At 41.8% G+C, this 121,896-nt stretch overlaps 3 protein-coding genes, 1 long non-coding RNA gene, 1 other non-coding gene and 1 pseudogene across 7 annotated transcripts in view; 1 reads left to right on the top strand and 5 right to left on the bottom strand.

Annotated features, from left to right (window-relative positions):
• The window catches only part of enoph1 (enolase-phosphatase 1), a 69,992-nt gene extending 63,263 nt beyond the window's left edge, over positions 1 to 6,729 (top strand). For 2 of the 3 annotated variants that reach the window (XM_080190317.1, XM_080190308.1), the window contains exon 6: positions 257 to 479. In XM_080190317.1, the coding sequence (XP_080046443.1) occupies positions 257 to 390 (134 nt within the window). In that variant the 3' untranslated portion in view covers positions 391 to 479. Of the gene's footprint in view, positions 1 to 256; positions 480 to 5,258 lie in introns of those variants that run through there. The other variant, XM_080190327.1, reaches the window with a different exon arrangement.
• A 473-nt stretch (positions 6,730 to 7,202) lies between these two features.
• Positions 7,203 to 24,351, bottom strand: tmem150c (transmembrane protein 150C). The gene is made up of 5 exons (XM_080215415.1): positions 24,321 to 24,351; positions 24,140 to 24,207; positions 13,280 to 13,407; positions 9,669 to 9,846; positions 7,203 to 7,399 (listed from the first exon to the last, which is right to left on the bottom strand). The coding sequence occupies exons 2-5, from the start codon at positions 24,159 to 24,161 to the stop codon at positions 7,203 to 7,205; spliced, it is 525 nt and encodes a 174-aa protein (XP_080071541.1). The 5' UTR covers positions 24,162 to 24,207; positions 24,321 to 24,351.
• A 6,136-nt stretch (positions 24,352 to 30,487) lies between these two features.
• Positions 30,488 to 43,646, bottom strand: LOC145343865 (uncharacterized). Its single transcript, XR_013886817.1, has 3 exons — positions 43,612 to 43,646; positions 37,312 to 37,409; positions 30,488 to 30,544 (listed from the first exon to the last, which is right to left on the bottom strand). It is a non-coding gene; the product is annotated as an uncharacterized LOC145343865 (long non-coding RNA).
• A 3,831-nt stretch (positions 43,647 to 47,477) lies between these two features.
• Positions 47,478 to 48,833, bottom strand: LOC145343878 (NADH dehydrogenase [ubiquinone] 1 alpha subcomplex subunit 5 pseudogene; annotated as a pseudogene).
• An 868-nt stretch (positions 48,834 to 49,701) lies between these two features.
• Positions 49,702 to 105,521, bottom strand: LOC145343870 (stearoyl-CoA desaturase 5-like). Its single transcript, XM_080190348.1, has 5 exons — positions 105,182 to 105,521; positions 100,291 to 100,421; positions 65,929 to 66,134; positions 57,021 to 57,253; positions 49,702 to 51,785 (listed from the first exon to the last, which is right to left on the bottom strand). Exons 1-5 carry the CDS (start codon positions 105,390 to 105,392, stop codon positions 51,595 to 51,597), a joined length of 972 nt encoding a protein of 323 aa, XP_080046474.1. The 5' UTR covers positions 105,393 to 105,521; the 3' UTR covers positions 49,702 to 51,594.
• On the bottom strand, positions 59,546 to 59,737 carry LOC145351102 (U2 spliceosomal RNA). Its single transcript, XR_013888323.1, has one exon. It is a non-coding gene; the product is annotated as a U2 spliceosomal RNA (small nuclear RNA).
• Positions 105,522 to 121,896: the final 16,375 nt, after the last annotated feature.

Genomic DNA, 121,896 nt, shown 5'->3' on the forward strand with positions numbered 1-121,896 from the left:
GGACTTGTCATAGCTTCATGGTAAATTATTTATTAGGGAATTAGCACACTTAGAGATTAAAGGATATTAATTTCATTGAAAACTGTTACTTCTCTTATAGTTGCAAAGAAAATGCTAATTGTGTAACTTTTACCTCATTCTCATCTCATTGCTTCACTTTGTACCCTGTGGCTCGTTGAAATTATGTGCAATCATTTACAAATGTATAACATTTTAAATTATTTTAATTTTATTTATTTTATTTTAATTTTGTCAGAGGCCAGGGCTGCAGAACAAGCAGGAGTACACGTGACTCTTGTGGTGAGGCCTGGAAATGCAAAGCTGACAGAAGAAGAAATGTTTCGTTCTATTATCACCACCTTTGCTGAATTGGCGTTATCTGGTCAATGAAAACTGCACTTCAAAACCCTTCTTCTGCAGTGGGATTTGCTAAAATAATTTCTCTGCAAAGATTTTCAATAAATATGTTCTGATCATGAGCAGGCATTCACAGCAAGTTGTATTACACATTTTACAAGGAGCAGTGAGATGTGGATTTGTAATGAATTTTTCCTTTGTGATGTTAAGTTCACAATCTCAGTACTGCTGCTGTGGAAAAGTATTGACCACACGGAGAAGTCATTATCTCATGAGGTGAACAAGAATATTCAGATGAGAAGTCACTCCAGGCTTCACTCACACAGCTTTATTGAGGCTGGGTTGTGGTTTGTGCGCTATGGAACTGGATCATCAACTCTTCCAGTCAAACATGGTGCAGTTCAAGGATTTCTGTTAAATAGCAATGTGGAAGTGTGAAATTTATATATCCACCCGAAATGTGAAAAATCTATAGTTGTACAGTTTGATATACTTTTGCACTGATGTTGCTGGAGAAAGCATTTTGAGCTGTATAATAATGAACCTGCAGCAGTTACTAGTCATGATTTTAATGGAATTAGTACTCCACTATTCATTATGATCATGGCTGATCATCAAATTCAATATCCCGATCTCCTTTCCCCCATATCCCTTGATCCCTTTAGCCCCAAGAGCTACATCTAATTTCTTCTTGAAATCAGACAACGGTTTGGCCTCAATTACTTTCTGTGTTAGTGAATTCCACACATTCACCGGTGAAGAAATTTCTCCTCACCTCATTTCAAAAAGGTTTATCCCTTATCCTCAAACTACGACCCCTAGTTCTGGACTCCTCCACCATTGGGAACATTCTTTGTGAATCTACTCTGTCTAACCCTGTTAGAATTTTATAAGTTGCCATGAGATCCCCTCTCACTCTTCCAAACTTCAGTGAATATAATCCTAAATGACTTAGGGTAGGATTTTACAACCTCGCTCAGGCGAGATCATAAAATCCCACCTGAGGCCAACAGAAATTTCTGTTCTGCACGTCGCTGCACCCCCCCCAGAATTGGGGTGGGTGAGGCAATAAAATTCCAGCCTTAGTCTCTCCTCATATGACAGACCTGCCATCTCAGGAATCAGCCAGGTAAAACTTCGCTGTACCCCCTTTATTAGCAAGGACATCCTTCCTTAGGTAAGGACACCAAAACTGCACACAATATTCCAGACGTGGCTTCACCAACACCTTATACAATTGCAGTAAAACAATCCCTATTCCTACATTCAAATCAGTACATACCAGTTCAAAATAGTCAATATACAGTATTAGAGTTCCATTTTCAGGTAAAGACCCAGTTCAGACAAATTTTACTAGTCTTTGCATCATGGTTTTAAATACTATGAGTGTGAGATGAAAATACATCAAGCAATCCCAACAACATCAGAAAAAGAAAAGTATGTTTCATTAAACTCTTTAACAAAGCTCATTTAACCAATTTTAATAATGTAGGGCTTATTTCAGCTTTTTTTTAACTAAAATCCTTTTCCCAACATTCTCTTCCCTGAATTCACCTTTTTGTTTTGAATAACATAGAACATCTTTGTAGTACAAGCCAGGATAATATTTATTAGTGTCAGCCTGTGGTAACACACTCATCTCAAAATCAGGAGGTTGTGGGTTTAAATACCACTCACATGATTTGAGCACATACTAGGCTGACACTTTAGTCAGGAATGAGTTTGTGCACTGTTTGCACTGTCTCTTTTTCTGATTCTATGTTCCTACATTAAAGTAGAGCATGAGAGTTCTATCCAGGAGAATATATATCCATCAACCATTATAACACTAAAAGCACACTACCTGGTTATTTGTTTCATGGATTAAGGATTGGCTAATAGGCTGAAAACAGTGAGTAGGTATAAACGGGTCATTCTCGCATTGGTAGGATGTGGCTAGTGGGGTACCACAAGGATCAGTACTTGTGAAGTAATCCACTTTGGTAGTAGGAACAGATGTGCAGAGTATTTTCTTAATGGTAGGAAATTAGAAAGTATAGATGTACGAAGGGACCTGGGTATCCTTGTCCATAAGTCACTGAAGGCTAACATTCAGGTGCAACAAATATTAGGAAGGCTAATGGAATGTTAACCTTTATAGAAACTAGAAGCAGGAGTAGGCCAGTCGGCACTTCAAACCTGCTCACCATTCATTTTGATCATGGCTAATCATCAATTTCCCTTGATCCCTTCAGCCCTTAGAGCTACATCTAATTTCTTCTGGAAATCAGACAACATTTTGGCCTCAACTACATTCAGTGGAAGTGAATTCCACACATTCACCACCCTCTAAGTGAAGAAATTTCTCCTCACCTCATTCCAAAAAGGTTTATCCCTTATCCTCAAACTACGAGCCTAAGTTCTGGACTCCTCCACCATTGGGAACACTCTGAATCTACCCTGTCTAACCATGTCAGAATTTTATAAATTTCTATGAGATTTTCCCCTTACTCTTCTAAACCCCAATGAATATGATCCTAACCGACTTATTCTCTCCTTATATGACAGACCTGCCACCTCAGGAATCAGTCTGGTAAACCTTCGCTGTACCCCCCTCTCCAGATGTGGCCTCACCAATGTCCTATATAATTGCAGCAAAACATCCCTAACCCAATACTCAATTCCTCTCGCTATGAAGGCTAACATATGATTTGCCTTCTTTGCTGCTTGCTGTACTTGCACGCTTATTTTCAGTGACTGATGCACAAGGACTCCAAGATCTCGTTGAGTATCCACTTCTCTCAATTTACAGCCATTCAAGTAATAATATCTTACTATTATTGCTACCAAAATGGATAACCTCCCATTTTCCACATTTTACAGCATCTGCTATGCACATGCCCACACACTCAGCCTGTCTAAATCACACTGAAGCATCTCTGCATCCTCCTCACAGCTCACCCTCTTATCCTCTTATTTGCAGAAATTTGTAACATTCTGCAAATTTGGAGATAATACATTCAATTCCCTCTTCCAAATCATTAATATATAATGTGAACAGTTGGAGTCCTAGCACAGATCCCTGCGGAACCCCACTAGTCACTGACTGCCAATCCGAAAAAGACCCATTTATGCCAACTCTTTACTTCCTATCTGCTAACCAGCTGTCTATCCATCTCAAGATCTATTTGCAATCCCATGTGCTTTAACTTTACACAGCAGTCTGTTATGTGAGATGTTGTTGAAAGCCTTCTGAAAGTCTAAGTAAACCACATCCACTGGTTTTCCTCGGTCAACTCTACTAGTTACATCCTCAAAGAATTCCAATAAATTTGTCAAGCATGATTTCCCTTTTATAAATCCATGCTGATCTTTGAGTATACCACTGCCTTCCAAATGACAAATTATGAAATCTTTGATAATAGACTCTAACAATTTCCCCTGTACTGACATTAGGCTCACTAGTCTATAGTTCCCTGTTTTCTCTCTACTTCTAAGCCCACTATTTGAATAGCGGGCTTACATTAGCTACCCTTCAATCTGCAGGAACTATTATAGAGTCCAAAGAATTTTGGAAAATAACCACCAATGGATCTACTATCTCTGGGGCCACTTCTTTAAGTACTCTGGGATGAAGATTATCGGGACCTGAAGATTTATCCACTTTCAATCCCATTAATTTCCTCAAAACCATTTCTCTACTAATGCTGATTTCCTTCAGCTCCTCACTAAAACATGTTTCTCTCAGCACTTATCACAAGAGGATTTGAGTACAGGGTCTTGCTTCAATTGTATTGAAGCTTAGCTAGACCAGACCTGGATTACTGTGTGCAGTTTTGGTCTCCTTGCCTCAGAAAGGATAGAAGTATGATAAGGGTAGTGCAACGAAGGTTCACCAGACTTATCACAGAGATGGTAGGACAGTGTTATGAAGAAACATTTGAAAAATGAGAGATGATCTCATTGAAACCTACAAAATACTTAAAGGAATAGACATGGTAGATACAGGTTAGATGTTTTTCTTGGTTGAGGAGTCTAGAACCAGGAGACACAATTTCAAAATAAGGGGAATGCCACTTGGGACTGAGAGGAGAAATTTCTTCACACAGGTGTTGTGAATCTTCAGAATTCTCTATCCCAGAGGGCTGTGGAAACTTAGTCATTGAGTATGTTTAAAGCAGAGACTGATAAATCACTGATTAATAATAATGTAAAGGGATATGGCATTGAAGTGTCTGATCAATCATAGTCATATTGAATGATGGAGCAATCTCGATGGGTTGAAATGCCTATTCCTGTTCCTATGTTCCTATTGCTGTTTGTGGAGCCTTGCTTTATGCCTATGATTTTCTGTACGAAGGCTTGAGGTTGTGGGCTGATAATTGTGTTCCTGTACAGTAATTGCAATGTAGAGACTTCGTATTGTATCTCCGGAGTATACCATCAGACCATATCACCAAGGCCTTCCCCATTTCTTAATTAGGTTACCCTGTGCATTGTTCATGTGTCTTGTCCCTCTGGATACAGTGGAAAATATTGGCACCCCAATTGCTGGTCCTGACTGACTCTTGAACATAAAACTCAAACAAACTGACTGACTCTCGAATACAATCAAAATCCTGCACCTAAAATGCTCCCAAAACATGGAATGCATTTGATTTGATTTATTATTGTCACATATATTGGGATATAGTGAAAAGTATTGTTTCTTGTATGCCAGACAGACAAAACATACCCTTCATTGAGTGCATAGGGGAGACGAAGAGGGGAGAATGCAGAATGTAATGTTGCAGTTACAGTTAGGGTATTGAGAAAGATTAACTTAGTATATGGTAGGTCCATTTAAATATCTGATAGCAGCAGGGTAAATGCTGTTCTGAGTTGGTATGTTTTCTTAGACTTTTGTATCTTTTTCCCAACAGAAGGTGGAAGGGAGTATGTCCAGGATGCATGGGATTCTTGATTATGCTGACTGCTTTTCCAAGGCAGTGGAAAGTGCAGATGGAGTCAATGGATGGGAGGTTAGTTTGCATGATGGATTGGGCTACGTTCTCCACCCTCTGTAGTTTCTTGCAGTCTTGGTCAGAGCAGGACCACGCTGCGATACTTCCGGAAAGGATGCTTTCTATGGTGCATCTGTAAAAATTGGTGAGTCATAGCGGACATGCCAAATTTCCTTAGGTTTCTGAGAAAGTAGAGGTGGTAGGCTTTCCTAGTTATAGCATTGGCATGGAGGACCAAGCTGTTTGTGATCTGGATACCTAAAAACTTGAAGCTCTCAACCATTTCCACTTCATCACCATTGATGTAGACAAAGGCATGTCCTCCACTACCTTCCTGAAGTTGATGACTATCTACTTAATTTTACTGACATTGAGGGAGAGAAGGAGCCCTGGAAAAACAGGTGTCAGTGGGAATCAGGGGATAAACCCCTCTGTTGGCACAAAAGGAAAATGGTTGTGGTGGTTAAAAGTCAATCATCTCAGCTCCAGGATATCACCGGAGGAGTTCCCCAGAGTTCCTCAAAATAGTATCCTAGGCCCAACCATCTTCAGCTGCTTCATTCAATGATCTTCTTTCCATTATAAGTGGGAATGTTTGCTGATAATTGTACAACATTCAGCACAATTCAGAACTCCTCACATACTGAAGCAGTCCATGTCCAAATGTAGTAGGATCTGGCCAAAATGCAGGCTTGGGTTGACAAGTGGCAAGTAACATTCACACCACACAAAGTGTCAGGCAACGACATTCTCCAACAAGAGAGGATCTAACCATTACCCTTTGACATACAATGTCATCACTATCATTGAATTCCCCCATCATCAACATTCTGAGGGGTTTCCATTGACAAGAAACTGAACGGGATGAGCTATATAAATAATTTCCCATAACTTCTGTCTGGTGGTGGAAAGCTATGGGCTGCCAGAAATAAAAGAATATTTTGCGCACTTCCATGCCTTGGAACTCTTGGTGGGAGCAATAGCCTTTGATCCATCTCTGCAGTCCCCAGAATGATGCAGGAGGACCCACCATGCGGCCCATTGGGGGAACACCCATTGAGATCCAGCTTGGAAATAGAAGTTTGGCATGTCCACTATGACTCTCATCAATTTTTACGGATGCACCATAGAAGAAAATCTGAGATTACATACCAACTGACTCAAGAACGGTTTCTTCCCTGCTACCATCAGACTACCTGATATTAAGCTTTTCATTCTCTACACCTGGCTATGATTGTAACACCATATTCTGCACCCTCTTCTTTCCTTCTTCTCTATGTACCCTATGAATTTTATGTTTTATCTGTACTGCGTGCAAGTAACAATATTTTTTACTGTAGCCCAGTACACGTGACAATAATAAATCAAATCAAATAAACTCAATACTTGGTTAAATGCAGCCTTAATGTCAAGGACAATCATTCTCATGTCACTTCTGCAGGCCCTAGTTCCCCGCAGCCCACATCGTGCCTCTGGCCGTGGGTTACTGGGCCCTAGTTCTTGCCCAACATTGCCAACCAGCTCATACACTACCTTCCCTGCTCCACCAGCTGCAACTTCTTTTTTCACCCTTTCACAGGATGATGGCACCTCAGACTAGGCCAGTATTTGTTGTCCATTTCCAATTATCTTTGAGAAGGTGGCAGCAAGTCACCTTCACCTACCTGCTGATGAAGTTTATCAGTGATTAAAAATATACCAAAGAAGAGTCTCACCCTAGAACGCAGTTTAAATGTCGAAAGAAATAATCTTGCAGAAATATTGCACAAGTTTTAAAGCATTCAATTTAATGTTCTAAGTAAAAGTTAAGAACATATCCATTAATATTCTGGCCTGTTGAAATGACAATGTCATTATTACTTTTCATTGGAAGTAATCAGATTGGTGCTCAGTGATGATGATCGAGGAAATTGGATTTCGGCCATCACAGCAGCGGATCGTAAATGCAGAAAGTCGAAATTCAATGGAAAACGTTGCTATGAAGAAGATTAAGATCATGGCCAACAACCATTGGCTTTTTGCTGCTTGAAAAACTTTATGATGAGCACTTTGAAAAATATCTATTTACAATATAGTTAAGGAATTCAGCAAATAATTTTAAAGCATTGCTTTTGGCATAAATTATTAATTTTAAAATGAGAAACAAAAACAGACCAATAGCATTCATTTGTGAACATGTAACATCACAAAAATAAGTGGATTTGAGTACAGGAGCAGGAATGTCTTACTGCAGTTGTACAGGGTCGTGGACAAGACCACAGTGGGTGAAAGCTTACTAAAAAATGGCAGAGTTGGTTCCGGTTTCGGCATGAAAAACAGAGTTTTTCCCACCAACAGCCCATTTGCAAGCCAAATCTTATATCTCATTAGTTAACATTTTTATGTCCACGACTATTATGTCACACTTGCGGCCTGTTCTATCTGATTTGCCCATCCCTCAAAAACTTACAACTTAACTGCTCCAACCTTTGGAGAGCTCAATATAAATGGCTCCCCAGCACTTGTTCCACAACAACTGCAGGGGATGGCAGCCAATAAGTCTGCACCTCACTTCTCAGGGGGAGCCCTCATGAGAATATTGGATGAGTGGAGTAGTGATGAGACACTATCCTGCTCCAGGAGATGGCCTTCCAGCAGGGTCGCCATCCCTGCCAGAGATGCACTGGCAGCCCTGGTCAGTGCAAGTGGGTGGCATGGTGGCACAGTGATTAATATTGCTGTCTCACAGCACCATGAACCCAGGTTCGATTCTGGCTTGGGTCACTATTTGTGCAGGGTCTGCACGTTCTCCCCATGTCTGTGTGGGTTTCCTCCAGGTGCTGTGCTTTCCTCCCATAGTCTGAAAGTTGTGCTGGTTAGGTGCAGTGGTCATGCTAAATTCTCCCTCAGTGTACACAAACAGGTGCCAGAGTGTGGCAACTAGGGGATTTTCACAGTAACTTCATTGCAGTGTTAATGCAAGCCTACTTGTGACACTAATAAATAAATGTTAAGTGCTGTGCAGAAGAGGACGTGGCATGTTTCACATTACTCAGCTGGCAAGGGGGCTGGAAGATCGGAACTCAGAAACTCACCAGCACAAATCGCGCTTTCCAAGTCTCCGGATTTTGACCAGCATGACCTCATACCCATTATGTGCAGTTTTGGTCTCCTTACCTAAGAAAGGATATATTTGCCATAGAGGCAGTGCAGTGAAGGTTCACCAGACTGATTCCTGGGATGGCAGGATTGTTGTATGAGGGAATTTGAGTCTAATAAGCCTGCATTCACTGGAATTTAAAAGAATGAGAGGGGATCTCATTGAAACATATTACATTCTGACAGGGCTGGACAGACTAGATGCAGGGATGTTACTTCCTCTGAAACAAAAACAGAAAATGCTGGAAAATCTCAGCAGGTCTCACAGCATCTGTGGAGAGAGAATAGAGCTCTATCCTCTCTCCACAGATGCTGTCAGACCTGCTGAGATTTTTCAGCATTTGTTTCAGATTCTAGCATCTGCAGTATTTTGCTTTTATCTTACTGTTTCCTCTGGCTGGGAGGACTAAAACAAGGTGTCACAGTTTCCGATACAGAGTAAGCCTCAGAGGACAGGAAATTTCAGTCAAGAGGGTGGTAAACCTATGGAATTGTCTACCCTGGGAGGCTGTTGAGATAAAGTCACTGATTATATTTAAGAAAGGATGTGGATAGATTTCTAGATAATATAGGCATCAAGAGGTATGGGATGAGGGCAGGGACATCATGTTGAGATCAGCTAATATCATGTTGAATGATGGAGGAGGCTAGAGAGGCTGAATTTCTATGTTTCTAAAATTATGGACGATCAGCCCTAATAATCAGGTTCAAGTCTAACCACATACAAATTAAAAGTCTGTATCCATTTACAAATTGTATGCAGACAAAGTTTGCAGTGCCTTGTACCAGGGTACAAAATACAACTGAACTGGAATGAGTGTGAAAGAAAAGTTGAAAGATCTTTACATTTAAAACAAATGCTGGAAATGAAATCTGATCAGGCAGCAAGTACAAAGAAAAGATACTGAAAACAGCTGTAAAACTCATATTCTTCTCTCAGGTATCACTAACTAACTCAGCATACTCATCAGACCAAAACTTGGATCACCCTGTTCTGTATGATTATAGATGGTCACAGCATGCAGAGTATTTACCTATTGAACTACCTGTCTGGCATCTAATCAAACTCACCCAGCAAAGTTCTATGATTCAGGGTGTCAGGCAGCCAGGGAACCCCCAACAATAGACAGTTTGATTGCTCTGATTCATTATTCCAATTTCTACTCAACATTCACATGGGCCAAAAGATACACAGGATGATGATTAGAGATACTGCAGTTGCGAGCAATCCACGGAATAGTCCAACTTTGAGTCCTTCATTGTTTATATTTGTCTGGAAAGTCAGAATAACCTGGACCCAGCAGACTAAAGCTCCAAAACCAAAGATCAAAACTGTGCCAGTAGAATGTATACCTGCGGCATTTGAGAGCTGTGAACATCAAAAATCAGGTTATTGTTTAAACACAAAACACACTTCAATTGCTGCAAGTACAATGTCATCAATGCAGAGACCAGTAAAGTCTATGTTAAGATTAAAGACATTGGGTGGAATTTTACCGGCACATCCGGCCAAGGTTCGTACAATCCCATCCAAGGCCAATGGAGAATGCCATTCTACAAGCCTGTTCGATTCCTGGCTTGGGTCACTGTCTGTATGGAGTTTGCATATTCTCCTTGTGTCTGCGTGGGTTTCCTCCGGATTCCTCCCACAGTCCAAAGATGTGCAGGTTTGGTTGATTGGCTGTGCTAAAATTGCCCCTTAGTGTCCTGTGATGTGTAGGTTAGAGGGATTAGTGGATAAAATATATAGGGATATGGGTGTAGGGCCTGGGTGGGATTGTGATTGGTGCAGACTTGATGGGCCAAATGGCCTCTCTCTGTACTGTAGGGTTTCTATAATTCTATGAAGTAAATTGGGACTAACTTGAGAGTTTTCAAATTTATTTTTGTTCAAGGTCCTCATGTTAGATGCTCAATTGTTACAGATGTTTAAGCTTAAGAGCTACTATGTCACAGCTACTTACTGGACAGAACTGTGCCTGAAAATAATGCTTCCTGATCAACTACAGTCTCAATTTGCTAACACTGTTCTTACTTTTTGCAAACAAACCTATTTGCTGCCAGTGTGGAAATCTTCAAAACATTTTATCGTCAGAATGAAGTCAACATTTAAGTACAGAAAATGCTGGAAAATCTCTGCAATTCTGACAGCATCTGTGGAGCGAGAATAGAGCCAACGTTATAAGTCAGTATTTCACAGATGCTGTCAGACCTCCTGAGATTTTCCAGCATTTTTGGTTTCTGTCTCAGATTCCAGCATCCATAGTAATTTGCTTTTATCAATATTTAAAAAGATGCCCAAATAAGGTAGAAGAAGCAAAAAGAAACCAAGGAGTCATTTATGGCTTATTTTGGTTATACTCATCTGAGGTTCACTCAGAGGTAGGCTTACAATGAAACACACAGCGTTGCAGCGGGGGGTCCCGTCCAGTGGGGGGAGGCCATACTAAGAGGTGGCTGTGGGGGCACCAATCAGAGCTTGGAAGGCACCGTTGGGGAGTAATGGGTAACTTGACTAGAGGCCATGGCTGAGAGTGAGAGGGTTGGGCTGGGCTGTATCTGGATTGCTGGGGGCAAGGCTGCTGCCCGGGCTTGAGGGCAGAGGCCAGGACAGGCAAGGTAAAACCAGCAATAGCAGCCAGGCAGCTATCCAGGAGCACACACGGTCGTCGAGGCTCGAGGCCTGACCACCTGAGCAAGAGGTGAACACTGGGCAGTCAGGAGATATGAGGGCTAGGCTGGCAGTCTTTTCAGGCAGCAGCAGGAGTGACTTGATCAGAGGTCAGGGCTGAGAGCAGAGGCCAGGCCAGATAGCCAACAGCCAGCAAGCCACCAACACGCTTCGGTCGTCAAAGGGAGCAGCTGCAGCAGGGGTGACTCGTTTGCAAGACAAGGGCTGAGGAGGGCTGGGCAGATGTGGGGCGAGACCCAGGACCTCACTGGTGGTGGGACATGGCATCATGCAGGGAGTGGGGAGGGGGGGGAGGCTCACAAGGAAGGAGAGCGCGGAGCCCCCAAAAGTGTAAGTCCGCCTCTAGATTCACTTCTTTTTAGATGGAGTAGCTATAATGAGAAGAATGGCCTTCTTCATCTCCATTGATTTATACGAGTCAAAGAAATAGAAATGAAAACAACTGTCTGTTTGAGGTGCCAAAAACAAAGAACCTGGATTTCACAGGACTCTTGAAAATTGCAGATATACATTTTCTGCCGATTAGTTTGGTAAGCTAATGACAGCAGGATGCTGGGCTTCCCAGATCAGTTGAGATTATTTTGGAGGAATATCAGTGGAAATCCCACAGAAATAGCCTTCCCACTCTTGCTCCAGGCTTCCTCCCAATCTCCCAGCAAAGGTACAACAGACCACTGAAGGAGTGAAATTTCAAGTATGACACTTTACCCCCTTTTCTAATGAATTTTCCTTCCCTTTTTTTGATTTTAATAACTCCCTTAGAAACAAGGAAGATAGGAGAAGGAGGAGGCCAATCAGCCCTTTGAGCATGCTCCACCATTCATCACAATCATGGCTGGTCGTCCAACTCAATCGTCTAATCCTCTTTCTCCCCATAACCTTTGATCCCATTTGCCCCAACACGGGAAGGGTCACTCTCCAACAATATGGGCAACACGTGTATCTGTCTAAGTGCATGGTCTCATATAGTGCATTTAAGTTGCTGAGCATAAATCCACAGAATTCCTACAGTGCAGAAGGAAGCCATTCGGCCCGTCAAGTCTGCACCGACTCTTCGAACGAAGCATCTTACCCGGGCCCACTCTCCCCCTGCCCTATCCCTGTGACCCCATGCTTATACCATGACTAATCCACCTAACCTGCACATCTCTGGACTGTGGGAAGAACACAGTAAAAAGTCTGACAACACCAGGTTTTAGTCCAACCTATTTATTTGATAATATACTCGCAAGCTTTCAGGGTTAGCCCCTTCGTCAGGTGAATGGAGAGTTCTGGCCTCAGACAGAGCATATAAAGCACAGACAGTTTAGAGATTACTGATTAGAATGCGAATCCTTACACCTAACCTGCTGTTCAAGTCCTGAAGTGGCTGATAATGTGAGTGGAAGGAGCACTGATCACAGTTTAAAGAGATGTGTATTGTCTCCAGACAGTACAGTAAGTGAGCAAAACCTCACTTACTGTACTGTCTGGAGACAATACACATCTCTTTAAACTGTGATCAGTGCTCCTTCCACTCACATTATCAGCCACTTCAGGACTTGAACAGCAGGTTAGGTGTAAGGATTCGCATTCTAATCAGTAATCTCTAAACTGTCTGTGCTTTATATGCTCTGTCTGAGGCCAGAACTCTCCATTCACCTGACGAAGGGGCTAACCCCGAAAGCTTGCGAGTATATTATCAAATAAATAGGTTGGACTAAAACCTGGTGTTGTCAGACTTTTTACTGTGTTTACGCCAGTCCAACGCCGGCATACCCACATCATGACTACTATCTGTGGGAAGAAACCAGAGCACCCAGAAGAGAACGTGCAAACTCCATAGACAGTCAAGGCTAGAATCAAAATTGGTCTGTGGCGCTGTGAGGCAGTAGTGCTAACCGCAGTGCCACTGTGCCACCCTGTTCAAACTACATTTCCTTGAATGACATAGTAAATTTCTAGAACTGTTCCATATGGGATAATTACCAAGTCCAAGATGTACCTTATACACGCGCACACACACACACATATACACACACAGCTGGTTTGAACTACGAAATGCTTTACTCCAACAGGTATTATTCAGTGAAAGACAGTATATTAATGATAATCAAATTTGACATTATACCTGAAAATTGGCCACTAGAGTCATTCCAAGAGATGTGAAGCTTTGTGTTACCACCCCCAGAATATTTAGCCATGGTTTTTTCAGTAGTGGCTTAAGCTGCACATAACGGAGGATAGCAATAAAAAGCACTGTTGGCGGGAGGAAAGAGTGACAAACAGAAGTGTGATAAAATGGTTTCAGTGATGAGAACTAACATCTGCTCATTTCTGTGCTACCTGTTAGCAAATAGACAGCAAGTTATTCTGAACTCAGTGAACTTTCTGAATAAAATATAACTGAATAATCATGCATATAAATTAGAAAACTGTTCATTAATACACTAGAAAAAGTGACCAGTAATTGTCACACAAAATTATTGCTGTATGCATTTTTAAACAGAGCTGCATATACTGTTATTGTATACAAAAGAGCAGTTTGAAAGCAATTGCTAAAATTCCTTGCTATGTATTTGTATTGATTCTACATTTGTTGTATTAATTTATTTATGTATCCATCAGAAGTGACATCACAGGTTGCTAGTGTGGGAAACTGTAGAGAAGAAGCAGCTGTTGTAAGTGAACACATCTCTGTGAATACAGCTCTGTTATTTTAACTCTTAGTGTCCAGAGTACAGCATATTTCCAATGTACAACATAAAAACTGGCAGCAAGGGCATCGAATGGCATTTAGAACAATCATAGTCATAAAACCCTACAGTCCAGAAAGAGGCCCTTCAGTCCATCGAGTCTGCACCAAACACAGTCCCACCCCCATATTCCTACATATTATACCCACTAATCCCTCTAACCTACACATCCCTGGACACTAAGGGGCAATTTCTTAGCATGGCCAATCAACCTAACCCGCACACCTTTGGACCATGGGAGGAAACCCATGCAGACACAAGGAGAATGTGCAAACTCCACACAGACATTGACCCAAGCCAGGAATTGAACCCAGGACCCTAGAGCTGTGAAGCAGCAGTGCTAACCACTGTGCTACCGTGCCAACCACCCAGGACAAAAGAATTTGCCAAGAAAGGTCCAGGAAGGAAACATAGTAATGAAGTTTTTGCACATGCTCCTGGAACCCAATGGGCTAGCTGGTCGTGAGTAAGAACTCTCCATAGAGCAGTTATAGAGCTCAGTGTGTTTAAAAAGTCTGAAGCTCAGGCAATTGTCTTATTTTAAAAAAAAGTCAGGTAGCTGGTGGAAACACGTTGCTAAGTGCACATATAGGGAACCTCCTTTAGTAAAGAAAATGGCAGGAGTTTTCAGTGTCGCGGGACCTTTGATGAAAATGTGGAACAATGGAGTTTCTATACTGAACGTTTTAACTATTTTGCACAGGCAAGTTAGCTGAAGAATTAGGGTGCTCACTTTCCAGAGTGACGGGGCAGGAAAATGTTTAATCTCCTTCAAAGTTTAGTGCAACCTAAGAAGCCAGACACCAAAACATGTGAAGCGTGATTTTCCCTCCAAAAAACTAAGTGCCCAATGGGCTGGAATATGGGGGTTACAGCACTCTGTGTCCCAAAGAGGCCATCAGGAGATTTTACACTGGTGGGGGAGGCGGGGGGGCGGGCGGGGGGGTGGTGGTGGTGGCGGTGGTGGTAGCCCAGCCCCACCTGAAAGGCTGGCATCAGAGTGTCAAGGAGGTCAGTGTGCATGCACTGATCTCCCAGTATACTGTATACTGATCTCCCAGTATACTATATCCTTGCCTTATCTTCTCTAAATGGTCCTAATAAATGTTTATGGTCAGTGATTACAGTAAAATGTCACTTATGAACATTTTCGTAGAATTTTTTATCCAGAAGATGATGGCCAACCCCATTTCTTGATCTATGAGTATGCCTTCTCTACATCAGTTAGAATCCTTGAAGCATAATCAATGGGCCTTTCTAACTCATCATTCATTTTATGTGACAGCACAGCTCCAATTCCATAAGGAGATACATCATGAGTATGATTTCTGCAGTAGGCCAGAAGTGGACTAAGACAAGTTGACTATAGGGATTGTTTCACTTATCCAAAGGCTTCTTTTTGCTGCTTCCAATACTTGAGTGATTTGATGTGGCTCCAATAACAAAGAATTTATTAAACTAATTTATACAAGATAAAGGTCTGACAGAACACATACACAAGTTTACTCTCTTTTCCTCCCTGGCTCCAACATCCCAGGACATGCGCCTTCGCTCCCAATAGGTGCAACTTCTGGAGCGGCTATTCCATAGGGTCTGGCCAGATCATGTGTCTGCATAGGATCACCCCTTAAATTGACTATGTTACCACGCTCCTTCTCTTCCCCACTTGCTCCCCCTCCCAGCCCCTCCCATCTCTTGCATCCATCTATGATCAAAAACAAAAGAGAAACATTATACATAGACACACAAACACAATATCACATTAGGGACACCAAAGCAAAGCCCATTCACAAAGTCAATTGGTCTGGAGACTTCCAGACTCTTCCTGGAGGCCACAGTTCAACACAAGGTCCCTCAGCAAGCAATAATTCAGTCCAGCAGCAGAAAAAATCAAACTCATCAGCTCAGAGTTGATGCTTTCAATGATGGCTTCTTCCTCTTCGGCCACAGAAGCCTGAGGCTGCCTTGGCTCCACAATGGACACAGGTATACCTGGTTCCACAGCAGGGCACACCAGTTGGTTCTCTAGATCAGGTCCAGTTCTCTTCCTCAAATGATCCACATGTTTTTGCATACAATGACCTTGTACTGCGACATGTATGAAACTGGTTCCTTTCTCTCTACAATTCTTCCTGACACCCAGGCTGGACCACTGACAAAGTTTCTCGCCATGACTAGGTCATTGACCCGGTCATCGACTTCGGATATTCTGTCCCTTTTATTTTGAATTGTGGTGTCCTTTCTGCAAGGCTTGTCTAGCCTCCACCCTCCCCAATAATTACAGAAACACCAAATCCAAGTGAGAAAACAGGCATCACCCCTTTAATAATTCAGCTGGCATAACTCCAGTAGTAGTGTTTGGCCTGGTATTATACGATTACAAGAAAGCACTCAAACGTAAAGTCAGTGGCCTCTCAGCTTGCTTTTTCATGGAAGCTTTAAATGTTTGTACAGCTTGCTCTGCTAAGCCATTCAAGGCTGGTTAGTAAGGAGCTGAACGAAGGAGGTGTATCCCATTTGACTTGACAAATGGGCAGAACTCCTCAGTGTAAATACTGTGTCATTGTCAGACATTAAGACCTCATGGATGCCATGAATGGCAAAAATCTGCTGCAAGCTGTTGACAACGGCTGTTGAACTTTCCACACACCTGACGAAGGAACAGCGTTTCCGAAAGCTTGTGGGTTTACTATCAAATAAACTGGTTGGACTTTAACCTGGTGTTGTGAGACTTCTTATTGTGTTTACCCCAGTCTGAAGCTGGTATCTCCACATCATGATAATGGCTGTGGCCATTGTAGACTTCATTAGCTGAATATCTAGCCATTCTAAATGTGCAAGAATCAAGACAAGGAACATATGTCCTATGAATGATCCAACAAAGTTTATGTGCAAAATGTGACTGGCCAGCATGGCCACTCCCATGGATGCATATTTGCTGGTGGTGGCAATGACTGCTGGGTTTGACAACTTGGGCACCGGCTGTCCTTTCTTTCAATCTCTGTCGATACCAGGGCACCAGACATAGCTTTGGGCTAATGCCCTGATCCAACCTTGTGCATGATGAAGCTCCTGTAGTAAAATCCACCACCTCTATGGTGGCACTATAACACAAGTCCCCACAATGACATGCTATCCTCACGTGTTATCTCCATCCTATCCTATTGGTAGGGTCTGATCTGCTCTGACTTGTTCTAATATCAACTTAGCATCATCCTGTTTAGTATGGAGAATAATAGGTTCCTTTCAGCCCAGAACTTAATTTGGGCAGCTGAGACTGGCAACATCTCTAGCAAGTGCAAGGCCAACACTATTTCTTGTGGTACTGGAAGAAGTAGCTACACGCAGCCAACAACAAAGCTACCCTCGCAGAGCCAATCACTAACACTGGCTTTTTTTTGTTCATTCGTGAGACATGGGTGTCGCTGGCTGACCAGCATTTATTGCCCATCCTTAGTTGTCCTTGAGAAAGTGGTGGTGAGCTGCCTTCTTGAAAGACTGCAGTCCATGTTCTGTGGGTCCAGCAATTACATCCTTTAGGACCCAACCAGCTGGGTCAGTCGTGCTGCTGCTGACATGTGGTGGACTTTGAAATCCCCCATTCAGTACATTTTGAGCCCTTGCCTCCCAGAGTGTTGTTGAACACAGAGGGGTACTGATTCATCAGCTGGAGGACGATGGTGCATGGTGGCCTGTAAGAGATTTCCTTGCCCATGTTTAACCTGAAGCCTTGAGACTTCCTGGAGCCCACAGTCAATGTTAAGAAGTCCCATGGTAACTCCCTCCTGACTGTATACCACTGTGCAGCCATCTCTGCAGGATCTGACTTGCCAGTGAGAAATGATATGTTCAAGAATGGTAATATTGGTTTCTGGGAACAAAGAACAAAGAACAAAGAACAAAAACAGCCCGGGAAACAGGCCCTTCGGCCCAATGAGCCCGCGCCGCCATCTTAACACCACCAGTCCCCCCCTCCACCCATGACCCTTATCTAATGTTTTACCTAAGGTGTGATTCCATTAGAATGACTATGTCAGCCTGTTGCTTTACTAGTCTGTGAGACAACTCTCCATATTTTGGCACTAGTCTCCATATTTTATTAAGACTTTGCAGGGTTGCTGATGCCTTTTCCGATGGTTAGGTCGATGCCAGGTGGGCCGTCCAGTTTCATTTCTTTGTTGAGACTTTGTAGCAATTGATACAACCGACTTGCCAGGCCATTTCAGAGGGCAGTTAAGAGTCAGCCACATTGCTGTGGCTCTGGAGTCACATATAGGTCCAACCAGGTAAGGACAACAGATTTCTTCCCTAAAGGACGTTAGTGAACCAGATGGGTTTTTCCAACAATCACCAATGGTTTCACGGTCATCAGTAGATTCTTAATTCCAGATTTTTTTTATTGAATTCAAATTCCACCACCTGCCGTGGCAGGATTCAAATTCTGGTTCCTAGCACATAAGCTGAGTTTCTAGATTAATGATCTGGCAATAATACCACTAGGCCATTGCCTCCTCTCAGCATAATCCAAACAGAGGCTTATGATCTGATACAATGGTGAAGTGCCTTCCAGATATATAAATGAAGTTTCTTCACCTCAGAGATTATTGCAAAACCGTCTTTGCAATTTGAACGTATTTCTTCTCAGCATCAGATAAGGTTCTTGGTACGAATACAATTGGCCTCTCTAGTCCATCTGACACACAGTCATAGAATCTCTACAGTGCAGACGGAGACCATTTGGCCCACCAGGTTTGCATTGACAACAGTTCCACTATTTCTGTAACTCCTGTTAATTCCCCTGACACCAAGGGGCAATTTAGCATGGCCAATCCACCTAACCTGCACATCTTTGAAGTGTGGGAGGAAACTGGAGAACCCAGAGAAAGCCCACATGGACATGGGGAGAACATGCACACAGTCACCCAAGACCAGAATTGAACCTGGGCCCCTGGTGCTGTTAGGCAACCATGCTAATCATTGTGCCACTGTGACATGGGAAAGGACTGCTCCCACTCCACTTCATGATGCATCACAAGTAATTACCTATGATTTGGTTGAATCAAAGTGTACAAATAGTGTTGAAGACTGTAAGCCTTGCTTTACTTTAGCAAATGCCTCTTTTTGCACCTCTCCCCATTTCTATAGTTGATGCTTCTTCAGAAGCTGATGCAATAGAGCCAGAATCATGGACACATTCTGCAGGAATCTCCCATAATAATTTACAATCCTTATGAATGATTTTAACTCTGACACATTCTTAGGCTGTGGTACTTAGATGGTTTTCACCTCGTCCTCTAGAGGATGCAAACCCATAGCATCCACCTCGAAGCCAAGGTACGTAACCTCATCCTTTTGGAAGATGCATTTATCTTGTTTTAAGTGGATGCCAGCCAGCTTCCTTAAATCTTTTTAGGACCACTTCTAAGTTTGCTCCCTGCTCCTCAGGTGATGCTCTTGTAATTAGGACATCATAAAATATACCATCACTTTGGGTGTGCACTGCAATAAACTTTCTATAGAATGCTGGAAAATAGCACAGTTGATGAGACTCCATGCATTTATGGTGACCAACTTTTGGGAGTCTTCATCCAGCTCCAACTGCTGGTATGCATGATTAAGTTCTAACTCGGTGTACCTAAGGCCCCCTGCTACTTTAGCATAGAGGTCCTTATCCTCGCAATGGGGTATCAATCTACCTGAGCTCCTTGGTCCGCAGATTGAAGTATGGTGACTTCTTACAAGCTGTCCCCAGCATACCCTCTATCTTTTACTCTCGTTATATGCTTTTAAAACTGTACTTTAATTCTTTTAAACTGTCTAATAATGCTCTATTTCAATCTCATAGTAAGTTGATCTTTCTCTATACCTTAGCTATGACTGTAACACTACATTCTGCAGCCTTTCCTTTCCTTCTCCCCTAACTACTCTATAAATGGTATACTTTGTATAGCGTGCAAGAAACAATACTTTTCACTGTATCTCAATATATGTGACAATAATAAACCAAATCAAAAATTCCCACAGTAAGATCTGGCTTCAAATTAGGGACAATGGGCACAGCCCATTCAGTAAATTAGTTTTATGATATCCAAGTCTTCCAATCTTTTTAACTCCACTTCCACTTTATAATTAAGTGCATAAGGCATGGGGTGGGCTCTAAAGAATTCTGCTGTAACCTTGAGGTTCAGGTAAATTCTGGCTTTAGCCCCTTTTAATCAGCCAAATTCTGATGGAAACGTAAGTACCTATTCAGGAGCTCTTGAAAACCTCCATCGTGAACATTCAATGTCTTCAACCGGTCCAATTTTATCTGTTTCAACTAGTCTCAACTCATGAGGCAAAGCCTGTGACCCTCAATCATTGGAACTGGTAACTGTGCTGACTGGTTCTTATAGGATACTGTTATTGCAACTGACCATACTGTCTTCAGCGTCTCTTTCATATAGGTTGATAAAATGGCTTCTAAACAACTCAACCCAAGGGTTGAAGACTTTTCTTGGAGATATCTGAATGCTTGTTCACTGACTGTGGCTGTAGCTCCAGTGTCTACTTCTATCTTTAAGAAATCTGTCATTGACCATCAGGACTATCTCAAAAGGTTGCACCTTGTTTTCAACCTGGTTTAAAGTATAAGTTACTGATCCCTTGTTGGGTTCCTCAGCCAGTTTTTTTAACCTTAACCACTGATTTTTTTTGTGTTCTGTTCTGTCTGTTTTAGTCTGCACCAAGCCTTCAAATGACCCTTCATTTCACAGCGAAAACATGTATAATTTTTGCACTTTCCTGAGAGTGCTCCCTCCACATTGAAAGCACGTTTGCATCCCAGGTGCTATACTACCCCTCTGCTGCACCCTCTCTCTGATTGTTCCTCACAGCAGCTGTTCTGGCACAAATGGTTGACCTCATTGGGCATGCCTTGTAATTTACTTATGCTTCGCTTGGCACATTTTGTTGTCTAGGCCACATCTACAGCTTTTTGCAAAGATATTTTAGTCTCAGCCAGCAGCATTTTTGTATCGTGAGACTATTGATCCCACAGACTAAACAGTCTCTAAACATCTCCCCCAAAGCTGAGCCGAATTCGCAGTGCTCTGCTAAATGTCTCAACCTTTTGTTTTTCCTCCACAGTGATCTAGTTAGCCACAAAGAAATAATGCACCCTTTCGATATACTGCCCAACAGCTCTCAACTTCTGGATCAAATGGTTCTATCTTCACAATTAAAGGCATCTTAAAAGGTATTCCTTTGATTATCAATTTCCTCCCTCTTTAACTGTGCACTGTGATTTCCTGACGAGTGTAGTTTTTCCTCGTTGCCAGTGTAGTAATTTAGAGACAACTTAATGCAGCTCCGACAACAAAAATTCATCAGACTGATGCAATATATACAAGATAAAAGTCTGACATAATGTATGCACAGGTCTACTGTCTGCTCCCTGGCTTCCACTAAATCTTTGGTGTTTTTAATAATGCATGTAGAGGTGTCAAAATTGAAGATAAGTTTGGAAGGAATCTTCGATAATAATTTACCATTCCAAGGAATGATGTATTCTTTGGGGCTGGTGCTTCTTTAGTGGTCCTAATTTTATCTTCCACTGGAATCAATCCTTGTGCATCCATTCTAATGCCCACATAATTCATCTCATTCACTTCTCTCCCTTTAACCTTACTCCAGCTTTTTAGAACCTTTTCGAAACCTCTTTCAGGTTGGTTATGTACTCCTCACCCATGGAAAACAACTGGCCCAGATGGGGCACCTGGATGAGCAGTCAGACCAGCTAGCAGGGGTATTTGCAGACATTTTCAAACTCTCATTACCATAATTTGAGGTCCCTATCTGCTTCAAGAAAACAACCATCATCCCAGTACCAAAGGAAAGCCAGGCAATGTGCCTTAATAACTATCTTCTGGTGGCCCTGACATCCATCATTATGAAGTGCTTTGAAAGGTTAGTCATGGCATGCATCAATTCCAGTCTTCCAGATTGCCTGAATGTGCTACAGCTTGCCTGCCACCGCAAGAGGTCCACAGCAGACGCCATATCCCTAACTCTGCACTCAACCCTGGAACACCTAGATAACAAACACACCTGTGTCAGACTCCTATTTATCAACTACAGTTCAGCCTTCAATACTATTATTCCAATGAAACTCATCTCCAAACTCCGTGGCCTGGGATTTGGTCCCTCCCTCTGCGACTCAATCTTGAACTTCCTAACCCACAGACTGCAGTCAGTAAGGATAGGCAACAAGGCTTCCTCCACGATCATCCTCAACACGTATCCCACAAGGCTTCAGCCCCCTACTATACTCCTTATACAGCTATGAGGCCAAATTCACCTCTAACTCGATTTTCAAGTTTGCCGACGACACCACCGGAGTGGGTTGGATCTCAAACAATGATGAGACAGAGTACAGGAAAGAGACAGAGAGTCTGGTGAACTGATGCGACAGTAATTTCTCCCTCAATCTCGACAAAACAAAGGATAGTCATTGACTTCATGAAGTGTAGTGGAAGACATTTCCCTATCTACATCAATGGGGATGGCGTAGAAATGGTTGAGAGCTTCACGTTTTTAAGTGTCCAGATCACCAACAACATGTCCTGGTCCCTTCTATGCCAACACTATAGTTAAGAAAGCCCACCAACGTCTCTACTTTCTCAGGTGACTAAAGAAATTTGGCATGTCCGCTACAATTCTCATCGACTTTATAGATGCACCATAGAAAGCATCCTTTCTGGTTGTATCACAGCTTGGTATGGCACCTGCTCTGTCCAAGAATGCAAGATACTACAAAGGATCATGGACGAAGCCCAGTTCATCACTCAAAACAGCCTCCCACCTATTGACTCCATCGACACTTCCTGCTGCCTCTGAAAAGCAGCCAGCATAATTAAGGACCACATGCACCCTGGACATACCATCTTTCACCTTCTTCCACCGGGAAAAAGATACAAAAGTCTGAGGACACATAACAACTGACTCAAGAACAGCTTCTGCCATTAGACTCTTGAATGGTCCTATCTCACATTAAGTTGATCTTTCTCTACATCCTAGCTATGACTGTAACACTACGTTCTGCACTCTCTCCTTTCCTTCTCTATGTATGATATGCTTTCTCTGTATAGTGCACAAGAAACAATACTTTTCACTTTAAGCTAATAATTGATAATAAATCAAAGCAAATCAAAATGGTTCCTGTGATTAGCATATCATCCAAGTAAACAATCACTTTAGACAAATATTGCAATTGGCCCTCCATTGTGCATTAAAAAATTGCACAAGCAGACAAGACTCTAAGTGGCAATCTGGTGTACTGGTACAGGTCCTATGTGTGTTAATAATGATGAATTCCCTGGAAGAATCATCCATTTCCAACTGCTGCTATTCATGACTCATTTTAAGCTTGTTGTATGTTAGACCCCCAGCCAAACTTGCATACAAGCCTCTATTTCAGGTATTGGGTACCTATGTAATTTCGCTGCCCTGTTTACTGTGACTTCGCTTTGCATATTCATCTGACTTTATCTGGCTTGACTACTGGCACAATGGGAGCTGCCCACTCCACAATTATACAGGCTTTATGATGCTCAAATCTTCTAATTGTCTTAGTTCAGTCTTCACCTTCTCATGCAATAAGGCATAGGTCTGACTTTATGGAATTTTGGTGTAGCTTCCAGATCAACATAAATTTTAGAATTTTCAATTTGGAATTTGCCCAATTCAATCTGTAACTATCTTGCAATTGTGTCTTTGCCTAGATACCTATCTCTCCATTCTGAACCTATGTCTCCACCGACCTAATGAAGAAGCAGCACTCTGAAAGCTCATGATTCCAAATAAACCTGTTAGACTTTAATGTGATGTTGTGAGACTTCTTATTGTGTCCACCCCAGTCCAACGTTGGCATCTCCACGTTATGCACAGGAAATGCTCCAAATAACTCTCCGCCAACATACGGTAGTCACAGTCTATTTTGTAATTATTGCCTCTGAAAATACTTAAAAGATGCCTATTTATAATACAGCTTTTGACATGACTGATATAGCATAGAACAGACCTCATACATTGTTTAGCCACTTTACAATAAACTTAACTAAAACCAACTTTCTTTCCTCCTGAAGAAAAATGTTAGAAATTTTAAAGAGGATACAATTATTAAAATGAAAGGAAATTGATGCAAATGGGAGTTGCACAGCAGAAAGAATGTCAAACATATAAGGTTTCATTCCTACCTAGAGATGCTGTCACATTCATGACTAGGCCAAAAACACAGCTTTCTGGTGGCTTGTCAGCTGCATTACTTAAAAGAAAAATGTCAGTGAATTTTCATCCCAGCAGCAAATAGTGTACATAAATGTGTATAGGCTAATGGGAGAAGCAGAGGTGCATTGAATAGAGGAAAATCTACTGTACCTTATGAAAGGAGGGTGTAACTTACAGGTCTTTTGCCTAGATTCAACACAAACCAGTCAGAAAGAAGATTTTAAAGTATTTGTTTACAATTTTTGTATTATAAATTTACATTTAACATCATTTTCTCCTATTGGTGTCAGCGCAGCTTAATTAATGGCCATCAATACAAAATAGTCAACAAGAAATCAGATAGGGAATTCAGAAAACACTTCCTTATTCAAAGAACTATAGAGCCTTAGAAAGGTTACTGCACACAAAGAGGCCTGAATAATTCAGTCCATCATGTCTGCACTGGCCAAAACTAAAGAATAAAAAGACTACCTAATCCACACCTATGTTGTGGAGATGCCAGCATTGGACTGGGGTGGGCACAATAAGAAGTCTCACAACCACCAGGTTAAAGTCCAACAGGTTTATTGGTAGCACAAGCTTTCAGAGCACTGCCCCTTCATCAGGTGAGTGAAGGATTAGGTTCACAAACAGGTCATAAAGAAACACAGACTCAATTTACAAGATAATGGTTGGAATGCGAGTCTTTTAAGACTTGATTATCTGTAAGGTACAGACAACGTGCGAGAGAGGATTAAGTACAGGTTAAAGAGGTGTAAATTGTCTCCAGACAGGACAGTTAGTGAGATTATGCAAGCCCAGGCAAATCGTGAGGATTACAGATAGTGTGACATGAACCCAAGATCCCAGTTGAGGCTATCCTCGTGTGCAGAATTTGGCTTTCAGTTTCTGCTCAACGATCCTGCATTGTTGTGTGTCTTGAAGGCCACCTTGGAGAACGCTTATCCAAAGGTCAGAGGCTGAATGCCCTTGACTGCTGAAGTGCTCCCCGACAGGAAGGGAACACTCCTGCCTGGTGATTGTCGAGTGGTGTGCATTCATCTGTTGTCATACAGCCTGCATGGTCTCGCCAATGTACCATGCCTTGAGACATCCTTTCCTGCAGCATATCAGGTAGACAACACTGGTCAAGCGCAAGAGTGTGTACCATGTAACTAGTCTGGTGAATGGTGCTCTCACATGAGATGATGACATCCATGTCGATAATACGGCACATCTCACAGAGTTTGCTGTGGGAGGGTTGTGTGGTCTCACGGTCACTGTTCTCCTGAAGGCTGGGTATTTTACTGCAGACAATGGTCTGTTTGAGGTTGCGCGATTATTTGAAGACAAGTAGTAGGGGTATGGGGATAGCCCTGGTGCGATGTTCGTCTTCACTGATGATATGTCGAAGGCTCCAGAGTAGACGTTGTGCTTCTCTGCTCTGGGGAAGTACTGGATGACTAAGGGTACTTTGTCCACTGTGTCCTATGTTTGTCTTCTGAGAACGTCGGTGCAGTTTTTCGCTGTGGTGCGTCAGAACTGTCGATCGATGAGTCAAGCGCCATATCCTGTTCTTGTAAGGGCATTTTTCAGCATCTGTAGGTATCTGTTGCGATCCTCCTCATCTGAGCAGATCCTGTGTATCCAGAGGCCTTGTCCATAGAGATTGACTTCTTTAACAAGTTTAGGGTGGAAGCTGGAGAATTGGAGCATTGTGAGGCTATCCATGGGCTTGCAGTACATTGAAGTCCTTGATGGAGATGCATGTGTCCAAGAATGCAACCGATTCTGGACAGTAGTCCATGATGAGTCTGATAGTGGGATGGAACTTGTTGCTATCATCATATAGTTGTTTCAGTGATTGTTCACCATGAGTCCAAAGGAAGAAAATGTCATCGATATATCTAGTGTATAGTGTCAGTTGAAGGCCCTGTGCAGTGAAGACATCTTGTTTGAACCTGTGCATGAAGGTGTTGGCAAATTGAGGTGCAAATTTGGTCCTCATGGCTGCTCCATGTGTCTGGATGAAGAACTAACTGGTTGTTGAAGGTGAAGAAGCTGTGGTTCAGGATGAAGCAGACGACTTGTAAAATTGCTTCTGGAGATTAGTAGTTGTCGGCTTTGAGTACTGAGGCAGGTACAGCAATTCTGTCGTCATGGGGGATACTGGTGTCGAGTGCTGAGATACCCATTATGACGAGGAGTGTTCCTGATTCAACTGCTCCATGGGTTCTGAGTTTCTGTAAGAAGTCCATTGTATCACGACAGAAGCTGGGGGGGTTCCTTGTACGATGGATTTTAGGATGCCCTCGACGTAGCCAGAGAGGTTCTCACACAGGTCCCATTGCCTGATATGGAATGGCGGGGTATGTTGGCTTTGTGTATCTTTGGGAGGCAGCAGAGATCTCCAGTGCGGGGAGTACGTGGGATGAGGGCATGGAGGGTATTCTGAAGGTTCAGGTCAAAGACCTTGATTAGTCTGTTCTTTGGTCGAATCTGCAGGTAACTGTTTGTAGTGTTGCTCGTTGTTCAGTTGTCGGTACACTTCTTTGCAGTAATCCATTCTGTACAGTACGACAGCGCTCCCTCTTTTGTCTGCTGGTTTGATGACAATGTTGCAGTTGGTCTTGGAGGGCGGATGGCATTGCATTGTGTTTGGGTGAAGTTTGGGGCTGTCATGTGAGTGCAGCTGATGAATCTGGCATTGACGCACCCTCCACATGTATGTTTGGGCATACATGTTGAGTCAAGAGCAGCAGCCTTCTGGAGGAGTCCAATTTGACTCCTTCCTCTTCGGTTGTTGCACCATGGATCTTTTTGTCGGCTAATCAGGTTCATTGGTTGTTTCATTGGATTTGCTGTTGGCCTCTTGGGGTTTGTGGAAAAACTCCCGAAGCTTCATTCACCTGATGAATTCCTCAGTGTCCACTGCAAAAGTGACGGGGTCCATTTTGGTGATGGGGCAGAAATTGAGCCCTCAGCTGAGAACTTCGATTTCGTCTGATTGAAGTGTGTAGTCTGACAAGTTGACAATGGACTTCCCTGCAGTGGTACTGTTTTCTACTGTGTACTGGAGGAGGCTTGGTTGCTGCTGGCGGTGTTACCAAGTTTCTCAACTTTCCTGTTCTTGGTGTAGTTCCATTGTCTTGTCTGCTTGGCAGTGTTTCGGAGCTGGTCTGCGTCCTGAGCGCAAGCTGAGAATATGGGCTCTATCTTGGTTTCCAGGTTGTGGCATCTGCTTTAGAGCTGGTGTATGAGGTGGTTGAGGAATGTGAGAGAAGTGCAATGGCAAAGTCTTTCAGTTTAGTCTGTTATAGGCTGAACTGAGTGAGTTTGTGGTCTGTAGTCTTTTTGGTATTTTGTATATATATAGTATATATATAGGTATCTTATCAACCTTTGGTGGGACATACAGGCTACATACCTGGCATTGTACTGACACTGAAATGCCAACAAATAGAATATAAAGAACAACAAAGAACAAAGAACAACCCAGCACGGGAAACAGGCCCTTCGGCCCAACAAGCCCGCACCGCCGCATCACCCTACACCTATTCTACCCTGCGTGTCTACAATATGAAGAACAATATGTTCAAGCCTTGTGCCTTTTTTGAAATATTCAGCGCATGGGGAGTCTCTGGTTCCCTGTTGCTTTCTGGTTGGCAATGCCTTGGACAATGAGAATTGACTTGCCAACCAATCAGCATCCATTTCATCTCTGATATAAATTATTGAGATTATTTGAAATTTGGTATTCTTGAATTTGTCCAAAGGAGTACAAGATGAAAAGCTTCAGCAACATGTCTCTATTTCCAGCAATATTCAAGTTCTGCACAATCAAATGACTGAAAACAGTTATAACAGGGGGTTTTAATGATCCTAATATAGACTGGGATAGGAATAATGCAAAAAGCAGAGAGGGAGAAAGAGTTTCTGAAATGTGTTCAGGATAGTTTTTTTGGGGGGAACTCTCCACTGGCTGGAGTCATTTTAGCACAAAGAAAGATGGAGGACAATCATTTCAGTTTCAGGACATCTCTGCAGGAGTTCCTCAGAGTAATGTCTGAGGCCCAAGCATCTTCAGCTGCTTCAATCTTCAGCACCATTTACAACTTTTCAGATACTGAAGTGGTCCATGCCCATATGCAACAAGATCTGGGCAACATTCAGGCTTGGGCTGATAAGTGATAAGTAACATTTGCACCACACAAGTGCCAGACAATGACCATTTCTAACAAGAGAGAAACTAACCATCTCCCCCTGACATTCAGTGACATTGTCAAATCTCCCACAATAAACATCTTGGGGGCTACCATTGACCAGAAACTGATCTAAACTAGCCATATAAATACTGTGACTTCTAGAGCAAATCAGAGCTTGGAATTCTGCAGTGAGTAACTTGCCTCCTGACTCACCAAAGCTTTTCTTGCAAGATTTTAAACGAGCAACATGAAGGACCAAAAGATTATACATTTCCATGTTAGGATGGTGTCTGGCTTGGAGGGGAACTTGCAGGCGGTGTGGTTTTCATGCATTTACTGCCTTTGTCCTTTAAGGTTGTAGAGTGGTACAGATCGCAGGTTTAGATGGTGCAATTGAAGGAGCCTTGGTGAGTTATCACAGAGTATCTTGTAGATGGTTCACATTGCTGTCACTGTGTATCAGTGGTGGAGGGAGTTAATGCTAGAGGTAATAAGTCACATCCTGACTCCCAAAAACCTGTCCACCATCTACCACCAGCAAAGACCATTGGGGGTGGGGGGGGGTGCAGTGCAGGTGCTGGTGGCAGTGAATACAGACTGGAGAGTAAGCTCATGAGGCAAGTGTGGCAGAGGAAGGGGGACGGAAGGTGACAGCAGAAGTGCTACAGGAAAGGTTTTGTGCATAGACAGCCACAGAAAATGACATTTGTGGCAAATGACCTTAAAATGAAACTGGCAACTTTAACACTGATATTGAAGTAGTAGTTATACATCCGTTTAAAATAAAACAACATTAAGTGAGTCAATATTAAGTGACAACTTTTGAAAATAATTGCACATTTCATTAGCGGCTGCAAATCACTAATGGAATGTTTAGTAAATTTGCTGACGACACCAAAGTTGGAGGAGTTGTAGACAGTGAGGATGGATGTTACAGTTTGCAGAGGGACATAGATAAGCTGCAGAGCTGGGCCGAGAGGTGGCAAATGGAGTTTAATACGGAAAAGTGTGAGGTAATTCACTTTGGTAAGAGTAACAGGAATACAGAATATAGGGCTAATGGAAGGACTCTTAGTAGTGTTGACGAGCACAGAGATCTCAGTGTACATGTGCATAGCTCCCTGAAAGTTGGCACCCAAGTTGATAAGGTTGTTAAGAAGGCTTTTATTGGTAGAGGGATTGAATTTCGGAGCCGTGAGGTCATGTTGCAACTGTACAAAACTCTGGTGTGGCTGCACTTGGAGTATTGCGTACAGTTCTGGTCGCCGCATTATAAGAAAGATGTGGAGGCTTTGGAAAGGGTGCAAAGGAGGTTTACCAGGATGTTGCCTGGTATGGTGGGAAGGTCCTATGAGGAAAGGCTGAAGGACTTCAGGTTATTTTCATTAGAGAGAAGAAGGTTACGCGGTGACCTAATTGAGGCATACAAGACGATCAGAGGGTTAGACAGGGTGGACAGTGAGAGCCTTTTTCCTCGGATGGTGATGGCTAACACGAGGGGACATAGCTTTAAATTAAGGGGTGGTAATTATAGGACAGATGTCAGAGGTAGGTTCTTTACTCAGAGGGTAGTAAGTGCGTGAAATGCCCTGCCTGCAGCAGTTGTGGACTCGCCAACTTTAAGGGCATTCAAATGGTCAGTGGATAGGCATATGGATAACATTGGAATAGTTTAGGTTAGAGGGTCATTAGATTGCTTCCACTGGTCGGCGCAACATCGAAGGCCGAAGGACCTGTACTGCGCTGTAATGTACTATGTTCTACGTATATGTTGAGAATGGAGCTGTCTTTCTAAACTGTCGTTACCTTCACAGCCTCAAACAAGTTCAGAAGTTCATCTCTTTTAAATTAATTCTCTACGATAAGATGCAGTGAAGCATCTTATTGTAGAGAATTAATGTCATCCATTTCAAAACTATGCAAAAGTCAGGTCAGAATACAATAGATAAACAGGGGTTGCATAACTTCAAAATAACATGGGAATGCTGGCAGCCTTCTCAAATGTTTATACCTGTTCTATGCTTGTGCGCCAACAGTGCAATTTGCCTTACTTAAGGGGCCAAGTACTCAAGTATCATTTCAAATCCATGTTCAGGCATAAATATTAAATTATAAAATCAAAATAAAGTTTCTGACCCTTCTGGAAGATTAAGCCAACAAATCCTTTTGTGCTTTACTGCAAGAATGTACCTGTTTAAAATAAAACAATTATTTAGCAGGCATCCAAAAAAAAAACAAATATAACGTTTCAAAACACAAAGATAATAGCTCCAAGATAAATAGGTTACAGTTTTAGGAACTGGGTGATGCAATGAGTTAAAAATTAGTCATTGAATTTGTGATGTGGGTTTGAAGACAGCTCAGATTGATGGGATGGAAGTCTTCCTGACAATTAGAAGGTTCTTCATGAACTAAGTTTGAACAGTCTCAGTTCAACTCAACTGAGGCCATCAACACAAAATTTCCCCTAATTAAATGCCATTACGATCAATAATTTCAATAATATCCAAAACAACCACAAAGGAAGAAACTGATGGACAAGATTATAATAATGAAACCAGAAACAAGATTAATTAAACATGCAATGTGTAATCAATAGAAACAGTAAACGATTTCTTAGGCAGCACTCAGAGCACAAATGTGGCACCATGGTGAGTCTCAATGTCTCTTACATATCTATCTTTCTCTAGTAGTGTTCAACCATTCTTCATTACCCAGGGTCTGATCCACAAGTAGCCACTGACAACCACTTTATTCCACTGGAGTTCCATGGGTATGATTATCACCAACAAAGTACACAAATGCACCACAGAAAGCATTTTTCCGGTTTTATCACAGCTTGGTATGGTTCCTGCACTGTCCAAGACTGCAAGAAACTACAAAGGGTTGCGAACGAAGCCCAATCCATCACGCAAACCAGTCTCCTACCCATTGACTCTGTCTACACTTCCCGCTGCCACGGAAAAGCAGCCAGCATAATTAAGGACCCCACACATTCCAGACATACTCTCTTCCACCTTCTTCTTTTGGGAAAAAGATACAAAAGTCTAAGGACACATGCCAACCGATAGAAGATCAGCTTCTTCCTTGCTGCCATCAGACTTTTGAATGGACCTACCTTGCATTAAGTTGATCTTTCTCTACACCTTAGCTATGACTGTAACACAACTTTCTGCACTGCTTTCCTGCTGTATGTATGGTATGCTTTGTATATCATGCAAGAAACAACACTTTTCACTTATACGAATACATGTGACAATGACAAATCAAGACAAATCAAACCTGTGGAACCTCTACCTCTTGGTCACAACAGACTTGATTGTGCAGCTTTCCTAGAGACACCTTCATTCCACTATTCAATAACCCTGTACATGGTTGATTCTGGTAAAAATAACCCAGTTCCTCAGCATGCCTGGACAGGTCATAGTTTCTTTTAGGTTTCAGTCCTCGCTGGCTCTCACACACTGCCCCCCCACCAGCAACACTCCTGTTACCTTTCTATTGTAAAAGAACTGAACTTTTAGAGCCTGCCTATTCTGATCACAGATGTAAACCTGAACTTCCAGCTTTTCCAATTTTCCCAATTAGCTTAATAGCCAAAGGAAGAGGTTCATTTCTCAGAAGTCTGATGTCATAGCCAGGAAATTCAACAAACAGTTCCCATTCCCATAAACCTGGATATGTGGTTTTCTGTTTCAATTCGGACAGGGACAGTCTCAAAAGACAAAGTACAGGTTTTAAAATAATTTCATCACAGCAGTAATAAGCAATTTTAATTAAAGGTCAAAGGATTGCTGTCTTTAAAAAGAAAATGTAATTCAATGCAATTGAAGTGCTCTTTTGATGTTTGTGCAGAGTTTAGATTATTGTATTCTAGTGGAGTTATTCTGTGATCAGCATTCCTGGTAGTGAGCATCACTGTTAGGAAGCAGATGGTATGAATGCACTACTTTAAAGCTGTTATGTTTTAAATATGATGTGGGTATGCCGGCGTTGGACTGGCGTAAACACAGTAAAAAGTCTGACAACACCAGGTTTTAATCCAACCGATTTATTTGATAGTAAACGCACAAGCTTTCGGGGTTAGTCCCTTCGTCAGGTGAATGAAGGTCACCTGACGAAGGGACTAACCCCGAAAGCTTGTGCATTTACTATCAAATAAATCGGTTGGATTAAAACCTGGTGTTGTCAGACTTTTTACTATGTTTTAAATAGTCACTTGTGTGCTAAAACAGAATGTCCTGGAAAGGGGAATGGTGATCATATTGAACTCTGCCTGGAGATAGGCCCATGTGATTTGGCTGTCATGAGGATAGAAACTCAAAACTCAAGTACCAGTTTTCACATGTTAAAACAAAAAAGGGGCAGCTGGTCTTATTGGATATAGAATCTCGGACTCAGAAAGACCCGCCAGAAAGACCAAAAAAAAGGCTGCTGCTGTTGAGATTTAAAGACCAAAGAGCTGCCAGAGAATGCCTTGCCACTGGAAGACTAACTGATGGCACTCAGGAAATTGAGTGAAGGGACTTTTGATGGGGCACTGGGAGAGTTGCCCTGGTGTGACACCAAGGAGGAATCCTGTTGGAAAGCTAGGAGGAGTTTTTGACATTATCTACAAAGCTATATACCTTCTGAAAATGTGGCATAAAATTTAATGTTTATTTGTTGGTATCACACGTAGGCTTGCATTAACACTGCAAGGAGGTTACTGTGAAAATCCCCTAGCCGCCTCACTCCACTGCCTGCGCGGGTATACTTAGAGAGAATTTAGCATGGCTGATGCACCTAACCAGCACATCTTTAAACCAGAGCACCTGGAGGAAACCCACACAGACATGAGGGGAACGTGCAAACTCCACACAGACAGTGACCCAAGCCAGGAATCAAATCCGGATCCCTGCTACTAAGAAGCGGCAGTGCTATCCACTGTGCTGCCCTATGCGGCAAGAATAAATGCGGCTTAGGGTTTTCAGTTGTGTTAATTAGTTAATGAGGGAAGTTACTTTTCTGTATTTTAGTGCATTAAGTAATGTTTAATCAATGTTAATTTTAGTTTGTTTGTTTCAGTAAAAGTCTTAAAGTCTGAAATCTTGTCATATGATTACTTCCATTGATTGCTGGGAAATTCATATCCTCCTTAACAGGGGTTAGAAGCTGTCTGACATGTTAGCCAGTGCAACTAGAAGCTCGGTGTGCATGCCCATCAGCATTCATCTACATGCTGCCCCATTAAGGCCTTCTTTTGTGAATTCTGTAGCAAACTTTACCCGCAATTTTGCAATCCTGAGAGCTGGCAAATGACCTATTCTTAATCCCTGGTCTGACTGCAGCCCATTCATGTCCAGAGATTCACCATTTGCTGATCCCATCCCCAGAGAAACCAGTGTCAGTATTGAAGCTGGTAAATGCCAGACCAAGCAATAAGATTTCTTCAGTGCTGTGCTATTGTTCTCTCTCTTTGCTCCAGGGCTGCTGTGACAGAGTAAGCACAGATCTTGGGTGCCTGGAAGCAGAACAATCAGAAGAAGGTTTGTGTGAGGGAGGGAGGGATGCCGTGGGGAAACAAAACACTCATGGTCACACCATGAGATGGAGCACAAGGCAGGAACATACAGTCCATCGACCTCAATGTTGTCAGCAATGCTGAATGATACAGGCTCTGTCACAGTCGAAGAACAAAGAACAACCCAGCACGGGAAACGGGCCCTTCGGCCCAACGAGCCCGCACCATCATTAACAGTCAGTCCCATAGTGAAGAAAACCAACTCCCAGAGAATAAGGAACCATACTGCTCCACCATTTCTGTTTCACTCCCAATGTATTGTGCATCACTTTGTTCATGGAATCATTGAGTTCCAACAGTACAGAAGAGGGCCATTCGGCCCATCAAGTCTGTAGCAACTACAATCCCATCAAGGCTCTAATTCCATAACCCCATACATTTACCCTGCTAATCTTTCTGATACTAAGATCAATTTACCATGGCCAATCAACCTAACCCACACATCTTTGGACTGTGGGAGGAAACCGGAGCACCCAGAGGAAACCCACACAGACACAAAGAGAATGTGCTAACTCCACACATACAGTGACCCAAGCCGGAACTGAACCTGGGTCTCTGGCTCTGTGAAGCAGCAGTAGTGACCACTGTGTCACCCTGTTCTGCAAGAGAGCGAGAGGGTAAAATGCACTAATTGTGTTTGACTGATATGACTGATTAGCTGGAGGAATGTGGAGGCAGTGGGAGGTAAGCTACGGGTATCAATAAATGTGGGAAAGGTGGTGTGTCTGAATGTTAGGTGCAAGTCTAGAATGTAATTTAACGCTGTGAGATAAGTGATGCAGGTATGGTGAATTGGGCAATGACAGATGTTGGTGGTGAAGATGCATTCCTCCTCCTGCCTACCTCCACTAGTAATACTGCCAGTGCTGCATCCATCAGCATGAAACCCTCCCTCTGTCCAGGAGTTCAATTTTACATGTTTTAAATTGCAGAAATATTGTTCTTTATAGCTTCCCTTTCAAAGGAACAGGATGGCTAGACCATGCACTATTAACACGATGTTTCCCAGCCCCTGTAGGGTACAATGGACGCCAGCAGGGGGACAGAGTCTCAGGTCCACACCACAATATTGGTAACGAAAAGTAGCAATACTAAGTTTATATGCTGCCCATCAATGGAACCAACCTGGGCAGATCACAAATCCTGACCCCTACTGTGCCGAAAAATCGGAATAAATCCATTTATAGCCAAAGTTACAAATGGTATTCTTTATGTTCATATTCCATGGTGAAATAAAAGTAGTCAGCTGTTAGAAATTGGCTATATGCCTTTTTAAAAATTTCTTTCATAGTATGTGGGCATTGCTAGCTAAGCCAGCAACTCCTGCCCATCTGTATTCCCCAGTGCAGTGGCAAGCCACCTTCTTGAACCACTGCAGTCCACATAGTGCAAGTTCACCCAGTGCTGTTAGGGAGTTTCAGAATTTTGACCTAGTTCCAAATCAGCACAATGTGTGTGTCTTGGGAAGGAGCTGATAGGTGCTGGTGTTACAATGCATTTGCTGTCTATGTCCTTTCAGAGAGTGGAGGCTGCAGGTTTGGAAGCTGCTGTCAAAGGAGCCTTGGGGAGTCACTGCAGTGCATGTAATAGATGGTTCACACTGCTGCCACTGTGCATCAGTGGTGAAGGGATTGAATGGTTAGGACGGTTAATGGGGTGTCAATCAAGTAAGCTGCTCTCTCCTAGATGGTGTCAAGCTTCTTCAGGGCTGGACCTGCACTCATCCAGGCAAGAGTACTCTATTGTACTCCTGAGTTGTGCCTTGTAGACAGTGGACAGGCCTTGGGAAGCCAGGATGTGAATTACTCACAGCAAAATTCCTAACCTTTGATCTGCTCTTATAGCCACAGTACTTATACGATGAGTCCAGTTCAGTTTCCCAATCAGCCTCACAATCTTCCCATGTTTATCTATTCTGGCCCCTTCAGCATCCCCAATTTTAACTACTTCAAGATTAGTAGCCATGCTTTCATCTACCCATACCAAATTCTGAACTTCCGTTACTAACCTCTCCCATCTCTCTTTCATCCTTTAAGACAATCCTTAAAATTTATCTTTATGACTAACTGTCCCAATATTTCCTTTTGTGGCTATGTCACATTTGTTTTATAAGGCTCATAAGAAGTGCCTTAAGACATTTTACTACAGTAAAGCAGTGATTCCCAAACCTTTCATTCAATGCAGGCAACTTAAGTGGGCAAAGACCACCTTTCCTGGCCCACCCACTTTTATTTGCCAAATAACTCATCAGAACTAATGGGAAAAATTATGCAGCTTTTGATGGGACACCATTAGGTGATGTCTGGGTTACAAGCTGGAAAAGTTCAGTCTCGTGTCAGGTTCATGTCAAAATGAGATAACTGAAATAATAATTCAATATTAAAATTGATATTAAGATGAGCTTTAATATCTTTGAAGTAGATAAATGTAGTTATGAGCGTTAACAACTTTTAAAAGTGGACAAGAGAAGTTATGAGACCCCTTTCTCAGCATGATGGGAAATTTAGCCAATACTACAGGCATGATGGGATCCATGACCAAGGATACTTCCGGGGCAGCTAGTCTAGCAGTTATAATAACAACAGCTCTCACAGACATTGACTGTTGAACAGGATAAGGAGGAGAAAAGGAGAAGTGATGGCCATACCTAAGGCTGAGCACTGAGATAATGGGGACATCTGCTTATAGAATAGTGTGATAAGTTAAGAAATTAATGAGAAACATCATAATGAAAAGGAGGCAGATAAGTGCTATAAACATGTGCTACAAACTCTGTACCTTGGAGAGAGGCATCAAGGCAATCTGGTTGGGGGTAGGGTGAAGCTGCAGCTGTGGGAAGGTAGGAAGAGAGTCATGAGGCAATGGGGAGAGTGGATGGAAAGGATACTAAAAGCAAGATGGGGATGGCCAGCAGCAACCCACATGCTTTATAGGTGGGGTCAGGTGCACTCTAGGTTTCACATTATTGAGCATGCAGCAGTCCCCTCAAGAATCAATTAGATCTCATCCAGATTTGATTGCCCTGAGGGCAGCTAGTGTCAATATTGACTGCCTCAGGGAAGTTAATCTTGTAGGTGAGCTCAGACACGTGTTAGACCCCTTATTTGAAAGGGACAAATCCAGGTTGAGGTGAGCCTTTGGTGTCAATTTTGTTCCCTACACCAGAGTACTTGTATCTTGTATTGAACGCATGTTTCCTGATTGTTATGTTGAAGGTTTAAGTGGCTATTCAGTGCCAACAAAATACTTGTTCATCAGTCAAATATTGAGGCAAAATTAAGACAGTAGAAAGAAGATGAAAGGTCAGAAAAGTCAAATCAATTTCAATTGGAATCAGTACCTATTTTTCCAAAAAATGTTGACATATAAAAAAAACTTAGCACAGTGATCTTACACAATACAGAGTCCAATTGATGTAAAAATACTGCTTAGAACGGGTAGAAACATCCAGTGATGAAACTTCGACATTCTTAGCTTATGTTTTTCTTCCTTCTGAAACAAAGATGATAATATTATTAAGAAGATAATTTTTAAAAAATCTATTCATCTCACCATATTTAACTGCAAACAAGTCACATTGTCCACAATTGATAAAACTTTCAATATTGGATGGTGCAAAAGTTTTAGGGCATTCTTTTAGCTCACAGAACATTGGTTTAAATCCATCTCAGAATGGATGAGAAAGTTGTAAGGATGCCAAATAAAATTATTAAAGTAACAATGGAAGGAAAATCATTGAGAAGTTTACTAAACCAGTGACATTGAAAGTACCAGCAAGAAAAAACTACAAAGGTTCATGAACAATACCCAGTCCACTCATGCAAGCTAACCTCTAATCCATTGACTCTGTCCACACTTTCTGCCGCTTCGGAAAAGCAGCCAGCAGATTTAAGGACTCCATGCACCACAGACATGCTCTTTTCCATCTTCTTCCATCGGGAAAATGATACAAAAGTCTGAGGTCATGTACCAACCGACTCAAGAACAGCTTCTTCCCTGATGTCATCAGACTTGTGAGTAGACCTACCTTATATTTAGTTGACCTTTCTCTACACCCTGGCTATGACTGTGACATACATTCTGCACCATCTCCTTTCCTTCTCTATGAATGGTAAGTTTTGTCTTTATAGTGTGCAAGAAACAATACTTTATACTGTATGCTAAAACATGTGACAATAATAAATCAAATCAAAAAGATTTTTTTTCGAAATCTTCATGTTCACCCTAATCATAGACTCCTATTCTCTAAAACTCAGCTACCAGTATGCCATCCTGCATTTCATTCTCCTTATCCTCATTATGTTAGTGGCTCCCATTCTCTCAATATTTTAAAACTAAAATCTTCATCTCAGATTCCACAACCAATCTTTGCAACCATGTAAAGCCCATGTCCTTCCAATTCTTGATCTATTGTGCAACATTTAATTCTCTATTCAAGTGATTAATCATAAAGTGAGAGGAAATCATATTAAAAATTAGTTAACTAGCCTGTACAATAATGCACCCACTGCCTGTAATAAAACAGAGGAACTGGAGGTCATATGTTGGGAAGGAATAGACAGAGAAGGGATTACTGAGATATGACTACAGCAAAATCAGGACTGGGAGCTGGAGTAGCTGTAGCTTCGTTTCTGGAGAGACAGAATTGGAAAGTAGGGAAGTTAAGTCAAATGCATATCAAACCTTAATTAGAAGACTGTCAAGATCCCGGCTGATGTTACTACTAGGCAAATCAAATCCCAGGATATAACCTTGCTTGATAAATCCTAACACTTTTTTTTATTTAGATATATGGATGAACAGAGTCATCAACGGGTCGGAGGACTGAAAATGAACTTGTACTGAAGTACAATAACGTATACTTAAGCAAGATTAATACACCACTCATTCACCCCAGCTCTTCCTTTACAGATATATGCACAAACTTGTACAAAATGATTAAAACAGTTGTTAAACAAGAAAAGACTTTCACCTCAACTATATCTTTACTGATACGTAAGGATAATACAAATTACAAATTCTAGCTTACACTCTAATGTTCTCAGTAGCACACATGGACTGAGTAAACCAATAGGCGAAATGTGGTCAGACTGAAACCAAGTGACAGATACTGCCCAATACAACATTTGCTGACATCCCCTCAATTGCCCCCTAGATGCTTGTCACACCGTGAGCCAACTGGTCTCATTGGAGCTCTGTCTTCCAAAGGAGGGCTTCCAACCTCTCCTCTTGAAGAGCACACTATGGAATCTTGGCCCAAACAATATTTTCTTTTGGATTCCATCATCAAGGATCCACCTCCAGGCAGGCCCTGTCATCACCAGGCAACAGAGGACTCCAATGGAGGTCCTCTATGGAGGGATCTTTCCCTACTATCTTGGGGACCTGGGGTGGAGGGTGGTGCATACAGCAGTTCTGTACAACAAAAGATTAAATTGGTTCACAGCCTCCCAAGCGACCTGCCCTTTTTGCAACCTTGTGGAGTGAACCATGCCTAAGTTGAATGTTATGGAGTGCACTCCCTTTTCAGTTTCCTCAAAAACCTTTTGTTGATGCTTTGTTTGCACTTCAATCCCACGCTCCTGATCTATGGACAGCTAGTCTGGACAGGGATGGGGTAGGCAGGGGGATCTTCTCATGAATCTGATCATAGGCCTGGCAAAGTGTGCCATCTACAGGTCTAGGCAACTGGTGGCCGAGAGGATCATCTGATCCAACTGTCTGCCTCACAGCTATATTTGCAGCCGGGTATCCCTGGAAAAGGAGCATGCAGTGACCGAGGGTACCGTTAACGCCTTCCGTGCCCGCTGGGCACCGCAGGGACTGGGATGCATTATCTGACTCAACTGCCTTTGCTGTCTCAGTGTGGCCTCTGGTTGTTAAGCAACTGCTGACTTTTACTTTAAACCCTATTTGTTTTATTATCAAATCATCATCACAGTACAGGCATCTTTTAAAGTGATTAAATTGAAGTTCTTAACCCTTTCTTAACACACAGTTACAGAAACACAAAATTAAACTTACGTAAAGCTAACAAATGTAAATTATTTAAAGCTACCTCTATTTCCTCCCAAGACACATGGTACTGCATGGAGTACTGGTTGCTACATTATAAAAAAGATACAGAGGCACGAGAAAGGATGCAGAGATGTTTGTGGTATCATCTATGTAAACATACATATCAGGAAATTTACAGATTAGTTGCAGAGTGGTTCCTTTTGTGGGAAAGAGCACAACTAGATGCCACCTACATAAGATGGTCAGCAATGAATCTAATAGTGAATTTAGAAGAAACTTCTTTATCCAAAAGTAGTAAGAATGTGGAACTTACTAGCACAGAGAGTGGCTGAAATGAATTGTATAGGTGGGAGGGGTTTTCTGGCCATGCTCACTCCAAGGCCAGAAAATCCCGCCCAAGATCAACACACCTTTGCATGGTCTATGTCCCACCCACTACAATTCCCGTGGCAGGTGGGATGGGAAAATTCCACCCAATGTTTTTAAGGGGAAGCTAAACAAGAAAATGAGGGAGAAGGGACTAGATGGTGCATTTAAAGGAGGAAAGATGGATGGAGGCTGGTAGAGCCTAAACACTGGTTGAGCCGAATGACCCATTTTTGGGCATATATCTTGTGTAATTCTTTGCAAAAATTACTGCTGACAGCTTTTAGTTATGTTGGCCCTAATCTCTGGAATTCATACACTGAATACCTCCACCTGTTTTTCTAACTTTAAAAATCTTCTTAAAACCCTAGTTTCAAAAACCTCTCAATTATCTCTTCTATAAACTTTCTTTCACTGAAGGGCACCTACTACATTGTCAATCCCTTTATATCTTACCCCTTAGCTGAGTACACCATCTTTTTTTTTCATTAAAGATAGTATATGAACACAAGTTGGCATTGTTGGAACAGAATAGAGGTGTAGGCAGCTATACATGAAACAGGAACATATAATGCATGGACCAGGTAGGCAAAGTGAAAAAGTATAATGTTAATAATAGCATAACAGTCAGGTTTTAGAACTACAGAAAAATGCAACATTAAATGACACACTGATTGAGGCACATAATCCTTTTATCTCGAACAGCCAGCTTCAAATCCAGAACAAGAGATGAAAGTTTCTTCACTACAGACTGCATACGTCCCAAGAGAGATTAATGGTGTGAAACCATTTCTCACTGGATGCAAGTCAGAGGACAACACTCTCCACAATTTAATGTACACTATCAACCTCAGCTAATGCTAATTAGAGTATTAGCATAAAGACAAGTACAAATAATTGACTTATAATTTTCCTATATGTAGCAAACTCTATTGTTGCATGTAAAGATATTTTGATAATATTACTTTAAAATGTGGTTTTACAAAATCATGAATTCATGCCAGTAAAAATAGGGCTTTTAAAATCCAGAGTAAAGAATCTGGTTATATGTTCAGCTTGGTATAGCTCCTGCTCTGACCAAGATTTTAAAAAAAAACACAAAGGGTCGTGAACAAAGCCCAGGCCATCATGCAAACTAGCCCCTAATCCATTGACTCTGTTAACACTTCCTGCTGCCTCAGGAAAGCAGCCAGCATAATTACAACCCCACGCACCCCGGACATACACTCCTCCACCTTCTTCCATCGAGAAAAAGATACAAAAGTCTGAGGTCAAGTACCAACCAACTCAAGAACAGCTTCTTCCCTGCTGCCATCAGACCTTTGAATGGACCTACCTTATATGAAGTTGATCTTTCTCTACACTCTAGCTATGGCTGTAACACTACATTCTGCACTCTCTTCTTTCCTTCTCTCTGAATAGTATGATTTGTCTGTATAGCGCACAAGAAACAATACTTTTCACTGTACGCCGATACGTGACAATAATAAATCAAATCAACTCAAACAGAGTCAACCAGATCAATTCATCACCGAACTCCTCGGCTTCATAACATCCTCACTCATAATGATTTAGTCATAAACCAGATTAACTCATCAACCTTAAACAAAAACAGAAAATGCTGGAAAAGTTCAGTAAGGCTGACAGCATCTTTACTGGAGTTCTATGAGGATGTGTCTAGGGCGGTGGATAGAGGAGAGCCGGTGGATGTGGTCTTTCTGGATTTTCAGAAGGCGTTTGACAAAGTACCTCACAAGAGGTTATTGTAGAAGGTCGAGGGACATGGAGTTGGGGGTAGGGTGTTAGCGTGGATAGAGGATTGGTTGTCAAATAGGAGGCAGAGAGTGGGGGTCAACGGGTGCTATTCGGATTGGCGGATGGTGACTAGTGGAGTGCCCCAGGGGTCGGTGCTGGGGCCTCAGCTTTTTACCATTTATATAGATGATCTGGAGGAGGGAACCGAGTATAGGGTGTCGAAATTTGCTGATGACACCAAGATTGGGGGAACGGCAAATTGTGCGGAGGGTGTGGAGAGTCTGCAGAAGGATCTAGATAGGCTGGGTGAATGGGCCAGGAAATGGCAAATGGAATTTAATGTTGGCAAGTGTGAGGTGGTCCACTTTGGTAGGAATAATGGTAGGAAGGACTATTACTTACGTGGCGAAAAACTGCAGCAGGCGACGGTGCAGAGGGACCTCGGGGTCCTTGTGCATGAGTCGCAAAAACCCAGCTTGCAGGTGCAGCAGGTGGTCAGGAAGGCGAATGGGATGCTGGCCTTCATAGCGAGGGGGATTGAATATAAAAGTAGGGAGGTCTTGCTGCAGCTGTATAGGGCATTGGTGAGGCCACAGCTGGAGTACTGTGTGCAGTTTTGGGCGCCGCACCTGCGCAAAGATATTTTGGCCTTGGAGGGAGTGCAGAGGAGGTTTACTAGGCTGATACCAGAGTTGAGGGCGTTGAGCTATGAGGAGAGGCTGAATAAACTAGGCTTGTACTCGTTAGAGTTTAGAAGAATGAGGGGAGATCTCATTGAGACGTATAAGATGATGAATGGGATGGATAGGATAGAGGTGGGGAGACTCTTCCCGCTCAAAAAAAGACAGTAGGACTAGGGGGCACAGCCTCAAGATAAAGGGGGGGTGGTTTAGAACGGAGTTGAGGAGGAACTTCTTCACTCAAAGGGTGGTGAATCTCTGGAATTCTCTGCCCGTTGAGGTGGTGGAGGCTGCCTCGCTAAATATTTTTAAGACGCGGGTTGATGGGTTTTTGATAAGAGAGGGGATTAAGGGTTATGGGGAGAGGGCGGGAATGTGGAACTGAGCCACGACAGATCAGCCATGATCTTATTGAATGGCGGGGCAGGCTCGAAGGGCTAGATGGCCTAGTCCTGCTCCTATTTCTTATGTTCTTATGAGAGAGAATAGGACCAACATTTCCAGTCAGGGTGATCCTTCACCGAGGCTCCTTTTATCGACAATAACACACAGCTTGAAACAATGGCTTTGTCATCAGAAGTTCTACTTTCAAACTTGCCTGACTCTTGATGAGGACCAGGGATCCAAACGGGACAAACCTCAGGGATAAACAATAATACTTAAATAAACCACAGCTCATAGTTCGTTTCTGTACTACTCCAATTAGTGAGGCACACCACTCAAGTTATTTACTGCAATCAGGCTTCCCTCCTTTAGTTTGTTATTTCTCACATATACCAAAAAAGTCTGTGACTCCTGCCCTCACATCACAATGTACACAAGCTCTCTTATTGTTGCGGACGAATTTCAAATGCGGAGGCGCACTATAAAGTCACCTGTGCGGAGAAAGCTCATCGGTGTTCTGACAAACTGAGAACAGCGACAGTGTTTGACTATGGGTCTGTCAGTGGTGGTCACTGTTCCGACACCAGGAGGATGCTGCCCTTCAGAGGCACTATCTGCAGGTACCGGCGGTGCCACCCAGCGCTCGCGCCGCCCTCTCACCTGGCAACCGGTGACTTACAGTCTCCGCCCCCGCCGAGCTGCAGGCCAATCGCAGCCAGCCCTGGAGGCAGCCCGGCCCTGACTGACAGATTACCGAACAATCGGAGGCGGGGCCCGGCGGCAAGGAATTGTCAGCCGATTGGAGCGTCTGCGCTGAGGGTGGGGCCTCATTGAAGCTCTCAGTCAGTTCCTGCTCGCTGCAACTTTCAGTCTGTACAGCAGGCGGTCAGTGTATTGGTCTAGTTAAAATAGGCTCTCTGTATAGCAGGCAATGTAATGGGAGAAAGAGCAGTGCATTGATCTAGTTAAATAGGCTCTTTGTATAGCAGGCAGTGTAATGGGAGAAAGAGCAGTATTGGTCTAGTTAAAATAGTCTTTCTGTATAGCAGGCAGTGTAGTCTAGTTAAAATAGGCTCACTGTATAGCAGGTAGTGTAATGGGAGGAAGAGCAGTGTGTTGATCTAGTTAAAATAAGCTTTCTGAATAGCTGTCCATGTATTGGGAGGAACAGTATTTTGCCTTTATCATATTTTTTGTAACTGGTGCACTCAAGCTGTTTCTTTGATATCTGGTAGAATCAAATTGGCTGAAGATTGGCACTAGTGATGGTGGGGATCTCAGGATGAAGCAGAGATGCATCATCCATTCAACACTTCTGGTTAAAAATGTTTAGAAGCAGTCCTTTTTTTTGCATTTATACACTGGGCTCATAGAAATTCTTACGGAGTCCTTCTGCTATTTTGTCCATCACCATTCATGATTCTACGTAGCAGAATTGGCTAGCCAAACCAGCCAGTATTGACACAAAGGGATCGTCTAGATTCGAAACGTCAGCTCTTTTCTCTCCTGTTGCCAGATCTGCTGAGATTTTCCAGCATTTTCTCTTTTGGTTATTGACATAAATGAATAAAAAATAAGGACAAATTGAAACTGAAGAAAAAAATCATTCACCACAAAGGACAGGATAATGAGGATAAAAGATAAGGTAAAAAAAAACAAAGAGAAACTACAAATTAAATTATCAAGGAATACAAAAACAAGTAGTAAAGTATGCTGTACACACAAACATCGCAATTAATTAAAAATGACAGGAATGGGTTTAGGGCCACGCAGTGCAGGGATACAAATGATAATCTAACAGGTAATGACAGAATTTACTAACAGGAAGTCATGGTTGACGTGGCATTTGAAGAGATCCAAAAAGATCTAATGACGTTTAACATAGATACAGAAGAGATAATGGATATATTAATATAACTTAGAGAGGATCAAATCCTTGGTGCAGATTAATTGCATTAATTCAAATTAAAATAAGTTGGAAAGAGATAATATACATTTATTTTTTCTATGTACAAGCTCATTATACAAGAGAATAGTATCTGATGACTAACAGGCAATTAATGGGTTTCCTCTGCATGCTCTAATTTCTTCCTACAGTGCAAAAAATGTGCTGGTTAAGTGCATTGGCCATGCTGAATTCTTCCTCAGTCAAGCGCCGGAGTGTGGTAACTAGGGAATTTTCACAGTAACTTCATTGCAGTGTTAATGTAAACTTACTTGTGACATTAATAAATGAAGTATATCTAACTGTAGACATTTTGTTTTGGGTTTTGCAAGCATAGGCTGGTTGAGTATAGTTTGCACCTATTACAAACTACTGAAAGAACATGCTGTCTGATTCAGCCAATTGTTCAGACATGCTGCCAATGCATCTGGCACCACACCAGACATAGGTACATCAGGTACCTGGGTGGCTTAGTGGCACCCTCCAGATGAAGGAGCAGTGCTCCAAAAGCTCATGATACTAAATAAACCAGACTTTAAGCTGGTGTTGTGAGACTTCTTACTTTTTTTAAAATAAAGATTTTAAAATTACTGTCTTTCATTTCCCTTGAGTTATTCCTGCAGAAGAAAGTAGAGCAGCTGCTGCTTTAGGTGTTAATTAGGCAAATAATGTACATTTTTAAAATTCATTTGAGAAACATGGGCATTGCTGGTTGGCCAGCAGTAATTGCCCATTCCTAGTTGCCTAAGAGTCAACCACATTGCTATGACTCTACAGTCACATGTAGGCCAGATCAGATTTCCTTCCCTAAAAGGCATCAGTGAACCACATGAGTTTTTCTGATAATTAACAATGGTTTCATGGTCATCAGTAAATTCTTAATTCCGTATTTTTTTATTAAATTTAATTTCCACCACCAGCCGAGATGGGATTCAAACCCAGGTCCCCAGAACATTAACTGAAGTTCTGAATCAATACTACTAGGCCATCATCCAGAAGTGTAGAGACTGGGAAGAGCCCAAGCTTATTTCCCAGCCCTCAGAGTTGGCTATTTCAGCTGGAGCAGCAAAAGGGTTGCTACATTTGGCTGCTATCCTGAGCTTGGCAGGGGGCAGGGGAAATCAGCCAAGATTGACACCAATATCCTGAGGTCTTCACTGAACAGAGCAAGCATGTGGATATCAACTTGGCTTTGATGTCCTTTATCACCAAATGACCTCTTGTCAATATATATTGCTCAGGTCCATGTACTGGACAGCTGCTTAAACGAGGAAGTGAGGGCTGCTGTAGTCTGTAATGCTAAATTCCAGCAACAGACTGCACTTCCCACGCTCAAGGAGAGAATTTTTGAGTGAAGCAAACCTCTTTGTTACAATGGTCAGAAGGTTGACCATTACAAGTAACACAAACACCAGAGACAAGGCAAACTCAGCAGTATTTATTTTAAACCTTTTTCAAACTCTACATTTTAAGTAAATGAGAGTGCATTAAACTTTGTAGTATGCAAACAATATTTGCTGCAACAAATTGGTCAACCGGGTAGACAGGTTATTTTATGGCCTTTGTTCCCATTTAATTTTTATTTTCACAGACCAAATTCCAAATCTCTTTTTTTAAAAATTGCTTAAAAAGTGCAGGTGTGCCTTCCATGAGCTTTGTGAGCATAATGCAGTGATGGTAATGATGAATAAATACAAAAATGCAGGATCTGATATTCTATGCAATCATATGACGAGACTACTTCTGTTTTTACTAGGAGCTTGGACAGGTAATTTCACCAGAATCTAACACCACAGGATTCAGTTCAGGACAGCCAGGTATATTGGCATTCCCAACAGTACAAGTACTGGGGTTTACGTGAGGGGAAGGCAGGTGGTGAAGGTGGTGGCAATTAAGCAAAATGCTGTAATGAATAAATGGAAATAGTTTTCAAGATGTTTCCTTATTTTGCAAGAACTCTGTTTTGTTTCACAGAACATTCTATTATTTGGCAGGTTAATGGCTTTTTGCTACCACAAGGACCTCAGAAAAGATGATATTTATTTGCTGATAAAGTAATAGTAACTCATCCAAACTAAGTGAGTCGAACCTGATATTTACTTGGGGTTGCAAAATTGCTTGTGCATTTATGTTCCTTGAGGTTGAGTACAGTGGCGCATTTGGAGTTGTTCCACACTTTGCTTGGGTATTTCCATTCATCTTTGCCTTCTCTTAGTTATTTTGGCAAATGGTGTTTAGTGGGAAATGCATCAAAATATTTATACCCCAAGCCTTTCCAAGTATGGATTTATAGCCAAGATCTGACATTAGGAGCACTGGTCAAGGTTAGTATAGATAGGTCTCTTATTGAATTAATTATGCAAAGCACAATTATATACAGATTTATGTTTAATTATCTATTGGCTCCTGTAAACTAAAGTTGGATACAAGTCCATAGAATGAATTTGTACAAGACTTCTTTTCCACATACATGTGGCATATTTTTCATGAGTACAGTACCCTCATTTATAAGCAAAATGAAACCAACACAAAATTCAATTATGTTTACAGTTCATTTAGTAAATACTGCAAATGAAGAATGTGCTGTAGAATTGACATTTCTCAGAGTGTACAGTATAAATCAGCCGAAGTTAGATTTGCAGAAATACATATGAAAGAAAGTTTGCACTTAAAAACATCTTCCTTTCCACAATTCATTGTCACATCATCACACCTACCATCTCCAGGTTTGGGGTGTAGAGTGCTTTGTAATTGTGTCATTTCTCAACTTCTTATGTTACCTCCAGCTAGAATAAATGTACTTCTAACTATCAATAGCAGGTAATAATACATACTACTCCATGACTACAATCACTGGTCACCATGCATAGGACTACCCAGCACGACAGCAAGTTGGTGTTAGGATTGATATACTAACAGAAAGGTGGCGGCTGGATTCAAGTCAAGTTTTGGCATTCTTAACAAACTCACTTGAAGTGCGTTTAATAGCATTCAACTCCAAGAACTTGGTTGGGGAGTTAAGGAAACCAACCATACTTAATGGCAAAACTAGCGAAGAAAAACATGTGATGCTTCAATGACTAAATATTTTCTAATATATTTTGTTGGCATCCTATGTCAACTTAAACTGTTCAATATGCTGATAGCAGCCAGACATGGAGAACATTCAAAAGAAGTTCATATCAATGTTCAATTCGACAAAGCATGTCAGACTTTAAATAAAAAAATTTTGGTCTCTTTCAGGTGAATTGAATTGGCTGACTGACAAACCATTTGAATAATTTACAGAGAATTTCCTGCTTAAAATATATACTCATGCACTAGCCTCATCATTGTGAGGTGTTTTTGTTTAAGAGATTCATTTTAATAATACCTATACAGGTTAGAATTGATAGAATAGATAACATGATTTCTTAAATAAAATTATGTAATTTGCATAAAGTTTAAAAGTGGCCATTTCTGTTGATTGTGAGAGGCTTCCTCTATTAACACTTCCCAAGGTTTCCACTTGGTCATTTTACATGCTGGAGAAAATTCATTCCCAGCCTGTGAAATGACTTCTTCTATCTGCCCTCGTGATTTTGTCTTCTAGTTTTTGAACATCATGCTCCAATTTTACCAAGGTAAACTATTCATTGATAGTCTGCTCAGTGTATTTACTATGGGCTGCATCCTGAGGAATGAATTCAGGACAGTAAGAATTATGGAGTGCAAAATTCTCAGCATCTCATGAGGAGTCTGGGCCAAAACGAGATCCATCAACCCCATTATTTTCTTCCGGATTCTGACCAGTGCTGTCGCAGTGCATTGGCCAGGGAAACATCACAGTGGAGCCAAAACCCGATTTCTTTGCTCTTTGCTCTGACAAAGGGTCATTCGGACTCAAAACGTTGGCTGTATTCTTTCCACAGATGCTGTCAGGCCTGCTGAGATTTTCCAGCATTTTCTGTTTTTGTTTCAGATTCCAGCATCCGCAGTATTGTGCTTTTACCTGATTTGCACTTTTTGCAGTTTCAATACAGGTGGGGGAAGTTGGGGGGTGGTCATAGGAGGGCAACTGGGAGCAGAAATAAGATCAAATTTTCTCCTTCTTATTGCAGGTACAATTGCTCGAATTTTAACGGCTCGCAGAACAACATTCTCTGTTAGCCTCAGATTGGGTTCTTACACGCCTCAGGTGGTAAAATTCCAGCAACTGAATTAATTGGAATCCTCCCACTACATGCACTTTGGCTGAGATCAGCTAATTTAACACAGGCTACAACCTTGGGACCCATCTGGTCCAAATGGTTCACCTATTCACTGAAAAAAACCTATTCAAATTATTTTCTGCTCCCTTTCCCCCTTACTAGATTCCCAGATCAGGCACCAATTGTGGATGAAAGGGAAAGCAGGATTGTTGATGCCTTAGTCAATGTACTTTTCTTTTATAGGCAACTAGGTGATGCACAAGAATGGTCCAGTAAACACTCTTCCCAATATTCTCCTGGGAAAGACATTTGGTCTCTACTTGGTAGTCAGGCAATTTAGTCATGTGATGGTTACAGGTATAGACTCAAACAAATCATGTGATTAATTTCATTAAAAAATTATTTATATCTGAGTTGATCTTTCTCTCTACTCATCAGTACTGTATTTTTTAAAATTTATTGAACTGTGGTCAAATCCATAAGTAATTGCAAGGTCAAACTTTGGTTTATTCATATTAACAGAAAATATTTCAGGTAATCTCCTGTTTTATCATTGATAAAGAATACAATAGAAAACAATAGATACACCGTTTAACCCACAAATTAGGCATTTAACTGATTACTGAGAAATACTGTCACAAAATATAGGACAAATGGATTATATAAGGTTTAACAGAATTAACACAGTCTTGGTATTTTGAAATGGCACACTGATTCTATCAACAGGAAAGGACGTAGACTCATCTTACATTTATTATTTTACACTTAATTAAATAGTTCAATGTTTGTGAGATCACCAGAGAGATGGGAACAGACAGACATTGAGTTGCTATAATATCATAAAGTGTTGCTGTGATATCCTAAAGTGTTGCTGCATGACTTATTTATTGCACATTATCACATGCTTGTGCTCTTTGCATTTCCCCTCCTCCCTCTCCCCAATTTCCCTTCTCGCACACAAACACAAGCACACACACACACAGTATGTATAGCAGCCATCTCATTGGTAACAAAACAGGAGCAACTTCCTTTACAGAGTTTGAACAGTAGAGGCACAAGCTGAGTTATGATAGTCATTTGCACCAATGAAACACTGCCTGGAGCTCACTGTCAACTGTGGCATAAATGTACTATGGGGCAGAGAACATTTTCAATGTGTTACTGAAATTAATATCCAGCATATCTAAACTGCTAATGCCCCTTAAAAGTTAGTTAACAATTTTGATTTTAAATTTTTAGATGTCTAATACATAATTGCTCCTAACCATAACCAAATAAAAAAATTGTTTCAACAAGCAGCAAGGGATAGAGCAACCAGAAGGTTAACTAAATCAGGAAACAGTCTAAGAACTGAATATTAAAGATTTTCTGAGTGTTTCCCAAATTTCCTGTAGTTTGTACCCTGTGTTTACTCCTTCCCAGTAAGGAAAGTAGTTTTCAGCTGGCCTTGATTCATATGTTCATACGTACATGAGGTCTACTTCTGTAAATTAGATTTAAATGATTTGGTCTCAAAAAGAAAGTAAAGAGTCACCAATATATTTCCTAAACACAATATGTGCCACAGCTGATAAACCTTATAAAAAGATTCCTTTTTTCCTCTCCAACAATTCTTCATACCAGAGGCACCTAAGGAGAACAGCAATGTTCCACTCCAACACCACATCAGAATAAATAAAACTGTTTTGTTTTAAATTATACAAAGATTCTTAATAATCATTTATACATATAGACATCAAAGTTTCAAGACCCTTCACTTCCCCTCAGTAACTACTTTCTTGTACAAAATTGACATGGATTCAAATAAACTGAAAAAGTAGGAAATTATCAACATCACTGGCATTAACATTAAAATAAATTAATGTAGCTTAACCCTTTCAAGCCCATGATTCTGAATTTATGTTGCAAGACTACTGCTTCAGCTTTCTAGAGTAGGAATCATTTCACAAACCTGTTTCATTAATCCATTATATTGATGTCTTAACTGAATCCAAAGTCTCCTGAAGGCAAAGGAAACTTGATTGATATACAGTTTCACCATTAGGTACTGTAGGACAGTATGGCACATCTGCTGTCACTTATTATAATCAGACCATGGCAGGCAGATTAAATATGCCTTTCTGCAGTCTGCAAAATATAGTGAATGCACTCAAGGATGCTTTTGACTTGCATGGACTAGAAAGTGTTAAGCAGGGAAAAAAATTAAACTGCAATAAAGCTAGATGCATTGTCATTGTCACAAGCTTGAAATGCAATGACTATATTTCCAAGTTAAAATAACAGCAAATTTAAATGATTGAAATCTTCATAAGGACTTTGAGATTTTCTTTGTGTTTCTTTTAAGTGCTCCCGTCCCCAGTCCTCAATTTGCGTGCTTGAATCATCTGCTTAGAGGCTCGCTTTCGGTCACTTGCCAGGCCAAGCCAACACATGAAATCAATAAAGCATGTTGTTGGGTTCAGCTGGAGACCAAACTCACTTGTCGAGTAGTCAAATGGAAATGTGTGGTGATAGTTGTGGAATCCTTCCCCTGAAAGAAACACAGCAATGTAAAATTAATCTAATATATTTCTTGTAACTGTATTTGGGGCTCTCACAAGGACCAGCATGTTGTTCGACTTGGATACCACTGTCTATCAGATGATTCCCTCAAACCTCTCCAGCAGCCATTCGGTTTCTGTAATTATTATCTCAGGTTATTATTTTCAGGGTCTTTTTTGCTAAATTTCTTTAAAATATCTTCTTTTCTTTTCAGACAAATCACAAAGTTAACATACTTGTGCAGCTAGTAATTAGGACAGCAAATGTTGAGTTTGCTTTTGTTATAAAAGGAAACAGAGTATACAAGTAAAGATATCTTACTACCATTATATAAGGCACGATCACACTTGCAGTACCATATACAGTTTTGGTCTCTTCAGCAAAGGAAAGATGCATTCATTTTCAAGAGAATACACAACAAAGGTTCACTAGATGATTCCTAGTCAGAAAGAATTACTTTGCAAGAATTGAGTAAATTAGGCCTTTACCCATTAAAATTTGGAATGAGATGGGTGAATAAATTGAAATATAAAATTCTTAAATGATTTGACAGGAGAGAGGCTGGGTAACAATTTCAGTGACTGGGGAGTCAGAAATGGGGAACCACAGTCTCTGAAAAAGGGGTCAGCTATTTGGACTGATATGAAAATAAATTTCTCCACTCAATGGATTCATGGTTAATCTTTGGAATCCTCTCCTATTGAGAGCTGTGAATTGTCAGTCATTGAGTATATTTAAGATGGAGATATCTTTGGGTACAAAGAGAATTAAGGGATATGGGATAGTGCAGAGAGTTAAGTCAAAAGATCAGCCATAATCTTACTGTAACGTGGAGACGCCGGTGTTGAACTGGGACGGACAAGATGAGGTCACACAACACCAAGTTATAGTCCAACAGTTTATTTGAAATCACAAGCTTTCGGAGCACTGCTCTTCAGTCAGGTGAAGTGCTGCTCCTTCACCTGACAAAGAAGCAGTGTTCTGAAAGCTTGTGATTTCAAATAAACCTGCGGACTATAACCTGGTATCTTTTAAAGCTTTTTTATTAGTAACACAAGTATGCTTATATTAACACTGCAATGAAATTATTGTGAAAATTTTCACAGACAGTGACCCAAGTCAGGAATCAAACCCAGGTCTCTGGCACTGTGAGCACTAACCACTGTGCCATCCTGTGTGACACCTCATGATCTTACTGAATGGCAGACTAGATTTGGATGATCAAATGGCTTACTCTGGGTCCTTTTTACTTACGTTCTCAAAATGTACAATTGGCAAGTTATTCATTGTGCCAATTCAATTATGCATCATAAAAGTCATAAGAACTAGGAGCAGGAATAGGCAATTCAGCCCCTTGAGCTGCTCTGTCATTTAACACAATCATGGCTGATCTCAGCTCCACTTAGCTCTCTGTTCACCATAGCCCTTTAAACACATACTAATTAAAAATCTGTCCACCTCTTAAGTTTACACAAAGTTCTGGCATCCACCACGCTTCGGAAGTAGTGAATTCCACAGACTCACGACCCTTTGAGAAAAATAATTTCTCCACATCTCCGTTTTAAAACTGCTACCCCTCATCCTAAAATAAGGACATCTTGTTCTAGACTGCCCGACAAGAGGAAACATCTTCTCCACATCTACTTTGTAAATCCCCTTATCATTTTGTACACCTCAATTTGATCCCTCATTCTCTTAACCTTCAGGGAGTATGGATCTAAACTGTTCAATCTTGTTCGTAAGTCAAATGCCTCATCTTTGGAATCAATCTAGTGAACTTCCTCTGAACTACCTCCAATGCAACTATATCCCTTTGCAAGGGACCAAAACTGTACACAATATTCTAAGTGCAGTCTCACTAATGCTTTATTACTCTTTAATACTTCTATATTCTATCCCTTTAGCAATAAATGCCAAGATTCCATTTACCTTCCTTATTTCCTCCATTCTAATTTTCTGAAATTCATGTATGATAACACCCAGATTTATTTGATTATATATCAATTAGTTAATTCTGATAAAGTTGAAATGTGAACATAAAGACATTTTTTATTTGTATATTTAATATCATAAAATAAACAATCTGTTGTTCATGCAACATGGCCATGCAAGATATGTCATCATTTGCAGGCGACATAGTGCCAGTTAGAAGTGTCCACTCAAGATTGAGCCCCACAACAGGTGGGCAGTGGGGTTTGGCCTCCCCCGATTTTCCAGGAATTTGGGATGAGGAGACTCCTGATTCATTCAGTGACATCCGCAATTCTGTTTGCAGCTCCAAGGCTTATTTCTTCCGGCACAGCACATTTAAGCAAGAATGGAGAAAGATCTTGGTGCAGTGTATCTGCAATTACTGAATCTTGACCTCAAATATGAATTTACTGTTACCATATCCATATGATGAAATGTGCACAACATATTAATGAGGGCTAATGCAGTCAACAAAATGAGTGTTATTGTCTGCACAATCTTATAAACTAATAGGGTATCTTTTCTGTGAAGTTAACAACATTGCATGATGCAGTTGAAGTAAAATCTGTACTTTCTGATTTTAATTGTCATGGTGGATCACCTATAGGGCACATATAAATTAATACTACATTATATCATTGATGCCCTTAAATTTATGACCCTTGCTGCAATTATATTGGATGATATTTGTAATCAGATGTCAACAATGGATGTTATCATTTTACTGGGACCTTTCTGTGTTTGGTAAATTGAATAGTCAATCTAAAAGAGAGAGGGAGGGTTGAAATGTGGTGGGGTTGGGGCAGAATAAGTGGCTCACAAACAGGAGAAGCACCAGGGCCCATACTTTCTCTCCCTCGCCGTGCAAACTATCCCACCCCCCCCTCCAAATACACTCACTCCACAACCCCTTTTTTGAGTTAATTAGCTTTATACATGTAAGTTTAAAATACAAAAGCAAAGATTAAAGGCAAACTCTTAGAAAACACGGAGTGATATAAAGATAAGTATGCTCTTCCATTTATTTGTGTGGTACGTCAATCATGACACAAATTGAAGTTGCGTAACACCTCAATTCTAGGTGGCACTGATATAATTACTGTATATAGCCTATGCCCTTTCAGTCTCTTATTATGCCTAAACTGAACTGAAGGTGGCAGCTGAAGAACAGTAAACAGATACTGATGAACCTATGCCAAGAAGGTTATGTTGTTGCTGCAAGTCTTCCAATGGTGTCAGCGTATATAGCTATTGAACCAGTGTTTCCACTTTTTCAAATGATGTGGATGGCATAAAGTGCCATACAACGAGATCATCAGGTCTATTTTTTGGATAACCATTACTGACATACACTCGTATTAAGATAGGCTTTAAGAAGATGAGGATAATTATAGCTGAAATAAAATTGACAAATGAGGACAGTTTGGCACTCTCTTTTAAAAAGGGGGGACAGAACTAATTGAAGAACTGTAGATTAGTTAGTTTAAAAACTGTGGAAGAGAGCATTAAGGATGAAATTACCATGCATCCAGGAATGGTTATATTTGATAAAGCACAAGCACTTTGAGGAGGTAACAGAGATGGTTCAAAGAAGAAACATAGTGGATCTAATATGCATGAATTGTAAGAATGCCTTCAACAAGATTTATGATTCTGTATTTCTTAATAGCCTCTTAAAAGTCTGCCATAACTGAGTTTTTTTTTTAGTTTTTCTTTCATGGGGTGTGGTCATTACTGGCAAGGCCAGCATTTGTTGCTCATCCCTAATTTCACTTAAACTGAGTGGCTTGCCACTCCATTTCAGAAGGCAGTTAAGAGTCAACCACATTGCTGTAGGTCTGGAGTCACACATAATCTTGACCAGATAAGGACAGCAGGCTTCCTTTCCTAAAGGAACCAGATGATTTTTTAAAATGACAATTGACAACAGTTTTGTACCATTATTGGGACCAGCTTTTCAATTCCAGATTATTAATAATTTAAATTCCATCAGTTTCCATGGTAGGATTTGAACCCTTGTTTCCTGAACATTAGCTTGGGCCTCTGCATTGCAAGACCAGTGGTATTACCATTATATCTACTCCTAATTTTTATTCGAAAGGATTAAAGGAACATGGTATTGGGTGGAGGATAGTGATGGGGTTAAACATTAAAGCCAGTGTTTGGAAGTGAGTCAGGGAATTTCACCAGGTGGTTTGGATACAGACCAGAACGAGTGTGGTTAAAGTTTATAAATGACGCCAAAGGGGAGGTATTGTTACATTCTTCAAAGACCAAAGGAATCTGCAAAGGGATATTGATAAATTATGAGCATTATGAACTAAACTGTAGTATATGGAATTCAATGTTAGTAATGAAAGTATGCTCAGTGCAGTGGAACAGCAAAAGGATTGGAGACAGAGCTTGATGAAGCATTAAAAGGTAGTATCTCAGGTTGAAAAGGCTATTTAAAACAATGCAAATAGAACTCCTGAAGATAAAGGAGCTATTCTCTTCAGAAGGCTTGATGGGAAGAGGATTTTAAAAAAGTCAATTTTTTCAACAAAATCCCAGATACAGTCCTCATATTTAAGACAAAATTGGTTCCAGAAAACCGTATTGTATGTCAAACATCGTAAGTCAGAACCAGTTTTCTCATAGGAATAATATTACAAATGGGAGAACCGAGGCACAATACCCTATTTTCACAGGGTAGTGAAACGTCTTTGAGATCTTCCTTCAGTATAATTGCCTTACAGTATTGTATTTCCCATGATATATTAGTAACTACATTTTCAAAAACATTTCTATACTACATCAGAGAGCTGCCCTTCCTGTGATTGTGAACAGTAAAACATAAAATTACATAAGAACTGGTAACAATTAACAGCTCACTGGTGTGGTGTCATAAAGTCAAGAGTCATAAAGTTGAAATGGGGGAGGGCAGGGAGAGTTTTCCCGACCTGTCCGCCATGGGAATCATGGCAGATGGGGGCAGACCAGACAAAGAACCGTTGACCTCTAGTGGGATTTTCCAGTTGCGGGGTGAACGCAGCCAGAAAATCCCACCCAGGGTGTCGATTTATAAACATTGTAAATGTAATTCATTGCAATCAAACGTTGTAAAGTTGAGGAAACCCTGTATCCAAGTCAACTAAAATTAGCTGCATCTCCGAGTTCGAGTCAGTACCTTCCTCCTGTCAAATAACACAAGTTTGAGAAAACATGCAAGTTCACAGAATAATTAAAAAGCTTGAGCCAACTTCCTACTCACCAATTGCTCCAAAAGTAACAAATCTATTTTCTCTAGGGCTGATGTTCTTGTCATAGGGTCTGTTTCCATACATGTGAGCAGCACTGTTCACCAACCATGTGACATTTAGAGATACTGTGTATCGAAGGATAGAAGCCAGGAAGTATGAATTCCACAGAGTCTCCCCCCAGAAGTACCAGGGGATAAAAGTTGGCATGAAGAAACACATGATGAAAACAGAGGTCTTGTAGTACCTATGAAAGACAGCAAAATTGTCTTAAAAGCATGATCATCAGTAGGAGTACAATGTCAAAGTTGCTAACACATAAATAAATCTTTTAATGATAGCTTAAAAGAAATGTACTCCCCCTGAACTAAAGGAGATCAGGTTTAAATAATACAAATGGTTATTCTTGAATCTTTGAGATTTTTTGCAATATACATGTCAGTTTTGGTTACCCCACATCAAAAAGGATATCATACAATTGAAGAAAGATCAGTGGAGGAGAGTAAGGTTGATACCTGATTGCCCTGTACGAAAGGGCTGCTGGTGTCCCCTGAAATTTTCTAATGACGATTTAAAATTATGAAGCTGTGTAGAAAGTTTATCTGCTGTATACTGGGATTCAGAACCATTGAGCATTGATTCAAACAAGTGTAATAAATGCCATTCAAACAAACACTATGAATTTCTTCCAGCTGTTCTCCTAATTAATCCTCATAACTTTACCAGAAATGCCATAAGGATGCAAAAATAAGGGCTGTGATTGAACAGCCACACTAGACACAAATGCAAATCCTTTAATAGCCACTACATCTTGCAAGAGGGCAAAAATGGGGTTTGTGCTGGCGAGATCTTGGTTTGCTGTCGTCCCTGTCCCTTATGATAACGCGATTGGGTTCATGCGCAGGAAGGGCTGTGAGCCTGATTAGCTTATTTTATAATAAATTAGAATACCATTAATACTTAACACCACTGCTTCCACCCTCATTGTAGCATCCCACCCAGCTAGTGTGATACAACACTGGCTTGAATTACTACTGGAGGAAGGAAGTTTATTTTTGGTGCAGATCAGGGTACCCTTCAAAGATGACGCCCCAATCTCTGTGGAACCGTTTTGCTGGCCTGCCAGAGTGGTGGTGCAAAATATGCCCCAGATTTTCTGCCTGAACCTAACGTACTACCAGATTTTGGAAAACTCTGCCCAAGGGTTCCATCTATCTCCCATTAAGGTTATAGTGACCAATTAGGAGAACCAACTCTGGAAATTTCTGTTGAATTACTTTAGTAAATGATGGTGAATTGCTTTAAAAAAAAAGCATGATCAACACCAGGAAAAACCTGCCGATTAAAAAGATCAAACAGGAAACTTAAAGAGAATCAATAAAGAACCAGTCATGGTCCTAGTCTCTGATTAGACTCATAGTTAGTAAATGTTTACAAATGATACAGAGCAATCTCACAGGAATGAAAGTGGTTTTAGGTATATAGAAACAGAAGTAGGCCATTTGGCTCCTCGAGCCTGCTCTACCATTCAATCGATTATAGCTAGTTGGACACTTTGATGCCTTTTATACACACAATTCCCATAATGCTTTCCTTTCGTGTTAATAAGCATACTCAATAACTGAGCTCCATAGGGATGGAGAATTCCAAAAGTTCACAATCCCCCGTGTAAAGAAATTTCTCTTCATCTCGGTCTTAAGTGGCATTCCCCTTATTTTGAAATTGCGTCCCTTGCTTCTACACTCCCCAATCAAAGTAAACATTTTACCTGCATCTATGGGCAACACGGTGGCACAGTGGTTAGCATTGCTGCTTGATGAGCCAAATGGTCTCCCCTTGCACTGCAGGGATTCTATGATTCATGTCTACTTATTCCTTTAAGTATTTCGTAATTTCAGTGAGTTCACTTCTCATTCTTTGAAACTCTGGAGAATACAGGTCCAGTTTGCTCAATAATCAATCCTGCCATCCCCAGAACAAGTTTGGCTAACCTTTGCTGTACTCCCTCAATGGCAATATCCCTTCTGCGGAAAGGGGACCAAAAATGCACAAACTACTCCAGGTGTGGTCTAACTAAGCTTCTATATATGAAGCAAGTCATCACTACTCCTGTACTCAAAGCCTGTTGTGATAAAAGTTAACATTCCATTAGCCTTTCTAACAGCTTGTTGCACCTGCATGCCAGCCTTCCATATCTTCTAGTTTTTACATCCGTACCTTCTAGTTTTTAATCATTTAGGAAATATTCTACATATTTGTTACTTCTACCAAAGTGGATCACTTCAAATTTTTCCACATTATATTCCATCTGCCATGTTCTTGCCCACTCATTCAGTCTGTCCAAATCCTCCTTAGCCGCTTTATATCTTCCTCACAACACACATTCCCACCTAGCTTTGTATCAGTCACAAACTTGGAAAATTTTAAAATCCAATTCAATCAAATCAAGTCCAATTCAGAGTCTCAACAAGTTGAGACATTCCCGATCCAAGCTGACAAGACAGGGCTCTCACCTCCTGTCATGGACTTGATCTACATGATATGATCCAAGCTGATTGGAGTAGACATAGCTCCTCCTCCAAGGCTTGATTTCATTTGCATCTTAGTCAAAAGGCCGAGATGCCGCTTTTAAAAATAGTTTCAAATGAAGCTAAAATGTAATCTAATGACTTCAACCAAGTATAGCATGTCCATACTACACTTGATCTTAGCCAAAAGGCTGAGAAGTCACAAACTTGGAAATATTAGATTTGGTCCCCACATCCAAATCATTGATATACAGTGGACAGACAGGACCCCAAATACTGATCATTGTGGTGCCCCACTAGCCACATCCAATCAATGCAGATTAGCACATTTATTCCGACTGTTTCTTGTTTGTTAGCCAATCCTTAATCAATGCCAGCATATTATCTTCTATCCCAGGTTAGACAATCAACAATCTTTGCTTGTCTGAAGTACATTAATTTACTATATTGTAAAACATATAACACATTTTCCAAAGGAATATTTCTCTGCAACCTACATCAAATTCTTATTTAACAATGAAAAAAAAATGCTTCTCAGGCATCAGGACATATGAATATTTCTATAGAATTTTCCTACTTATCCTTTCTTGTAATTGTCCCTCTGCCCCCAAATGCTTCCTCCAGTTTCTCCCTTATTCATCCTGTCCTTGCTGGATTTAGCTCCAAAATCCAAATTGCTGCTATCAGGGACAGTGAGTCATGGCTCAGCCCATTACTATCTAACACAGCCTGTACTTCAAGCAGGGAATCACAGGGCAGCAACGGGAACTCAGACTGATTCTCCCTATTCAATGTCAAGAGATAGTGTGGATCCCAGCTAGAATTAATTAAATTGATACAGTCAAGGGATCAAATCTGGGATTTTCTTGTTTTGAATATTTTAACATCACATTATGTAGCGCACCTGCCAACTCACTACTATCTTGTAGGTCATACAATCCACATGTCACTAATAGTTCTTAAAAATGTAAAACAAAACTTGGAAGGTGGAAAGAAGTAATAAGTTCTAAAGAACAAATGTCTGTCACTTATATTAAAGGCAGTTTTCGAATATTTTTGACCAGAACAGAAGGTGAAGCTGGTAACACATCACTGTAAATATGAATATTGTTGTGAGTGTTGGCATGCTATTCAACCACATGGGGCATCACACCCAAACCTGATTCTATCTTCATCAGACATCCTGATTTCCAGGAATCAGTCATTGGATAATGATCAACAGCAGGAACCCTGGCTGACTGCATTTGCTTTAACTAGATCAAGCAAATCTTAGAATGTCAAACTGACTGGCTTAATTGAAAATTATGTAGGTTTCCTGTGGGTGCTCCGGTTTCCTCCCACAGTCCAAAGATGTGCAGGTTAGGTGGATTGGCCATGCTAAAATTGTCCTTAGTATCCTAAGATGCTTAGGTTTAAGGGATTAGTGGGTAAATATGTAGGGATATGGGAGTGGGGCCTGGGTGAGATTGTGGTTGGTGCAGACTCGATGGGCCGAATGGCCTCTTTCTGTACTGTAGGGATTCTATAATTCTATGATTCTATGAAAACAGACCCAAGATTTGAAACTAGGGACTTTTGGATTGTATACTTATAACTAGACTATGTAGTGCCTTATCCATTCGGGAGTGTAAAGGGAAACAATTGATGCATTGACAACTTTCTTTTTGTGAATGTGGTTTCAATTCACGTATCATTAGTACTGCCTATTTAACATCACAATTCAGTGCAGCATAATCAAAGACAATTGTAGGATCTATTTATCAAGGTTAAGAACTGTGCACAGTCAACATGTACAAAGTTATCTGTGAAAGATGCAATGCAAATTAAGTAGGCGTACACAATTCGTGTAGAGACTTGAAGTCACCAACTCAGTTGGCTTTTCATTGAAAATGCATTAGAATCCAGGTGCAGTTTTACTGTATTCCTACATGAACATCTTGGTGTTATGAAACACAAGAACACTAGTATTACTTAGGTTATCAATCTTTTCCTTGTTTCTGAGGTAAGTAAGTCTTAAAAAGGTAGAAAAGATATAAATACAAGAGCTGGATAGGTTTCTTAATACTCTGGTAGGTGCAGCCCTCAGAATTTGATGGGTATGATAAAGTGGTTCAATGTGCATACTTTGAAAATCACTGACATTTCAAATCGTGGCCAACTATGCCTGAAACACAGGGACATAGGAACAGGAGCAAGCCATTCAGCCCATCGAGCCTGCTCTGCCATTCAATATGATCATGGCTGATTGGACACTTCAATGCCTTTATCATTCACTATTGCTAAACAATTTATAGCCAAACAATATAGTGCTTTCCTATTGTTTATATCTCACGCATACAACAGAAAGGATAGACCCTGGCTCAAAAATTCACACTTAACACAGATTTTACTCCTAGACGTCTGGTAAATATTGAAAAGTTGGTTTCACTATTTGGTGACTAAATAAAAACAGGAATCTGACCTTGGATATTAGAATTTATAGTTTTTAAATAAACTGACATGATAAAATGTAACAAAAACATGACTTTGTTGGTGGCACAGTGGTTAACACTGCTACCTCTCAGAGCCAGGGACCCAGGTTCAGTTCTCAGCTTGAGTGACTGTCTGTGCAGAGTCTGCATGGGTTTCCTCCAGGTGCTCTGGTTTCCTCTCGGAGTGAAAGACATGCTGGTTAGGCGCATTGGCCGAGCTAAATCCTCCCTTAGTGTACCCAAACAAGTGCTGGAGTGTGGCAACTAACTTCATTACAGTGTTAATGTTAGCCTACACCAATAAAAAATAAACAATTAGAAGTAAAACTTTGTGGAAAGAAAATACACGCAGAGGTAACATTTTTAACGCATCATAGATCGAGAAAGAGGAGTGAGACATGACTAGATAGGAGCGACTTTAACTGTGGGAGAAATTATGTAAAACAAATGATTTTCAATTAATGGTACCCCAAATCTGATTTTCCTTACCATTGAAATGAATGAACAGCTAATAGTTGGCAACCAATTTGATATCACCCATTTTACACTATCCCCAAAATTACTATTACTCCAAACATCTTCCGTTGAAGAGCTAGAATCGGTACTGATGTGATATCCCAATGACCTCCTTCTGTGCTATGATTTCGGATTCTTACTTGCTGACTATTTGAGTTCCAAGTAATTCTATTTAAAGGAATTTGAATGTCCTCCCTGCCAGTGCGAAGGATGATATTGCCTTACATTATAGATCAAGAAATATGTCAGGTCCATTATCGGAGGACACACCTCTTGCCAAGGTGCTGCTCTCAGATTCCACACCTTTCCATCTCCTGGCAACTGCAGCTCTTCTCTCCAGTTTCATTGTTTCTCTCCAGTATCATTGCTATCACGAATTAATTTTGTACCTTTCAAATGGTAAAGTCACTGACTCTAAGCCATACAACATCAGAATATTTCACATTCAGACTCCAGTTTGTACGGAGTTTTCTAATCCAAATCAGAACAGCTTAGCACCCTACCAGTCTGATACAGTGCTCCTGGGAAAGAGGAAGGGAAACAAGCTGAAGTTTTTGGTCTTGACCACCATCCAGTGACTCTACCTGATAGTGGAGGTGTGCGGATATTAGATGAGGATAGAATTGGGCTGGGTGTGATGTTCTCCACAGTCAGACAGCCCCCCCAACATTCCTGGTCAAGGCTCACATAAGAGCAACAGGCATGAAGATAAGCTACCAGTGGAGGGGCTACCAATGTCTGAGGGATTAAAATATAAAAATAACAGCAGGAGAGGATGACATGGCCATTGAGCTTGCTCCACAATTCAACATGATATTGGCTGATCTTAATCTTCAACCCCACTTTCTCATCCACTCCCCATATCCCTTGGGTCCCCAAGAGACCAAAAATCATCTCTCAATATCATATACTGGAGATTATAGACTCAGTTTATTGAGTCACTCATCTTAAAACAACTCCCTCATCCCAGGGACTAACCTAGTGAATCTTCACTGTACTGCCTCCAATGCAAATCGTCACTTGTTAATACAGGATTTGAGTATTGCTCAAAAAAGAGACACCCTGTTGAAGTTTATCGTCTTGCATTCATTGGTTAGCAAGACAGGTCAGATTGGTCAATCAGACACCTTTCCTTCTCCTGGCACTTGCAGCTCTTCTCTCCAGTTTTACTGTTTCTCTCCAGTATCATTGCTATCAAGTATTAATTTTGTACCTTTCAAATGGTAAAGTCACTGATTCTAAACCATACAACATCAGGATATTTCACAATCAGACTCAAGTTTGTACGGAGTTACTTGCAGTTTAAATTGTTGTTCCCGTTGAAATTTAGCTTTCTTGTGTCTGTCCTGATGAATGCAAGATGAAAAACTTCAAAAGCATGTCTCCTTTTTCAGTAATACTCCAATGCAAGTATATCCTTACTTAAATATGGAGATCAAAATGGCACACACTATTCCAGTCGTGGTCTTACCAAAGCCTTATACAATTGAGCAAGACTTCTTTACTCTTGAATTCCAAACCCCTTGCGATAAAGGACAACGTGCTTTTCCAATTGCTTGTTGTACTCTGAGCATTAATATTTACAAGATTCATGCCTCTTAAAAAATATTCTGCTTTCGATTCTTACGAGCAAAGAATCACACTTCCTCTTCCTCTTCACATCACACTTCCTCTCATAATACTTCCTCTCATAATACTTCATCTACCACCTTGTTGACAATCACATAACTTAATTGCTTTGAAGCCTCCTTTTGTCCTCAGCTATCTGCGTATTGGCAGCAAACTTCAATGCAGTACTTTCTGACACTTCTTAAAACAATAATGTAGATTATTAATAGCTGAGGCTGTCACAATGATCCTTGTGCTAATTCAAAGGTTCATGTTAATTGGAAAATGCATCATCTATCCCTTCTTTCTGATTTCTGTGTGTTAACCAATCTTTGGCCCATGCCGATATATCACCTCCAACTCCATGAGTCCTTTCTCTGCTTTTCGTGTGGCAGCTTACAAAATGCCTTTTGGAAATCCAAGTATACTACATGTACTGGCTCCCCTCTATCTACCCTACTAGTTACATCCTGTATAAAACAATACATTTGTCAAATAGCATTCTCTTTTCTTAAAGCTTATTCTGAAGGAACTATATGCATTGTTAAGACTTCCTTAATAATGGATTACAGCACTTTCTCAATGACAGATGGTCCGTGGTTCCCCGTTTTTCTTGAATATCAGTGTTTCATTTGTTTTCTCGAACGGTGGTTCTCCAGTATAGATTATTCTATCAGCCAACAGGTACAGACAGATCAAAAGAGAAAATGTAGTGCCAATACAAGAAAGGAAGAGGGGAAAGGTTGGAGGGGAAATGAAATCTGGTTTTGTTCCGCATGAAAACACAGGATAAAGATTTGCTTTGGATGTTATGTTTTAAAAGGTTACGATTTTGTTGCATATTGTTTCCAAATGAAAACTTGATCAACAGCAGTCTTGAGGGAGACAGAGGGTTTATTTCCAATAGTAGGCACCAAACAGAGATTGCGACTAGAAAGAGAAGTTTTCAAACCTCTGGGCTAAAGATTTTGGAAAGCATCGCTTTAAGATGCAAGATTATCAATAAAGCAAACATTGCAGTGTTTGCAGAAGTACAGGCAGATAAGAAATTTTCCCCTGTAATTAGAAGTTGTTTGATGAACTAGCTTTGTTGGAATGAAATAGGCTTAAATTCTTAATGTGAGGGAAAAAGAAGAAAATCAATTATCCTCATAAGAATTGCTCGTGTTTTCTTTTTGATACAATTTGTATCTCTCTAAAATGTTACATTATGTAAAAAAAAGACAGTCATTATTTGCTTTTTAAATGAGGCTCTAAGTTTCAACTCCATTATAGAGATTTCTATACATTAATTTTTAAAAATCTATAATGCAATAGAAACTAGCCCTGTCATATTATATCAGCTGTAGGAGGACATATTGTTTCATCTGACATTGTCCATGTGAAGTTTAGGAGATGGAGATCAGATAGTACGTGGGTTTATCAGCCTAGTTGTCATGTGCTCAGACTACTTACATTAAAGTCAAACCAGAAGTGTTAATCTGAAATAATTTCTTTATTTATCCTTTTAATACAACTAGTCAATAATCTATTGGCAATTTATTGATGGTGACATAACAATATGAGGATTTTACCATTAATGATGCTAAGTAAGGAACACTATTCCTAAGGTGAGGACAGAGAAATATTTTGTAAGCCCAGTTTTCTGACAATCACAATAGCCTTTAAAAAAAGGTTATCTTTTAATCTTATTGGAATGAAGCTTCCAAACAAGAAAATTATTTCAATATTTATAATAAGCAATGGTGAATGTGTGTTTCAAATATTCCTGAGCTTTTATTTCATACTGTAGTGCTTACTTTCTCTGGAACACAACAACAGGGTCAGCAAGGAGGTCACTAAAATCCAACTTCTTTCCTTTCTCTGCCACATGTGGATGTTTCTGAACAAGCAGCCAGCCGATATGAGAAAAGAAGAATCCACGAGTAGCATTGTGGGGATCGGCGTTGGTCTCTGAGAATTTGTGATGTACCCGGTGATCCCTGCACCATTCGTAGATGTCATTCTGTGAAGAGACAGGTGCAAAAATGTTGAGAGATCTGGGCATTAAATTACTTTATGAATGATCTTATGCCCTCTAATCTAGTTAATCTTTCAAACACAGTATAACTCTGACAAACCCACCAGCAGCTCAAGTGAAGAGGCAGGGTCTGACAGGATCAAGTGTTATCAAAAATTGAATAATTAAACCCCTTCTGAGCCAAAGATCAGGTTGACCAGAATGACTCCATGCACAATTAAGTACCTTGTACGTGACAAATTTGATTGGGCCGACTACTTGGCAAGTCAGAACCCTAGAATCTTTCCTTACGTTCCATGGAAGCACAGTCAAGCTAGTAGCTCCAGGATATGCAATCACTATTGTTCCCATGTGCTCAAACAACACCTAGATAGGCTGGAAAAGAGTCTAGAGGTTTACAGCATTGAAACAGCCCCTCAGCCCAACATGTCCATGATGCCCAGTTTTTGCCATGAAACTAGTTCTAATTGCCCATGTTTGGCCCATATCCCTCTATACCAATCTTACCTACGCAACTGTCTAAATGCTTTTTAGCATTAATTGTATTTGCCTCAACTAATGCCTCTGGCAACTCATTCCAGATACTCACTACTCTCTGTGTGAAAGAATTACTCTTTTGGACCCTTTTGTATCTCCCCCCTCTCACCTTAAATCTATGCCGTCTAGTTTTAGACTCCCCTCCTTTTGGGAAAAGATGTTGACAATCTACCTTTATCAATGCCCCTCATTATTTTATAGACCTCTATAAAATAGCCCCCTAGACTCCAGGTAAAAAAGTCCCAGTCTATCCAGTCTCTCCTTATAACTCAAACCATCAAGTCCTGGTAGCATCCTAGAGACCTTTTATTTGTGAGGTAAGGCTTACAGAATTCACCTGCAAATTAAATTAAAGGGCAAATTAAAATCATGTTTTGGCCATTCCACGGCCTAACAATACAAAAAGCTGGACTTTGAAATCCTGTACAAGACATTACAGAGGCTGTGGAGAGGGGGCTGTAATCATTTAGATTTTTTTTGACAGAAATTATGCAAAAGTACATAATTGAGCTAGACCCAGTGAATTGCCTGCTGTGCCTTTGATAATGGTCCCCTGGGTTTCATCCCAACTGCAATTTATTCCATGTTCCATTGAGGTGGCACCAACATTCACTCAGTCAATGTTGGTCAAGCCAGGGGGAGGCAATGGTGATAATGTCACTAGACTAGAAATACAGAGGTCCAGCCTAATGTTCTAGAGACATGAGTTTGAATCCCACCATGGCAGCTGGTGGAGCTTAAATTCAATTAATAAGTCTGAAATTAAAAGTCTAATGATGACTACAAAACCACTGTTGATTGCAGTAAAAACCCATTTGGTTCACTAATTTCCTTTAAGAAAGGAAATCTGCTGTCCTTACTTGATCTGGCCTACATGGGACACCAGATGCACAGCAATGTGACTGACCTCTTAACTGCCTTCCAAAATGGCTTAGCAAGCCCCTCAGTTGTATCAAACTGCTACAAAGTCTAAAAGGAATTAACCAGTCTGACCATTTGGCATCAATCTAAGCGCTGGAAATGACAAAAGCAAAACTCAGCCTTATTGACATTGCTAAAGTCCTCCTTGCTAACAGTTCAGTTTCCTCAATTATTCTCATCGCTGCACACCAACATCCTCCAACACTCTGATAATTGTTATTGTTTACTCTTTTTTAAATTCAGTAACTTATTGCTACAACATTGCTTTATATTTGTTCATCAATTGTTTCATTCCTTAAAACTCCAACTTTTTCTGAAATTCAGTTTATTGTTTTGCCAAACAGAACTCCAGATTCACATTGGTATTTTGGGGATCATAACCAAATTTCTGAGCTGTTATATATTTCACTAACTGGAATTTAATAGCGCAATCAAAACTGCAGAAAGAAATTTCAATCAAACATGTTAAGCATTAATTAAAATGCACATTGCAATTTCACCAAATGGATCTCATTGCCATGCTTTGCTGACAGCCATGGATTTTACTACATTTTGTCCTATTATTATTCCTGTCTGTACTGTGTACAGGTATAGATTACGATCTGCAATAGACTATCATTTTTCCAATTGCCATGATTTGAAATGAAATTGCTATATTGGAGAAGAGTTTGAACACTCATCACTGACATTTCTTCAGGAGTAATATGGTACCACTTTGCTGTTCTTCTGCCTGCTATTGTTACCAGCTGGCCCTGTCTACTAAACTGACAATCACCAGGAAGTGCCATAATTCAATAACATCTGCATACAGTGGCTGTCTACAGCTTCAAAATGTATTTCCTTACAAGTCTTTGTGTGAGAAGTGGTAACAGACCAAGAATATCACACTTGATTATGGTTATCACAGACGTCAGTGAAAACAATGCTTGGCAGTGGCCCTGATTGAGGTGAGATTTATTCTGTTTTTCTCTATACGAGAACTAATGCTCTTGGACAAATTGCCTCAGGAACCACCATTCAAGTACCAATAGGATTAGCTTTGCTGATGGCATGTCCAAGTGTGCCTCTTGCTTTGTAGAAGCCAGAAAATAACTCAAGACAGTTCCATAAAGGCATGGAAAGTCCCAAAGCAACACATGCTTCACATTTTCAATATTTAGCTTCCATGTTTTTCACATTCTGAAGAGTGGTTTTAGTTAAAATTGCCTAGAAGTCAGTAAAAGAAATTGTGCTTGCCTGTGGAGGAAGTTACATGGTTTTCCTGGAGCTGTTCATTTACAATATCACAAGAGTAAAGACCATAATGTGAAACACGTATAAGCTGTTCAACTGCCTGGAAATGTCTCTGCAATCTTCAAACAAAAACAGTTTAGCCTGATCTCTTCTGCAATTGACTGAAGGACAACCTACATTGCTTAACAATATTTTTTATTATACTTCTACTGTATTACAAAATTTCAAGGATCACCTGGATCCAGCGGCCAGCAAGGCATGACATTAAGCCAAAGAGGAAGAAAACAGTGCTTCACTCAATCAGGCCTCTAAAATCTCCTGGAAGGCACTGAAGCCAGGAGGAATAGCTCCCTGTCAGCAGCTACCAGCCAGTCATTCAGAACAGTCACCCATACAAGTGCCAACTCTCTTATCAATTCATCACACTCTTAGAACTACACAGTATGCCACAAAAGTGCTGCACATCCTCAGCTTTGCAAGCAAGGTTATATACCACCCCTCTTTTCATTCCTTTCTCCATCCTCGGTACCAATATCATCACCCTCTTAAAGCAAAATTCTACAATTAACCATTCACAGTACTCTCCAGCTAAGGGAGTAGGGATGGCTGGAGGGAGTTCTAAATCAGCATTTTGCACTATGTCTATCCAACATCCCTCGGAGCAATTACAACAACCCCTAATTTCTCAATTGACACATTCCTCAGCTATTAATTTCATCTTCATACACATCTGCTTGCAGAACAAAATGACACACAATGCTGACCAAAAGCAAGTTTGCTTTGAGGTCCTGAAAGATACAGCAGAATAGTAAAGTGTAAATGGTATTCCATTAATTGAATATAAATTAAGGAGCCAAACAAACACATTAGTGCATTAACTCCCCATAGCAGACAGCTGGGAACAAGCTAACATTAAGACCTGGGATTTAATAGTCTGAACTAATAAATATAGAATATTTCCAGTAATTAATGTTTGGATTTTTTTTTAAACTCGAGCCAAACTGAACAGTTGAAACTGCAGCTAGTTTACTTATTAAAAATGAGAGCAGAACTCACTGTGCCCTCATATCAATTAAAATCAACAGACTATTAGTAAAGATTTGAATAAAACATTTAGATAAAAATTTTTCAAACTCCTGATTACCTGTAGGTCAAGACAACATGAGCAATAGCCAACTCATTCAGTAGACACAGCATTACATCAGAATGAAGCATACATCACTGTGTGTCCTGTCATTCTATGTGAGGTTAGATACAGCAGTGATGTGTTTATGATATTGAACTAGAAACTGGGAGATTGCAAGCTTAAAATCCACAATGACAATATGTTAAATTTAATTTAATAAAAGAAATGATAGTTGCAGGATTGTTGTAAAGACCCGACTGGTTCACTAATGCTTTTCAGTAGAGAGAATCTCTCAACCTTTTCAATCTGGTCCACATGTGAATCCATTCGCTCACTACGTAACTGACTACTAATAACCTCTGCTTTGGCTTGGCAAGTTATAATTAATACAAAAATAAGGAATAAAGTCACACAGATATATTAGGAATTCAAGCATCAGGCAAGATTTCAACTCAAAACGTGTTCACTTGCAGAGATAAAATTGGGCTCATCGTGTCAGGACAAGATTTAATCAATTTCAAACTAATCAACACTGCAAAGTCCCCCTCACTAAAAATTGGTGTTCAGTTTGGGAGAGCTGTTCACAGGCTAGTCAAGCAAAAGCTTACAGAATCATATAAGAACATAAGAAATAGGAGCAGGAGGAGGCCATCTAACCCTTCGAGCCTGCCCCGCCACTCAACAAGATCATGGCTGATCTGAAGTGGATCAGTTCCACTTTCCCGCTTTCTCCCCATAACCCTTAATTCCCTTCTATCAGAAGCCTATCTACCCTTGACTTAAATATATTCAGCGAGGTAGCCTCCACCACTTCAACGGGCAGAGAATTCCAGAGACTCACCACCCTTTGAGTGAAGAAGTTCCTCCGCAACTCTGATCTAAACTGCACCCCCCCACCTTATTTTGAGGCTGTGCCCTCTAGTTCTGTTATCCTTTCTAAGTGGGAAGAATCTCTCTACCTCTACCCTATCTAGCCCTTCATTATCTTATATGTCTCTATAAGATCACCCCTCAGCCTTCTAAACTCTAACGAGTACAGACCCCGTCTATTCAATCTCTCTTATCCTTTTGCAAATGCGATGACCAAAACTGCACACAGTACTCCAGTTGCGGCCTCACCAGTGCCCTGTACAGTTGCAGCAAGACCTCCCTGCTTTTATATTCTAAGATCTAATATACATTATAACATACATTATATACATTAATATACATTAGCCAAGTATCCCAATATGTGCCATATGCCCGAATCCATGTACAAATAAATTGCTGTGTTTACCTGCATTACAATGGTGAATATAATTCTATTTGTGGATCATTAATTTCTTGCCTCAACCTTTCACAGAACTTGCACCTTTTAAATTCATACTCCCATGATTTTCTTAGTAGGCCACTGGATATGGGGAACAATGGACATTCTCTTGTTTTTCATTAAAAGAGCAAAGTCTTACCAGCATATCGTACTTCAGGGACTAACCAGGAACAATTCTACCTCTACAACTTCCTGCTGAAGAACACAACACAACATTTTGGATCCCTGGAACCTAAATCTGATTAGATTTTTAAAAATTTCACTGGTGGAGTTTTATGAACGCAAAGCTTTTTTTTTGTCTGGCAGCACTTGTTGCAAGTTGATTTTTGTTTGCAGTAGAAGTATTACATGCACAAGAAGTCCTCAGTTTAGATCTTGCCTTCTCATGAAACCACGGTCTTCTCCTCGCCTCAGTTTCCCACTCTCACATTTCCTCGTATCTTACTCCATAAATTTGCTCCCTGTCATAGTAAACCCTTGTTGTATGGCCTCATTAGCTGCAAAATTTCAAACATTGACAATGTCATTTATGATTACTTTCTCTTCCCTTCATTATCGATTTTTTTCTGTCCATCTTTAGTCCACTATACTCACCCTTTTCCCCCAAGAGAAAACTTTCTGATGGGTTTCTCTCTCCCTTTCACACACTCTAATTCTTGATTTATTTGTTTCCAGCTCCCTGCCTGCTAAAACACCTTAACATCTGTCAAGTTTCCTTGGTTCTACCTTATATTTCTTTACTCCTAAGAAATCATGTAGCAGTTTGCATTTTGGCCATTCTATCGACAAGGGTCCCATCTCTTCATCTTTAATTCTGAATTCCATAGACTGAGACATACCTGGTATGCAAGTACCATTTTTACATTCTTTCATTTTGTGAACGTAACTGGCAAAGTCAGCATTTGTTGTCCAAGCCTAATTGCTCTTAAAAAGATCATGGTGAAGGTCTTGAATTGCAGTTGTCCTCCTAACTTGTATAGTATAGTAGCTGGATCCTTTAAAAGGTGTACACTGGGAGGATCATATGAATCAATCACCCAAAGGGGAAGTAGTGTGGGGATCTTTGTGCAGAACACAGGCTCTTGCAGCCTGGATAGATCCTAGAGTTGGAAGTGTTAACATCACGAAAGCACCCTTCTAATTCATTAAATACTAACTGGTGGTCACCAGTCCTTCCAGTTACTACATTGGAGATGTATACAAGGTAAGTTAGAGCAACTTCATCGGCAGCAAGGAATTTGAAGAAACGTTGTTGCAAAACTGCAGAATGAGAGATCAATCCAAGCCTGAAAAAGCAGGAGCCTTTTCCTTGCTAGCCTCATTTTTGGGCTAGCAGGGAAGTCTGAACAATGGCCCTGCGCATACCTCAGATGAGGAGGGGGGAAAAGAGGGGGTCCCCCTCCACCAATAGACTCCTCTTAACATTAGACACTGCCCCATCAAAAGGTCTGGCCACTATAATTGCCATCCATCTATCTGTCTGCTTACACCATCAAGGCCTTGACAACCTGAGACCTCAAAACTCACCTGAGACTTAGACTCTGGGGACTGTTTGTAGACTCAGTCCTGGCCACCGAAGCTTTTGGTGTGGCCCGGATTAAAGCTACCGGCCAATCACATTGGCCAGAAATTCACTCAGCAGGGCCAGGCAAAAATACTGCCTCCAACTAATTAACACTCATTGGAATGTTAAATGACTGCAGGGCAGGGAGTAATACTGCTGCGATTCCTTGGATGGTTGGAAGGGAAACTCCACCATTCAAAAAATCCTGGCCACTGAAATTTTTCAGCTAATCATGGCTTTGTAAAGGATAGGTCAGCCTGATTAACCTGGTTGAACTTTTTCAAGAGATCACTGAAGTAGTGGATGGGAATGTTATTTATGTGGACATCCAGAAGGTAATTGATAGATTCCTACATAAGAGACTTCTTTGGATCCCAGTTGTCTCAGACTTGACACTGGCGATAACACTGGTGATGATGAGAGGTGGTCCCTTCATTCTACAACTGAGGGAGGATTCCTACATAAGAGACTGTTTACTAAATGCAATTGAGAGCAAATTATTGACCTGATTAGGAAATTAACTGAGTGGAAGGACAGAGAAAGTCAGGACTGCCAGTATTCTAATTGACTGGATATGACTCGTGGAGCCCCACAAGGTTCTGTGTACTTTAGATGGTGGAATAGAAAGCCACATGTGGAATTTGCTGACAACACACAGATAGGTAATATCATAAACAACATAGATGGAAGCAGTAAATTACGAAAAGGTTACGAAGATTAAATGAATGGGCAAAATTATGACAAATGGATTTCAATGAAGACAAACGTAAAGTTTTGCACCTTGGAACCAAAAACATCAGAACAAGGTTCTTTCTAAATTATGAAAAGCTAGAAACAGTAGAGGACCAAGTAATCTTGAGGGTTCAGGTATACGGTTCATTAAAATGTCATGAATTGGCACAAAAATTAACCCAAAAGTCTAATGGAATGCTGTATTTTATATCTAGAGGACTAGACTACAAGGAGGTTTCAGCAATACAAAGCCCTGAGAGAAAGAATATACTGATCTTGAAAAGAGGACAGCAAAGATTTACTAGAATGATTCCTGGACTTCAAGGATTAAATTACAAGAACAGAGTAAACAATCCTGGAGTTTGAGTTAACATGAGATTTAAATTACGTTTTCAAGACATTCAGGGGAAATTGGGAGAAACTATTTCTGCTAGTTGAGGAATCTAGGACTGAAAAGATAGTTTAAAAATTAAAGCCTGACCTTTCAGGAGTGAAATTAGGGAACATTTATTTGTGCAAATCATGGTAGAAGTTTGGAACGCTCTTCCACAATTGCAACTGATGCTTGAACAATTATTTATTTTAAACTGTGATTGACAGATATTTATTAACCAACGGTATTAGGGGACATGAGCAAAAGCAAGTCGATATATGCAATTAAGTCACAGATCAAGTATGATCTCAATTAATGGCCATACAGGCTTAATGAACTAAATGACCTATTCCTGTTTCTATGTTTCCACCTTCATCTCTAATGACTATTATGGGGTATTCATGGGTCTGCTCTCTCAAAAATTAATACTTTGTTTAACGCCCTCAGTTACCATAGCTCCTGCCCCAACTCCACATCCAAAACTTCTTCCTCAGTCCCCCTTCCATCTCCAAGCTTGCAATCTCCCTAAATGCTAACTACTTAAGCACCTCTCCCTGCCCCATTGCTTACTGATATCAATGGTTTTTCTTAGACTAGCATCAGTTTCCCTCTTCCAAACTGCGACCCTCAACTTCTCAGTCCTCTCCAGTTTTTATCCCATTCTTAAGCTTTCTTTACACTCTAAGATCTTTGACTATGTTATGAAACTCTGGTGTTTATACTTCAGCAACCAAAAGCCATCAAGAATCAGTGTATTTCCAAAATGTATAAGATATGCTGACATGGTCTCTGCTTTAAATCAGTCATTCTGGTGAGTGTGTTCCACAACCCAACAACCCTTTTGTGTAAAAAATCTTTTCTCCTGTACTCTATCCTAAATCTATTATTAAACTGATATTGATGTCCCCTTGCTCTAGACGTCTTAATCGCTAAGACTATCTGTTTAATTTATCTCATTCATTCATCACTTTTAAAATCTTGTGTTCTAGAATTTTTTTCAAAACTACTACAGTGAATAATGGAGGGGCATGTGATGTGTGGTTTCTGTATGATGTGGGAACTGGTGGACTCCAGGGTCCATCCCAGTGACCATGTCTGCAGTAAGTGCAGGCTGCTGGAGGAGCTCAGCTCAAGGTAGATGAGCTGGCCTCTGAGCTACAGACATTGAGGCTCATCAGGGGGAGAGAGGGTGCCATTGTCAATGGGGTGCAAGTGACATCCACCCCCCCTAGACTGGCTAACTCTAAGGGTCAGGGACAAGAGGGGGGTGGGGAGAGGAGGGAGGAGGGTGGGGAGAGGAGGGAGGAGGGTGGGGAGAGGAGGGAGGGGAGAGGAGGGAGGAGGGTGGGGAGAGGAGGGAGGAGGGTGGGGAGAGGAGGGAGGAGGGTGGGGAGAGGAGGGAGGAGGGTGGGGAGAGGAGGGAGGAGGGTGGGGAGAAGAGGGAGGAGGGTGGGGAGAAGAGGGAGGAGGGTGGGGAGAAGAGGGAGGAGGGTGGGGAGAGGAGGCCTCAGCCTCTAAATCTGCATAACAGGTTTGAGGTTCTTGCTTCCAGTCTGGAAGAGGACGAGGCAGGTGAGGTTGGTGAGCAAACTGCACATGGTACAGTGATGCAGCAGGACATAGGCAAAGAGAAGGGAAAAGGAATGTAGTAGTGATTGGGGATAGTGGGGTGAAGGGTATTGACACTGTCCTTTGTCACAATGACAAAGTGCGCAGAAGGGTGTGTTGTCTGCCTGGTGCTCGGGTCTGGGGTGTCGCAGCTGGGCTGCAGAGGAACCTGGAGTGGGAGGGTGAGAATCCGGTCGTTGTGGTACATGTGGGTGCCGGCGACGTAAGCAAAATGCGGACTGAGGATCTGGGGAGGGAGTATGAAAAGCTGGGAATGGAATTAAAAAGTAGAACCGACAAGGTGGTCATCTCTGGGCTACTGCCTGAACCGAGTGCAGACGGGCGTAAGGTTGACAGGATTAAGGAAGTGAATGGGTGGCTCAGGGATTGGTGTGGGAGGAATGGGTTTGAATTTATGGGGCATTGGCATCAGTATTGGGGTAGGTGGGACCTGTTCAGGCGGGATGGGGTTGGTCTGAACCGTGCTGGGACCAGAGTGCTGGCGAATCGAGTAAAGAGGACTGTAGACAGGGCTTTAAACTAATTGGGGGGGGGAGGGTGCGAGGGTAGGTGACGTTACGAGGTCTAAAGTTAAGGAGAGGGTACAGGTAAAGGAAAAGGCCGAGGATGTCCCAATAATAGAGGGAGTAGGGGGCGTGAGTATAGTTGGTGGCGTTACGGCAAATAGGGTCCAGGTGAAGGCTGGGATGAAAGCGCTTTATCTGAATGCACGAAGCATTCGGAATAAAGTGGATGAGCTGGTGTCGCAGATCGACACAAATGGATACGATCTGGTGGCCATTACAGAGACGTGGCTGCAAGGTGACAGGGACTGGGAGCTGAATGTACAGGGCTATCAAGTGTTTAGGAAGGATAGGCAGGAGGGAAAAGGGCGGGGGGGGGGGGGGGGGGCGTAGCTCTGCTGATTAAGGATAGTATCAAGGTGGTAGCAAGGGATGATATTGGAGCCAAGGAGCAGAACGTGGAATCGTTGTGGGTGGAGATTAGGAACAGCAAAGGGAGGAAGACGCTGGTGGGTGTCGTCTATAGGCCCCCGAATAATGATCTGGAGGTGGGGCGGGCTGTTCACGCGCAAATAAGTGCGGCGTGCAGGAATGGGACGGCCGTAGTTATGGGGGATTTCAATCTGCATATTGATTGGTCGACCCATGTTGGACGCGGTGGGCTCGAGGAGGAGTTCTTGGAATGCTGCCGGGATAGTTTCCTGGAACAGTGCGTGTTGGAGCCGACGAGGGAGAGAGCTATCTTGGATCTCGTGCTATGTAATGAGGCGGGTAGAATTAGGGACCTTGCGGTGAAGAATCCTCTTGGGGAGAGTGATCATTGTATGGTGGAGTTTCTGGTGCAGATGGAGGAGGACAAAGTGGGTTCCCAGACACGCGTACTTTGTTTGAATAGAGGGGAGTACGGTAGGATGAGAGAAGAATTGGCGAATGTGGACTGGGGGAGCGCGTTGGAGGGAGGGTCTGCTGAGGAGCAGTGGAGGATCTTTAAGGAGATCTTTCTTGGTGCTCAGCGGAAATTTATTCCGATGGTCAAAAAGGACCGTAGGAGGAGAGGTAATAAGCCGTGGATAACGAAGGAGGTGAAGGAAACTGTTAAAAGCGGAGGAATTTAGAGTAGCTAAGAGTAGTGGGCGAGAAGAGGATTGGGAGAGGTTTAAATGTCAACAAAGATTGACAAAGAAGTTGATAAAGAAGGTTAGGAGAAACTATGAAGCTGGGCTAGCGCTTAATATAAAAAAGGATAGCAAGAGTTTTTATAAATATATAAAAAGGAAGAGGCTGGCTAGGGTGAACGTTGGTGCTTTAGAGGATGAGAAAGGGGACCTAGTGGTAGGGGATGGGGGTATGGCTAAGGTATTGAATAACTTTTTTGTTTCTGTCTTCACGGAGGAGGACGTGAATAATTTGCCGGGTGTTAGCGATGGAAAGGTGGTAGGACTGGAGGGTCTTAATGACATTACTGTTACTAGAGAGGCGGTGCTAGACAGACTGGAGGGGCTGATTGTGGACAAGTCCCCAGGACCGGATGGGATGCATCCGAGGGTTCTGAAAGAAATGGCGGAGGTGATAGTGGATGCCTTGGTGGTTATTTTCCAGACGTCGCTGGATTCCGGGGAAGTGCCGGAGGATTGGAAAACGGCTAATGTTACGCCGTTGTTTAAGAAGGGTGCCAGGCAAAAGGCGGGGAATTATAGGCCGGTTAGTTAAACGTCTGTGGTAGGTAAAATGTTAGAATCCGTCATTAAGGAGGATATTGCGAGGCATCTTGAAGGGAACTGCTTGATAGAGCAGACGCAGCACGGTTTCATTAAAGGGAAGTCGTGTCTGACAAATTTATTGGAGTTCTATGAGGATGTGTCTAGGGCGGTGGATAGAGGAGAGCCGGTGGATGTGGTCTTTCTGGATTTTCAGAAGGCGTTTGACAAAGTACCTCACAAGAGGTTATTGCAGAAGGTCGAGGGACATGGAGTTGGGGGTAGGGTGTTAGCGTGGATAGAGGATTGGTTGTCAAATAGGAGGCAGAGAGTGGGGGTCAGCGGGTGCTATTCGGATTGGCGGATGGTGACTAGTGGAGTGCCCCAGGGGTCGGTGCTGGGGCCTCAGCTTTTTACCATTTATATAGATGATCTGGAGGAGGGAACCGAGTGTAGGGTGTCGAAATTTGCTGATGACACCAAGATTGGGGGAACGGCAAATTGTGCGGAGGGTGGGGAGAGTCTGCAGAAGGATCTAGATAGGCTGGGCGAATGGGCCAGGAAATGGCAAATGGAATTTAATGTTGGCAAGTGTGAGGTGGTCCACTTTGGTAGGAATAATGGTAGGAAGGACTATTACTTACGTGGCGAAAAACTGCAGCAGGCGACGGCGCAGAGGGACCTCGGGGTCCTTGTGCATGAGTCGCAAAAACCCAGCTTGCAGGTGCAGCAGGTGGTCAGGAAGGCGAATGGGATGCTGGCCTTCATAGCGAGGGGGATTGAATATAAAAGTAGGGAGGTCTTGCTGCAGCTGTATAGGGCATTGGTGAGGCCGCAGCTGGAGTACTGTGTGCAGTTTTGGGCGCCGCACCTGCGCAAAGATATTTTGGCCTTGGAGGGAGTGCAGAGGAGGTTTTCTAGGCTGATACCAGAGTTGAGGGGGTTGAGCTATGAGGAGAGGCTGAATAAACTAGGCTTGTACTTGTTAGAGTTTAGAAGAATGAGGGGAGATCTCATTGAGATGTATAAGATGATGAATGGGATGGATAGGATAGAGGTGGAGAGACTCTTCCCGCTCAAAAAAGACAGTAGGACTAGGGGGCACAGCCTCAAGATAAAGGGGGGGGGCGGTTTAGAATGGAGTTGAGGAGGAACTTCTTCACTCAAAGGGTGGTGAATCTCTGGAATTCTCTGCCCGTTGAAGTGGTGGAGGCTGCCTCGCTAAATATTTTTAAGACGCGGGTTGATGGGTTTTTGATAAGAGAGGGGATTAAGGGTTATGGGGAGAGGGCGGGAAAGTGGAACTGAGCCATGACAGATCAGCCATGATCTTATTGAATGGCGGGGCAGGCTCGAAGGGCTAGATGGCCTACTCCTGCTCCTATTTCTTATGTTCTTATGTAAGTCTTCTTTTGTATTTTCTTATGCCAGGCAGCATCATGAATCTCTGAATTGTGCTTTCTATTGACTCCAAGAGTGATCTTACTACGGTTTTAGCATCAGAGTTTTACAGCATGGAAACAGGTCCTTTGATGCAACTTGTCCATGCCCAGTTTTTACCATTAACCTAATCCCAATTGCCCAACTTTGGCCCATATCCCACTATATTAATCTTACCCATGTAATTGTCTGAATGCTGTATTACTACCACTGCCAGCTCATTCCAGACACTCACCACGTGTGTGAAAAAATTGCCCCTCTGGACCCATATGACTATAAGACATAGGAGCAGAATTAGGCCACTCAGCCCTTCAACTCTTTTGTAACTCTCCCCTCTCACCTTAAATCTATGCCCTCTGGTTTTAGACTCCCCTACCCTTGGGAAAGGATTTTGACTATCTACCTTATCTATGTCCCTCTTAATTTTATAGACCTTATAAGGGCACCCCTAAGCTTCCCACACTCCACAAAAACAGTTGCAGTCTAGCCAGCTTCTCCTTATAACTCAAACCTCCAGGTCTTGGTAGCATCCTTATAAATTTTTTCTGCACTCTTTCTAGATTAATAATATCCTTTCTATAATAGGGTGACCAGAACTGTACACAGTATTCCAAGTGTGGCCTTACCAATGTCTTGTACAACCCCAACTCCTATATTCAATGTTCTGACCAATGAAACCAAACAGGCTGAATGCCTTCTTCACCACCCTGTCCATCTGTGACTCCAATTTTAAGGAGCTATGAACCTGTATCCCTGGATCTTTCTGTTCTATAACTCTCTCCAATGCCTGCCATTAACTGAGTAAGTCCTGCCCTGGTTCGATCTACCAAAATGTTTTCTACAGAGATCCAACATGGATCTTGACTTTTGCATGTGCCTCTCGCCATGAAACCCCATATTTCAGTAGCTTTTTCTATGGCCTTATTCCCCCTTAGATGATGCTTCTTCAATGCTTCTCTCCTGTTGTCCAGCTTGGGTGGGACTGCTCGCACCTTATTTCATACTCATTTATCCAATCATATTCAAAGCATCGCTTGGAATCACTTCTCTTTTTGCTAGTGCACCATGACCTTTGATGTCCCCCAAGGATCAATCCTTGACTCCACCTATTCTTCATCTATATGCTGTCCCTTGGTGAAAGCAGAGTATGCTGTACACTGATAACGCTCAACTCTACCTCACCATCATCTCTTTCAAATCTTCCATTATTACTAAATTATCCAACTGAATCTGGTATCTAGTTCTGGATATATTACTGGCAACAGTATTTGATACTAAACAAATCTGTTTGTAACAATGTTGTCATATTTGACCCCAAGATGAGCTTCTAGTCACATATTCATGCCATCACTAAAACCGCCTATTTCCACTCTGTAACATTGCTTGACTTCACCCTGTTTCAGTTCATCTAATGCTGAAACCCTTATTAATGAATTCATAACCTAGAGGGTGGAATTTTATGAGAATTTTTTTAGAAGTGTCCAGCCCAATCTTATGCACTCAGTCTTTGAAAATATGGACTAGGCCATTTCTAGCCACTTGAGGCAATGGGTGGGGCTTAACTCGCCAGACAGTCTGCAGCTCAGATTGGAGCCACAAACTGCACATGTGCAGAAAAAGCTAAAAATAAAGCAGCTCTCCTGACGGAGCACCCCCCACCAAATACAGCCTTCTCCTGGCCCCCACAGACATCAGACACACCCCCTCCCACATTACTGACCCCTTTATCCTCCTCACCCTCCCCCCTCCCCCAAATGGTCTTGCATTTGGCCCCCTCATCACCACCCCATCCCCCAGCCTTAATGCCTGACTAACATGACCTTCTCTCTCCCCCGCCCCTGATCATTACAGAAGCGCAAATCTTCTCCCCCTCATCAGCACACTCGCAAGTGCCAACTTGGCTTCCCCTCCATGGTAACAAGGCAAACTACATTAAATTCACTGGAATGCGCTAATGGGTGTGTGATTCACCCAAACTGCCTGCAGCTGATCTGCCCTAAGAAAGGACCGCTCCATAAAAACCCCAAAGATGGAAAGGCAGGCAGTGCAGGAAGAAATGGCCTCCAGGAAAACAGCTGCCCAATTTTCTGATGCTGACCTGACCAGGTTGCTGGAGGCAGTGGAAGGCAGGACACCCTCTTCCCCCAGCAGGATGCCGCCCCAGGGGAAGGGATAGAAACGCAGCCTGGAAGGCAGTGGCAGCGAAAAACTGAATGACCTAATCCAGGCAGAAAGGGTGAGTGTTTAACCTCATCTAGCATCTTCCCCCAAATGACCCCCAGATCCCCCCACCCTCAGCACCTTGCATGCTTCCAATTCCTGACCACCCCACGCCCCCTCCCAAGCACCTCCCTTCTCTCCCAAAAGAATATCACAGTGCTTGCTCTCTGAGGGTCACCCCTGATACCCTCCAGGACTTGTGCCATCAGATTTTACATGGCTCCTTCTGACCCCTCAGGAGAAGAATGCCCATAATCACAGATGAGGGCAAAGAAACGAGGTGGTGAGTCTGAGATTTGGGTCCTCACCCCTTTGAAGAGTCGGCGCTGCAGCTTGTGGGAGAGGAGGGCCTATGGACCATTAGTGACAGCATGGTCGGGCTGGAGCATAGAAGTGAGCACCTGCCAACCCGCCACTCGGAAAAATCTCAAGTTGCATGCAGCCCTTGCACTTAACCTTGTGTCCTGTGTTGCAGGAAGTGAGCCCGACATGCCCAGGCCATGTGGGATCACTGCTCCTCACTGCTGCTCCTACCCAATCTGACCCTGACAGTTCAGAAGGGTCCTCAGGATAAGCTGACGGAGGGACCCCTGAAGCCAGCACCAGTTTTTGCGTCAGCTTCCACCTCACAATTCACCATCCCAGAGACTCTGACACTGGTGGGTCAAGTTAGTGGCAAGGCATCTGGGTCACTCCCTGGTGCACACGATACATGTGCTGACGTACAGCGGGTGGAAGAGGGAACGTCTGAGGCCTTTGGCCTGCTGGAGGCGAGGACTCAGCTAGCTCCAGGCTATATGCTGGGCCTCAAGATTACTTCTCCCTCAGCTGTTGGAGATGCAGCAACTGAGCCAGGAATGCAGGAGGGGATGACAGCAACCCTGGACCGATTGTGACACTGTTGGAAGCAGTCCAAAAGCTTTCAGATGGACCAACTATTGCCTGTCTTGCATGGTTCCCAGGCCAACACTGCAAGGATGGCATCTGTGGTGGAAAGCCTGGGGCAGACGATCCTCACCTTGAGTGACAGGGTCCAAGTGATGGGAGTCACAGCAAGCAATGGCGGAGTCCCAGAAGGCCACGGTCAAGTCACACCGGGCCACAGCTGAGGGCCTCAACAAGCGAAGATTCTGTGGCCCATGGCTGAGAGGCTCAGGAGCATGCAGGCGACCCAGTGGTACATTGCTGAGACACAGCGGGTTATGGCTGCAGCCCTTGAGAACGTGGCCCATTCACAGAGGGTCATGGCTGAAAGGCTGCAGAGCATGGGGCCAATCTCAACAGACATTTGCTGCTGCCATTGACAGGTGGCCCTTGACTCAGAGGACCATCGCAGAGGGCTCGGCTACTATGGCAAGAACGCAGGTGGTCCTCCAGGTCTGGCAGGGCCAGGTGATCCCAGAGCTTCTGAAGCTCACTGCAGGAACACCGCCATCCAATTGTGTGACCCAGGGGCCCACAGGAAACCAATGGGAGGAAGTAAGGCCTTCCAACCAGGAGACTCTGGCTCTGGATACGCCTTCTCACTCCCCCCTTCCTGACACTGGGGCATCTTAGGGCAGTGGGATGAAGAAAGTGCGATGGATACTTCCCTGCCACCTAGAAGCTGGCCAGGGCCCTCAAGGTCCAGATCCTCCATAGCTCAATCACCAAGGGCATCACAGGCCACGCTGCGCAGTAGGCGACTGGCCACCTCAACCTCCGATGTACATCTTGGGGAGACACCGAGTGGTGTGGAGGTAGGCCACATAAAGGTAAGAAGTTATAGTGACACTAAGATGACAGGTGAAGGGCACTAGTTCGATAGAATATTTAGGCACTTGAGAGTCTTACATTCGCGTCTTTGTATTTTCATTTACTTTTATTGGCACCAATAGATGTTATTTCACCCCACAGCTGTGACTAATTTGTCTCTGATTAGCCTCTAACAGGAATGTACTTACCCCACCAGTTACTGGAGGGACCCTGCATGTTGATGTTAGTGGGGCAAGGCCCTCAGTGCACTGCAACTGTGAAAATCAAGGCACTCAAATAATTCACTGGCTATAGCAGGTGGCATGCATTGGCAGCAACTTACAAATCTGTCATGGCATCCCCAGCACCCAGGAGAGATTCCCTCCTCCTCCACATCTGACACCACCCTATCTGTCCCAAGGCCCTGCATAGGAGTTTAGAGCTCTCTCACCCACCACTCATATGGACCCAGGTGCCAGCATGTTTGCAGAGCTGAGATAAGTGTCAGACTAGTTTGCACCAGGACATCATCACAATGGCGCATGGCGAGTTGTCATCACCCTCTTGCCTGCCACACAAACTCACTAACACAGAGTACCCTGGCCCACCATTCTGGTGTTACAATGTTGCAGGAGAACATAGGACTGCATGTGGCTGGGGTAGGAGATGGAACTCATGTCGGGCAACACAGACCCCTCGTGACCAAAGCACGTGGTGATCAGGGCCTCCCTCGCTGCCCTCGCATGCTTGACCCATGGATAGTGGATTTTTTTTAGTGGCATAAAGGATAGTGAAGAAGGTTATTGAGGATTGCAGTGGGATCTTGATCAATTGGGCCAGTGGGCTGATGACTGGAAGATGGAGTTTAATTTGGATAAATGTGAGGTGGTGCATTTTGATAGATCAAACCAGGACAGGACTTACTCAGTTAATGGTAGGGCACTGGGGAGAGTTACAGAGCAAAGAGATCTAGTGTACAGGTTCAAAGCTACTTGAAAGTTGAGTCACAGGTGGACAGAGTAGTGAAGAAAGCATTTGGTATGCTTGGTTTCATTGGTCACAATACTGAACACAGGAGTTAGGACGTCTTGTTGAAGTTGTACAGGACATTGGTAAGGCCACACTTGGAATACTGTGTACAGTTCTAGTCACCTTATTATAGAAAGGATATTTTTAAACTACAAAGAATGCAGAAAAAAATTTACAAGGATGCTACCAAGACTTGATGGATTGAGTTGGAAGGAGAGGCTAGCTAGACTGGGACTTTTTCCTCTGGAGCGTAGGAGACTGAGGGGTGATCTTATGAACATCTATAAAATAATGAGGGGCAAAGATCAGATAGATAGTCAATATCTTTTCCCAAAGGTAGGGGATTCTAAAACAAAAGAGCATAGCTTTAAGGTGAGAGGGGAGAGATACAAAAGGGTCCAGAGGGGCAAATTTTTCAGACAGAGAATGGTGAGTGTCTGGAACAAGCTGCCAGAGGTAATAGTAGAGGTGGATACAATTTTGTCTTTTGAAAAGGTTTTAGACAGTTACATGGGTAAAATGGGTATAGAGGGATATGGGCCAAATGCGGGCAATTGGGACTAGCTTGGTGGTTAAAAACAAAGGGGCAGCATGGACAAGTTGGGCCAAAGGGCCTGCTTCTATGCTGTAAATCTCTATGACTTTATGCTGCCACCAGCCCTCCAGTGCCTGAGTGGTGTTGCTCGTTGTCCTTCTCTTCCTGCAGCCCAGGCTCCCTGCTGGGCCTGATCCAGGTCAAAATTAATATACTAGCATACAGAGTATCTGTGACTTTCCTCACAGACTTGTGAATGGATGATTGTGAAATGCCACAAAGGTCTCCACTGGCAGTCTGGAAGGACCTCAGTGGTGTAAAAGTTTAAGGTGGCCATCAATTTCGCAGTCACCAGAAGTGGCTGCCACCCATGCCCTGAGATGCCAAGTCCCACAACAAATGGCACAGGTATCCAACTATCTCCTTTTGGAGCTAGAGCCGTCAACGATATGTGATGTCCGACAGTTGCTTCAAGGACACTCGCATGCGAATGGGGGCCCCGTCCTGTCTCTGATGGCTCACTCCCTCTCCTCTTGCAAGTGATAAAGCCTGGGCCTCCTCTACCCACAATTCATTCTCCTGCTCCTCCTCCTTAGCTCCAGCAGCAACCAAAAAGACAACAAGATCAATTGTTTGCATTGCAAAAACCATCTTGTCAATCTGAAGTGGGGGGGGTGTGGTTGGGGAAAGGGAGAATCAGATGGCAAGGTTAAAGAACTCTGCTCATCCCCAACCCAGCAACACGTACTTCCTCTACAAACATCCCCCCACCACAGCCCCTCAGCAATACACATTCCCTGTATCTTCCCCAAAGCCCCTCAGCAGCACACTCTACCCATAACAACCCCACAACCCCCCCAGAAACACACACTCCCCAAAGCCCCCAGAATGGCAACACAGTACCTCCCCCCACTCACGGATAAACACCCAGAACCCATGCGGTAGTGGGCACAGACAGTGTTGCTTGATAAGTCCTGAGGCTGCAGCACTGCCACTTCAGAGAGTTCCCAGCCCACTCCTCACCAGCAACAGTGCTTGCTGCTGCTGGCACTAGGACCCAGAATCAGTATTAAGACCCAAGTTCAGCACTCAGACCTGGGTCCATTCTGAGAGTCCAAAGTCAGACACCATGAGCAACAAAAGTCTCCCACCTTCCCACATATTCACAAGCCCCTCCAACCCTGAAATGCAACATGGCCTCACAAAATAACACCTCACTGAGCAGCATTGAGCAGTTTGAAAGCAGAAACTTACCCCTTTGCTCACCCTCACAGCTCAGGCGCCTGAATCTGACTTTTATACTTGAGTTGTCTTCCTGACTGATGCGGCTGCAGTGAATGAGGTTGTTAAGGCAGGTGAGCTGAGACAATTGGGGGTGAAGCTCACTAATGCCTTGTAATGAATGCAATAAAATGCAAATTGATGATTCATCCATTTTGGGTGAGTCCTGATCATGCTGATTATTTTTTCTTGGTAAACTTGGAATGAGCATGAAAACAGGCTACATTCCTGCTAGCTGCATCACACCCAATTTTATGATTCTTTCCCGCTGCAAAACAGGCACAAAGCGGTCATAAATTCCACCACTAGTCTTGACTATTCCAATGCATTCTGGGTTGGTTGCTCACATTCTATCCTCTGTAAACTCAAGGCCATCTAAAACTCTGCTGCCTTGCCCTGGTCTTAATACATACCAAATCTCCTCCATGCCTTAATTTTAAAATTCCCATCCTCGTTTTCAAATCCTACCATGCCTTCACTCCTCCCCAGCTTCTTTTAGTTCCACAATCTTCCAAGATATCTGATTATCTAATTCTGGTATCATGAACATTCCTAATTTTAATCGCTCCACCATTAGTGGCCATGCCTTCAGTTGCTTTGGTCCCAAACTCAGTATTTCATTCCACACCTCTCTTTTCTCCTTTAAGGCATTCCCTTCTTAGATATCACCCGCGAGCAAGCTTTTGGCTGAATATTTCCTTACGAACTTGGTATTACACCTTGTTTTAAAAAGATCCTGTGAAGGGCCTTGGGACGCTTTATCACATTAAAAGGTGATATATATACCAACATAAGTTGACATTGTGAACGTGAAGTGAACCCCAAAATCTGTCTGCTCATAACATCAACCAATGTTCCACTAAATTACATCTGTTCAGTTTTGTTTAAATCAAAACAAATCACCTCATGTTTATCCACAATGACACTCACCTGCTTTTTTTTAGTCCATTATTTTTTTTCCGAATGTAAACATTCTCACACTTACACCAAATTCCCACGGTACATAAACATTCACTTTTGTACACCCATTTGAAGGAAATGGGAAATCAAAACTTCATTTCCACATTTCATTGACGTGAAGGTGAAATTTCAGCTCAAGCCTTCCCCCTTCCTCTTTTATAAACTATAACACCACAGCGCAGATGTGTTTTATGTAAATTCATTGTTTATACAGCTATCTCAATCATTGCTCTGCCTTCCCTTCCTTTTCCCTTGAAGGATATGCAGACCCAGGGTGCTTGCACCTTCTGTTATATCTCCCAAGGGAACTTAGTATGAAGTTATTCAGGTAATCAAAGCTATTTTTCTGTAGGGCAAATTGTTAACCAGAGATTGAAGCTGAGACTGGGGCTAAGAATATTACATTGAGAGGGCAGGTTGAATAAACTTGGCTTGAATTTATTTGAATACAGTAGATTGTTTTGTCATCTGATCAAGGGGGCTAAGACATTAAAAGGATTTGGTAGGTTGCATAAGAACAACAAATTTCCTCACGTTGGGCATAATTTTAAATTAGAATTCAGTAGCAAAATCAGGGGAAACATTTTGCACAATAAGGATAGAAATCTAGAAGTTTCTCAAAAGGCTGTTGATGCTGAATCAATAGAAGTTTCTAGGACATTTTTTGTTGTGTTATGATATCAAAAGACATAGAGCAAAGGAAAGAAGATGGAGTTGAGATGCTAAATGGTTCAAGCAGCTAAATGACCCTATCCTCTTTCCAATTGTTCTCTCGTCTGCATGTCTTGGCTATTTGTTGTTTTAAGCACTCTGCCACAGAGATCAGGAATGTCTAAGGTTTTGTTGCTGGTCTCTGTTCTTTAGCTGTCAATACGTTCATTACAAATGCTCTTCAGGAAAAACTGAAAAAGTTATTTTGGATTTTGTAGTATTTGCAACTATGTTAAGAATCAAAACTGGGAAAATAGCAAACTGCTTCTATAATAGGCTTTGTGTGACCATAACAGAGAATCCAACATTGGAAGGCAGTACAGCAATGAATTAGGGCCCTAGCATGATTTCATTGGTTATGAATTCTTGCTTGCAGGCCTCTCAAATTTCAAGACTTTCCAGTAATGGCAGTAAACCTCAACCACCAGAATTGAGTATCAAAAATTGGAGGCAGCGAGCTGTGCATGACTTTCTAGTGAGTACCCCAATTTCCAATATTGATTTCAAATGGATGAGGCTCACTGACAAGGGTGTCACACCAAAAATGAACATTACTGTGTTCTCAATCCTGCTCACATTGTGATTAACAAGTGTGCAGCAGAGACCATGTCCCAGCAGGTAAAGTCAGACAATCCCTAATAACCAACAAGCAGACAATAAAACCAAGAAGCCAAAAAGACCAAGACTGATCCAAAACTCATTTCAACATAGATAAATGTCTTTTATTAAAAGAGTGAAAAGCATTAAAACAGTTTAAACTTGTAACCTGTGTCAATGCAAGTAAGTCTGGGTTACAATACAATACAGAATAAGGCCAGAATGGTCTATGCCTAAGCTCCACACCAGCCTCTTCCCACCCTCCTTCACCTTATCAGCCTGTCCATCTACATATTTCTCCCTCACGCACTTATCTAGTTCCTCCTTAAATGCCGCTCACCTCAACCTCCCTACGTGGTAGCATTTGCTAATCAACATCTAGATAAAGAAGTTTATTTTGAATTCTTTAATTGAATGTGACCCATTATTTACAGCTAACAATTCACTAGACCCCATCACAGTAACAAAGCCACTGCAATTTCATAGGAGCAATAAGGCGGCAAATTATCAAGATGATATTCACTAAAATGACTGTTGACTGAATGTTTAGTGCGCTGAACATTCAGTGCTAATTATTAAAGAAAATTGTTTTCCAGGTTGTTGTTGTGGGTCAACATTATGATCAACTGTTTGTTTACTGATAGCTGGTGGGAACTGTGATGGTGAAGGGGAGCCCTTCGTTTTCAGTTTTAAAATTGAAGATAAGATCTGACTTATTGTTAGTTCCTTAATGCTTTTGGAGCACGACACTTGCATTGGTGTCCAATTGGCAGATGTACTGTACTGGGATTAATAGCAGTAATGTGCAGTGTGACAGTGCTCTCTTATAACACACAGACTTTTATCGGGCTGTGGTTTCCCTACATAATGAGCACAAAGAGCAAATGTGGTGCACAAGCTGATTGCTTTCCTGCAGGGAAAATAAATGAATAGTTGGTGAAACAACAAAGCTTAGTTAACTCTTCATTTCCCATTTTAAATCTTTATCGCCAGACAGCAGTCTGCAAAATACGCTGAGTAATAAAGAGTTATCAAATATTTGGGAAATAAGGAAATTTAGGCTTACAGCTTGCACAAAACAGATTATTTGATCATTGTCATATTGCGGTTTGTGGGAATTTGTTGCATGCAAACTGGTTGCAGCATGTCCTACATTTTAAAAATTACTACACTTTAAAAAGTACTTAATTGGTTGTAAAGTGCTTGAAACACCTGATGCTCATGAAAAACGCTTTATAAATGTACATCAACTTTTTTCTTTTTGTGCTTTATTCTGTCGATTTTCTCCTGCCTACTCAGCATACTTATTTGAACCTTAACCTTTATGTCTCTTTATTTATCATTCTCATATCAGACTACTAATGTTGTCAACTAACTAGCAACTAGCCAAGGTTCAAACAGTGAAGCCTATCGACAAAACAGGACAGTATCAACAACACATGACAGCAACACTATCAATAATACAGGATAGCAGCATCACTCAACAGAGCAGGACAGCAGGGCTCATTAACAGCACAAAATAATACTACCAATTGATTGTGAAAAATATCTGTCAACAAACCATTCTCTTGTTTCACAGATGGTGTAACTGAAGAGCCATTTCTGGAATGACATACTGCCACTGACAAAGCCCTCTTTATTTTTGTCAAATAGGGATGAAAATGTTCCAAACTCCAGGTCCTTAATTCATGAGGAGACCTTGAAAGTAGGATTGATGCTGACCCATTGACAAAGTGCCTGACCACTTCTGCAATTCAGGAAAGGGTTTTGAGTAAATGTTTTTGATGCATTTGGAACAGCTATCTTCTGACAGGGAAATGGGGAGGAGGGGACGAATTTCCCTGCAGTATTTTGTCAAAGATCAGCAACACCAACCCACCCTCCCGTACAAACCTTCATTATAATTATTTTGTTTTACAGAATGCTATTGTCTGCTTCTGCTGATCATAAATTGAATCAATTGTTCTTTATTAACTACTTTGTGAACTGATCTTTCAATGCAAAAACATCCAGCTTTAAGGACAACTCTGAAAGAAATCACGTATTTCAATAATTGAATTTATTATAGGTCTACTCTTGAATGCATTACAAGGCTGAGAGAAAGAGAAAACCACTAAAATCCAGGTTTTGCCCCAATTAATTAAGGAAAGCCAAAATAGATTTATTAAGGAACAAATCATGTTTAACTAAATTGATGAGCTTTTTGGTGAGTTAAGGGAGGGTTAATAAGAATAGTGTGGGTATGTGGTGTACCTGGGCTTTCAAAGGGTATTTAGTAAAGTGCTACATGATAAAGTGCCACGTCATAGTCTTGCCAGCAAAGTTGAAGCCCATAGAAGAAAAGGGACAGTGGCATCTTGGAGCTGGCAAAGTGACCGGAAACATTAATGAAGAACAGTTATTTTTTTCCAGAATGGAGGAAATGCGGGCCCCATTGTACTAGGATAACTATTTTTCTTGATCTATATAAATGACCTAGATTTGAAAGCATTGTGAACTGTGAGGAGGACAATGATAGACCTCAAGAGGGCAAAGATTGGCTGGTGGAATAAAGACACCTTCCTTCTTGTCCTTTTTGGCTTTTCCCAGTTACATGGGGCTACTACAATGCTGGTTGATCGCACATTTGTATAAACCATCATTTTCTGGATTTTGTGGATGATTTTATAGCCAGGTGCCCTACCTGCCACAAACCCTCTCCATTTATCCAGACAAAGGGGACTGGCATCAATATACATTGGTTTGCCTGTATCAGTGGCTGGGTTTTTTTTATAGCCAACAAGTCTTGTGGTGGGACTTGAACCCAGCTCTTCTGATTCTGATACAAGGGAACTACCCATTGAGCCACACTAGTTCCCTCAATAGTTGAATGGAAAGACACATGGAGGAATAATTTTAACACAAGGAAGTATGAAGTGGTATAGTGTGATGCAGAGAATGAGTAGAGGCAAAATAAGAGTACAAGTCTAAAAGAAGCACAACAGCAGAGGGACCTATGAGTATATGTGCAAAAATTGTTGAAGGTGAATACCAAGGAGTTTGCTACCATCCAGTACACAGTTTGATTATTGCCCAAAATCCCCCCACCCTCATCAACACTGAATTCAATATGCAACCAATCCACCACCAAAGCATTAAGGTTGCAGTATGTGAAGTTTACAAGTACACTGCAACAACTCAGCAAGATTATTTCAACAACACATGCGATTGCAACCATTACAATAAAGAATAGCAATGTTGTGGGAACACCATTCAATCCTAGTTCCCCTCTAAGTCCTACCATCAATAGAAAATGGAAAGAATTGTTTAATTTAGACAAATGCAAGATGATGCATTTTGGTAGATTGAATCAGGGCAAGACTTATCCAGTTAATGGTAGGGAAGAGTTACAGGACAAAGAGATCTAGGGGTACATGTTCATAGCTCCTTGAAAGTGGAGTCATAGGTAGACAGTGGTGAAGAAGTGGCATGCTTGGTTTCATTGGTCAGAACATTGAATACAGGAGTTGGAATGTCTTGTTGAAGTTGTATAAGACATTGGTAAGGCTACACTTGAAATACTATGTGCAACTCTGGTCATCTTATTATAGAAAGGATATTATTAAACTAGAAAAAGCGCTGAAAAGATTTACTAGGATGCTACCAGGACTTAATGGATTGAGTTATAAAGGAGAGGCTGGAGAGACGGGGCCTTTTTTCTCTGGGGCGTTGGAGGCTAAGGGGTGATCTTATAGAGGTCTATAAAATAATGAGGGGCACAGATCAGCTAGATAGTCAATATCTTTTCCCAAAAGTAGGAGAGTCTGAAACTAGAGGGCATAGGTTTGAAGTGAGAGAGGAGAGATACAAAAGTGTCCAGAGGGGCAATTTTTTCACACAGAAGGTGGTGAGTGTCTGGAACAAGTTGCCAGAGGTAGTAGTAGAGGCAAATACAATTTTGTCTTTTAAAAAGCATTTAGATAGTTACATGGATACAATGAGTATAGAAGGATATGGGCCAAATGCGGGGTTTTAAAAAAAAAGGCGGCATGGACAAACTGGGCCGAAGGGCCTGTTTCCATGCTGTAAACCTCTATGATTGTAATATCTGCAAAGCTCATTCACTTAATGCGGCAAATACCTGGAATAATGCAACTGATTGTTGAAAGGATGCTACTTCCCACAAGTGGGATGTTAAGTGCCATTACTGTAGACAGTTTGGTTTAGAAATGCTAGATGGATCTATACACCCTGACAAAGTAGTCAAACTCTAACCAAAATAGCATTCCATCATCTTGTTCAAAGATAATGTCGCCATCACTCCTTCCCCCCTCCACTCCACCCCTGGATCCCTGCAATTGCTTTATCACTTTGCAGGACAGCTGGAAGCGATGTACATTACATCATAAAAGTATATCAGAAACAGGGAGATGGAGTATGTTGCCACTATAGAAAACTCTCAAATTATAAACAGAAACACATTTTTGGCTGGAGTTTTCATTGGTGTTCTCTTGAACAACTGCTGTTCTCTAAGGATTCTTTCAAAAAATCTACTCCCTTATCTCTATCTCAAAGCAAAAAGTGACTAAATGGAAAATCCAAACGTGCATTCACTTACATTGCCTGCATCAACCCAGAGCATTAGATCTGGCAGCAAGCAGCTTACAGAGCAGTGAACACTTCCAAACAAAAATACGTTCAAATCTGATTAATCCAATGTCCGGTTGCTAACAGGGACATCTCAGGTCAGCTTCATAAAATACAAACTAACTAAGTTAGGAGCATTGCAAAATCACAAGTTATTTATAACTGAAGGAGACCGGTCAACATATCATCATTCACCCATCCAGAGGGATTCCAATATCACCATTATAGCATTGAATTGATTCTTGCATCCCTCAAGAAGATTGCCTGCTTTCTGAGCCAAATTTTTCAGGCCCTTCCCCCTCAAGAACTTAAAACATAATATTTCATCATTGGCTGCTTCAACCAAGATTGTGGCTGTGAATCAATGAAGTACAAGTTATTTTCTATTTCCTACCAAATAAAAAAAAATGCACATATAAAACTGTAAAACTGGAATTTCTTTGCTTCCTAATCATTTGATCAGTTTACATTATTTTGCATATTCTGCAATCTGGTCTCTGGCAACATGGATTTAAAATGGGCAATGAAGAGTTACATAAGCTCAATTTGGTTGCTTCACCAACCATATTTTTTTCTCTACCTGCAGGAAAATAATGTTTTCATTTTTCACAAATAGCAGTTCAAGAATAGTGACCACAGTTCAGCAAGGTTTATGGTACTGGTGGATAAAGAAAAGTGCAGTCCTTTTGTTAAGGTGCTAAATGGGGGAAGGATAATCACAACAATATTAGGCAGGAATTGAAGAGTGTAGATTGGGGGCAGATGTTTGAGGGCAAATATCTGGCATGTGGGAGGCTTTCACGTGTAAGCTGATAGGAATTCAGGACCAGCCCATTCCTGTAAGGATGAAGGATATATATGGCAAGTTTTGGGAACCTTGGATAACAAGAGATATTGTGAGCCTAGCCAAAGAGAAAAAGGAAACATTGGTCAAGGATAGGAGGCTGGGAACACACAAAGCAAGTGGGGAATACAAGGAAAGTAGAAATTCAAGCAAGGAGTAACGAGGGCCAAAAGGGGTCACAAAAAGTCATTGGCTAGCAGGATTAAGGAAAATCCCAAGGCTTGTTATACATATATGGAGCAAGAGGGTAGCCAGGGAGAGTGTTGGCCCATTCAAGGACAGGGGAGGGAATCTATGTGTGGAACCAGAGGAAATGGGCAAGCCATTGAATGAGTACTTTGCATTAACATTCACCAAAGAGAAGGACTTGGTGGATGATGAATCTGGGGAAGGGTGTGTAGATATTTTGGGTCATGATGAGAGCAAAAAGGAGGAGTATTGGGGTTCTTGAGAAACAGTAAGGTAGACAAGTCCCCAGAGTCTGATGGGACATACCCCAGAACACAGAGAGACAAGGGAGGATATTGCTGGAGCATTGAGAGAAATCTTTGTATTCTCACTGGCTAGAGGGGAAGTTCCAAAGGATTCGAGAATAGCCAATGTTGTTTCTTTGTTTAAGAAGAGTAGCAAGGATAATCCAGGTAATTACAGGCCAGCGAACCTTACGTCAGTGGTAGGGAAGTTATTGGAGAGGATTCTTCGAGGCAGGATTTACTCCCACTTGGAAATAAGTGGCCATATTAGTGAGAGGCAACATAGTTGTGAAGGGGAGGTCATGTATCACTAACTTGAACAAAATTTTTGAGGAAATGACGAAGACGATTGATGAGGGTAGGGCAGTGGATGTGGTCTATATGGGGACTTCAGTAAGGCCTTTGACTAGGTCCCTCATGGCAGAAGGTGAAGTTGCATGGGTCAGAGGTGAGTTGGCAAGATGGACACAGAGCTGGCTCGGTCATAGAAAGAAGTCTCACAACACTGGGTAAAAGTCCAACAGGTTTATTTGGTAGCAAACACCTCTAGCTTTTGGGGCTCTGCCCCTTTGTCAGGTGAGTGAGGAGTTCTGATCACAAACAGGGCATATATAGACACACATTCAGATAACAGAATACTGATTAGAATGTGAGTCTTTATATCTAATCAAGTCTTAAAGGTGCAGACAATGTGTTGCCTGTATTGAGAGCATTAGCTATGACGAGAGGTTGGAGAAACTTGGTTTGTTCTCACTAGAACAACAGAGGTTGAGGAGCAACCAGATAGAAGTCTACAAGATTATGAGGGGCGTGGATAGAGTGGATAGTCAGAAGGTTTTTCCCAGGGTAGAAGAGTCAATTACTAGGGGGCATAGGTTTAAGGTGCGCGGGGCAAGATTTAAAGGAGATGTACAAGGCAAGTCTTTTTACACAAAGGGTGATGGCTGCCTGGAATTCTCTGCCGAGGGAGATAGTAACGTTTAAGGGGCATCTTGACAAATACATGAATAGGATGGGAATGGAGGAATAGAGGGTCTTCGGAAGGGTAGGAGGTTTTAGTTCAATTAGGCAGCATGGTCAGTGCAGGCCTGGAGGGTCGAAGGACCTGTTACTGTGCTATAATTTTCTTTGTTCTTTGAAAGCTGTTGCCACTGCTCACACTTGCTCTCCCTGCTCATTATGTGGAAAATTGCAGTCTGACACAAGGCTGTATTACGCAGTGCGTTTTAGAAGTGTGCACTGTCACTCTGTACCTCTGCACCATCATCCAATGTTACTGCTATTAATCCCAGTGCAGTACATCTGCCCACTGATCTACCTCATGGTCCACAAGCACTGAAGAATTGATGATGTTTCAGACCTCTCTTCGGTTGCTTTCTTAAGTTTTTAATTTAAAACTAAAGGTTGTCTTTCACCATCACAGTTCCCATTAGCTATCAACAAACAATTGACCATAATGTTTATCCAAAGCAATAAGCTTGAAAATTTATTTTCAGATAACTAGCACTGAACATTCAGTGCACACTAATTTCATTGCATTATTAACTTTAATGAAAGTAAAATGGCTTGCTTTTATATAGCACCTTACATGACCACATGATTTCCCAAAGTGCCTTGCAGTCAGTTAAGTACTTTTGAAGTGTAGGAACAATTGCAATGCAGTAAACATGCCAGCCAATTTGCACACAGCAAACTTCCACAAACAGCAACACCTGGTGCTAATTGAGGGGTAAATATTGGCTAGGGTATTGGTGATAATTTCTTTGCTCTTCATCAAAACAGTACCCTGGACTCTTTTGCATCATCCAAGAGAATGAAAGATGGCACTTCTGGCAATGTAGCATTCCTGCAACCTGCATTGGAGTGCTAACCTTGATTTTTGTGCAAAAGTCCTGGCATGGAACTTGAACTCAGAACCTTTGGTCTCAGAGGCAAGTCTGTTACCAACTGAACCATGGCTAACACTAATATGTGGGTTCACACACAACGTAGGATATCACATAGAGTAAGTTACTTGCTGAAGCGCTATACGGGAAAGAGTAAGTTACAAAGAAACAGAAACATAGAAAAACTACAGCACAAACAGGCCCTTCAGCCCACAAGTTGTGCCGAACATGTGCCTACCTACTAGGCATACCTATAACCCTCTACCTTACTAAGTTCCATGTACTTTTCCAAAAGTCTCTTAAAAGACCTATTGAATCCACCTCCACCACCACTGCCGGCAGCCAATTCCACGCACCCGCCATCCTCCGAGTGAAAAATTTACCCCTGACATCTCCTCTGTACCCTAAACCTGTGTCCTCTTGTGGCAACCATTTCAGCCTCTGAGAATCCACTCAATCAATACCTCTCATCATCTTATACACTTCTATCAGGTCACCCCTCATCCTTCGTCTCTCCAAGGCCTATCCTCAGAAGGCACGTCACCCAATCCAGGCAACATCCTTGTAAATCTCCTCTGCACCCTTTCCATGGCTTCCGCATCCTTTCTGTGATGAGGTGACCAGACCTGAGCACAGTACTCCAAGTAGGGTCTGACCAGGGTCTTATCAGCTGCAGCGTTATCTCCCGACTCGTGAACTCAATTCCTCGATTGATGAATGCCAGTACACCATAGGCCTTCTTAACCACAGCCTTTACCTGTGAAGCTGCTTTGAGCGTCCTATGAACCTGGACCCCAAGATCCTTCTGATCTTCCACACTGCCAAAAGTCTTACATTTAATATTATAATCTGTCATCTTATTTGACCTGCCAAAATGAATCACCACACACTTATCTGGGTTGAAGTCCATCTGCCACTTCTCCGCCCAGTTTTGCATCCTATCAATGTCTCGCTGCAACTTCTGACATCCCTCCACACAATCCACAACACCTCCAACCTTTGTGTCATCAGCAAACTTACCAACCCATCCCTCCACTCCCTCATACATGTCATTTATAAAATCACAAAGACCAAGGGTCCCAGAACAGGTCCCTGGGGCACTCCACTGGTAACCGACCTCCATGCAGAAAAAAACTCATCTACAACCACTCTTTGCCTTCTGTGGGCAAGCCACAAAGCAATGTCCCCTTGGATCCCATGCCCCCTCACTTTCTCAATAAGCCTTGCACGGGGCACCTTATCAAACGCCTTACTGAAGTCCATATAAAGCACACCTACTGCTCTTCCTTCGTCAATGTGTTTAGACGCATTCTCAAAAAATTCTATCAGGCTCGTAAAGAATGATCTGCCTTTGACAAACCCATGCTGACTATTCTTGATCATACTATTGGCGTTTATTGGTAGGGGGATTGAATTTAGGAGTCGCAGCGTTATGTTGCAACTGTACACAACTCTGGTGCGGCCGCACTGGAGTACTGTGTGCAGTTCTGGTCCCCACATTACAGGAAGGATGTGGAGGCTTTGGAGAGGGTGCAGAGGAGGTTTACCAGGATGTTGCCTGGTATGGAGGGGAGGTCCTATGAGGAGAGGCTGAGGGATTTGGGGTTGTTTTCGCTGGAAAGGCGGCGGCTAAGAGGGGATCTTATTGAAACATATAAGATGATTAGAGGTTTAGATAGGGTAGATAGTGATAGCCTTTTTCCTCGGATGGAGAAATCTAGCACGAGGTGGCATGGCTTTAAATTAAGGGGGGGTAGTTATAGGACGGATGTCAGGGGTAGGTTCTTTACCCAGAGGGTGGTGAGGGATTGGAATGCCCTGCCTGCTGCAGTTGTAAATGCGCCTAGTTTGGGGGCGTTTAAGAGATCCGTGGATAGGTTTATGGACGAAAAGGGATTGGTTTAGGTTAGTGGGTCATTGTTTTGTAACTGGTCGGCGCAACATCGTGGGCCGAAGGGCCTGTTCTGCGCTGTAATGTTCTATGTTCTATACTTCTCCAAATGTTCATAAATCCTGTCTCTCAGGATCTTCTCCATCAACTTACCAACCACTGACGTTAGACTCACTGGTCTATAATTTCCTGGGCTATCTCTTCTCCCTTTCTTGAATAAAGGAACCACATCCGCAATCCTCCAATCCTCCAGAACCACTCCCGTTTCCACTGATGACGCAACGAACATCGTCAGAGGTTCAGCAATCTTCTCCCTCGCCTCCCACAGTAACCAGGGGTACATTCCATCCGGTCCCAACGACTAATCTAACGATGTTTTTCAAAAGCTCCAACATATCCTCTTTCTTAATGTCTACATACTTGAGCTTTTCAGTCTGCTGTAAGTTTGCACAACAACCACCAAGGTCCTTTTCCACTGTGAATACTGAAGTAAAGTATTCATTAAGTATCTCTGCAATTTCTACTGGTTCTATACAAACCTTCCCACCGTCACACTTGATAGGTCCTATTCCTTCACGTCTTATCCTCTTGCTCTTCACATACTTGTAGAATGCAATTGCTGGCTACACCATCCCCACTTATTCTTGAGAAGGTGGGGCTGAGCCACCTTCTTAAAGCATTGCAGTTCATATGCCATTAGGGAGAGAGTTCTAAGATTTTGACACAGTGACAGTGAATGAACAGCGAAATAGTTCCAAGTTAGAATGGAATGTGGCTTTGTGGGAACTTGTAGGTGGTGGTGTTCCAATGTACCTGCTGTCCTTGTCCTTCTAAGTGGTGGAGGTTGGGGATTTGAAAGATGCCATCAGAGGATACTTGGTGAGTTCTTGAAGTGCATCTTGTAAATTATACACACTGCTGCCACTGTGCGTCAGTGGCGAAGGAAGTGAATGTTGAAGGTGGTGGATGGAGTGTCAATCAATGGGCTGCTTTGCCCTGGTCGGTGATGAGTTTCTTGAGTGTTGTTAGAGCTGCAATCAACCAGGCAAGTAGCAAGTATTCCATCACACTCTTGTCTTATGCTTTGTAGATGGTGGACAGGCTTTGGGGGGTTAGGAAGCAAGTTACTTTCCACAGAATTCCCAGCCTCTGACCTGTCATGTAGCCAGTGTTTATACATCTGGTCCAGTTCAGTCTCTGGTCAATGGTAACCCCAAGATATTAATACTGGGGAATTCAGTGATGGCAATACCATTGAAGAGAAAATGGTTAGATTCTCTCTTCTAGGAGATGGTCATTGTCTGGCACTTGTGTGGCATGAGTTGATCAAAATTAGCTGGGTTTCTTCAGAACACAAGTACAGATAGTTAAAATACTGGGCAGAGCATTTAGTTTGTAAATTATTGGATGACGCAAGGATTAAATAAGGTCTGACTTCTCCTTCTTCCCTAGACTTGAATTTCACATGTAGGTCTACATTAGAGCACTCTGATTATACCTCACAAGGTGCTCCAGCCATGAGTTCAGAATATTCACATTTCATGGAACTGATCTCCTGTCAAGATCAGATTCTCCTTGATGCCACTGAAAGCAACTAGAATTCACTCAGCAACACAATTCCAGTGACAAACAACACTTACACCGAAGTTTTTTCATTTCAATTCTTCAGTTAGTATGTGTAAACAAGGACTGTATAACTTAAATTCCACTTACAGCATGAATTCTGACTCATGTTTGATCTTTTGTGTGATATAAAGTGGATCCCATTGGCTCTTTAGATTTAGGGGATACATAACAGTCATGACAGTATTTGCAGCTCATCTTATTCCATCACCAAGGGGGTAGGAGTGCTAATATTTAGCAGATTCAAAGATGGCTGCATTCAGCCTCCTATTCTGCATGGGTTAAAGTTATCTTTTAGCTGCATACCATAGTCTGCAGCTCATGGATATTAAACTCTATACAAATTTGTACATCTCCAGTACAAAGACACTGGGTTAGATGAATGAAAAAGGTAGGAGGAGCATTAACCAGCACAGACCAGTTAAGCTGAACAGCTTGTTTCTGTGATGTAAATACAAGGAAATAATATGCAAAACAAGTTCAGGTGCAAATGTAGGTAATTCGCTCACTCTAAATAATTTATTCACAAATTAAATGGGAGTAAAGTCTATTTTTATAAAGCTTGATTTCTATTGCTAGCAATCTCGAATTACATTTCAGCACAATAAACATACAAATCAGATAGAATTGCCAGTTTCAACACTTATTTAAATGTCATAAAAGTCACCTGAAAAGCCATGGAATTGGCAGCAGCCAGGAACATCCTCAATGGCAGCTTTGCCTTGTAAGATCGGTGGCTCCATAAACGATGCGCACCAGCTGTCACTCCGAGAGCCGTAACTAAGAAACAAACATAAGCTGTGGAAAAACACAATAACTTGGATTAGTACCATGGCACAATACTTTCCTGTCTGTGCAGCTGGGATGTGCCATCAATGATGCAAAGTGAGTTCTATACCTTCATTTGTCCTTTTTAACCAAAATCATTGTTCCCCCACATTGGATCCTGTACAGCAGTATACTGTGTTACTCAAAGAGGAGCATTCTTGACCTCAAGAGATAATTGCCACTTGAGTAAAGAGTGTTACTGAGATGATGGTTGGGTCAGAATTCATACTGCAAACAGGAGGGATGTCTTTTTTTTAATTCATTCTTGTGGATGTGGTCAGTACTGGCTGGGAGAGTATTTATTGCCCTTGAACTGAGTGACTCGCTCAGCCATTTCAGAGGACAGTTCAGAGTCAACTTAATTCCTGATCCCTAAAGGACATCCATGAACCAACTGGGTTTCTTTTAATCACAAAAAACAATGGCTTCATGGTCATCATTAGACTTTACAATCTAGATTTCTACTGAATTCAAATACACCATCTACCATGGTGAATTTGAACCCATTATTTGCTGATGATTGGGATGAAATTAATCATGGGCAATTGCATAAAATGGTATTAACTAAATGGGAGGCTGTTTTATACATACCTGATTTTTTTTCAGTTGCCCATGTAAATGCATAGCAAGGTTTCTGCAGATGTATCTCAGAAGCAGCGCAAATGATTGAGGAATATCATGTAAAAACTGAATGAATCCAATCTGCATAAATTTCTTTGTTGTAAAAATGATATGGTATTGTGTCTTACACTATAACTGCATTGACTTATTCTAGGAAATTCCAGGGATGTCAGAAATTTTACAATGTAAGAGCTAATTGATTTGAAAAATCACTTACTGACAGATGTATTTGCTCTGCACTTTGCATTAATTCATGTTCTATTTCGGACAATTTCTCCATACACTGTCTCTCCAGAATGCCAACAAAATCAAAACACTGCAGATGTTGGAAATCTGAAGTAAAACAGAAAATGCTGGAAAAACTCAGCAAGTCCAGCAGTATCTGCCCATGATCTAAAACCTGAACTCTGTTTCTGTCTGCACCAAGGCTGCCAGACCTGTTGAGTATTTCCAGCACTTTTTGTTTCTCCAGAATGTCAATATTATTTGAAGCATAGAAAGTAAGTTGGCAATCCTAAGACTCTGTAACTGAACTTAAATGTGCACTTATTTATTAAGAGAGTTTGTTTACTTAAGAGAATTAAACTAAAGGTGACAATTCTATTGATTGGGTTTAAAAAATACACCTTGTTATGGGCTAAACAATGGAAGATTAGCATCCAGATTTCAGCCATATTTTCATAACAATAGCACCACTCTACTGAATTACAAGTAAATAATGAGGTTGAATCTTTTTGCTGTTACGAAAATTTCACTAGATATGAATTTGCTTTTAAAAGTTCCATTATTCAAATCTATAGCACTATCAATAAAATTGGAGGCTTTTGTAATTGGCATACATACATGACAATTTTTACCTACATTATGTAGGTACATTATAAATCCTGCATATACCAATTCTGGTCTAGTCACATGCATATGCAATGAAATTTGATGGTAAGAAGTCTACATTCCCCTTGCGGCTTCTCAACCCATGTAAACACCATGGACAAACTAAATCAAATTCACACTTGTGCTAAATTTAAGTTTTCAAATTGATGATGTCCAGGTACATGTTTCACACAGCAGAAAACCCATATTTTGTGCAGAATTTTATATATTAGTTATAAATTAATTACAATCAGGTTTCTCTGTACAAAACCTTAATATTATTTAACATGCAAGGTCATCTGTCCTGTTTTCAACAAGTATAGATTTTGAGTGGAATGTCTAGAAATTTCTAAAATGTGAAGGAAAGTATGATTTTAAAATGTCGGTCCATTTTCCCAATTACAACGTTTTAAATTACTTAGATAAGCAATTACTTTCATCAATATATATCAGGATGCAACGTGGATTTTAAACTTTGACTACTGTGAACCACAAAAGCATGTAATAATGACAAACTTTTCTTTGGATAATGAACTTTTTAAACTGAGCTTCAGTCAATGTATACCATAATTTGTCCTCCAGTCTCTGACTGTGATGTTGCTCACAGTCACTTAAAACTGGATTAGATAAAGCAAGCAGCTAAAATACCCAAGCCATGAATTCATGTCCTGCAAGCAAGTAGAGCAATTCCTCATTAAAACTATCTGATAGATCGGGTTGCCATCCAACTTATTTTCATGACTTCCTGATTTTGTTTTAAACTGACAAAAAAAGTGTATAAGTTGCTAAACATGGTTTGTCCTGGCTAGACACAATTCAAACTTGTTTAACTCAAATAATCTAATTCACATTTTATGCACTAAATTCCCAATTTACTATTCTCAATAATTTAAATCAAGAAATGTTGAATCATTCATTTTAATACAATGACTCTGAATTCACTATATAAAGTATTTTTAATAGAGATTGCTTTGGATTCAACCAAACAGTATAGATCAACCATTGTTTCATGTTGTATTCTCAGTTCTCCCCCTCCTCAATGATTAAAAGTTAAATCTCTTGAAGGATACAGAGTGACCGTATATTACACAGGAGTGGAACAACTGAGCAGTTCTCATGATGTCATGAACTATTGAAGAGAAGCTCCGTGCAGCGTCAGCTGAACTCAGAGGTCAGTGTTCTGCCTACAAATAACTTGATGGCTATGTACTATTTGTTATAAACTATGGGAACTTTGATTTTCTTACTTTGATTAACAAAAATTGTTCCTCTCAATCATGTTTTCAACAGTGATAGTTTTACTATTGCACTATCATTGGGTAGTTTGTTCGATGTAACACTCCTGCACATAACAGAGTGCACAATACCAGTTTTTTTAATTCAGCGCACAGATTTCACAGATTCCTTGTGAGTGAAGTGTACATTCACTATTGTTCCAAACAATACAACTGTTGTTAATAGAAAACCTGTCAACACAAAAATGTTTGTTTTGCCTTAACTTAAGCACATTAATTTTCCTATATCCCACTAACTTTGTAAGCTTGTGAATGCATAGATTCTTTAGCAATAACCATGGTTAATCTTAATGTTGATGAAACTTTCACATGTACATCCACATTGATTAGACCCAATCTATATTACCCTTAGTATTATACATAATAAGTTTTGGTAGATTTTCTGCATATCCAAACTGTTTAGCTCTCTAATACTTTTAATAGTGCTGTTATAATTCTAATGTGAAAGTCATTTAGAATCAATCAACATACTCTGTAGCCACAATAATCATTATAATTTCCATGGATATCCAAATGGTTTAGAATTTGTGGCAAACTGATTTAGTTATAATTGTAGCCATCATGGGACATGGGCTTATTCTCTTATTTCAAGATTAAGGGTTTATCTATACAAGTCATATTTCAATAGGTCATAGATCAATCTCACAATGCTTCATAGACGCACCCTCACTTTGTGTACAAGAACCAAATCTTGGGTGCTTTAACTGAGATCCAGGAGATATTTTGTTGGTAGACACTTGACAACATATAAATGTCTACTTACTCTTGATGAAAAGATTATTTGGGACTTTTGAGGTGACTGTTATCTCAACGTGTCATATTTAATAACCACATTATAAACAAACATATATACACTCTCCTGTTCAAGATGAGATACAGTTGTTATATTTTAATGCAAAATTGAACTCTTCTCGATGATAAGTTGTAGCTCATCAGTTCAGACTAAATTATTATTATTCCAGAGTCTAGTTTACAAAATCACCAAAAAATGGCTAAATAAAAGAAACCCAGTATGATTCCATTATCGATCATCCCAAACCCTTTGTCTGAAATAAGTTTTAAATGAAATCCTCCGGGGCGATTATAACAAGAAGACAAGAGTCAACGTAAAGTTAACTAAGCCTCTTTTAGATCATCTCCTCCAATTTTTCAGGTGTCTGGAGTGGTTGGGGAGTGAGACTAGTAAACTGGCTCCTGAATTCACTCCCTACCTTCTTTAAAACGCTAAAACCATCTCTCTTTCACGGGGCTCTTCGGTCACCTGTCCCAACAGCCCATGATGTGGCTGCTCGGCGTCAACATTTGGTTTGGTTACTCGCTATATAAATACGACTTGTTGTTCAAATAAGCACAAATATCTAGCGTCCACTTCTTTTTCTAGGGATGCAGGTAAATATCCAAGTAACTGCTTTTAATCATTCACACGATCCCCTAACTAAGGGCGAATGTGAAGCTGTTCTGTGGCCAAACACTGCTACCTCCTGTGTGGGAATCAAACATGATGCGTCATTCTGTGACTGGAATTTCTGACTCCATCCAGCCTGCACTGTGAGAGCGTCTGATTCCAGGTCCAAGTGTAGCTAACCTGTGCTTCTACAAAAACCGGCAGCGATGCGCATTGAAATTCATTTACTGCGACTAATGATCACTCATGATTTGCTGCTTTAGTGGTTCAGCCAGACCCATCCACTCCATGTGGCGGCCAGCACAGAGGAAGGACTTGATGTGAAATATTGTGGAGCCAGGCGGTGGCCGTGACTGCCCGACCACAAACACAAACTCTACTGCAAAGGTGGCATTTCTCCCTCTCCCCTTAAGGCAGAATAGAAACCAAATTCAGCCCGGGGCTGCTGGTGTTTTAATTGAATTAGAGTGCGGAGCGGCTGTCTTTGGGCAGGGGGGAGGTGTGGATGGAGGGAGTGCGCAGTGAGTGCGGACACTTACCCCACAGCCATGTCCGCGGCTGAGCCTGGGGGAGGAGGGTCAGCGAGTACACGGCTCCCAAGTGCAGCAGGCTCATCATCAGCACGTTTTTCCAGACGATTTTCTGCCGGGGCTCGGCTTTCCGCTGCCTCTTGTCGGCAGCCGGGCTGGGGGCTCCTCCACTCGGCTCCGTCACCTCCTCCCCAGCGATCTGGTCCTGCTTTTTCTCCATGTTCACCAGCTGGCTGTGTGCAGAGCCAGACAGCAGTGGGGGCGGCTAGCTCTGCCTTTCCTTCGGAAAGCTCTGTCAGTGTGGAGAGAGGGGGAGGGAAGGCTACAGGAGGAGCAGCAGCAGCGCAGGCATCTTGCACCAAGTGTGCAGCCCTCTCCAGCAGGGCAGCCAATCACAGGCAGCACTCCAGAGCTGCATCAAATCCAGCAAGCAGACCCATAGCAACCAGACCAGGGGCAGGGTCCAGAACCATAGCAACCAGCACCATAGGCAGGGTCCAGCACCATAGCAACCAGCACCGTAGCAACCAGACTATGGGCAGAGTCCAGCACCAAAGCAACCAAACCGGGGCAGGGTCCAGCACCATAGCAACCAGACCATGGGCGGGGTCTAGTACCACAGCAACCAGACCATGGGCAGGGTCCAGCACCATAGCAACCAGATCATGGGCGGGGTCCAGCGCCAGATCAACCAGACCACAGCCCATGGTCTGGTTGCTATGGTGCTGGACTCTGCCCATGGTCCCAGCGCCAGCCAGGGTCCAGCATCATAGTAATTACATCACCATAATAACCAGAACACACCCAGGGTCCAGAGCCATAGAAACCAGACCATAACAACCAGACTATAGTCAGGATCCAGCACTAAAGCAACCAGACCAGAGTCAATGTTCAGCACCATAGCAATGAGATCACAGCAGCCAAAGTCCAACATAATAGCAACCAGACCATAACAAAGTAAGTCAGGATCCAGAAGTCTAGCAATCAGACCTGAGTCAAGGTCCAGCAACATGGCAACCAGACTGATTCTGGCCAAAAAGGCCATTAAATGCTCCAGGCAATGTGCAGTCAGGGGGTTATTTGATTTGATTGCCTGCCTGTCTTCCATGATTGCATTTAAGTCACAGTACCCTTGATGATGGAACATGGTGAAGCCTTCTTGGACCAGTAGGCACTAGGATGACTGGACTGCAGGTAGAAAACAAGAGTTATAAAGCAGTAAACTGATATTTATATCCAGTGGGACCTCCATTGGCTGCATTCCAATTTTCTGGCTTTCTGATTATCCATCAGAACTTTCATAGGGCAAAGTATTGTGTCAGATATTGTTATCACAAAGCCCATTAACACTAGTATATTTGACATACATCACCGTCACAGTCTGCAAAGATTGAATTACTTATTTGAGTTGTTTGTGTTCCTGTCTCTAGGATTAGCTGTACATAAGAACATAAGAAATAGGAGCAGGAGTAGGCCATCTAGCCCTTCGAGCCTGCCCCACCATTCAACAAGATCATGGCTGATCTGAAGAGGCTCAGTTCCACTTTCCCGCTTTCTCCCCATAACCCTTAATCCCCTTGCCTACCAAAAACCTATCTACCAGCATCTTAAATATATTTAGCAAGGAAGCCTCAACCACTTCAACGGGCAGAGAATTCCAGAGATCCACCACCCTTTGAGTGAAGAAGTTCCTCCTCAACTCCGTTCTAAACTGCCCCCCACTTATCTTGAGGCTGTGCCCTCTAGTCCTACTGTCCTTTCTGAGCAGGAAGAACCTCTCCACCTCTACCCTATCCATCCCTTTCATCATCTTATACGTCTCAATGAGATCTCCCCTCATCCTTCTAAACTTTAACGAGTACAAGCCCAGTTTATTCAGCCTCTCCTCATAGCTCAACCCCCTCAACTCCGGTATCAGCCTAGTGAACCTCCTCTGCACTCCCTCCAAGGCCAAAATATCCTTGCGTAAGTACGGCGACCAAAACTGCACACAGTACTCCAGCTGCAGCCTCACCAGTGCCCTGTACAGTTGCAGCAAGACCTCCCTACTTTTATATTCAATCCCCCTCGCTATGAAGGCCAGCATCCCATTTGCCTTCCTGACCACCTGCTGCACCTGTAGGCTGGGTTTTTGCGGCTCATGCACAAGGACCCCCAGGTCCCTCTGCACCGTAGCATGCTGCAGCTTTTCGCCCTGTAAGTAGTAGTCCTTCCTACCATTATTCCTACCAAAGTGGATAACCTCACACTTGCCAACATGGTATTCCATCTGCCAGGTCCTCGCCCACTCACTCAGCCTATCTAGATCCCTCTGCAGACTTTCCACACCCTCCGCACAATTTGCTGTTCCACTTTTCTTTGTGTCATCAGCAAATTTCGACACCTTACACTCGGCTCCCTCCTCCAGATCATCTATATAAATGGTAAATAGCTGAGGCCTCAGCACCGATCCCTGGGGCACTCCACTAGTCACCAACCGCCAATCCGAATAGCACCCATTGACACCCACTCTCTGCCTCCTATTTGACAGCCAATCCCCTATCCACGCTAACACCCTACCCCCAACTCCATGCCCCCTAACCGTCTGTAACAACCTTTTGTGCGGCACTTTATCGAACGCCTTCTGAAAATCAAGAAACACCAGATCCACCAGTTCCCCTCTATCCACCGCACTAGACACATCCTCATAGAATTCCAATAAATTCGTCAGACACGACTTCCCCTTAACGAAACTGTGCTGCGTCAGCTCTATCAAACAATTCTTCTCAAGATGCCTCGCTATTTTCTCCTTAATTATGGATTCAAGCATTTTTCCTACAACAGACGTTAAACTAACCGGCCTATAATTCCCTGCCTTTTGCCTGCTACCCTTTTTAAACAGCGGCATAACATTAGCCGCTTTCCAATCTTCCGGCACTTCCCCAGAATCCAGCAAGGTTTGGAAAATAATCACCAAGGTATCCACTATCACCTCTGCCATTTCCTTCAGAACCCTTGGATGCATTCCATCCGGTCCTGGGGACTTGTCCACCATCAGTCCCTCTAGTCTGTCAAGCACTGCCTCTCTAGTAACAATGATCTCATTCAGGCCCTCCACTCCTACCATCTTTCCATCGTTAACACCCGGCAAACTATTCGCGTCCCCCTCCGTGAAGACTGAAGCAAAAAAGTTATTCAAGGCCTCAGCCATTTCCTCATCCCCCACCACTAAATCCCCCCTCTCATCCTCTAAGGGTCTAACATTCACCCTAGCCAGCCTTCTCCTTTTTACATATTTATAAAAACTCTTACTATCCTTTTTTATATTTAGTGCTAGCCCAGCTTCATAGTTTATCCTTCCTTTCTTTATCAACTTCTTCGTCATTCTTTGTTGATATTTAAACCTCTCCCAGTCCTCTTCTCACCCACTACTCTTAGCTACTCTAAACGCATCAGCTTTTAATTTAATACTCTCCTTTACCTCCTTTGTTATCCACGGCTGATTATCTCTCCTCCTATGATCCTTTTTAACCATTGGAATAAATTTCTGCTGAGCACCAAGAAAGATCTCCTTAAAGATCCTCCACTGTTCCTCAGCAGACCTACCTTCCAATCTGCGCCCCCAATCTACATTCGCCAATTCCTCTCTCATCTTATCGTACTCCCCTCTGTTCAAACAAAGGACACAGGTCCGGGATCCTACTTTCTCCTCCTCCATCTGCATCAGAAACTCCACCATACAATGATCACTCTTCCCAAGAGGATCCTTCACAACAAGGTCTCTAATTCTACCTGCCTCATTACATAACACCAGATCTAAGATAGCTCGCTCCCTCATCGGCTCCAACACACACTGTTCAAGGAAACTATCCCGGCAGCATTCCAAGAACTCTTCCTCAAGCCCACCGCGTCCAACATGGGTCGACCAATCAATATGTAGATTGAAATCCCCCATAATTATCGCTGTTCCATTCCTGCACACCGCATTTATTTGCGCATTTATAGCCCGCCCCACCTCCAGGTCATTATTTGGGGGCCTATAGACGACACCCACCAGCGTCTTCCTCCCCTTGCTGTTCCTAATCTCCACCCACAACGATTCCACATTCTGCTCTTTGGCGCCTATATCTTCCCTTACTGCCACCCTGAAACTATCCTTAATCAGCAGAGCTACCCCCCCCCCACCTTTTTCCTCCTGTCCAGCCTTCCTAAACACTTGATACCCCTGGACATTCAGCTCCCAGTCCCTGTCACCTTGAAACCACGTCTCTGTAATGGCCACCAGATCATATGTACTGAATGTTTTAGACCAAAGTTTGAAAGCTCTGAATTTGTGAACAGTTAGCATTATTGATTAATGCTCCCCTTCCATTGTCACAGGTAATTAAGATTGCGTTATATACTGCACAGGGTACTCTTACGTAATCTCTTCACCAAAGTTAATATTTTGTAATGGAAGGTCATTGACCTGAAACCTTAGTGATGTTTCTTTTTCCACAGATGCTGCCTGATCTACTAAGTATTTCCAGCATTTTCTGTTTTGATACATAGGCTCTTCTCCATTTATTCCAGTGGTTCCTGCTGCAATGAGGTTTGTTTTAGAATTACAGTGGTCACTAACATAGATTCGTGCATTATTATCTCTTTCTGGAGATGTTGTTGGCATAGTTTGATTAAAAAAGAATTTACAGTAAATTGGAAGGGATTCCCACATGTAGTCCGAATGTTATCTCATTGTACATCCACCGTCAGCAAATTACCCAAGAGGAAATTTGAAATCCTGACCAACTTAAAAGAAACAAAATAAATGAAAGTTATATATGGTCAAAATCTTTGCAACAGAATGAGTGTGGAGAATCCAATCAACATTACTACAAAAACAAAATCTACAAAACAAATCTGCAATCAAAAGAACGCCAATAAATGAGCCATTACAAAATAATTATATTACCAAAGGTATTAACGTCAATGTTTCAGGGACGTTGCATTTTCTGTGTGCATATTTTCCTGGAAATCAATTATAATCATCAATTCCATAATTAATACTGACCATCAGACATAAGAGTTGAAGTAGGCAATTTGGTCCAACATGATTGCTCCGCCATTCGTTGAGATCATGAACTGACCTGATGAAATAATTCTCAACTTCACTTTCCTATCTTATCTGTTTTTTTCATCCTTGAACATATTTAAGGACCCAGCCCTTACAGCTATCTGCCATTAAGAATTCCACAGCTGCCATGGCCTTGACCCTGTCCCAAATCTTAGACATAAGATATGACGGAAACTGGAACCTTTGTTATTTACGGTGTTCCCCAGGCATCTTGCTCCTGCAGGTGACCAGGAATTTGTTGCTTCCTTTGGGAGGAGGGGTGCAGTCCATGCAAATATTTGAGAATCGTTTTAGCAGAACTCTTTTTCGCAATAATTCCTTTCTAAAAAGTAATCAATTGTTTTGCAGAAGCCAACATATCTTGTCCCAATTCCACCTGAGGAAAACAAATAGACCTGTGCCATGCAGATTAACTTTGCATTTAGAACGCGAGGAAGAAGTGGGAGGATTTTGGAGGGTAACTATGACACCACCAGTTCATCTCTTTTTCAGATGTCAGTACTGGGATGAGCAGATAAAAGGGAATGTCACTCCCTATCAAATAATGAAGCAGATACATTGCCAGAACACAATTTTACAGTCCAGTATCGGTTGCCGAGCATCACCCTCCAGACCAAGATAAAATACAAGGACTAAGAGTGTCCAAAATAATACTGAATCCTTCAAATGTGGGTTTAGCAATGAGGTCCAATGTGTTAATACCTACTTTCAAGTTAGGTGTTGGGTCCCCCACTTTTCACTCTTGCTTCCAGTGTTGCACCCATTTTAAGCCCTAAAATGAGATGGAATGAATTTCCATCTCTCCTTATGCAAAACTGGATCATTTTAATATTTTTTCTTTTAAAATGTGCATTGATGGTGCATAATTCTCTACATCAGCCATCTAACTAACTAGAAATGGTGCACATTTTTTGATTTGATTTATTGGGATACAGTGAAAAGTATTGTTTTTAGTGTGCTGTACAGGCAAAATATACAATTCATAGAGTACATGGCAGAGAGGGAAAGTATAGGGTGCAGAACATAGTGTTGCAGTTACAGATAGGATGAAGAGAAAGATCAGCTTAACATATGATGGGGCCATTCAAAAATCTGATAAACTTTGATAAAGTCTGATAAACAACAGGGAATAAACTGTTCTTAAGTCTGTTGGTACGTGTTTTCAGACTTTTGATCTTTTTCCTGATGGAAGAAGGTGGAAAAGAGTATATCTGGGATGCTTGAGATGCTTAATTATGTTTTTCCAAGGCAATGGGAAGTGTAAATGGAGTCAATAGATGGGAGGCTGGTATGGGGAATGGACTGGGCTACGTTCATAGCCTTTTGTAGTTTCTTGCGGTCTTGGTTAGAGCAAGAGCCAAACCAAGCTATGATACATCAGGATAGGATGCTTTCTATGGTGCATCTTTAAGAATTGGTAAGGGTCATAGCGGGGATGCTGAATTTCATAAGAACATAAGAACATAAGAAATAGGAGCAGGAGTAGGCCATCTAGCCCTTCGAGCCTGCCCCGCCATTCAATAAGATCATGGCTGATCTGTTGTGGCTCAGTTCCACTTTCCCGCACTCTCCCCATAACCCTTAATCCCCTCTCTTATCAAGAACCCATCATCAACCCGCTTCTTAAAAATATTTAGCGAGGCAGCCTCCACCACTTCAACGGGCAGAGAATTCCAGAGATTCACCACCCTTTGAGTGAAGAAGTTCCTCCTCAACTCCGTTCTAAACCGCCTCCCCTTTATCTTGAGGCTGTGCCCCCTAGTCCTACTGTCTTTTTTGAGCGGGAAGAGTCTCTCCACCTCTATCCTTTCCATCCCATTCATCATCTTATACGTCTCAATGAGATCTCCCCTCATTCTTCTAAACTCTAACGAGTACAAGCCTAGTTTATTCAGCCTCTCCTCATAGCTCAATCCCCTCAACTCCGGTATCAGCCTAGTAAACCTCCTCTGCACTCCCTCCAGGGCCAAAATATCCTTGCGCAGGTGCGGCGCCCAAAACTGCACACAGTACTCCAGCTGCGGCCTCACCAATGCCCTATACAGCTGTAGCAAGACCTCCCTACTTTTATATTCAATCCCCCTCGCTATGAAGGCCAGCATCCCATTCGCCTTCCTGACCACCTGCTGCACCTGCAAGCTGGGTTTTTGCGACTCATGCACAAGGACCTTCCTTAGCCTTCTGAGAAAGTAGAGGTGATGGTGACCTTTCTCAACTATAGTTTTGGTGTGGACGGTCCAGTACAGGTTGTTGGTGATCTGAACACATAGAAACTTGAAGCTTTCAACCATCTCCACTTCATAACAGTTGATGTAGACAGGGTCATGTCCTTGACTATATTTTCTGAAATCAAAGCCTGGCTCCTTTGTTTTACTGATATTGAGGGAGAGATTATCTGCACAAGGATATTTTGGCCTTGGAGGGAGTGCAGAGGAGGTTCACTAGGCTGATACCGGAGGTGAGGGGGTTAGACTATGAAGAGAGATTAAATAGACTGGGTCTGTACTTGTTGGAGTTTAGAAGGATGAGGGGGGATCTTATAGAGATGTATAAGGTAATGAAAGGAATGGATAGGGTAGAGGTAGAGAGATTCTTCCCACTCAGAAAGGACAGCAGGACTAGAGGGCACAGCCTCAAGATAAGGGGGGGGCAGTTTAGAACAGAGTTGAGGAGGAACTTCTTCACTCAAAGGGTGGTGAATTTCTGGAATTCTCTCCCCGTTGAAGTGGTGGAGACTACCTTGCTAAATATATTTAAGTTACGGGTAGATAGGTTTTTGACAGACAAGGGAATTAAGGGTTATGGGGAGAAAGCGGGAAAGTGGAACTGAGCCACTTCAGATCAGCCATGATCTTATTGAATGGCGGGGCAGGCTCGAAGGGCTAGATGGCCTACTCCTGCTCTTATTTCTTATGTTTTTATGTTCTTACGTATTGTCTTAAATTTGCAATGCATATTACAATTTGTCTTTCATCTGCAACTTTGTACAAAGTTTTAGATCAGTTTAATTGTATCTTTTAATTTTAAAAATGTATAAAACCCACAACAAAGAGGAGGGACAGAGAAAGTCTACAAGGCTATGATCTTCTGGCATTCATGAAAAAAATAACATTACAACATTACTAAAAGTTATATTAAATTTACATTGAAGGCCCCTGTGGTGAAATGAACTTGTTGGGTAATGGTTTCATTTGGCTGTATTTACAAACATGCAAATATATGGAATATCTTTTTTACATATTTGTGGGATATGAGCAGCATTTATTGCCGATCCTTAGTTACCTTTGTTAAAAGGACAATTAACAGTCAACCACATTGCTGTGACTCTGGAATCATACGTAAGCCAGACCAGGTAAGGACAGCAGATTTCCTTCCCTAAAGGACATTAGTGAACTAGATGGCTTTTTCTGACAATCGACAATGGTTTCATGGTCATCAGTAGATTCTTAATTCCAGATTTTTTTTTATTGAATTCAAATTCCACCATCTGCCATGGCGAGATTCAAACCTGGGTCCCCAGACATTAGCTGAGTTTCTGGATTAACAGACCAGTGATATTACCAGTAGGCAACCACCTCTCCTAATATCGGGCAGCTGGCCCAAACTTCGCCCGAAGTAGGTGTTCAGACTTTGAAATGAGCAAAGTTTTTGTTAGCACATGGCGGGGAGTTGCTAATTTGGATCAATAGTGTCCCTGAAATACGCCTGCATCCAGTGCAGTGTCAGAGGGTTACCGCCAACGTTCCAGTCATCAGCAAAGTGACAGAATGAGTTATCGAGAGTGCTACCAAGCAGCACTTACCACCAATATCCTGCCTACTGATACTACAGTTTGGGTTCCATTAGAACCCCTCAACTCCAAAACTGTTGACTACAAACTCAACTGGAGCAGCTACTTAAATACTTTGACTGTTACTGCAGGTCAGGGGCTGGACATTCCATAGTGACTATCTGATTACCCAAAATCTCTCCAAGGCACAAAACGTGAGTGTGATGAAATATCTACAAGGTGCACTGCAGGAATTCACTAAAGTTCCTCAGGCAACACGTTACAAACCTACAACCACTACTATCTAAAAGGACAATGGTATCAGGTACATGGGAACTCCACCACCTGAAGGTTCCCCTCTAAGTCACTCACCATCCTGACTTGCAAATATATGACTGTTCCTTCACTGTTGCTGGGTCAAAAGCCTGGAATCCCCTCCCTAAGAGCACTGTAAATGTATCTACTCCTCAGGGGCTGCAGTGGTTCAAGAAGGCAGTTCACCACCACCTTCTCAGGCGTAACCAGGGATGGGCAATAAATGCTGGTCTAGCTACCGATACCTAAATCCCACAAATGAATTTTTAAAAAAAAATCTCTGATTAGCTTTATGTGCAGCTAAAAGAACATTCAAGAAGCTCAACAACATGCAGAGCAAAATAGTGGACACTCCTTCCGCCATCGATGTGTGTATTATCGACAGGAAATCATGGTTGGCTTCTTTGATAACATCCCTTAAACCCTTGATCTCCCATCAGTTAGGACAAGGACAGCAAATAGACAGACCTACCTACCTAATAGCATTGTAGAAGCACCTTCACCACCAGGACTGTATCATTTTAAGAAAAATGTCTACTGCCACCTTCTCAAAGACAACATGGGATGAGCAGCAAAGATCATCAATGCCCTCATTCCGAGAATAAGAAAAGGAAATTTCAGGTCTTACCTGACTGTAGCTGAGATAAGCAACTCATCCAAACCAAATCAACCACTCTCAGGCAAAAACTTTAACATGTAACTATTCTCATTGTTTTGGGGGTCAGACTTGTACAGTTTTGAATTCTACATCTTTGGCTTAGAAATATCTCAGGATTATTCCAGTCTCACGTGCAAGTGAGCAACCAAACAGCAGAACTGAGAGATTAAACACATGGCTAGAAAGCTGGAATAGAAGGGAAGGCGTCAGATTTCTGAGGCTTTGGACCTGTTCTGGGGTAAGTGAGACCTGAGGTAGACAGTCTGCGTTGAACAAGACTGAGATGAATATTCTGACAGGGAGATTTGCTCATGTTGTTGTGGGGGATGGGATGGATTATAAACTAGATTAGTTGGGGGATGGGAACCTGAGGGCAAAGTCAGACCAGAGAACTGGCTGGTAGTGGAGAATTAGTTAGTGACTTTGAAATTCAGAGCAGCACAGGTTAAAAATTGTGCGGCACAGGAACTTGGCGTGTTAAAATATGTATATACCTAAATGCAAGGAGCATAGTAAATAAAGTTGATGAGCTAAGGACACAGATAGACACATGACAGCATAATATCATCGCTATAATTTAAATGTGCCTTAAAGAGGGGCAAAAACAGCAGCTCATCATCCCTGGATATGGAGTTTTCAGGCAGGATAAGGAAGGAAATTAATAGGTGCGTTATAACATTACTGGTTAAGGAATCAATTACAGCTGTGAGGAGAGATGATATATAAATTAAGCATCAAATGAGGCCATATGGGCTGAGCTCAGAAATAAAAATAATAAAAATAAAAACTGAAAGTGTATTAGAGACCCCCAATAGTGGAAGGGAGGTAGAAGAACAAATACGTAGACAGTTTTCTGAATGAAATAAACAATAGGTCAGTAATCATTGGAGACCTCAAATATCCCAATATCAACTAGGATATGAACATGTGAAGGACACAGAGGATGCAACATCTTGAACTGCATTCAAGATAATTTTTTAGCCAGCATATAACAAGCCCAACTAGAGGGGGCACAATTCTAGATTGGGAAATTCAACTGGACAAATGTATGAAGTAACAGTGGGAGACCATTTTGCAGATAGTGACCATATTATAGTGAGATTTAGCATAATTGTGGAAAAGGACAAAGATAGAACAGGAGTAAATGTTCCCAAACTAAAGTTAACAAAGCTGAGAGATGAGCTATCAAGAATGGACTGGATACAGTTATTAGAAGGAAAAACTGTCAAATCAGTGAGAGGCATTCAAAAGTGAAATGGGCACAGTCTAGTCATGTCCCCAAAGAGAAAGATAACACCGCCACATCTAAAGCCTCCTGGCTTTCCAGCAACATATAGGCCAAGATAAAGCAGAAGAAAGCTTATGCCAGTCATACGAGACCATGCTGTAGAAAATCTAGAGGAGCATAGAAAGTACAGGAGTGAAGTGAAAATGGAAATTGGGAAAGCAAAAAGAGAATATGAAAAAATATTGGCAATAAAATCAAATAAAATCCCAAGATGTTTTATGAATATATTAAGAGCAAGAGGAAAGGTAAAGGGCCTATCAGGGATCTACATGGTAACTTTGAGTTTATCACAAGATGTGGGCAATGATTAACTTGTCTCTCTCTTCACTAAGCAGAGGGATGATTCAGACCTTCTAGTTAAGAAAAAGGAGCATGAAATATTAGATACAATAAGCATAGTGAGAGAGGAAGTACTGGAGGCACTGGCATCTTTGAAGGTGGATAAATAACCAAGGCCAGATGGATTGTATCCTAGGCTATTGAAGGAAGCCAGAAAGGAAACTAGCATCTAGTGAGGATCATCCTATTAGATACAGGTGAGGCATTAGAGGATTGGAGGTCTGTGAACATTGTTCCATTATTTGAAAATGGATAGGTCAGAAAACTATTGGCCAATCAGTCTGACTGAAGTATGGGCAAATTATTGGAAACACTTCTGGGAGGCAGGATAAACTGTCACTTAGAAAGGTATGGATTGATCAGGGATTGTCAGCATGGCTTTGTTATGGGAAGATAATGTCTTATTAACGAGACAGATTTTTTTGAAGAAGTAACAAGGAGAATTGATGAAGGTATTGCAGTGAATGTTGTCCACATGGATTTCGGTAAGGCATTTAACAAGGACCCACATGGCAGATGGTCAGAAAAGTGAGATCTCATGGGATACTAGGAAAGGTGGTAGGTTGTATCCAAAATTGGCTCATTTAGGAAACAAAGGATAATTTTTGATCAGTGTTTTCGTGAATGGAAAACATTTTCCGGTGGTGTTCCATATGGCTATCTTGGGGCCCTTGCTGTTTGTTGTACATATCAATAATTTAGACTAAAATGTGGGTGGAATGATTGGGCAATTTGCACATGATACAAAAAATAGCTATGTAGATGATAGTGAAGAGGATAGCTATCAACTAAATAATTATATCAATGGTTTGGTTGAGTGGGCAGATAGAATTCAATCTGGAAAAGTGTGAGGCAATGCATTTGGGAAAGGCAAACAAAGCAAGGGAATACTCAATAAAAGAGGAGAGGGCTTGAGAAATTGGGACACCTTGGATTGCATGTCATCAGGTCCCTGAAGATGTTAAGCATGACGATACTGTGCCTTTAAGAAATGTATGTGTGTGTCATATTTCTTGTGAAAGATGTGTTTAAAATTCAACTCTGGTTTACAGTGCCAATCTGTCTGCTCCAGGCATCCCACATACTGAGAATGTAGAAGAATACTTGACCTTAGTTATTGGAGTGTTTGTTTTAATCTGAACTATTGCAGTTTTGTTTATTTTTCCCCTGGGGTTTTTAACATAGGGTTTGATTAGGCTGATTGATAGATTCCCAATCATGTGCGTATGGGAGGAGTTAAGCTTAAAGAGAGAAGCTGGTAGTTTTCTGCTTTGATCTGCAAGGATCAGGAGCTCTTTTCTTTCTCTCTCTGGAGTCTGAAGTTTGGAAACTGCTAGAAAACAAGTATCACTCTCCAGAAGTGTTTGAAGACTAACAGCCCATATACCAGCACAAAAGAGAAGTTTACATCTATGAGGAATATTGCTTAAATTGGACCTACTAAAGATAGGTTAGTAGTTAAGAATTGTATCTTGTCATGTTTACATGTTTTATTTCAATTGGTAAATGTCACACTAATTCTGTTATTGTTAAACTATATCATTAAATAAAAAAATGATAAAAGCTTCCTAGTGGGTCAATAGAATCACACCTGAAGTGAAACACTTTATCCTTGCACAAATGCCAAAATCAAAGATAGTTGGGGTCTAGTCTAACTTCATAATATACTGTGGAGATTCTGATCTGATCCCTAAAACAAGACAGGTGGACAAGGTGGTCAGGAAAGCATATAGAATGCTTTCCTTTTTTGGATAAGGTATTGAATACAAAAGCAGGGATGTATTGATGGAATACATAAAATGCTGGTTGGGCCACAGCTGGAGTTTTGAGTGTAGTTCTGGTCACCACCTTACAGGAAGCACATAATTGCTCTGGAGAGGGTGCAGAGGAGATTGACAGAATGTTGCCAGAGCTCGACAGTTGCAGCTATGAAGAGGGATTGGATAGGCTAGGGTTGTTTTCCTTAGAGCAGCAGAGGCTAAGGGGTGACTAAATTGAGATGTACAAAAAAAGGAGACATGAAAGACGAGTTTCCTCTCGCAGTGGGATCAATTACTGGGAGCATAGGTTTAAGGTGATTAAGAACATAAGGAATAGGAGCAGGAGTAGGCCATCTAGCCCTTCGAGCCTGCCCCGCCATTCAATAAGATCATGGCTGATCTGTCATGGCTCAGTTCTACATTCCCGCCCTCTCCCCATAACCCTTAATCCCCTCTCTTATCAAAAACCCATCAACCCGCGTCTTAAAAATATTTAGCGAGGTAGCCTCCACCACTTCAAGGGTTAGAGGAGATATGAGGTGAAAAAATCTTTTCACCCAGGAAGTGGTGGGCATCTGGAATTCACTGCCTAAGCTGGTGGTTGAGGCTGAAATGCTCAACTCATCTTAAGTGTTGTAACCTGCAAAGCTATGGACCAGGTGCTGGAAACATCATTAAAATGAATGGCTAGTTTTTTTTTCTTTGTTGACTGGCACAGATATAATAAGCTGAATGGTATCATCCTGTATCATAACATTTCTATGGTTCTGAAGTTAACACCAAATAAATCATTATCCGTCCTTATACCTAGAAATACCCAACTCCTACCAAATAACAATCTAACTGATGAATATTGGATATTAAATGGCGACTACTTCCAATCCAGCTTTAGAAAAGACTAGATTATTAATAAAATTATATTTCAAAGACCAGAGAAAGAAAGAAAAGAGCTCCTGATTCTTGCAGATCCAAGCAGAAAACTACCTGCTTCTCTCTTTAAGCTCAACTCCTCCCATACGCCCATGATTGGGAATCTATCAATTAACCTTTCTATTAAATAGGCAATATCTTCAGTTTGGAAAGAATGTGAGCAAGATACATTGGATACTGTATGAAGTCCTCAGAGCTGACATCATGGGAGAAGCATTTGGAGGGAAAATAACATTTCCAGCTCTTTGAATACATATGTCCTGGTGAACATTCCCACCAAGCTGCATCGACACAACCATCTGAAAATTCCCACACAGGACACATACATTAGCTCCTATATTGCCATGTATGCGGGGCTGAAGGAATAAAAATATGGTCCAAGCTCTTACACTAATCAGCCAAACACTATAAAAAGAAACTTGCAGGTTATGTTGATCTTAGCCAATACTTATTCCTTAATCAACAACAAAAAGTATTTAATTTCATTATTTTTACATTGATAGTTGTGGAACCATGTTGTGTGCAAATTGGCTATGTTTCATACATTAAAATAGCTTATTTTGTGCAGCACCCAGGTTTTGTACTGGAAATCCTACACTGTTTGAGAAATTAAGGAGGATGTAGAACACAGTTGCGATCTTTCATTCACTGGATGTTAATGACAGCAGTTCTTCAGTTCCCCACATGAGATTTTCAGAATTGATCCTTTTTTAATTGTTCATTTGCTCTCATAGAAACATAAAGAAAGGAGCAGAAGGAGGACATTTGGTCCTTTGCGCCTGCTCTGCCATTCATTACAATCATGGCTGATCATCCGACTCAATAGCCTAATCCTGCTTTTTCCCCATAATCTTTGACCCCATTCACCCCAAGTGCTATATCCAGTTGAACACATTCAATGTTTTGGCATCAACTACTTCCTGTGATAATGAATTCCACAGGTTCACCGCTCTTTGGTTGAAAAAATGTCTCCTCACCTCTGTCCTAAATGGTCTACCCTGAATCCTCAGACTGTGAAACATAGAGCACATAGTCATCACCCAAACCAGGTCACAAGTTCACGACATAACTATTAAAGGACATTTGTCTCATTTTAGTTGTTCGTATAGACACCCATTATAGTATCCCTTCATTTCTTCAATGCTTCCCCAATCTATTGGACATCTGTTCCACAATTTGAATAAAGACTTGCATTTACATCACAGTTTTCACATGCATCAAATGTCTCAAAGCACCTTATCATTCCACGATTATACTTCATTGACTCTAATGATTCAGGAGGACGCCTTTCAGCCTGCTGTGTTCATGCCAACTCTCTATATGCTTGTTCCATTCCCTTGCCTTTTTCCCATAGCCCTACAATTTTTCATCTTCACACCATTATCCAATTGTCCTTTGAAAGCCCTGAAAATTTGTCTCAACTGCCCTCACAGGAAGTACTGAGAAGGTCTGAGATAGGATGGGGGCAAGAATGAATAGATAATATAGAAGTCAAAGAGAGTGGTAATAGCTATAGTGTATATATTTTCAAAATGACAGTAATCTTGATTGCTGCTTTGTACTGGCTAAACATGTTGCGTGTCAAACTGAAATGAGTTTATGGGTGGAATTTTCCCAAAAAAGACATCGAAATGTGATGATGACAAGAATAATGGAGTGATCTGTCTCTCTGGTGCGCTCTGCGCTGTAATCTTCCCACACTCAGTTACTTTTTTAGAGAGTAGGGAGTTTTGTGCTGGTATTGGGGGAGCTTGGCCTAATCATGCCAGTGAACCTGGCTTTGGAAAGCAAGGGCACCCCAATCTCTCAGTGCAATGGAAGATTCCCACCCTTCTCCATGGCCAATGGGAACTCCTCCATCATTAGTGGCATGTTCCCTCATCCCCTCCATGACAAGTTGCCAGATTGAAGCCCTGCTTATGGGTCCCTCTGCCTGATCCCTAACATTCAACCATCATGAACCCCAACATGATCCATCCCTGCATAGCCCCTCCATTATAGCCCCCATCCCTTGGCACTGCCACTGGCACACTGGCAGTGCACAACTGGTACTCCAGGATGTCCAGTGGGCACTGCCTGGATGGGCACTGCCCAACCATGCCCTGACCCCTCTGGCACAATCATCATGCCTGGTCTCTGCTAGGGGAGACCAACGATGATTCTTGCTACTATTGCATCATGTCCGAAGGTCAGAGAATTCCATCCATTGGGAGTTGAACAGGCTATGCATATTTAAATACTACTTTAAATATACTGATTGGACTCACAGTGATCTGGTTCGCACCATTAAAAAGGAGCCAAGCAAATAGCAGATTGTTTGGCGCTGAGCACAAAACTAATTTTTAGGTCTACATGTTATTCCCCAGGATTGGACTGATCTGCACCAGGCACAGCTAGGTCAGAGAATTGCCCACCACGTCTTTCAACGTCGTCCTTAGGCTTTACATTAGTCATGTACCATGTCAACCATTTTTCTCTTAGTGTGACTACTTCGCACTTGTCTGCTATGATCCTTCTCACAATTATTTTCCCATATTTATATTTGTCCTGGTTTTACAAGCCTTGTTAAATCT

The sequence above is a fragment of the Carcharhinus amblyrhynchos genome, chromosome 1 (genome assembly GCF_965287045.1).
Source record: "Carcharhinus amblyrhynchos chromosome 1, sCarAmb.v2.hapA, whole genome shotgun sequence".
NCBI lineage: Eukaryota > Metazoa > Chordata > Chondrichthyes > Carcharhiniformes > Carcharhinidae > Carcharhinus > Carcharhinus amblyrhynchos.

Bases quoted from the DNA above. Each gene is read 5' to 3' on its own strand.
- tmem150c (XM_080215415.1), bottom strand. From the start codon at position 24,161: ATGAATGTGACAGCATCTCTAG. The intron at 9,847-13,279 runs GTATAATGTCAA...TGATGTTCACAG, and splicing joins CTCTAGTGGCCAATTTTCAG to CTCTCAAATGCCGCAGGTAT. The intron at 7,400-9,668 runs GTATCTTTTGGC...TATTGTAAATAG, and splicing joins ATCTCTAATCATCATCCTGT to ATATTTTTCAAAGTGCTCAT.
- LOC145343870 (XM_080190348.1), bottom strand. From the start codon at position 105,392: ATGGAGAAAAAGCAGGACCAGATCGCTGGGGAGGAGGTGACGGAGCCG. The intron at 66,135-100,290 runs GTGACTTTTATG...GTCTCTTCACAG, and splicing joins CCAATTCCATGGCTTTTCAG to AATGACATCTACGAATGGTG. The intron at 51,786-57,020 runs GTGAGTAGGAAG...TGTTTCTTTCAG, and splicing joins TGTTACTTTTGGAGCAATTG to GGGAAGGATTCCACAACTAT.